Source organism: Lissotriton helveticus, chromosome 3_1 (genome assembly GCF_964261635.1).
Source record: "Lissotriton helveticus chromosome 3_1, aLisHel1.1, whole genome shotgun sequence".
Lineage (NCBI taxonomy): Eukaryota > Metazoa > Chordata > Amphibia > Caudata > Salamandridae > Lissotriton > Lissotriton helveticus.
Window position 1 is genome coordinate 628,071,189 of NC_136061.1, and position 144,179 is coordinate 628,215,367.

The window sequence follows — 144,179 nt, forward strand, 5'->3', positions numbered from 1 at the left end:
GACCCCGCCGCGCAGCGTGTGTGCTGTGGAACTGCGGCGGCGAATCCGCAAAGGAGTGCCCGCAGCGTGTCATGAGCTGCAGGGCGCGAACATTGAAGACAGAGCCCGCCCACATGCACACGGAGACCTGCTGTCCCAGCGGCGCTGCCGCAATCAATTGGTTCCCCCAGCAAGAGCCCACAACTCCAGGGGAAGGAAGGAAAACTGGCCTACCTTCCCTGTGTTGCTAGCACCGTGGACAAGTTCGAAGGCGCCTGCCTGCCCGATAGCCCCAAGACAGCGCGGCCGGCAGAAAGTGGAAGCAGTCAAGCTGAACCCTGCAGCGCTACACTGCCACCTAGTGGCGGTACAACCACATCGCCTCCACCCCAGACACCTGTGTAGGACAGAACAGTACAGGACGGGGTTTTGGAAGGAAAAACAGAAGAAAAAAAAAAACTAGTCGAGCAGGGAAGAGCACGCAGACGCATTACACAAGAGTGCCTGAAGCAGCCACAAATCCCACAGCGCCGCATAGCACTTGCCCATTGCACAACGTGACAAGGCAGGATCAGTGACAACCCCCCAGGCAACAAACACTGACAGTGACAGCTTTGCAAATAAGGAAAGGCAACTAGGGACTGCAGTCTCAGCACCGACACTGCCACATGGTGGCCGTCTAGCGCCACCGCAGCCACAGCACAGACACAGCGTTTACAAACCCACTGTCACTGCCCATTGACACAGGACAGCACAGTGCTGCGCAGGGACGCGCCAGAAGCAAGGAAGCCATCACCCAACCGGCAACAAAATGTTGAGATCACAGCGCAAGGAGTGAAGGAACTCCACGCACCAGGAGAACGGACGAAGCACAAGAACACAGCCACACCCGAATGACGCCACGTTAATACTCAACCTCCGGAACACGCCAGGAGACAGCACAGGAACGTGCCAGAACCTTCAGGAACACGCCAGGAGACAGCGCAAGAACGCGCCAGAAACGCAGAAACACGCCACGAGGCGCAAGGAAGCGCCAGGAGTACAAGAACTCCGCACGCCAGGACAGCGCAGCACTGCGCCGGAAAGTGCCAGGAGCGCCAGAAATCAGGAGCGCCGGAGTGACGCTGCACAGCGACACGCCAACGCCACGGGACAGCACACAAAGGTCCCCAAGAGAGACAGCGACGTCTCACAGCAACCAGAGCGCCATCATCAGCAAGCATGATGGCATGCCCAAGCGAAGGTACAAGGAGCGGTGACGCAACCCTCCTCCGCGCAGACGAAACTTGCCAACGGCAAAACACCGTGACGGTGAATAGCGACCACGAAGAAGATAGCACAGCATGACGACTCATGCCGAAGGTAAAGCTGATCACCCAATCTGGTCGCCAAAGAAAAAAAGAAGCAACTGAGAAGATGGCGATAACCGGTCCAGTCACTAGAAGAGAAGACCAGTGTCTGAGATCCATGCCCAGACCAGAGGAAAACAGGTGGAGTGCACGCTGCCTGGAGAAGACTGGTTGATGAAGACCAAGACAGTACAGTGACCGGATCACGTTGCAAGAAGGAGCGACGCCATAAAGAAAAGGAAGAAGGAACAGTAGAGCCAAAGGAACCCGACGAGACAGGAGAGTCATGATAGGAATGACCAAGGAAGGGTTTCCTGATTAAAGGCTATAGAAGTGATCAAGTAACAGGAAGATACGACGACAGGTCTAGTCACCAAGCCAAGTGAAGACAGTGTCCCACAGCATGGACAAGACCAAGGGAAAACATGTAGAGGGCCCGCTACATGGAGAAGCCTGGTTAGCATGAGTAAGCCAGAAAGAAGACCGGACCGCGTCGAGGAAGAGAACGAAGAGGAAGAATGGAGTATCACATCATCACTCCACCGAGGAAGAAAGAGACATCATTCAGCACACAGGAACATCATGATGTCAAAGGAGCATCGCACCATCCGTGTGGATCCCAGTAATCCCAACAACCTGCACCTGAGGAGACCAACCACCGAAGAGCCGCATGGGTGCCCCGTGAACCTGAAGCTTGCCGAAGCAGAGCATACCCGAGCACTAGACAATCCACCCTTGTGGACTACACAAGACTCGACTGTGGCCATGTCGGAAGTTCCGCAGTGACCCGCACAGCCCATGCGATCAAGTGGCAGTCCAGGGGACAAGGGCCTCGGCGGAATTCCTGTGACAGAGGAATCCGTATGCGAGAGGTGTAGCAGCGGCAGCTCCACGACAGGCTACAAGAAGCACGAAGGCCCCAGGTGAACACCTGGCACCGAGAAACTGTCTGAAGAAGGCACTAAAACCATGTCCTAATGGCAAGACCATCCTGGCGATGACATCAACCCCCCAGGGGCAACATGAGCGACTTGGCGGTGAGTCCGTTGGCAGTTCCTCAGCTACGCCTTTGCGCGGCTCATGCGAAGCCCCGCACGTTCCACCCGGTCCCATCGCGTCCAGCAAGTGGGTCCTCCCAGCGACTCTAGTGAGAGAAGAGTCCAAGCAGGAGAGGCCAATCTTCGAGGCTCCAGTGAGAGAGGAGTCAGGCAAGAAAGGCAAGTCGGAAGGCACTCGACCGACAGGAGGTGTGGAAGCATCAAGATCAGCGAATCCAAGAAAAGACCTCTCGTGCCATAGTCGTCTCCAGCAACCAACAAGCGTTGTCATCCACTGGACAAGGAACAGCTGCGAGACCCCTCAAGGGTCACATCCATTCTGCTCCCGATGCTCCAAGTGATGAACACTGTAGATAAGCGTCAACGCAGCAAGACAAGGATGATCTGAAGTACACTGCTGAGGTGAAGCTCATCTGATTGACTTTGCAGTCCAGAACTTTTGACATCTCCCAGCCAACCGCCTGAAGAGAATCCGTTGGGGGCTGTAAATTTCTGTTCTATTTTCTTGCAGGTTGGACATTCGTTTTTCCTTTCCTTAAATTTTGGGAGGGATGTAGTGTCCTGCAGGACACAGTCTAGTTGTTCTCCAGTGTAACCATAACTGTGCACCCACCCACCACAGACGTCACTGGGTCAGGTGACACTGCTAATAAAAGAGGCCGAGCGCACGTGCTCGTGGCCAGAATTACCATCCCCAACTGGTGTCCCGTGTCGCAGTTATTTACATCATGCGGGCCTAGGGCCCCATCTTTACACTTGGCACAACCACTAGTAGCAGCCCAAGAGCGAGTAGCCCCTTTGCCAGCTTCCCATGATAAAATTAATTCTCCGCTCTACAAGGGAAAGAGCAGTAAATTATCTCGAGGAGAACGTCTTACTTGAAAAGGTCCATGAGATTGGAAGCTTTTTTTCAGGTTTTCCGCACACTCTGAGTCGACTTGTGTTTGCAGTGTCCTGAATGATATCCGCTTAGAGATGAGAAAGATGACCATGCCCCCGAACACATACTTGCTGCTTGACCCCTAAAATGTCAGTGAGTTAGACAGCTCACTGTGAAAGGTCTTCTGTACACTTGAGCAACTACCGTAAGAGTGCATCACTTTTGCAGCCACTTAAAGGAAAGCCTGAGCGGTTTTGGAATTGCCACTGCATAACACCCATACTGTCTAATCACTTTGCTGAGATTCATGTGGTAATACGTGTTCAAGCAGATACTGCCCTTTACTAAGACATTATAGGAATAAGCACTGAAACTATTGCAATTGTCAACAAGACAATTGCTGGCTCAAAACCTTATGCTCATATTTGGGCAGTGGACAATAGACAACCTAATTGTTTTCTCTGCAGCTCACCTAAAAAGAAGCTTATTCAGCCGGCTGCAGAGTCCAGACCATGAGTGGAAACTGCTCATTTGAGTGTTCAAGGCTACTTTCATAAAGTTGGGGAATTTTTTCAGCAAACCTCAACAGGAATTACAAGCATTGCTTTTTAAAGGGATTTCAGACTTCGACTTTGCCTTCTGTGGTTGAGCTCTTATCCCAGATATTGGGGGTTAGGCACCTGAATGCTCTGAATTTTAACACATCGCTTCAGAGATGTATTACAGCTGTGAAGTTGTGTATGTGGTCCAAGAGACGGGGAGGACTAGTACAAAAACTGCCTCTCCAACAGAAGGTGGATCTTTCTGCTGTGTGATGTGCAGCAAATACCACTGACCTGCCGCCTCCATGAGGTCCATCTGCTCAGGGGCCCCATCGGACTCCTGCCCCTACCCCGCCTGCTCCAGAAGTCTGCAAACCATCAGCGCCATGCTGAAACCCATTCTGAATGTCTCCACTTCGCAGATGCTTGGAAACTGTCCTCCCATTGCTTAAGAGACCCTCTGGGGATCCTTCAGTGCTCCTCAACTACAGACCCATCTCCCTGCAACCATTCCCGGCCTAGGTCTTGGAGAAAATCATCAATAGACACCTCACTGAATACCTCAACAACCACCAACTCCTTGACACAACTCAGACTGTTTTCAGACCCAACTACAGCAGGGATATTGCCCTCATCGCCGCAACGGGTGACATCCACATGACTCTGGACAGAGGAGACAAGGCGGTCCTCATCCTTCTAGACCGCTCTGCAGCATTTGACAGTCTCCCACCTCATCAACGACCGCAAACGTGACATGAACGCCCAAGTGAATGCCGACATGCTTCCACACCCTGAAGATGCTGAGGAAGATTTTCAAGTGGTCTTCCAATCAGCACCCAGAAAAATGTCACATGCGCCCTGGTCACAAGCAAGCTGAACTCAAGATCAACAAAAAACTGACGAGAAGGATGCAGGCAATTCAGAACTCTGCAGCCAGAATCATTCCAAACTTACCATGCTGCACTCACACCACACTTGAAGGAGCTCCACTAGTTCCCCAGTCACAAACGAACACAATTCAAACTTCTCACCCCCACTTTCAAGGCACTACATAACACTGGCACATAACTCAAAAACAATCGCATCTGAGAAGCAAAGCTGTACGGCGCTGAACATTAGTCACAGCCCTCACTTAAGTCCTATCCCTAGTCCAAGTCGCAGGTGCAGACTCTTATCTCTCTGCTGAGACAAGTTCAGCAAGAGGTCAACTTTGCAGTCGCAGTTGTCCAGGATCATTCCAAATCAAAGTCCAAATGCAAACATAAAAAATTAAAGCAGTTTTTGTTCCGTCCCCGCCACTCTGTATCCAAAAAGAAGGCAGAAGGGCATCATGATGCAAGTCGGTCTTCCTCTAGCTTCTCAGTCTCAGTGCCAATTCCCTAACTGATGCCGGTGCACCCTGAATTTCCCGGCCATGATCAACACTGCAGCAAACTTAAACCTTCAAGCCGGTCATGCTTCAGTTCTTTGGTGTGCTTTTAGCTCAATCTGGCACGCCTTTGGCCCTAAAGGAATCCTATGGGGCTTCCACAAGCGTTGCGGTTAGTGGATCCATCCATGCTGTCTGGTCTCTTGGGACCTACCCTGGGCCCCATACCAACTCTGTACAGGCTTAATTTTGGCTCCAAGACCTGTACTATGCTCTTAAAAGTCTATGCCATTACCAACAACATTGGTGCCAGAAGAGGATTCAATGCAGATATTTGACACGAAACAGACTTCAGTCCGATGTCTATTGATGTTGCACTATGAGATTACAAATTCGCAGTGGGTCTTTATACATCCTGACTCTCAACCAGTGACTCCACCAAGTCAGACTCACCAGCACAGTCTCAATTTTATTTTGGGCTTCGACACTGAATAAGGTGCACCTTAGAATGGAGATCATGATGATGGAGTGGGGGTGATTCCCCCACCCTTCACCACACAGATATAAACTTTTACATGGATGTAGAAGATGCCAGTGGGCTTGATATTTCCCATGTAGCACTGGGGCCACCAATGGGAGAGAGTGCATCATTTGCAGTAGTGTTCTGAGAGGCAGCTGAAGTCCTGGATTTGAAGCTACCTTCCGTCAAGACCAAAACAAACTGCCTTACAGAACTTTATCTGAGCCGTTGCTCCCCTTTAAAAAGGCCCTCATCCAAGAACTTGATAGTCATTTGGTCAAAGCCCTGTTCCTGCCCAGTGGTGAATAGCGAGAGGGCCAGCCTTTACAAACAGGCTGGCTCATGGTGCCCCTGATGTTCTTACCTAGCATCCTACTCCAGAGAGCCTTGTGGTTCAGGCTTCAATCAGTAAGGTGAACTCCAATTCATTCCCTGTGACTCCTTCTGATAAGGAATTAAATAGGATGGAGGAGGTTGGAAAACGTATGTTTTCTTCTGCCAGCCTGGCATTCTAATCGGGGAAAAGCTGTGTTTCTCTCGTGCCGCTACACACCTGGCCAACAAAATCTTGCCGGCGGCTCCGAAAACACCTTGGGGCCTCTTTGGTTTGGGCAATTCAAGAAGAATAAGACTACTTGATTTGTGCTGGCCTAAATGTCACTGATTGCCTAGGAATGGCAGTTGATGCCAATATTGTGCTCCGCAGACATGGGTGAATGAGTTCAACAGGATTTTCTTGCGAAGTGCAAGCCTGTCTCCTGGATATGCCCTATGATGGCTCATTTCTTTTTGGTGTAAAGTTGACTCTGTCTTGGAGTGTTTTAAAGAAAGTAGAGCTATGGCGCACTCCCTTAGTTTGTTTGAACCATGCCAATCAGTTCCTGTTTTCAGTTTAAAAAAAATCCAGTCCAGAGGCTACTTGAGAGGTCTACTATATAGGCAAAGACACTCTTCCTACCCAAAACAGGAGTCACCCCAAACCTTTCGAGGCAATGGACGTGGGAATGGGAGGAAGGGCACAGGTCAGCACGACATCAGTCCTCCCAATTCCCTTCGGCAACTGCCACCAGGCTTCTTTAATTTGCCCTTAGTGGAACATACCTATCCTGAGGGGGGCAGGATTCAACACATCCTCCCACGGTGACAATCCATCAAGTCCAATAGACTTGCCCTATAATTGTTCAGCAAAGCTATGCTCTACCCTTTCTTTTTGCCATGCAAACTCTTCCCTCCTACATCAGACCGAATTTAAAAGGAGCACCTGTCCATTCTGTTACAAGAAGTGCAAGTGTTGCTCTCAAAAAATGCGATCAAGGGGGTTCCGTACTCGGGAAGTGGAGAGGGTTGTTACTCTAGCTATTTTTGTGTGCCAAAGGAGGATGGGGGTCTCCCGCCTATTTTGCACCTATAACCTCTGACTGCCTTCCTGTGAAAGGACACATTCAAAATGCTCACAGTGGCTCAGATCTCTGCTCTGGACTCTGGGAACTGGATGGTGTCCTTGGACGTGAAGGACACATATTTTTGTATGCCCGTCCATCAGTCCAACAAGTGTTACCTATATAGTTCAAGCTAGGCCAGGAGAATTTTAAGTTTGCTGTGTTCCTCTTCACATCCCTTGGGTGTTCACAAAAGTGATGGCAGTGGTCACTGCCTGCTGCCTTTGGAGGTTGGGATATCAGTTTTCCCCTACCTTGATGACTCGGTATTGAAAGTGGCTAACTACTGTCAGTCACTGCCCATCTCCAGATGACTGTGTAAGTAGGCAAAACCCCTAAAATTGTGCACCCAGAATATTATCTCAACAGTATTTCCATGGGTTGATGATTCAGAGATGTTTCTGAGGTGAGGTAATGTTCCTCAAGATAAGGCACCTTCAACATGTCAAAAATACAGTCAAGTAAGGACAGACTCAATCACTGAGTTCTAGGGAAGGATTAGACGCTTAAAAGATGTATCACAAAATATCAAAAGGTGCAATGCAGAAATTATAAATGCTAGGCCATTGCCATGAAGGCTCTCAGTAATTAGGGCAATATCGAATACTGTACAAATAATACAATTTCAAGTCCCAAGTGAGCAGAAGAATCAATAAAAAAGAACAGCAACCTTAGTACCATCAGAGGAAAGCGCTGGCTCACCCCAACAATCTGGGGTATATTTTCAGTTTTCCTGAATAGGAAATCATGACATTCAGCACATTCATCATGTTGTGTGCAAAATAATTCTATTCTCCGCAAACCAGAACACAGTTCTATAAAATATCATTTTGTTTTACTATCTAAGCACTGTCCCACTACATGAATATTGATTATGCCCACTTATGCTAATGCCATCAGGCGATGGCAGGGCAAAACAGTTCTATGAACAAGAGCACACTATTATGAATTAATGCAATGCAGTCAGGTAGTGGAAGGACCATGAACATGCTAGATTATTGGGTCCATGTTGGAAAGTTTTCTTTGAGGACAGCAAGAACCATGTCAGTGAAAATGAACAGATATAACTACTTGGCTGTGTGATGCAGAAATAATGAGCAGTGAACATACAGGAGGAGAAATTACTTTTGAACAAGCTGCCTAGAGACCTATTTGAGGTCTAATTAACATAAGCCAGGCAAAGGCATTGTTGCAACACAGAAAATCAATTTCAAATGTGATGGCTCCATGTGGATGTGTACATGTAAATTCAAGAGTAATTCCACATTCTGCATGTTATTATTGCACAAAAATATCAAATGCACAAAAACTGTACCAATGGCAAATCTACTGACATTGTTGGGGTTCACTTTCAATAAGTCAAAGTGACACCTGAATCCTTTGCGGTGGCTCGCTCCCATTCATAGGAGCGATCCTGGATAGAGTTTCATTCTGGGGCTTACTTCGGCCATAATGAGCCCAGGACATTTGGGCTACGATCCCCATCTTTTAGCGTCAGTCCTGGATCTCGGTGAGAGAAGCTCTGAGCCTTTTTGGCCTCTTAGCCTCCTGCTTCAACCTTGTTGATTACACATGGTGGCATATGTGGGCTGTGCAAATTAAGTTTTAATTAGCCCAGCATCAAGTAAATCTGATCAGTGTTATCATGAGACTGTTCATAATTTGCAGTGGTGGCTGCTGTACCACAATTGATCCTGCAGCAGGCCCCTTTCCAACCCAGAGTTAACACTGGTGACTGATAGATCCCTGCTAGACTGGAGAGATCACCTGGGTGAGGTGGAGATCAGAGGACTCTGTACTCTGACATATATCGGTTCCATATCAATCTGTTAGGGTTGAGGGCCATTTATATGGCTCTGTAGGCCTCCCTGCTGTCAATCAAGAGGAGGTTAGTGCAGGTTCTCATGGACAACACCACTGCCATGTAGTACTGCAAAAAGCAGGGCAGAGTGTGGTCCTGTTAGAGAAAGCTCTGTACTTCTGGAGTTGGTTGGAGCATCAGAAAATATTCCAGATTGCGAACCACCTGGCAGAGTCCTTGAATGCCTATGCAGGTGAGCTCAGATGGCTTCTACATCCCAAGATAGCGCAGGGCATCTTCTGACACTGTGGAGAACCCTGGCTAGATTTTTTCATCACAATACAAAATGATGTCTACATTGGTTTATCACCTGTACTTCTGACTCTGAAGAAAGGTGGGCTGGTCCATGGGAGGACTATCCAGTTTTGTTTTAAAGTCCCTCTTCACACTATGAGGGGCAGTCTTCGTTATCAGGTCTTATCCTGGCCCCTATAAACCAGGATGAGCTCGACCATCTTCTGGGTAGCACTTTAGATATTGTTGGATGGGGATTCTTAGATAAAAATACCTTCAATAAACCCCAATTTCCCTTCAATATGGAGTGGCCTAGGTATGGTTAAAACATAAATGAGGTAAGATTGCAGCTGGGTAGGCTGCTCCGCACAGAACTCAATGCCGGACTATCTCCCCCCGTATAAGTATAAGTATAAACCATTTTATAGCGCGCTCCGTTACTGGAGAGTATCCTGGCGCGGGAAAAAGAGAAAAGCAGACAACAGAGCACAGGAAAGAACCTTAGTTTACACTATTAAACAGATGTGTTTTCAGATGTTTTTTGAAGGCAGCTACTGTAGGTGTGGAGCGCAGATGAAAAGGAAGAGCGTTCCAGGCGCGAGCCACAACCACAGAAATCGACTGGCCGCCAAGTCTGGCACGTTTAAAACGGGGAAGGGTCAATTTAAACAAAGTGGAGGATCTTAGGGTGCGTGCAGGGACATAACTGATAAATCTTTTTCTCAAATACTGGGGACCCTGATTGTGGGTAGCACGAAACGCCAGTACTAGAGATTTAAACAAGATGCGCTGTGCATCCCTGATGTGAAACACTGCGGGCTTCAAGCATCAATGAAACCCTGAGCAGACTGGGAGCGGACTACGGACTTTGCTTTCCTGCTGGCTCGGTCTGAAAAGAGGGAGGTACCCTGGCGGAAGTTGGGGAGCAGGCCGAGAGAAAAGAATCCATGAGGTGCCCTGTGTGAAAGCGGGAGCGCGGTGGTAGAGCATACGGTACCTGACAGCCACACACGGCTACGTGCAATTGAAAGAGCTGTAGGGGCCAAATGAGGTGGTGGGGATCCAGAGGGCAATGGCCTCCTGAGGATCAGAGGAGGGTGAAAGTATAGCTCTATGGACAGCCGACATGCAGCTGGGGGGACAGAGTCTAAAGCAACAAGCTTGAATCAGATTGACGTGTGGCTCTGATCTAACCCCCTTACGGGCAGACTATAGTAAATTGAAATGCCAGAATTCCACTAAGCTCCAAGATGCATTCAGACTGCACAAATTGGTAGCCCTGGACCAGGAGGTGAGAAAATTGGGAGCATGTACATAGCCAACACAACACTAGCAGACCATAGTGACCGAAACTATCAAAGCACCACAGACCGTATTAAAGAGGAGCAAAGGTGCACTTACTACGGGGCTTGAAATTCCGATGACAAGGGTGACAGAGGGGCTGATCACCGACTGACTTTCCCCATAGAGTTTAACAGAGTGCCCCACCAAGCATAAGTGTACAAGGGGAATGAGATAACCCTGTCCTCTGTTCCGTGCAGTTGTGATAAATGGTCACAGGCCAGTGATTAGAAGCACAGTTCGTCACTCTAGCAAAAGCGTCAACAAGTGAACACCTTTGAAAACTTGAAATCTTAATGGAAAGCAACATAAGCACACAGGGACTTCCGAACATATGGCAGCCAAGGACTACCCCTCTCAAAAGAGGAGCGTAATTCCTGCCTGTTGGACTTGCCCTTTTTGGCTAAAGTTCTCTAAACTTTTTGACTTCCCCTAGACCTTTTTTCATTTTGTTGCCTACTTAGATACTTTGCCACTGCTGATCAGTGTCAAAGTGCAAGTTCTCCCTGTGTAAAGTGTAATGGTAATGGGTTGTCCATGACTCGTATATTTGCCTTACTAGTAAAGTGCACTATGTGTACCAAGGCTGGTAATGCAAATGCTACTAGTGGTCCTGCATATTTACAACAAGGGGTGGTGAGGGACAGAGTCTCTGAATTAAGCAGAATACTCTCACCCAGTCAAAAGATCAGGGCTAGATCCAACACCGTTTTTTAGCTCATTGCACCATCCCAGTTTCAGAACCTGGCTGTATGCAAATTAGTCTGTTCCTGTCCCAGTGCATGATGGGAACAGGGCAAACCAAACTACAAAAGCCAATTCTTACACTGGGAAGGAAACAAGCTTCCGGGGACCGGTTTCTGGCATTACAGCCGTCTTCGGCCCGGCTTGCTTGAATCCTGATGGTGCAATGAGCAAGGGACTCATGTCTGAGTATACCCTTCCACGCTTAGGGTGGACAAAAATATTTACAACAAGGGGTGGTGAGGGACAGAGTCTCTGAATTAAGCAGAATACTCTCACCCAGTCAAAAGATCAGGGCTAGATCCAACACCGTTTTTTAGCTCATTGCACCATCCCAGTTTCAGAACCTGGCTGTATGCAAATTAGTCTGTTCCTGTCCCAGTGCATGATGGGAACAGGGCAAACCAAACTACAAAAGCCAATTCTTACACTGGGAAGGAAACAAGCTTCCGGGGACCGGTTTCTGGCATTACAGCCGTCTTCAGCCCGGCTTGCTTGAATCCTGATGGTGCAATGAGCAAGGGACTCATGTCTGAGTATACCCTTCCACGCTTAGGGTGGACAAAAATATTTACAACAAGGGGTGGTGAGGGACAGAGTCTCTGAATTAAGCAGAATACTCTCACCCAGTCAAAAGATCAGGGCTAGATCCAACACCGTTTTTTAGCTCATTGCACCATCCCAGTTTCAGAACCTGGCTGTATGCAAATTAGTCTGTTCCTGTCCCAGTGCATGATGGGAACAGGGCAAACCAAACTACAAAAGCCAATTCTTACACTGGGAAGGAAACAAGCTTCCGGGGACCGGTTTCTGGCATTACAGCCGTCTTCGGCCCGGCTTGCTTGAATCCTGATGGTGCAATGAGCAAGGGACTCATGTCTGAGTATACCCTTCCACGCTTAGGGTGGACAAAAATATTTACAACAAGGGGTGGTGAGGGACAGAGTCTCTGAATTAAGCAGAATACTCTCACCCAGTCAAAAGATCAGGGCTAGATCCAACACCGTTTTTTAGCTCATTGCACCATCCCAGTTTCAGAACCTGGCTGTATGCAAATTAGTCTGTTCCTGTCCCAGTGCATGATGGGAACAGGGCAAACCAAACTACAAAAGCCAATTCTTACAGTGGGAAGGAAACAAGCTTCCGGGGACCGGTTTCTGGCATTACAGCCGTCTTCGGCCCGGCTTGCTTGAATCCTGATGGTGCAATGAGCAAGGGACTCATGTCTGAGTATACCCTTCCACGCTTAGGGTGGACAAAAATATTTACAACAAGGGGTGGTGAGGGACAGAGTCTCTGAATTAAGCAGAATACTCTCACCCAGTCAAAAGATCAGGGCTAGATCCAACACCGTTTTTTAGCTCATTGCACCATCCCAGTTTCAGAACCTGGCTGTATGCAAATTAGTCTGTTCCTGTCCCAGTGCATGATGGGAACAGGGCAAACCAAACTACAAAAGCCAATTCTTACACTGGGAAGGAAACAAGCTTCCGGGGACCGGTTTCTGGCATTACAGCCGTCTTCGGCCCGGCTTGCTTGAATCCTGATGGTGCAATGAGCAAGGGACTCATGTCTGAGTATACCCTTCCACGCTTAGGGTGGACAAAAATATTTACAACAAGGGGTGGTGAGGGACAGAGTCTCTGAATTAAGCAGAATACTCTCACCCAGTCAAAAGATCAGGGCTAGATCCAACACCGTTTTTTAGCTCATTGCACCATCCCAGTTTCAGAACCTGGCTGTATGCAAATTAGTCTGTTCCTGTCCCAGTGCATGATGGGAACAGGGCAAACCAAACTACAAAAGCCAATTCTTACACTGGGAAGGAAACAAGCTTCCGGGGACCGGTTTCTGGCATTACAGCCGTCTTCGGCCCGGCTTGCTTGAATCCTGATGGTGCAATGAGCAAGGGACTCATGTCTGAGTATACCCTTCCACGCTTAGGGTGGACAAAAATATTTACAACAAGGGGTGGTGAGGGACAGAGTCTCTGAATTAAGCAGAATACTCTCACCCAGTCAAAAGATCAGGGCTAGATCCAACACCGTTTTTTAGCTCATTGCACCATCCCAGTTTCAGAACCTGGCTGTATGCAAATTAGTCTGTTCCTGTCCCAGTGCATGATGGGAACAGGGCAAACCAAACTACAAAAGCCAATTCTTACACTGGGAAGGAAACAAGCTTCCGGGGACTAGTGGTCCTGCAGCACTAATTGTGCCACCCACACAAGTAGCCCTAAAGTGAGAACTCAGGCCTGCCATTGCAGTGCCTGTGCGCAGTTTGCTAACTGCCATGTTGTCCTGACAAGTGCACCCACTTGCCAGGCCTTACCCTTCCCTTTTTATGCACATCAGACACCCCTTTGGTTGGTCCACGGTACCCCCCTGGGCAGGGTGCAGAGTATGTGGAAGGTAGGACATGCACTAAGGTGTGTACCATGTCCTGACAGTGAAATACTCTCCATTTCGTTTTTCACTGTTGCAAAACCATCTTGCCCGAAGGACAGAATGGGGAAGGCTGTGTAATATGTTTCCAGCCTATCTTCCCATAGGCTTAAGATGGAGAGGTGAGGTTTAGTGTGCCTGAACTCACAATTTAATAACACATCTTTTGTGAAGGTGGTTTTTGTATTGTGTGTTTAGAAACCACTCTTTTAGAAGTGGCTTGTTTTTTGTGTTCTAACATTTCTGGGCGCCTCTGCCCGGTTGTGCATTGACTGTCTGGATTGGAATGTGATACGCTCTGGGGAATGTCTTGACCAAGGGGAGGAGGTGAGACAGCAACAGGCTGACCTACATCTGGATTGTTGGGGGGAGGAGTAGCCCCTGAAGGTGAAGAGGCCTGGGCTGCTGCCATAAAACAATGGCTCCATCTCCTACTGAGTGATTGAGGATCCAGACCCCCAATATAAAAGGAAGAAGGTGTCACTGGCAGGGAGACATCCAGAACTGGTCTGGACAGGGGTCAGTGCCCCCCTGAACACAAAGACTTCAAAGACATTGAGGGGTATAACTAAGAGAGCTGAAACCCCTGAACGTTGGAATGGAATTGATCAAGACTGAAAAGAATTGAAACTACTTCGTGGTCAAGAGGAACCTCTGCCAAGAAGAAACAGCTGAAGAGACTGAAGGAAAGGACTGACCCTTGCTGTGAGTTATGGGGCTGGCCTGCAGTTTGCTGATTTAACCAAGGAGAGACTAAGTGACTTTGCTGTGTGCTGTGTCCCCCTGCTTGAAAAGACTTTGCTCTGTCCTTAAGTAACTTATCCCCAAGGGCCCTAGGAGAGCTGGCTCCCTGTTGTGGAAACTCGGGTACATAAACATTTCCAAGGGTGTCTCAGCGACACTGTGTGCATGTGCTTTTATGCAGCCTAAGACCCTTATAAGAATTGCCCTGTGATCGTGGGCACCTGGAGTCCAAGTGAGTATCAGCAACGCTGTGTGCGTGTGCATTGTGCAGCCTGAGACTTTTGTGAGGATTGTTCTGTGATTGTGTGCACCCGGAGTCCAAGTGAGTCTCCGCGACGATGTGTGCCTGTGCTTCATGCAGCCTCAGATCTTCGTGAGGATTGCCCTGTGATCATGTGCACCCGGAGTCCAAGTGAGTCTCGGCGACGCTGTATGTGTGTGCTTTGTGCAGCCTGAGACCTTTGTGAGGATTGCCCTGTGATCGGGTGCACCCAGAGCTCAAGTAAGTCTCCGTGACGCTGTGTGCGTGTGCTCTGTTGCAGCCCGAGACCTTCGTGAGAAATTCCCCTGTGACGGTGTGTCCTGGAGCTGTTGTGTTCTGAGTTTATCGACAGTGTGACTAGAAGTGCTGCAATCGTCATTGCCATTGGCCCGGACCTGCATCCCCAGAGGAGCTGTGAGGATTCACTACCGCCGACCCGAGCCTGCCTTTGCCAAGAAGAGACCTTGAACCATCATGTCGGGGGTCTGTGTTCCACTGCCCAAGATCATTGGAGGCCCAATCCGCAAGGAGATGAAATGAGAGTGAGATCGTACCCCCCTGGTAACTCTCAGCGAGGGGCGGGGTGCGTTCTACGAGAGAAACGCTCTCGGCCTTTCCCATCTTTGCAGCGCGAGCCTCCACTCAAGTTTGTATCACGGCCCGTACTTGCCAAGGAGTGGCAGTACTGGCCCGGAGTGTGGAGCTGTACTTTATTTTACACCATACCCGTGTTGGAGGGTATATTTTGGCAGTAATTCACTAAACATAAGGCAATGAGAGCTTAGCACATGTGCGCACAAGTCTGGATCTTTCTTTGAACTTTAAGGTCACATGCTCAACTTCCCGTGGTTCACTGCCACCAGGCCACAAAACTCAATTAAACAACACTAATTGGAAAGGAGCGTTTTTTCTTATTTCATTTCTATCAATCAATTATTGCTTTTTCCAGATTTACTCATGAAAATACATAGTGCAAAATCAATGATATTGCACTATGTACTTTCATGAATAAATCTGCAATATTTTTTGGGAATAGAAAATTGGCCTGTGGACTAAGCTTTTTTGGGTGAAAAAGCAATAATTGTTTGATACAATTGAAATACGGAAAAACGCTCCTTTCCAATTAGTTTTGTTTCATATTTTGGCAGTAGCTGACCGCGAGTCAGTAAGCGTGGCATAGAGACCGTCCTGAGCACCCTGATCGGTGCCGGAGTACATTATTGTTGGCATTGCGAACTGCCTGATTGTTTCATTATTTGTGCATTACGAACTTCCTGATTGTCGCATTACACATTGCATTATTTTTGCATTACGGACTGCCTGATTGTTGCATTATTTTTGCATTCTTTTTGGTTTACGAACTGCCTGATTGTTGCATTATTTTTGCTTTACGAACTGCCTGAATGTTTCATTATTTTTGCATAACGAACTGCCTGATTTTTGCATTACGAATTGCATTATTTTGGCATTATGAACTGCATGATTGTTGCATAACGAACTGCATTGATTTGACATTACGAAGTGCCTGATCCTTGCATTACGAACTGCATAGCATTGCATTAGGACTGCATTGGATCATTGAGAATTGCTCATTAATACTGCAAGAACCTACAAGGGCTTGCTAGCCTAATAACCGGCAAGGTGAAATATTACAAATACACATATGTTGGATTTTTATCGTGTGGTCTCATCGCATATCTTTTTTATAAACATATAATTGTCTTTATGAAACTCGTGTGGAGTCCATTTGTGGTGTCATCATTGGGTCGCTGAGAGTGTGCCTTGGAGATAAGCCTGGCTGCTCATGCCGTGCTACCGAGGGGGTGAGCAGGGTTATCTAAGAAGGTGTCCTTCCTTTCCCTGACTTAGAAGCAAGGGTCCCTATTTGGACTAAGGTACCGACCTCAGCTAACTAGAGCCCCCAGTTCTAACACTGTCCAACAGAAATTAGCATGGTCTTGTAGAGAATCTTTCAGGAAGGCCTTAACAATTGCACTCCTACTTAAGGAAAGATATTGCTGATATCGAACACGATTTTCAATTCATGGGGCAATACCTTGTCCAGTAGAAGAATTTATGAGTACTGCAGCATACATAGAACTGGTGGCCACAACAACAGTCATCTAGAAACAAAAACAAATTGGCTGCTGGCCTAATGTGAAGACCTAGAAAACACATCTCGACAGGAAAATATGAATTTGCAAGAAGGAACAGAAGCGGATGATCTGACCAAATGTGTAACAGCATTGTTCTGAACTGTCCGACAGGCCGACGTAAACCACACAATTTGTATAGAGAGAGCTTACTCAGTGAGAAAGAAAACTTCAGGCAGTAGAGATAGATCAAGAGGCATTGTGGTTAAACGCACCAGCTTTCCACAGAAGGAACATGTAATGCTGTGTGCGCACTAAAGAAAGTTGTTTACTGCAAATGCGAGATATTCTTATATCAGAGCTTCTCAGCAGCAACACTAAAAAGAAGAGACTTTAAAGATGTTATGCTGGAACTCAATAAAAAGCTAATAAAATATAAATGGCTGCTACCAGGGTGTCTGCAATTTCTGTGTAAAGAAACTGAAAAGACTATTAAAGCATCTTCCGAGGGTTGGAAAATCTTGGGGTAACAGAGAGAGAGTGAGAAGGAGAACCGGGACAAGAATCATGCACACACCACTTTTAGAGCAGGAGACAAAGCAGCAATGCAGGAAAGGCTAGTGCACTGGCTATGAAAACAAATATTTGCAGTGCGATAGGTCTCGCATTTGCGAGAGTTTGAGCTGTTGGTACTGTAAATAACAATGCCTTTTTTGTATATTTTGAAAACCTCTAAGGGGTGCGTAAACATGCAGTTTGTACTTATAGTCCTTGCTTACAAGAAGCAAGGCTTGCAGTAGAAAAGGTGCAATCTGATAGAGACATCTAGCCGCAGATTCCTTAACTTAGAATATCCCCTGGCGTCAGACTGGATCCCGAAATTTTTTGCAGCAGCACCTCTGCGTGCTGGGGGATGGCGCCGCATGGGTCCACCCTGACGTCGTCTGCGGATATGACATCAGTGAAGCTATCTAAGTCCCTCCCGGCACACTGATGTCAGTTTCCTTCATTTCCGTGTCCCAACGCGGATCCAGGAGTAAGCGGTTTCTTTGGCCTGGCCTGTTGCCCAGGCCTTCTGGACGCCTTCAGGTGTCCAGGAACAGTGTGATGCCTTCGACGTGTGAGACGTGCGTGAGGCAGATGTCGGCCACCGATCCGTACGCAATCTGCATGTGGTGCTTAGGAGCGCACCACGACTCTGAGGAGTGTGACGCCTGCCAGCAGATGATGCCTAAGTCCCTACGGGAACGCCGGATGAAGCTATTGGCTGCCCGGATGTTCCGCTCGGCACGTCCGCGCCGCTCTCCATCTCAGGCTTGGGCTTCGGTTCGAGTCTGGTCGCTGAGTCCTCCTCGCGGACGTCTTTTGCCTCACCCAGGTAAGCAGAAGCACAAGTCACGGAGGTCGTCGGCCTAACTTCACCTTGACAGCAGGGCTCCCGGTCCTATCCGGACGCCGGCCCCCAGGAGTCGACCCCCTTATACTCGGACCCAAATGGAAGCCTATTTCAAGGTTCTGCAGTCCATTTTTGGGTCACCTCCTCTCCCTGGCATGCCTTCGGGCTGCGCAGTGGAGGCAGGGACTCAAGTCCGATCTTCGCCGGGGGGTTCGCCCTCTGCCAGAGTCGGTGGGATGTCGGAACACGGCCCGGACAGGCATCCCAGTCAGACATTGAGCCCATCTGCCATGTCTCCGCATACCCCTTTGCAGCTTCCTGCGCCGATGTTGCCGATGGCCGCACCGCTGGTATTGACACCTTGTTGATATCCTTCCTCTCCACATATCTCAGTGGAGGGTGAGTCGAAGCCGGTCCCAGACAGGGCCGAGTCACCTTTGCTTCTTGTCGACGTCGATACGACGCCCTCTCGACCCCAGAGCTGGTGTCAGCCCCTATTGTTCCCCTATTTGTGGAGGATGCAGATCCAGGACACCCAGGGGTATCTCCTTGCCCTTTGTCTCCGCTGCCCGCGGGCCAGTGGCCCCCTGTTCATCCACCTGTGGCGTGTCTTTTCAATTGGACGAGTTTGCCTTCAACCGTCCCGTACAGATGATCTGTTATCGCCCAAAAGAATGGCTACAGAGGCTAGTGCTGCATTTGCAAGGGCTGTTTGCGGGGCTGCCACTCTTTTACACTTGCAGCCCCCCTCGGTCTCTTTGTCTTCCAATCCATTATTGCATGTCCTCCACCAGGGTGAGGTGGAGGGGGAGCCCTTGCTGCCTTTTGGTGGGTCATTATTTGACACCCTTCTTGGTACATGGGCGGGGCCCTCTTCGGGTGACCCTGTGGATCGGGCCATGGCACATCGTCATTGTCCAGCTCTGGATGACCCTGTCTGCTTGTCCCTTCATCCTAGGGCTAACGGCCGGGCCGTCCTGGTGGCTTTCGCCACTCAGCCTTCCTCTTCTCTCCCGTTACTGCCTCCCACCAGGGAGTCTCCTCGGTTGGAGACCTGTGGTCCTCATAGGTTTGCGTCCTCTAGTTCAGGCATCCGTGCTTTAAACACAACTTGCGTGTCTGCACGGGCTACTTTTGCCCTTTGGGACTCGATGGAAGGTCTTCTTCCCTCTTTTCCAGAGGGTCCTCGTACTGACCTGGCTCATCTCCTTCATAATGGACGGGACATCGCACAGTTTACAATTAGATCGGCCTTGGATTCTACCGACTTTGTGGGTTGGGCAATGGTCAGGTCTGTCGTTCTGCGTCGCCATGCTTGGCTGCGCAATGGTGGATTCCCTGAAAATATCCGGGAGAGTTTACAGGATTTGCCGCTTGATGGCGTATCCCTTTTTGACAGTCATGTGGACTCAGCAGTCAACCGCCTCCTGTCTAGCCTGCCATCATATCATGTTTTGACATCCTTTTACGGCCTGTTACTTCCACGTGCATATTGTTCTGAACCCTGCGTTCATGCTGTAATGCCGATGTTGTCTGGATTGCTTGTCGCTGCTTTTGTTTCCCTTTATTGCAGCTGATCAGCTGCTGCTGTTCTGTTGATCCTCTGTCTATGGGCCCCGGCTCAAGAGGTGCCCCTGGCTGGGGTTGAGGCTTACCCTATGTGGGGTATTTGTTGGCTACTATGTAGCTGCCTCCATTACACATAAGGCTTGGTAGGCTCCTATGAAGTCTTTTTCTGAGGGTGTTGCCCTGCGTATCTGATTGTGGTCTTTTTCACATTCATGCGGTCCACCGGTTGACATCGCTCTATGGCCTATCGGTTGGAGTCTGCGGTTCGTCCGTGGCATTGCTTTGCAAGTGTAGATGCTCACTTTTTCTGGGTTTCTGCCTCGCTTGTTTCTTCCAGGAGGGTCCTTTCAGTCTTCCTTGTCTATTTTGGTTATTTCTGCCGCTGCGGATATCCTACCAGTGGACGGCCTTGGTCAGTGCCCTGTTGCTGTACTAAGGCGTGCATGGTTGCCATGGCGCACTTCTCCTATGTTGTATGTGCGTCCAATGGATGTTCCCCACTGTATTCGCTGTTACAGGGGCTGACGCTTTCAAATGCCTGGTTCTCCCCTCCTCTTCTGTGATGGGTAGTGCTTCTCATACTTGACTCACTTGCGCCGCTTATGTACACTGCCTTGTGCCTTACTTTCCAGGGTACATGCTGCTGCTCTTTGTAGAGGTGCTTTCCTTCGGACGTTCACTGTCCTCTTTGTTCTTGTGTGCACACCTTTTTACAAACCCTGTTACGCTATGTGCGTTTTGTACTAGTGATTCCCGTTCTTCCTGCTGAGTGGCTGGTATCGCTTATAGATCTGGAATTTCTCTATCCGGTTCTCCTGCAAGATGGCTGCTGCTACCTATGGTGCAATCTTGATTCTTGTATGCCACTCATCGTTATGGCTGAGTCATCTCCTGATGTCTACACACACCCAGGCACATACACTAGGTCCTTGCTACGGTGTCTGTGGGCTTGCCATGGACTTCTCGTAGGTGCAGTCCTTCATTCTGTGTGTGTTCACTTCACGGATCCCTTTCACAGGTTACATACCTGGTAAGGCATCTCTCGCACCTGGACTATTCTCGCGGAACTTTCTTGTGCCCTTCCTTTTTGTGTAGAGTGGTTCTGGCTGTACACACGGTCTAGCCTATGTACTTCTGCCTCCCGCATGTGCTTTTTGTAGTCATGATTTTTTGTTTTGGATGTGAACTTGGCTCTTCCTGGGCATGGTCAGCACCCTACTGCTGCTATCCCCGGTGTCCTCGTTGGTGCGCTTCCACAGTGCTTCTCCACTGTTCGGCATGTTCCACCTGTATGTTTGGACTCTGTCATATTGTCTTGTCCTCTCTGGGCCCTTCTCTTTTGTACACCCGTCGGATCCTCCGTTTCTATGATCGCTTCCTTTTCTTTTCCTGAAGTTTTGGGCTCGCTCGTCCTGCACTGCCCTTCAGGTTCTGTGCTCCCTTTCTACACTTTGTACACTGATGGACTTCCATGCCGTCCCTCGGCGGCTTGTGATCCTTTGCCTCCCTTTGTTTGTTGCTCCTTGTAGAGCTTCTGGTCTGGGATTGGCCACTGTGGCATTGCTGCCCACACTGTGTTTGATCAGCTTGTTGATGGCTGGGTTCCTTTGGAACTTGGTGGGGGTTGAGTCGCAGACCCGCCTCCTGTGGGGTATGGTTTTGGTATCTATTCTAAGTTGAGGAATCTGCGGCTAGATGTCTCTATCAGATGTACGAGTTACTTACCTTCGGTAACGATGTATATGGTAGAGACACAGTCTAGCCGCAGATTCCCTAACGCCCGCCCATTCTCCCCATTCTGTGAGGACCATTTCAGGTTCAGTTTTATGCTCGCGCCTCCCTTTGGGTGGCGAGGACCTTTTCATGTTGAGTTTTATGCTCGCGCCTTCCTTTGGGTGGCTTAGTATTCCTGCCGGGTGACATCCTTCATCTTTCGGGAGTATGGTTCCTTCTGGTTTACCTGTTTGCTCCTCCCAATATAGTGATGAGGCACAGGGTTCATGTCTCCTCCTACATTCCTACACCCTGACTGTGGTTCTTCCGGTGTGGGGCCTTCTAGCGTTCTTTCCTCCCTCTCTCCCTCCCTCCATTTTTCGTTGTCTTTGGATCTTTTATTCTACTACGATCAATTGGCTTGGGGTCGCCCTCTCTGGGTCTCCCGCCAATAGTTCTTTTACAAAGGTTAAGGCATGCCTAGTGTAGCCACCCTTTGGTGGTTCGTTTTTAATTCTATGGTTCAGGTCTTTTGCCTGTCATGGTCGGATCATGTGATTGCAGGCTTTCTGTTGTCTGCCTTTGCCAATTTTGTTTTTCTTGGGGGAGGGCATTCCCTTTGCTTTTGCAGGGCTGCTTTTCACACCGTTGCTTGGCTTTTTCTCTTAAATTGCTTTCAGTGTACAGTGCTTGTTACTGTCCCTGGTGGTGGTGTTTCTCACCATCCCATTCTTTTTGTTTCACTGCTTTTCTTTGTTTTTTCACACACTGTTCCCATACTCTCACAGTTTTTGGTGGTGGCTCCGCATTGTGGTGCAGAAATGTTTTTCCGAAGAAAACTGACGTCAGCGCCCAGGGAGGGACTTATATGGCTTTGCAGACGTCATGTCCGCGGACAACATCAGGGTGGAGCCATGCAGCGCCGTTCCCCGGCGCGCAGAGGTGCTGCTGCAAAAACATTTTGAATCCAGTCTGATGCCTGGGGATATACATTGTTACCAAAGGTAAGTAACTCGTACATTAGTGCCAGCCTTGCTTCACCGTAATGACTATAAGTACATAGTGCATGTTTACGCACCGCTTGCAGGTTTTTGAAACACACACCCTCCAATTGCAAGACCTATTGCATTGCACATGCTTGTTTAATGCTTACATAGCTTTATTGTGATGGGGTAAACCCTTGGTGTACAAGCAGAGAGGAGCCACAGTCTGTCAAGAAGGCGCTGTTTAAAAGAGCCCTGCTTTCCTCCCCTGACGGGTTAGAATGTTTTAAAGCAGGAAACCGTCAGTCCTATCCAGCAATGAAATTCAGCAACCTTTTGGCCCAACCACTGCTGTAAATTATTCTAAACAGTCTCTGGTGACAATCATTATTACATGATATACTCCTAAGAGTAGATAAATGAAACTTTGGCTGCCAGTCTGCATAGCGCAGGATGGCCAGTTCCAACCAAAAATATGAAGGGGCCTGGAGCTTTATTGACATTTACATCACAATTAGCATTGAAAGCATCTGTTGTGGAGAGCTTTCCGCAAAACGTGCCTGGAATATGCATTGAACTGAAAAACAGAACTCCTGACAAGCAATTTACCTGCTGTAAGTCTCCATGTGCTTGCAGCGTTATTGGGCATTTACTGTGACGGATGATTTAAAGTGGCACATGTGTACCGTTCGGATGATAGTTTTTTTTTTTTCAGTGATGTTTTACCCTCTCAGTTCAGAAAAATTTTATTAATGCAAACAAGATAAAAATATGCAAGTTAAAGTAATAACAATGATGAGAAAAACATACAGCGAGACATGTAAGATCATCAATTGAAGAGAAAAAAAAATGAAAAAGAACAAAACAAGGTGCAGGTAAAACCAACAATTAGCAAATTATGTATCTAATAAATATAGAACGCACTTTATATTAAGAACAAAATATATACTGTAACGAAAGAAATATATCAACCTAGAGGAAGTTATGGAGGTTTAGCAACTTCTTGTTGTATAGGAGTTTGAGACAAAGAACGCCTAGCACTCATATCAAAAAATGATGTAACTGGATCCCATAGTTGTCTTCGTTTTGGGGCCAGAGGTATTGGGTAAACAAATGTCGTGTCTAATCTATGGTTATAGCATACAGCATACCACCACGCCTGATAAGAAAGCTTGGTATGGTCCTTCCAAAGTTTGCTGATTTGTTGAAAGGCCACTGCCAGTAATAGATCTAGTATTTTAATATTAAATGTACAGTGATCCCAAATAGGAGAAGTACTTCCTAAGACGATATGAGTAATAGAGAAAGGGTGATTAGAGGAGAAAATAACATTAATTTGAGACCATACCTTATCCCAAAACGTGTGAACTGGGTTACAGTTGAAAAGTAAATGGATTAAGTCTGCACGTGGTGAGGAACAAGTCCAACATGTATCAGAAGTATCTGAATATCTTTTACTAAGAACAAGTGGTGATAATAAAAGACGATTATAAACAAAAAATAATGTCTGAGTGGTATTTTCAGCCCTAGAAGATTTGCGTATTTTCATCCATATTTTATCCCATAACTCAATAGGCCAGGAAACTTCGAAGTCCTCTTCCCAAGCTTCTTCTGTCTTGGTTTTAGCATGTGGTAATGATGGAGCATGAAGGAGTGCGTAAATCTTGTTACCTTGAGTCAATAAGGTTCGTAGCGTGGATGTGTTAGAGGGCTCCTGACACTGAAGAGAAGGAGAAGCGACATAGGTATTATAGGCTGAATGTAATCCATGCGTTAGTATCAGATACTTAGGGCAGAAAGTGGGAGGAAAACGAAAAGAGGTAGCAGCTAGGGAAAATGAAATAATGTATTCTTGATTAAATAATTGGTGCACCCAAATGAGGCCTCGTTGTCTCCAAGATTTCCAAAAAATTGGTTTGTTCTTTATTATGATAGAGGTATTATGCCAGATAGGTTGCTCTAAAAAAGAGGAAAGAAGAGGAGGTGGGACGATCTTTTGAAGTATGTTTAAGAATAGGAGTAGATAAGGATTGTGGCTTGCGAGAAAACGAAAGATATTCATCAAAAGTAAAAGGAGAAATATAAGACTGTTCTAGGGTTAACCACAGAGGTGAAGGCATGGAGGGATCAGAAATCCATTTCGATGCTTGATTTAATAAAAAGGATTTGTGATAAAGGGAAAAATCTGGAAAATTCACCCCACCCTCTATTTTGGGTCGAATTAGTTTGGATAGAGACATACAAGAGTGTTTATGTCCCCATAAAAAGAGAGATAGGATAGAATTAATTCTTTTGAAATATTTCAAAAGGATTGACAATGGAATATTAGAGATCGTGAAAAGAACTATGGGGGAAAGCATCATTTTAATAGTATCCAATCTACCCCACCAAGATAGATATAGAGGATGCCATTTTGTGGTGAGAGTAGTTATTTTTTGTATGCAATCCTCCATACAGCGAGTGACTGTGCCCGAAAGGGAGGATGTAAAATGGAGACCTAAATATTTAATATAATTAGGATTCCATTTGAATCCCGAATCGGTAAAATCAGCTTTATAAGTGAATTTAGTAAGGGGTAAAATGTCACATTTATCTTTGTTTAATTTGTAACCGGAAACTTGCGCGAAGGAATTAACTTCATCTAGAAACGCGGGGAGGGATGATTCGGGTTGAGATAAAAACAATAAAACATCATCAGCATAAGCCGCCATTTTAATTGTGGTCTGTTGAAAGTTAAAACCATGAATCTCAGTATTTTGGCGTATCCGCAATAAAAACGGTTCTAGGGCAAGGTTAAACAAAAAAGGAGAGAGTGGACATCCCTGTCTAACCCCTCTACCCAGGGAGAAATAGGAGGATATGCCGAAATAGCTGCTCTTGCGTGAGAATACAAAAGAGAGAACAGGGTGGAGATTTTGGGACCAAATCCGAACCACTTCAAAGTATGAAAAAGATATGACCACTTGACTCTATCAAAAGTTTTCTCAGCGTCTAAAGCTATAGCTGCCAGAGAATGTAAAGAGTGTGAGGTCTTAGAATGTCAAAAAAATAACCTAGTATTATCCGCAAGCAATCTACCTTTGACGAAACCAGACTGTTCCTTTCCCAAAAGGTCAGGTAAGTGGGATTCTAAACAGAGGGCTAAAGCTTTCGAGAACATTTTGTAATCTATGTTAACCAAGGAAATGGGTCTGTAATTTTTGCAGTGTTGTGGGTCCTTACCTGGTTTAGGGAGAATGCAAATGAGAGCATCTGAAAAAGAACACGAAGAAGTGCCAGATTCAAGAAAGGTAGACAAAAGAGTATGCAATTTGGGAATAAGTAAATTTGAGAAGTGCATAAAAAATTCTACCGTAAAGCCATCTGGGCCTGGAGCTTTATCCTTTTTAAGAGTTTTCAGTGCAAGCAGAAGTTCTTTTTGTGTTAAATCCGTTTCCAACGAGGAAAGATCTGGAGGAGTGTCAGAAGGAAGTTGGATTTTAGACAAGAATTGGCATATGGACTGATCAGAAGAAGTTGATTCGGAGTAATATAACGTTTTATAAAATTGAAGAAATTCTTGTAAGATGGCCTCATCTTTATGTTTCAATGTACAATCTTGACCAAAAATAGATTTTATGTTGATTTTATTTTGTTTCACTTTCAAATAATTGGCCAATAGTTTCCCAGCCTTATTTTGACCACCATAGAATTTAGCACTAGATCTTAATAAAAAATTTGAGGCATTGTTTGTGGTGTCTTTATTGAATTGGAGTTTAGTAGCAATGAGTTTGTCTAAACAATCCTTTGATTTAGAAGTGTAATAAGAATGTTCCAAACTTTTGATTTTGGAAAAAAGATCCAAAGTAATTTGTTGTGCTTTTTTCGGTTTGCGAGATACATAGCCAATAATGAAATCTCTAGCAGATGCCTTGAAAGCATCCCAAACTATAGAAAAGTAGATATCATCAGAATGATTTAATAGGAAGTATTCATGAAAAAAAGAGGTAAAGGAAGTAAAGTCTGAATCAAGAAGGAGGGAGTTGTTAAAACGCCATTTCCGAGTAAGAGTGGGTTTTTGTAAGATAGCCAAATGTATAGTAACTGGCGCGTGATCGAATATCAAAATGGAGCCGATATCCGAAGCAATTAAGGATTGGGAGAGGTGATGTGAAATGAAAAAATAATCTAATCGTGATTGGGTTTGATGAGAAGAATGAGTATTCTTGTAGTGTGGGATTACAGAGCCTCCATGCATCAATGAGTTTATACTGATGGATAAGTTGTGTAAAGGATTTGGGTGATTTATGAGGACTGTATATGCTAGCAGAGTGTCTATCTAAAAATGGGTCAAAAACTTCATTACAGTCGCCTGCGAGAATGAAGTCATCATAATGTTGTGTGATATGTGGAGCTAAGAAGGTCCAAAACGAAGCATCACCGGTTGCAGGAGCATAAATGTTTAAAAGGGAAATGGGAATATTGTCTATTATGAATTTAACCAAACCCACCTACCCAACTAGTCCATGCAATTCGTAATTATCTTGACACAGCGGGATTTTCGAAATAAAATAAGGACTCCATTACGTTTGCCATCACCCGGAGAGAGGAAAACCTCCCCCACCCAGCCCCTCTTCAGTTTGGCAGATTCATCAGCTGATAAGTGCGATTCCTGTATGCAAGCAATATCCGCATTGAGTTTGGCTAGGTGTGTTAAAACTCTGTCTTTTAATTGGTGAGTGGAAACCTCTAACATCTCAAGATATAATTTTTAAAGGCATATAAAAAATCCGTAAAGATAAAAAACAAAAATTGCATTACAACAACTGTATGTAATTCGATAGGACTGAAGGAAAATAGGACAATGAGAAAAGGGTAAGAGAAGAATATGAAAATGGAATAAAGCAAGAGTCCGCATTGGAAGAAGATGAAAAGCTGTGAGGAGGAACAAGCAAGAAGGAAGAAGGAAAAAGAAAGAAGTGGAAAAAAGTGAGAAAGTTATATCAAGAAGAAATAACTTACATGTAAATGTAGTGTATTTTGTAAAGCGCACAGCTGCCCCAACAGGGCGTCCCGGCGCTGTATAACGCTGTGGAACCCTTCCTGGCTCTCCCTGTGAGAAGCCCCTCCTGGGCACCTCCAAGGTGAAGCCAGGCATCCCAGTGTTGTAGGGGCCGTTGTGGAGATTAAGCAAGCTATTGCCCAGAGTTGCAGCGTGGGACCCATGATTAGAGTAGGCGTCGAGGCGAGAATTATCGAGTCCGCGGACATTGAGCTCAAGACCCTGCCGCGTCGGGACTTGAACCCTGGTCCCAGGCCTGATCTCTGCTTCAGAGTCTGCCGCTCTAACCAGTGAGCCACACTTCTCCACATAACATCCAGAACATAGGAAGGGTGGGAGGGTGGAGGCCTCATAGAACAATGACGGATCCAAAACTCAAGGGGAAGGACAGGAGGAGAGAACGATTCCAACGGACTCCAAGAACACAAGGGAAGGAGGTGACGAGCAGGAAGGATATCTGTGTGGGTAAAAAGGACAATAAGGTAAAACTGGGCAGGTGAACAGTAATATAAAATACTTATATATCATATCACAATACCAATGACCATCAGATAGGAAATATAACCGTTAAATGTAAACCTGAAAAACTAGAACATTCTACAAGAAAACAGACTATTTAGAATTTGACGTAGAGGCAATGTCCATGTTGTCAACGTTGTGTGAGTACAGAAAACTTTTCAACTTCATCGGATCTTCATAGGTAGTAGTTTTGTTGTTGAGAGTCACTTTGAAAAGGCAAGGGTGGAAAAGCCCAAAACGTGCTCCCATAGAACGCAGTTGTGGTCAGAGGGATAAAAAGTCTTTGCGGCGGTCTGCCGTAGACTTGGCATAATCTTGTGAAAAATAAAGAGGGTTCCCCGACCAAGTGATACGTTTCATGGCTCTTGCAGCAGATAGGACCATAAGTAGGTCAGTGTACTCAAGGAAGTACAGGATAACGCCTCTTGGTTTCCTTGCAGTCGAAGAAGTTATTCCGCCAGACATTGAGCCTAGACGATGTGCTCTTTGTATGTTGAGAGTGGTATTTTCTGGCAAGTGAAGAAGTTTTGGCAAAAAGGATTTGAAAAAAGCAATGGGATCAGACCCTTCTGAATTTTCCGCCAAGCCATAGATGTGAAGATTGTTTCTTCTGTTCCTGTTTTCTAAATTTTCAATCTGTTTGTGTAGGACTGAAATTTGTGCACATAATGGATCTACTTTGGAGACATAAGATTCAAGTGAAGCCACATTTTGTTCCAAGGCAGTAACCCGATTGTCCACATTTGACCACTTGTCAGAGAGCATTTGGAGGGTGGATTTTGTTTCCTCGATGAAGGGTCGCAAGGCCCTTATTTCGTCTAGCAAGAGATCCATTGTGGTTGATGAGGACTGCTTTGGGGGAGAGGGAGGACCCTTTTTTAGTCTTTTAATAGAACCCTTGTTCGTACTAGATGTTGATGGAGTATATGATGCGGCTGAGGCCTTAGAGGACGGTGTATCCGGCGTATCCTCCATCAATAAACACTGATAGCGAGAACTGGTATGGACCAGAAATTTCCTTGTAGAGGGGGAGGGTTTATGTAAGTCCTTAGAGAGTCTTCCCATAGAATTGATAAATAGCACTGGAAATGTAAAAAAAATTAAATACAAGAAAAAGGAGACAGAGCTTTGAGGGTTAAGATAGCATTAATACCTCATTTTTGAAAATAGAAAACACGTAAAAGCGAAGAGCTTTGAAACCACAGTTCACAATAACTCGAATAGTAATACAAGGAACGTATAACTAAATAGATATGCCTAACGTATAGGACATTATAAGCACATAATAAACATAAGAACAGGTACAGAGTCAGTGAATTCAAAAGCAGAAAAGGTACATATTCCAACAATACGAGATCATGTCATACATGTGCAATAAAGTAATGTAGGCATATATAACAGAAATAAATAAACATAACTGAGATAAAAAGAGGCAGACATATGCAAATTAAAGATTAACACCAGAAATGCAGGATAACAGCGCAGCACAGGAGTGTATTATATGACTGGCATTAAATGAGGAATGAATCGAGTGAAAGGTTACAGCGCCTCTCAAAAAATAGAAAAAATTACATTATAGAGTGTCTCAAATTACTGAAGCAAGAAGAAATAACGGTGCGAGCATGTAACAGCTGCAGAATTGTGACAGAAAGTCACTATGTCAGGAGAATACATGAGAGGAATAAATACTGGTTGCTTGTGAAAACCATGTGAAAACAGGCAGCGCTGAAATTGGTAAGGTGAGAGCCTCACTAGCGCTGTCGGTTAAAGAAGGAGGAACCGCATTGAGGCTGGAACTGAAGCAATATCGGCGGTGAGTCAGAAAATGGCCGCTGCATTGGGCTGTAAAGGCAAGTACAGCGCGCGAAACAGAGCGAAATCCAGGGAGCCTGTGAGAGCCTTAAAGAGAGGAGAGTCAATGCGGGGCACAGGGGGAGAGAGAAAGCGGCATTGGCACAGCGTGGAGATAATGCACGCAATAAGTGGAAAAACGCGTTGGAGCGGGGCTCTGTTAGCGGGTCCGCAAAATGGCAGCCGCGATCTCACCGGTCCGTGCTCCACTCACTTGGCAGCAAAAGTGGACGAAGACGCTTCAGGAAGTCTTTAAGGTGAAGCCCGGCAATGCCTCAGGGCTTCCCACGACACCTCCCGTGATCCGGCAGCAAGGTAGAGCGCAAGGAGTCACGCTAGGCTCGCCTCCGTCTCCGCTTCCCGGGAGAGTTAAGGGAGGACCGCCATCTTCTTTGGGCGCTGGCCTCGCCCCCCTGGATTATAGTTTTAATGCAATTTGAGGCAGGAAGTAATGGGTTGTGGACCGTTATTCTTAATGGCCAACATTGTCATCTGCAGGATGACACCACAGCAGGAAGGTTGCTCTGTTGTGATTGGCTCGTGGAATTAGACACCATTCATTGTAATGAGAGCTGGCCGTGGTTCCAATGAGCAGAGCACGAGGATGAGATGCATTTGTCTGACTTCCATGTTGCCATAACATAGATGGCTACAGTATCTTTATTCAAGAAATGTGTTTGCAGCTATTTGAGATGAGGCAGTTTACTGCATCGCCGTGACAGCCAAGGGAAATAAAAGCGTCTGGCGAGAGTTCATTGGGAAATATGCCTAACAGAGCATTTCTCTGTGAACTAGCCTGAAATACTAAAGGATGTTAATAGCCTACACAATACAAGAAGTCACAAGACGGGCGTGGCAAAAATCACCTTTATTGGCAGCGGCTTCCAGACAATTCTCCCGGTGATGCTCTCCTGACCACCCTGCATGAGGGATAGTTTCCAAACTGTTTGGTAAAGGGAGGCAGGTTAATTAATAGGCAAGATGGTGTCATAATGTCAGAATCGCAATTGTTATACATGAAGTCATTCCGAAGCTTCAACATGAACAGGTTTGTTTTGTTGAAGTAGTCCCCAAATGAACTAATGAACATGTACAGCATAAGGAAACTACTTGGCCGGTGCTACTGATTGAAAAAAGGAAGTGATGTATGGGGGCACCAGCCAATGAGGATCCACCAAAGAAGACCGACAGCAGGAGTGAGCCAATTATAAACAGCATGCAGGACTGCACTCTGAACATTGATTAATTACAGCAGGTCTTGTATACAGCGTACGCGAGCTGCCTAGGCTCGACCTAAAAAACTACGGCGAAGGGATGACCACGTTGAGCTAAATGATAATCGAGTTTGGAGAGGTAAAAAAAAAATACACACTAGGAGCAAAGGTAGAACATGACCTGGTAGGCTTTGTAGACACAGATTAATCCATAGATAACCAGCATATACAGGACTCCATAAGATAACAGGGAGATAATGAGAATTACAAGGGGTAGCAGGAAAGGGTTCTTTGTCAAAGGGAAAATCCAGAAATGGGTTGGTAAAATCACACACTGAAGTGACAAAGAGGGTTCTTGAAACTCCAGGGGGGTGGGGAGTAAAGACGGGAGTGACGCGAGGGAAATCACATGGATTCAAGGCATTGATCACTCAGATACCATGCATGGCAATCTCAGCACTTACACAGGGAATTGAAAAGGCTGAGTTTATGGCCTCTACTGCTGGTGAAGTTGGGGGGTAACAGTTAAGTTAGTTAGGTTTAGGCTATTATGCTTTTCATAACACTCATTTAGATGACTTAAGCTGACCCCTGTTCCAATAAGGATGACAAGGTATACAAAATATTTAAGCTCATGTCTTTCTAAGTTAGGGGCCTCAACTCACCAAGGAAAAGATGTATAGAATGGCAGTACCTCAGACAGCAGCAGGCGGAATTAAAAATGTCCTAGCTATCGTAAAGGAAAGTTTAAATTCTATTAAGGAAACAGAAGAGAGGATTAGGCTTTTCTTTCTACACTTTATTCTCCAGAAGCCATCTGTATTTAATAAAAGAAAACCCAACAAAGAACATTTCCCAAGATGCTTGAGGCAATGACAGAAGAAATCTTTGTCCAATCACAAAGTATGGGCCTTCCATGACTTCCTCTGAGAACGCTCTACCCTCCTCTTTCTTCCTGCGACCACAACCATCAAGTCTTCGTATTACTCCTGTTTATTGTCGTCTGTACTTAAGTCAAATAAAGAGAACATTGTAACTCCAGAAAGAAAAACTCACACGTTCATTCCAACCACAAGCAAATTTAACTGTAATAACAGTGTAGAATTTTCAATAAGTGTGCCCGCAACAATCTGAGAAAAAACTGGAATATGTTACTCACCGTCCTTACGTAAGTATTCTGAGAGGGTACATAAATGACCGGGTGGGCTAATCCTCGCCTCCGCGTCCTTAATAGAGTTGAAACTATCCTTTACAATAGCTAGGAAATTTTTCATTCTATGTCAGGACCGGAGGCTTCGGATTAGGCTAGTTTAAAGCTTATCCGCCACCAAAGATGCCAGTGAAATCACTGGCTTGAAATAAAATCTGTTGAAGGTGGAGTCTGAAGACCAGTCAACGGCATTAAGGATATCCTCCAACCGCGCCCCCAGAGAAAAGGCCTTCAACGCCATTGTCCAGCGGGCAGAGTGAGCACCGAAATGTGAGGTATCTATTCCCGCCTCCTTCATAGCCCAGCGGACCCATCTAGTGGTTGTGGGTGATAAAAACTTCCTGTATGGTTTAGTGAGAGCTAAGAACAGCTGTCTGATGCCCTGTGGATGTATATCTACTGTTGCCCCTTCATAGGCTTTGAGTGCTCTGACCACACATAATTTCGGGACATCAGGGAAAGCTGGGTAGGGGATTGAACTTGAGCTACACTTTTTTCTCCTAGATTCATATATATATATATATATATATATATATATATATATATATATATATATATATATATATATATATATATATATATATATATATATATATATATATATATATATATATATATAATGGGACTGATGATCCTGGGGAGTAATTTTCGTAGACTGGTGTCCTTTCAATGGTGGGAACACCAGTATACAACCTGATTGGACACCCCCCGGAAAGTGTTCCGCTGATATCGATATCTGGTTGGCCAGACAATATTCCCAGAGGTCCTGTGCCAGATCGGATGGGGCTTTGAGTCTCGTCCCCCACTAGGTGATTTATATATCTGATAGCTGCCATCCTGAGGAGAACAAAGCACTGAGCCTTGTCCCTGGTTCAACATTTCCCTGCGAAGGACCCTGCCATTAATTCGAGGCAATTTATGTGAAGACCCCATTCTGTGGAAGACCATTTTCCTCCTGTACAGATCGTTCCGCACCTGGCACCCCAGCCTGAGGTGCTGGCATCAGATTCTATCAATAGGTCGGGTTGGGATCCGAAGATGGCCCAACCATTCCACGCCTCCATGTGTGCAATCCACCACTGCAGCTCTATCTTGGCGTCCTCTGAGAGAGGACGAACTGGGAGTACGTGAGACCTCTGGGAAGATGTGAGCATTTGAGGCATTGCAGGGCCCCGTAATGGAGGTGACCTAAAAATATGGCCTGTATTGATGACGAGAGGCCAATCACCCTGGCTAGAGGGCGAAGAGATATTGTGGGCCTGGCAAATGTAAGTCTCAGTTTGTTTATCAACTTGGACTATTTCCCGGGAGGGAGGCTCAGAGTTGCGATGACTGAGTCTCCCATGAAACCCAAAAATTGCATCTTCTGATTGGGAGTGAGGTCTGACTTTGACACGTTGACCATCAATCCTAGGGATTACAACAGGTCTACTGATCGCTGCAGCTGGGTGAGCAAGCGGTGAAGGCATTGGTTCATTACGAGGATATCGTCGAGGTATATTATCAGCCTGATCCCCTCCGATCTGAGGCGTTCCACCACCGGCTTCATCACCTTGGTGAAGCACCACGGAGCAGAGGATAGACCGAATGGAAGGGAGGAGAACTCAAATATCTGATTGTTCCACAGAAATTGAAGGAAACGTCTGTGAGGGGGGAAAAATTGGGATCATGAGGTACGCGTATCTGAGATCCAGGTGGACCATCCAGTCCTGTATCGGCAGAAGGTCCCTGAGGAGGTGGATACCCTCCATTTTGAAGTGGCGGTATGTGAGCCACTTGTTGAAGTCTTTGAGGTTTATCACTGGGAGATAACCCCCATCCCTCTTCTCCACTAGGAAGATATTGCTGAGAAAACCTCGTGGGTGGAGGGTTGCGGGAACAATGGCCTTTTTCCTCAGGAGGTTGGAAACTTCCCTGTCTATTTACTCCATCTGTTCCCTCTGAAAAGACAATGGTTTCGGACAAGTCCGTTGGGTAGGATACTCGAAATACTCCATCTGAAAACCTTGCACTGTCTGCAAGACCCAGGCATCCGATGTTATGGAGGCCCAAAATGTGGGCAAAATATTGCTGCCTGCCCCCTATTTGTATTTCCCCAGAATCCTGAACTCTCACCTTGTTGGTTATTGAAGGAACCGCCTCCTCTTCCTCTACCGCCCCTCCAGCATGGATAGGATCTAGTAGGATAGAAGTTCCCAAACTTGTTAGGGTCCTGCCATTGTCCTCTGCGTGGCTCCATGGATTTGTAGGAGGCTTGATTGTAGGGACGGCCATTCAAATGCCCCCTGCCACGACCGTCTGCGCCAAAAACACACGGAGTGAAGATGTGTTTAATTGATGTTTGGGCCTTGTCAAGGGAGTTAAATGTATTGACTAATATACCCAATTCCTTTACAAAGGGGTCTCCGAAGAGATTACCGGTAGCTCCAGCCTTGGTGGCCTATCAAGGCAAAGCAGTCAGCCCTGCCCTATATGGAGCAGAGCTCTGGGGTTTTGAATGTATGGATGAAATCTCTACCTCAGAACATAAATTTATAAGGGAATTCGTATCCTTGCCTATTAGCACCCCCTTGTGACCACTTTTTCATGATATGGGCATGTGCCCTTGTGGTGATATAGCTAGGCTTCGGCCTTTGCTCTTCTGGGCACGCATACGGCGGACCCAGGGTATGCAGCGGCACTCACAGAGGTAATGCTATTAGATTCCCCATGTAGGCAGATAAACTGAAGAGTTCCTATTACATAACCAACATAGCCTTCTTGAACCATCCTTTGACTTTATCCAAGTCCCAAGGGACAGAACACTATACATACAGTTTAGGCTAGGGACGCTTCCACTACACTTGTTTACTGCCAAATGGAAATCTTCAAAGCAAACAACACACTCTTGCCCATGCTGTGCCGCATCCGAAGAAATTATAGCTCATTTTCTCTTTGCATGTCCAGGATATGGCGAGGGCCATGTGGCTCAAACCATTATGCAGGAGCCTTCGCACCCCAAAGATATTTAGTGGCCCTCCACATGCTAAGAACTGATACTGCCTGTGAGAAGTTGGCCTGGTATATGATGTTCACTATTCTAGTGAGCACCTTACACCAGTACAAACAACCCTTATGGTGATGGTTGTAAGTCAACCTTATAGACCAGCTATCCTAGAGGTAGCTTGGACAGAACAGTCTTAGGCTAACAGACTCTTTAGGGCTTGTAAAGCAGCTGTTTTACCATATGTAACCCGTTGAATATCAAGTGAAAGGACACCACACAGGATATATATAAAATATATAAGATTTTATTTACTAACACACTCCTCTGAACTCTTTATGAGGTCAGAGGCAAAAGCACATAACAAGTTATACTCAGAAATACTTTAAATAGCACAATTTACAGTTAGGCCCTAGGGGCGCGTAAAACCATATACTAAGTAAATGGTATAAGAACCACGACTTTGGAAAGGGAAAGGCTTAGGGCCTCGAGGATCGCTGGGGCTACACTATCTGACCCTTAAATTAGGAGTAGGAGGCCCACAGGTGGCGCGTGCAGAGTCAGTATTCTCACCCAACAGTCAATAGAAAGTCAATAGGAACGTAAAAAGGTAAGTAATGAAGTTTTAGGACACTTCCGGTCTAACTAGGATTACACAACTAGCAAAACTGGACACTAGGATAGTCAATCCCTACAGGAGCACCGAAGTACTCGCGTTACCTCACCCACGGGCTGCAGGTGCATAGGTGTCAAAGTGTGTCGGGTTTCTTCGTTGTTCTCAATGGAGCCTTGAAGAAAGATGCTGCAGGCGACCAGGAGGAAGATGTCCGGGTGGATCTAGGATGAAGAGGACCTGAAAGCAGAGGGGACAGAGTCTAGGTCACTAGCCAGTGACCGGGTGGAACCAGGGAGGAACCAGACGTCGTCGAGGAGCAATCAGGTGCGGATGTGAAGCTTTTCGTTGCAGTCACACGGACCAGGAGGCGTCGAGGATGACCAGGAGGCGTCGAGGATGACCAGGTGCTGGAGAGGAGCTGTCCCACGAAGGTTCTCGCAGATGGAGGGGTCGACTTCAAGATTGGAGCCAACAAGCATAAGCAAAGGCAACCCACGCAGGATACACAAAAGGCTTCTGGTGCAAACCAGGAGGGTCTGAGGTACTTCACCTTTTCAGGGAAGCGAGGGCCAGTCTGGAGCAACCAGACCAGCGATGGATTTTCAAAGGAGTTGTCGTCAGAGGGCTACTAGCCAACGGGCCAGCAACCGGACATCGCGTCGAGCAGAACACAAGCAGAAGGGCCCCACGCAGATCTCGTGGAGTGTGGAGGGCTGGTCTTCGGTGCAGGTGGAGATCGGTGTCGGGGTGTCTCAGTTCCCAGTGCCCAGCTTCGAGGATGCCTCAGGAGCTGCGCTGTTAGCAAGTTGAAGACTTTCAAAGTTGCCTGGTTCCACAAAGCTCAGCTGTGCTGGAGTCGTGCAGTGGGGTCAGAGGAGTCCTGGAGTCGAGGTCTTGTCAGGCTCTGCGCTCGAGTTCCGACGGGAACAGGGAAGTTGCTGGATGGTGCCTGGTTTCCCAGGGTGGTCACTCCTTGGCCACAAGGGAGATTCTTCAGTCTTCAAGTCGGTTGAATGTCGAAGGGTCCAGAGTTCCGTCTTCAGGTTGATTCCAGGATTAATCTAAAGTCTCCTGGGTCAGCTCCTACCTTTATACAACTAAAGGGGACTGGTTTACTCACTAGGTCCCTCCTATGGGTGGGACCAGGAAGGGGCGTGGTTACACCCCCTTCCTTTGTCCAGTTACGCGCCAGCGCTAGGGCTGGAGTGCCCCAGCACCGGTTTGAACTGGACTATGCATGGAGCACCTAGTGTGCCCCAGGCAGTGTCTGTTTCTTTTCAGCCCTCCCTGTTCCAATACACAAAATCCTGTCTGGGGTGGTGCTCGCACCTCTCCAGGCAGGAAACCTATTGTCCAGGCCTCCCTGACTGGAAGGACTCCCAGCAGCAGGAGGTCAGACTTGTGTCTGTGGCAGCAGCATCCATTTTGTGATGCTGGGGCTCTGGTTAACTTTAACCGGGATAGTCAGCAACAACATGTCTTCTCCCTCTAGAAGGGTGGAATGCTACCCCCATCGCTAGAATTGGAGAGGGGGTAGTATTCCAAAGTGTATGACACCTTACACGACATGTTTAGATAAAGCCAAACCAAAGTTAGCATTCAACCGCAAGGATTATAATGCACTTAAGAGTATATGGTATGGCAATATCATGGAACAGCTATAATGACATGGTTCCGAAAGCTGCAGACAGGCTCAGCTCATGCTAGAGCACCATCTCACACATAACAAGCACTCTGCCTCCAGGATTGTTAAGGCCTGCCATAGGAGTGACTTATAGGCTATTATGTGTCCATATATAAGGTAGGTATAGGGATACTACACCTAAGCAAGGGGTGTTTACACGACCTTGCCCCAGCTGAGTGATCATCCAGTTGTGTCAATTTAGGTGGCCAGTCAGGGGTGGCATAATATATGCTGCAGCCCCTGGTAGGCCTTGGATGCACCTATGCCCTGGATACCTATAGTACACTAGACAGAGGCTCATAAGGTGACCCAATATCCAATTGGAGATGTACCTAGAGTACATGGAGTCCATTTTACGGTGAGAGCAGATAGCCTGGGGCCCTGAATAGCAGGATCCCAGGCCAACTAAGTCGAAAACCAGCTAAACACAAGGCAAAAAATCTGGGGTAACCATAGTCAGGTATCCACCTTCCTACACAACACCCCCCCCCCCAAACGAAAGGAGATAAGGCCATCATTGACCAGGTTAGCCTTTATTGCCTAAGTGGCCATATAAGTAAGTACCTGCACTAGCATGGTTACACCCGTCTCATGGTCCACTAAGCAATCCCTCACCCTAGGGGTATCAGAGGGTCTCCACCATAAAGAATCTCTACCTGTGGTGTGTTTTGGCAAAGTAAAAGGCTGGTGTGAGAATGGAGTATTGAAATGAGGCTCCACTAATGTTGGGCTCAGCTTCCTCCAATCACTATCCACCATATATGCCTTTCTTTCCATGACTGAGTTGCACTGTGCTCTCAGGGTCATCCTCTGGCTACCTACAACTGGAGGCTGGGTCCCTTCTGTTGGCTTACTGGAGGGACAGGTCAGGTTTGGGGCTTTTAGGTCCCAGGTTTGGCTGTGCCCAACAGTGTCCCTCTGGGGGAGGTTCCTAACTAACTGTAAGGGAGATCACTCAGGAGTTTTAAAAGCTTTCACCTTGCTAGTGCTGCTAGCTTTGGTGCCCCTAATCTGCTGAGGGGGGAGTTCTTGTGGACAGGGGGCCCTTTGGGGTCCACTGGCCTTCCTGACCTCTACAGCCCTGAGCCGACTGAGGCAGGGTATAGAGGGGCAGTTAACCTGCTCCAGACTGGGGCCAACCTTGGAAGGGTCCTCTGACATCAGGGACTCTGCCAGGCTAGGCCTGACTACCTCTGGGGCAGTTCCTTCACAAGGGCTAGGGTCAGTTCCCTGAGGAGGCTGACTCTCACCTAATGTCTGGTGGGAGGGAGACTTTTCTTCCTCCCCAATGCTCTCTGTCTGAGTGGAGTGATCCATAGTTTCAGGCTTCACAACACTAAAATCTGTTTGAGTTTGGGCTGTGGCCATCACAGCCCCACCAACCTTTTCAGGAAGGGACTCAGTTTGGGTTTGGGCTGTTACCATCACAGCCCTGTCAATCTGTCTAGGGAAGGAGTCTGCTGGAGATTGGGCTGAGACCAGCACAGCCCTACCAACCTTTTCAGGGAGGATCTCCTGAGCTGGGGCTGTGGCCATCACAGCCCCACTAACCTTTCCATGGAGATTTACCATTTAAGAATGGTTTTCTTGTTCTACCTCAGCCCAGGCTGAGATTTCTAGAACATTTCCCAGTAGACAATCTACAGGCAAGTTTGTAGACACTGCCACTCTCTTGGGGCCAGTGACACCTCCCCAGCTGAGATTAACTACTGCCATGGGATGATCTTTCTGTACTCCATCAATGTTGGTCACCTGGTATGTGGCTCCAGGTAAAATTTGCCTTGAGGGGACTAGACTCTCAGTCACCATAGTAATGCTAGCCCCTGTGTCTCTATAGGCCTCATCTTTCTGACCATTGATGAGGGGCTCCTGTCTGTACTTGCTCAAAGTGTTGGGACAAGCAGTGAAGTTGGCACACCCCATGCCATTTTCACAGACAAGAGTAGCTATTGTAGGGGACCTGGTTAGACCAGAGTCCACCTGAGTTGCCAAAGAAAACCCATCCAAATTCTTGGGGGTACTCCCACCACCTGGGGGATTACTACTAACAGTAACAGGAGGTCTGGAAGTATTACTTGGGGGACTGTTTTCCTTATTGTTGGCCCTTGGGCAACTGCTTTCAGTATTCCAGTGGCCAGGCTGTTTAGAGACATGGCAATAAGGTTTCTTTTGGTTAGAGGTGTTTTGGGACCCACCCCCACCATTGGAGGTTTGGGGCCCTGTGGAGGACTTGTCTTTTGATTTATCCCCACCTTTCTCTTGAGGCTTGGTAGAATCTTTCTTCTGGTCACCACCCTGATTTTTAGGCCTAATCCTGGTTCTGACCCATTTGTATGCCCTCTTACCCAATTCTTGTGGAGAGGTCAGATCTGAGTCCACCAGGTGCTGGTGTAGAAGCTGGTTTTGACAATTACTAAGGATCTGCTCCCTCATAATCAAATTATACAATTCTGTAAAGTCTTGTACTTTGCTGCCCAATAACCAGCCCTCCAGAGCCATAGTAGCACAATCTACAAAATCAGTCCAGTCCTGAGTCTGTGTCTTTTGGGTATCCCTGAATATCAACTTGTACTGTTCAGTGGTTGAGCCAAACCCATCAATCAGAGCACTCTTCAGGACAGTGTAATTGTTAGCATCCTCATAAGTAACTGTGAGGAGCTTATCTCTACCTTTTTCAGAAAAGGAGAGCCATAAGATTGCTGCCCACTGACTTTGGGGTACCTGCTGCACTTTGTAGGCCCTCTCCAGAGCAGTAATCCATTTGTGGATGTCATCCCCTTCTTTATAGAGGGGCACAATCTTGCTCAGGTGTCTATTGTCATAGGACCTGTCTTTATCCTTAGGGATATTGCTGCCACCAGTGGGTTCTAACCCACTCTCTCTATGCTCTCCAGCACGAGCAAGCTTCTCTTTGGCCAGGGCAAACCTCAAGTTCCTGCCTCTCAATCCTAAGAGCAGCCTCTCTCATCTTTGCCTCATGTTCCCTTCTCTGAGGGGAAGTCATCCCTCTCTGAGTAAGGCCATGAGAGCTATTTGAAGCATGAGATCTGAGAGAGTCACTGGAGTGGGATCTCCCTCTTCTCTGCCCCTGGTTAAGCCCACTTGGGGGTCTGTATGAGGGATGCCCATACTGACTCCCATGTATGCTTAAGTTAGCCTGACTAAGCCTTCTGACTATGGTCTGACTGTTTGTCTCAGGATCAGAATCATCTCCCTCTCCCCCTTCCTCTTCTTCCTCATCTGGAACTGGAGTATCAATGGTAACCTCTGTGGAGGGCAGGACTTCATCTGAGCTACCTGAAGCACCTGAGTCAGGTGTCTTTTGAGCATCATACTCTTCTAAGAGCTCAACTAAGAACTTTAGGGTAGGGTTTGAATCCTGTTTTAGCCTTCTAGAAGTACACAATTGTCTCAATTCTTGGAAGGCTAAGGCTTCATATCTTGAAGCAGTCCCCAAGGGATCTACTTCTGCAGGCAGAGAACCCCTCGGGTTCGCTGTCTGAGACATGGTTTCTAGTGAGGTGGGAGTGTTGCGCCTACCTACACTATGTGTTTTCCTACAGAACCTATCTAGGAGTTGTAGTCAGGGTGTGCTAGGCCCAGGCTCTACAACAGCTAAGTTCAGTAGAACTTAAGTATACTAAGACTTGTTTTTATATGTACCTACAGGTACCTATGTGATCTTTCAAATGATATCTCAAGATTACAAGTGGTAAAACAACAGCAAGCTCTAATCCCAACCGCTGCACACCAATGTGAGAAGTTGGCCTGGTATATGATGTTCACTATTCTAGTGAGCACCTTGCCCCAGTCCAAACAACCCTTATGGTGATGGTTGTAAGTCAACCTTATAGACCAGCTATCCAAGAGGTAGCGTGGACAGAACAGTCTTAGGCTAAAAGACTCTTGAGGGCGTGTAAAGCCAGCTGTTTTACCATATGTAACCCCTTGAATATCAAATGAAAGGACACCACACAGGATATATATAAAATATATAGGTATTTATTTACTAACACACTCCTCTGAACTCTTTATGAGGTCAGAGGCAAAAGCACATAACAAGTTATACTCAGAAATACTTTAAATAGCACAATTTACAGTTAGGCCCTAGGGGCGCGTAAAACCATATACTAAGTAAGTGGTATAAGAACCACTACTTTGGAAAGGGAAAGGCCTAGGGCCTTGAGGGTCGCTGGGGCTACACTATCTGACCCTTAGGTTAGGAGTAGGAGGCCCACAGGCGGCGCGTGCAGAGTCAGTACTCTCACACAGGAGTCAATAGAAAGTCAATAGGAACGTAAAAAGGTAAGTAATGAAGTTTTAGGACACTTCCGGTCTAACTAGCATTACACAACTAGCAAAACTGGACACTAGGATAGTCAATCCCTACAGGAGCACCGAAGTACTCGCGTTACCTCACCCACGGGCTGCGGGTGCATAGGTGTCAAAGTGTGTCGGGTTTCGTCGTTGTTCTCAATGGAGCCTTGAAGAAAGATGCTGCAGGCGACCAGGAGGAAGATGTCCGGGTGGATCCAATGGTGGATCTAGGATGAAGAGGACCTGAAAGCAGAGGGGACAGAGTCTAGGTCACTAGCCAGTGACCGGGTGGAACCAGGGAGGAACCAGACGTCGTCGAGGAGCAATCAGGTGCGGATGTGAAGCTTGTCGTTGCAGCCACGCGGACCAGGAGGTGTCTAGGATGACCAGGTGCTGGAGAGGAGCTGTCCCTCGAAGGTTCTCGCAGATGGAGGGGTCGACTTCAATATTGGAGACAACAAGCCTAAGCAAAGGCAACCCACACAGGATACACAAAAGGCTTCTGGTGCAGACCAGGAGGGTCTGAGGTACGTCACCTTTTCAGGGAAGTGGGGGCCCGTCTGGAGCAACCAGACCAGTGATGGATTTTTAAAGGAGTTGTCATCAGAGGGCTACTAGCCAATGGGCCAGCAACCGGACAACGCGTCGAGCAGAACACAAGCAGAAGGGCCCCACGCAGATTTCGTGGAGAGTGGAGGGGTGGTCTTCGGTACAGGTGGAGCTCGGTGTCGGGGTGTCTCAGTCCCCAGTGCCCAGCTTCGAGGATGCCTCAGGAGCTGCGCTGTTAGCAAGTTGAAGACTTTCCAAGTTGCCTGGTTCCATGGATTCCGACGCCTTCCACGGAGCTCAGCTGTGCTGGAGTCGTGCAGTGGGGTCAGAGGAGTCCTGGAGTCGAGGTCTTGTCAGGCTCTGCGCTCGAGTTCCGGCGGGAACAGGGACAAAGCAAGCCGTCGAGTAGCTGGATGGTGCCTGGTTTCCCAGGGTGGTCACTCCTTGCCCACAAGGAAGATTCTTCAGCCTTCAAGTCGGTTGAATGTTGAAGGGTCCAGAGTTTCGTCTTCAGTTTGATTCCAGGATTAATCTAAAGTCTCCTGGGTCAGCTCCTACCTTTATACAACTAAAGGGGACTGGCTTACTCACTAGGTCCCTCCTATGGGTGGGACCAGGAAGGGGGTGGTTACACCCCCTTTCCTTTGTCCAGTTATGCCCCAGAGCTGGGGCTGGAGTGCCCCAGCACCGGTTTGAACTGAACTATGCATGGATCATCTAGTGTGCCCCAGGCAGTGTCTGTTTCTTTTCAGCCCTCCCTGTCCCAATACACAAAATCCTGTCTGGGATGGTGCTCGCACCTCTCCAGGCAGGAAACCTATTGTCCAGGCCTCCCTGACTGGAAGGATTCCCAGCAGCAGGAGGTCAGACTTGTGTCTGTGGCAGCAGCATCCATTTTGTGATGCTGGGGCTCTGGTTAACTTTAACCGGGATAGTCAGCAACAACATGTCTTCTCCCTCTAGAAGGGTGGAATGCTACCCCCGTCGCCAGAATTGGCGAGGGGGTAGTATTCCAAAGCATATGACACCTTGCACGACATGTTTAGATAAAGCCTAACCAAAGTTAGCATTCAACAGCGAGGATTATAATGCACTTAAGAGTATATGGTATGGCAATATCATAGAACAGCTATAAGGACATGGTTCCGAAAGCTGCAGACAGGCTCAGCTCATGCTAGAGCACCATCTCACACATAACCAAGCACTCTGCCTCCAGGATTGTTAAGGCCTGCCATAGGAGTGACTTATAGGTTATTATGTGTCTATATATAAGGTAGGTATAGGGATACTACACCTAAGCAAGGGGTGATTACACGACCTTGCCCCAGCTGAGTGATCAGCCAATTGTGTCAATTTAGGTCACCAGCCAGGGGTGGCATAATATATGCTGCAGCCCCTGGTAGGCCTTGGATGCACCTATGCCCTGGGTACCTATAGTGCACTAGACAGAGGCTCATAAGGTGACCCACTATCCAATTGGAGATGTACCTAGAGTACATGGAGTCCATTTTACGGTGAGAGCAGATAGCCTGGGGCTCTGAATAGCAGGATCCCAGGCCAACTAAGTTGAAAACCAGCTAAACACAAGGCAAAAAATCTCGGGTAACCATAGTCAGGTATCCACCTTCCTACACAACCCCGCCACCCCCAAATGAAAGGAGATAAGGCTATCCTTGACCAGGCAAGCCTATATTGCCTAAGTGGCCATATAAGGAAGTACCTGCACTAGCATGGTTACCCCCTGTCTCATGGTCCACTAAGCAATCCCTCATCCTAGGGGTATCAGAGGGTCTCCACCATAAGGAATCTCTACATGTGGTGTGTTTTGGCAAAGTAAAAGGCTGGTGTGGGAATGGAGTATTGAAGTGAGGCTCCACTAATGTTGGGCTCAGCTTCCTCCAATCACTATCCACCATATATACCTTTCTTTCCATGACTGAGTTGCACTGTGCTCTCAGGGTCAACCTCTGGCTACCTACAGCTGGAGGCGGGGTCCCTTCTGTTGGCTTACTGGAGGGACAGGTCAGGTTTGGGACTTTTAGGTCCCAGGTTTGGCTGTGCCCAACAGTGTCCATCTGGGGGAGGTTCCTAACTAACTGTAAGGGAGATCCCTCAGGAGTTTTAAAAACTTTCACCTTGCTAGGGCTGCTAGCGTTGGTGCCCCTAATCTGCTGAGGGGGGAGTTCTTGTGGACAGGGGGCCCTTTAGGGTCCACTGGCCTTCCTGACCTCTACAGCCCTGAGCTGACTGAGGCAGGGTAGAGAGGGGCAGTTTACCTGCTCCAGACTGGGTCCCACCTTGGAAGGGTCCACTGACATCAGGGGCTCTGCCAGGCTAGGCCTGACTACCTCTGGGGCATTTCCTTCACAAGGGGTAGGGTCAGTTCCCTGAGGAGGCTGACTCTCACCTAATGTCTGGTGGGAGGGAGACTTTTCTTCCTCCCCAATACTCTCTGTCTGAGTGGAGTGATCCATAGTTTCAGGCTTCACAACACTAAAATCTGTTTGAGTTTGGGCTGTGGCCATCACAGCCCCACCAACCTTTTCAGGAAGGGACTCAGTTTGGGTTTGGGCTGTTACATCACAGCCCTGTCAATCTGTCTAGGGAAGGAGTCTGCTGGAGATTGGGCTGAGACCAGCACAGCCCTACCAACCTTTTCAGGGAGAATCTCCTGAGCTGGGGCTGTGGCCATCACAGCCCCACTAACCTTTCCATGGAGATTTACCATTTTAGAATGGGTTTCTTGTTCTACCTCAGCCCAGGCTGAGATTTCTAGATCATTTCCCAGTAGACAATCTACAGGCAAGTTTGTAGACACTGTCACTCTCTTGGGGCCAGTGACACCTCCCCAGCTGAGATTAACTACTGCCATGGGATGATCTTTCTGTACTCCATCAATGTTGGTCACCTGGTATGTGGCTCCAGGTAAAAGTTGCCTTGAGGGGACTAGACTCTCAGTCACCATAGTGATGCTAGCCCCTGTGTCTCTATAGGCCTCAACTTTCTGACCATTGATGAGGGGCTCCTGTCTGTACTTGCTCAAAGTGTTGGGACAAGCAGTGAAGTTGGCAAACCCCATGCCATTTTCCCAGACAAGAGTAGCTATTGTAGGGGACCTGGTTAGACCAGAGTCCACCTGAGTTCCCAAAGTTAACCCAGACAAATTCTTGGGGGCACTCCTACCACCTGGGGAATTACTACTAACAGTAACAGGAGGTCTGGGAGTATTACTTGGGGGAATGTTTTCCTTATTGTTGGCCCTTGGGCAACTGCTGTCAGTATTCCAGTGGCCAGGCTGTTTACAGACATGGCAATAAGGTTTCTTTTGGTTAGAGGAAGTGTTTTGGGACCCTTCCCCACCATTGGAGTTTTGGGGCCCTGTGGAGGACTTGTCTTTTGATTTATCCCCACCTTTCTCTTGAGGCTTGGTAGAATCTTTCTTCTGGTCACCACCCTGATTTGTAGGCCTAATCCTGGTTCTAGCCCATGTGTCTGCCCTCTTACCCAATTCTTGTGGAGAGGTCAGATCTGAGTCCCCCAGATGCTGGTGTAGAAGCTGGTTTTGACAATTACTAAGGATCTGCTCCCTCATAATCAAATTATACAATCCTGAAAAGTCTTGTACTTTGCTGCCCAATAACCAGCCCTCCAGAGCCTTAGTAGCACAATCTACGAAATCAGTCCAGTCCTGAGTCTGTGTCTTCTGGGTATCCCTGAACATCAACCTGTACTGTTCAGTGGTTAAGCCAAACCAATCAATCAGAGCACTCTTCAGGACAGTGTAATTGTTAGCATCCTCATAACTAACTGTGAGGAGCTTATCTCTACCTTTTTCAAAAAAGGAGAGCCATAAGATTGCTGCCCACTGACTTTGGGGTACCTGCTGCACTTTGCAGGCCCTCTCCAAAGCAGTAATCCATTTGTGGATGTCATCCCCTTCTTTATAGGGGGGCACAATCTTGCTCAGGTATCTATTGTCATAGGACCTGTCTTTATCCTTAGGGATATTGCTGCCACCAGTGGGTTTTAACCCACTCTCTCTATGCTCTCCAGCACGAGCAAGCTTCTCTTTGGCCAGGGCAACCTCAAGTTCCTGCCTCTCAATCCTAAGAGCAGCCTCTCTCATCTTTGCCTCATGTTCCCTTCTCTGAGGGGAAGTCATCCCTCTCTGAGTAAGACCATGAAAACTATTTGAAGCATGAGATCTGAGAGATTCATTGGAGTGGGATCTCCCTCTTCTCTGCCCCTGGTTAAGCCCACGTGGGGGTCTGAATGAAAGTTGAAAGGATTTGTAAAGCGCTCTGCTACCAAGGGGTTTCCTGGCGCTGAGGGATTGACAAGCAGGGAAAGGGGAGACACCGGGAAATCACTATAAAGAGAAGGCTTGGGTAAACAGATGGGTTTTGAGTGCTTTACGAAAATGCAGGTATACTGTCATGGACCTGATAGTCAAAGGGAGACTGTTCCAGAAACGGGGGGCCAGAATGGAGAACCTCGTGCCGCCCACTCTGGACCTTCGAAATCGAGGGACACTAAGGAGAGCCTGAGTGGACGAGCGGAGGTTGCGGCAAGGAAGATAGGAGGTAATCATGGAGTTGATGTAAACTGGGGCCGTGCCGGCGCGAGCCATGAAGACCATGCAGCCCATCTTGAAGAGAGTTCTCTGCAAGATGGGGAGCCAATGGAGAGACTTAAGTAGGGGGGTAATATGATGGAACATGGAGAGCCGGTAAATGAGACGAGCGGCCTGATTCTGAATGGACTGAAGGCGCCGCAGTTCGTAGGCAGGGATGCCCACGTACAGGCAGTTCCCGTAGTCCAAACTGGAGAGAATCATGGCTAAAACAATAAGTTTAAGGGCTTCGAGGGAAAAAAAAGGGAGATCTTGCGGATAATTCTGAGGGACAGAAAGCAGGACGAAACAACAGAGCTAATCTGAGGACGCATGGAGAGGTCCCGGCTGATTTTAATTCCCAAGGTTTTAACTGAAGCAGAGGGAACCGGGGGAGGGCCAAGAATGGAAGGCCAAAAGGCGGGGGTCCAAGGGCTGGTGGAGCCGCCAGTCAGGACCAACTCCGTTTTGTCTGGTTTAAGTTTTAGATGATTTTGATTCATCCAATCAGAAATAAAGATAAGTGTAGTTTGGAATTTAAGGATGGAGTCCGGGGAGGAAGAGCGATCAAAAACAAGCTGGAGGTCGTCCGCGTAATTAAATGCAGAGACCTCCATGTTGAGCAGAGAAACAATAAGGGGATAAATGTAAAGATTGAAAAGAAGGGGGGAAAGGGAAAAGCATTGGGGAACCCCACAGGGCAGGTAGGGGCGGTAAAGCCCGCAAGTTGGACCGCCTGCGTCCGACCTTGGAGAAAAGAGGCGAGCCAAGTGAGAGCGGTCCCCCGGATGCCCGCTGCTCCGACACAGCCAAGAAGGATGGAATGGTCGAAAGCAGCTGACAGATCAAGGAGTACCAAGGCTTGGGGAAAGTTAGAATCTGCCTTGCTCTCCAGCTCGTCCAGGACGGAAAGGACAACAGATTCCGTCGAATGGGCCAGACGAAAACCCGTTTGATGGGAGGCCAGGAGATGGTTGTCCTCGATGTAAGCAGAGAGACAGAAAGTAATATGGCTCTCCAGGATCTTGCCCAAATAAGGGAGCAAGGAAATGGGCCTAAAGTTGGCGGGGAGAGTGGGGTCAGCACCGGGTTTTTTTAGTATGGGGATGACTGTGGCCGATTTGAAAGAGGCCAGGACTATGCCCTGAGAGATAGAAGCGTTGAGAAAGGACAAGGGAGGATCAGGGCAACTGGAAAACAGCTCCTTCAGGATGTGGGCCGGGCCACAGTCGGTGGGGGAGCCTGACTTTACCTTTCTGAGCAGAGCAAGGAAACACTCCTTTGGAAATAGGGGAGAAATGGTCAAGGGAATGAGACAGCGGGGGAGAGGAGGAAAAGGGAAGGGAGGGGAGTGACAAAGGAATATTTCGTTTATTGTTAGCAATTTTCTCAAGGAAAAAATCGTTGAGAGAATGACAAAGAACTTGGAGGGGACAGGCTTAGGATTAGCTCTGTCAGATGCAGCTAAGTTATGAACGATAGAGAAGATCTCCTTGTATGAGGGCTGCCCATACTGACTCCCATGTATGCTTAAGTTAGCCTGACTAAGCCTCCTGACTATGGTCTGACTGTTTGTCTCTGGATCAGAATCATCTCCTTCTCCCCCTTCCTTCCTCTTCTTCTTCTTCTTCATCTGGAACTGGAGTATCAGTGGTATCCTCTGTGGAGGGCAGGACTTCATCTGAGCTACCTGAAGCACCTGAGTCAGGTGTCTTTTGAGCATCATACTCTTCTAAGAGCTCATCTAAGAAGTTTAGGGTAGGGTTTGAACCCTTCTTAAGCCTTCTAAAAGTACACAATTGTCTCAATTCTTGGAAGGCTAAGGCTTCATACCTTGAAGCAGTCCCCAAGGGATCTACTTCTGCAGGCAGAGAACCACTGGGGTTCGCTGTCTGAGACATGGTTTCTAGTGAGGTGGGAGTGTTGCACCTACCTAAACTATGTGTTTTCCTACAGAACCTATCTAGGAGTTGTAGTCAGGGTGTGCTAGGCCCAGGCTGTACAACAGCTAAGTTCAGTAGAACTTAAGTATACTAAGTCTTGTTTTTATATGTACCTACAGGTACCTATGTGATCTTTCAAATGATATCTCAAGATTACAAGTGGTAAAACAACAGCAAGCTCTAATCCCAACCGCTGCACACCAATGTGAGAAGTTGGCCTGGTATATGATGTTCACTATTCTAGTGAGCACCTTGCACCAGTCCAAACAACCCTTATGGTGATGGTTGTAAGTCAACCTTAGACCAGCTATCTTAGAGGTAGCGTGGACAGAACAGTTTAAGGCTAAAAGACTCTTGAGGGCGTGTAAAGCCAGCTGTTTTACCATATGTAACCCTTTGAATATCAAATGAAAGGACACCAGACAGGATATATATAAAATATATAGGTATTTATTAACTCTTTATGAGGTCAGAGGCAAAAGCACATAACAAGTTATACTAAGAAATACTTTAAATAGCACAATTTACAGTTAGGCCCCAGGGGCGCGTAAAACCATATACTAAGTAAGTGGTATAAGAACCACGACTTTGGAAAGGGAAAGGCCTAGGGCCTCGAGGATCGCTGGGGCTACACTATCTGACCCTTAGGTTAGGAGTAGGAGGCCCACAGGCGGCGCGTGCAGAGTCAGTACTCTCACGCAAGAGTCAATACAAAGTCAATAGGAACGTAAAAAGGTAAGTAATAAAGTTTTAGGACACTTTCGGTCTAACTGGGATTACACAACTAGCAAAACTGGACACTCGGATAGTCAATCCCTACAGGAGCACAGGTGCTGGAGAGGAGCTGTCCCACGAAGGTTCTCGCAGATGGAGGGGTCGACTTCAAGATTGGAGCCAACAAGCCTAAGCAAAGGCAACCCACGCAGGATACACAAAAGGCTTCTGGTGCAGACCAGGAAGGTCTGAGGTACTTCACCTTTTCAGGGAAGCGAGGGCCCGTCTGGAGCAACCAGACCAGCAATGGATTTTCAATAGAGTCATTGTCAGAGGGCTACTAGCCAAGGGGCCAGCAACCGGACAACGCGTCGAGCAGAACACAAGCAGAAGGGCCCCACACAGATCTCGTGGAGTGTGGAGGGCTGGTCTTCGGTGCAGGTGGAGCTCGGTGTCGGGATGTCCCAGTCCCCAGTGCCCAGCTTCGAGGATGCCTCAGGAGCTGCGCTGTTAGCAAGTTGAAGACTTTCCAAATTGCCTGGTTCCACGGATTCCGACGCCTTCCACGGAGCTCAGCTGTGCTGGAGTCGTGCAGTGGGGTCAGAGGAGTCCTGGAGTGGAGGTCTTGTCAGGCTCTGCGCTCGAGTTCCGGCGGGAACAGGGAAAAAGCAAGCTGTCGAGTTGCTGGAAGGTGCCTGGTTTCCCAGGGTGGTCACTCCTTGGCCACAAGGGAGATTCTTCAGTCTTCAAGTCGGTTGAATGTTGAAGGGTCCAGAGTTTCATCTTCAGTTCGATTCCAGGATTAATCTAAAGTCTCCTGGGTCAGCTCCTACCTTTATACAACTAAAGGGGGCTGGTTTACTCACCAGGTCCCTCCTATTGGTGGGACCAGGAAGGGGGGTGGTTACACCCCCTTTCCTTTGTCCAGTTTTGCGCCAGAGCTGGGGCTGGAGTGCCCCAGCACCGGTTTGAACAGGACTATGCATGGAGCACCTAGTGTGCCCCAGGCAGTGTCTGTTTCTTTTCAGCCCTCCCTGTCCCAATACACAAAATCCTGTCTGGGGTGGTGCTCGCACCTCTCCAGGCAGGAAACCTATTGTCCAGGCCTCCCTGACTGGAAGGACTCCCAGCAGCAGGAGGTCAGACTTGTGTCTGTGGCAGCAGCATCCATTTTGTGATGCTGGGGCTCTGGTTAACTTTAACCGGGATAGTCAGCATCAACATGTCTTCTCCCTCTAGAAGGGTGGAATGCTACCCCCGTCGCCAGAATTGGCGAGGGCGTAGTATTCCAAAGTGTATGACACCTTACACGACATGTTTAGATAAAGCCAAACCAAAGTTAGCATTCAACCGCGAGGATTATAATGCACTTAAGAGTATATGTATGGCAATATCATAGAACAGCTATAAGGACATGGTTCAGAAAGCTGCAGACAGGCTCAGCTCATGCTAGAGCACCATCTCACACATAACCAAGCACTCTGCCTCCAGGATTGTTGCCATAGGAGTGACTTATAGGTTATTATGTGTCTATATATAAGGTAGGTATAGGGATACTACACCTAAGCAAGGGGTGATTACACGACCTTGCCCCAGCTGAGTGATCAGCCAGTTGTGTCAATTTAGGTGGCCAGCCAGGGGTGGCATAATATATGCTGCAGCCCCTGGTAGGCCTTGGATGCACCTATGCCCTGGGTACCTATAGTACACTAGACAGAGGCTCATAAGGTGACCCAATATCCAATTGGAGATGTACCTAGAGTACATGGAGTCCATTTTACGGTGAGAGCAGATAGCCTGGGGCCCTGAATAGCAGGATCCCAGGCCAACTAAGTCGAAAACCAGCTAAACACAAGGCAAAAAATCTGGGGTAACCATAGTCAGGTATCCACCTTCCTACACTACCCCGTTTCTTTTCTGCGGAGTGGCAACATTTTTGGGATGTGCCTGGTCTGCATGGCAAAAAAACATCCAGAATGGTCTATAGTGCCAGCTTCGGGTAGACCTAGCCTAGGCGCTCTAATTGTGCAATTGTATTTTTACATAGCTGTTTTATACTTTTTAACTATTTCAATTTTAACATGTTAAAATGGTTTTTAAGAATGAATTTTTTTATGAATTATGTTTATTGTAATCTTCTCTTAGACATATAATGTTATGTTATAAACCGTTTTGTAACGCGCTCTGTTACTGGTGAGTATCCTGGCGCGGGGAAAGGGACAAATCGGCAGAAAACAGAACAACGGGGGATCCTCCTAGCCTACACTCGTGAATAGATGAGTTTTCAGGTGTTTTTTGAAAGCAGTCACTGTCGGCGTGGAGCGTAGATGGTACGGGAGGGCATTCCAGGCCCGGGCCACCACAACAGACAGTGACTGACCGCCCAGTCTGGCACGTTTAAAACGGGGAAGGGACAGTTTAGACAGAGAGGCAGATCTCAGGGTGCGTGCCGGAATGTACCTTGTGAATCTCTTTCTCAGGTACGAGGGGCCTTGGTCATGAGTTGCCCGAAACGCCAACACCAAAGATTTAAACAGGATCCGTTGCGCTACGGGAAGCCAGTGAAGCGAGCGCAGCTCCGTGCGAACGCTCTTCCACCTGGGGATGTTAAATAATAAGCGTACAGCCGCGTTCTGAATAATTTGGAGGCGTTTGACCAGGTATGCCGGAATGCCACTGAACAGTGCATTCGCGTAATCAAGGCGAGCCAGTATGAGCGCTCTAGCAACTGACTCTCTGGCCTCCCTAGGGAGCAAGGGGAAGAATTTGCGGAGCATTTTCAGAGTGGCAAAGCAGGTGCCTGTGAGTTTTTTGATGTGATGCTCAAATCTGAGATCCTCCGTAAACCAAATGCCCAGATTTTTTGCTGGTCTCCCCATCTCTATTGGGCAAGGAATGTTAGAGGGCCAAAGTGTGCTCTTAAATGAGGGGGGGAAGGAGCCATAAAAGAGCACTTCGGACTTGTCCTCATTGCACTTCAGCTGGGCCTGTGTTAGCCAGCGAAATACTGAGGACAGACACAGGTGGACTGTAGACGTGTCCAGATTGTCGTCCGGCCAGGTGAACAACAGTTGGGTGTCATCAGCATACCCTAAGATTTTAGCCCCAAACTGTTCAGCTAGGTATACCAAAGGTGTAATGTACACATTGAACAGTAAAGGGCTAAGTGTGGACCCCTGCGGGACCCCTGTAAGCAAAGGCTTTTGCTCCGAGGTATGCGGAGGCATCCAGACCTGCTGGGTCCTATCAGATAAAAAAGAGGACAGCCATTCCAGCACCACTCCCCCAATGCCAATGTCAGACAGCCGACCGAGAAGGAGATCATAAGGGACAGTATCGAAAGCGGCAGAGAGGTCCAATAAAATTAGGACCGCTCTGCCACCTCCGTCTAGACAATCCCGAATAGCCTCGGTCATCTCCACCAGGGCCGTCTCGGTGCTATAAGCAGCCCTAAAGCCCGATTGGGCAGGGTGGAGGGCATTAGATGTTTCGACAAAGCTCTCCACTTGTTGAAGAACTGCCTTCTCACAGATTTTCGTGAGAGCAGGTAGAAGGGAGATGGGTCGGTAGTTTCCCGGGACCGACACATCCAGTCCTGGTTTCTTCAAGAGTGGAAGGAGTTTGGCGTGTTTCCAAACCTGGGGAACCGCGCCTGCGGCCAGGGAGAGGTTAACCATCTGCGTAATCTCACTGCAGACTGTAACCGCCACCTCCGAGAGCACTCGGGCAGGGCATGGGTCGGCAGGAGAGCCCGATTTTAGGGACTGGAGAAGATGGAGAACATCCCCCTCCGCAACTTGTGCGAAGGTGGTAAGTTGGTGCCCAGGGGATGAGGGAGAGGGTGAACAGAGGCCAGCTGCAGAGCAGTCGGCAGGAAGTGCCTCTAAAAGGCCCTGCTGAATCTTCGCTATTTTGGTTATAAAAAAAGTGGACAACTCCTCGCACCATTGCGCAGAGGACGGGAGGGGCAAAGCTTCCGCAACAGGGGACACAAAGCTTTTGACAATCGCAAAGATCTCTCTGCTGTTGTTATTGGCCTTGTTAATGCGCCCAGCATAATAGTTACCTTTTGCATCCCTAATGGCTGCATAATAGTCTTTTTGAGCAAGCCGTAGGGCGGATTTGGCCTCGGGGCTGTACTCTCTCCTCCATAAACGTTCTAATTTTTTGCAGCCCTGTTTCATCTCTCTTAATTCAGGGGAAAACCAGGGTTGGGAGGGCGCGCGTCTGGCTCTAGTCAGCATAGTTTGCTTAGTAGAGGCAGTCGCCGCCTGCCGTATCCATTCATTAAACTCCCCCACCGCTTCGTCCAAACATCCCTTAAGTTGTGGACGAGTGTTAGACAGGGCCAGTCTAAACGCGGGTAGGTTAATTTTTTGACGATGGCATGTAGGGGGCGAGGGGCTGGACTCTGCCAACTCCCAGCTGAACCTGACCAAGTCATGGTCAGACCAGGATGTTTTTTCCACAAACACTGACTGGATGGGGAAATTCGTGCACACCAGGTCAAGTAGATGGCCACCCGCGTGCGTAGGACCCGAAACCCATTGTACTAACTGAGCAAGCTCAAGAATTTCCCCAAGCCTGCGAGCTTCGGAGGAGTCAGGGGCATCCATGTGAACATTTAGGTCACCGACCAAAAGAAACTTAGGAAAACCTAAGGCCCGTGGCACTAAATATTCCTCTAAGGAATTTAGGAATTGGGTAGCCAGGCCCGGGGGCCTGTAAATCAAAGATCCACCTAAGGTGAAATGGGGAGAGGTTTTAATGGAGAAGTGGAGAGCCTCACCCCCTAGACTCTCAGTCAGAGGCTCGGTTTCAAAACTCCATCCCTCCTTGAACACCACTGCTAGTCCGCCCCCTCTACCCAGGGGGCGATCCACTCTAGCTATCTTGAACCCCCTGGGGACCGCAAGTTCAACACTAGGAGCGGAGGTACAGGTCATCCAAGTCTCCGTATCAATTTTAGTTTGCTTTTATGATACATTTCTTTATCGAATAAAGCTTTATTGAATTGAATTGATTACCCTCCGCCACCAGACGAGCTTCGGAGGTGGCGAGCACCTCCAATTTAGGATCTATCTTGATTAACAACTACCTGGGTCATTCCATGTAAATTGCAGTATTGGCATTCCACATACAAATGACCACTCTCTGCTCCCAGCTAGAGAGGGTCTCTGGGGATATGAGCGCGCCTGAGGACATAGCGTCCTCTGCCATATCTAGAATCTTTGCCAGGGGTTTATCCTGGCACGCCCTCCAGGAATGATCTATGCCTTTCTTTGGGTCACCTCCGGTGTAAGGGAGACTTCCCCTCCAGGGCCGGATGCTGGCATTCTACTTGGAAGCAGCTTCTAGTCTCTTCGTCAAGAGGTTTACGAAGTCTAGCCTCCATATATGCTGCTACCTTAGGGCCTGGTGTCCATTCCGCTGACCTTGGGTGGAGAAGGTCATCTGGGCTTAGCATATCACTACCTGCATCAGATTGTAGTGTCTGAGCTGCTTTTGCCGGGCACCATGGCCTACCCGAGTCCCCATCCCCATCCCCGTCCGAGGTTTGGGGGGACTCATTTGAATCCCTGGAAGGTAGGGCATCAGGATATCCCGAGGGTCCCGCTGAGTCCTCTGAGAGGGAAATGGGGGTTAAAGGGGATTGAGCGTCCATAAAGGCCTTCTTTAAGCGTGCAAATGCATCCGTGTCTACCCCAGCATCATCCGAGCATTTGCGTTTGGGGTTAAGGCAGTGGCACCGAACCACTTGCTTTGCCATAGCAAGTGAAGGTATATTTATACCTTGAAGGTGTTTAGGAATGCCAGTATTGACATAAAAGTCGGGCATATGAACGTCATGAATGAACCCCTAAGGAATAGATGTTCATACATAATAAATGAGTTCTTGGAGAAATCAATATCCAGGCAAGGGGAAGTCCCTTCACCTTAAGAGTCTGGTTTTCCAAGAAATTGTTGTGACGTAGATGAACGGATGAAAGTAGCCATGCCTGTATTTGGGCAGCATGGGGTATGCCTAAATAAGGACTGGATTTCTATGCCTATATAAGGTCCATATGAATTGTACCTATATAAGGGCATGAATCGGGGAAATGCATTCGGAATCTAAACCGATACACAACACCCACTCCATTTTCTTATGTACGACGTTACTAAACATGTTTAAACATATCTAAAACATATCTACACATGAAGCGCTAAAATCCCTCCAAAATACATAAAAAATGCATTAGAATTGGCTGTAAGCATAAAAAAGCATAGGTGCTGTACACATTAAAGCAAAGTTTCATTCTAAGCATATTTTTACATTCGAATGCTAAATGAATGAAGCATGAAAATATACGTGTATGATATGACTCGTAAATACAGGAGAAAAAAGGACGAAACCATTTCAAGTCAGATTACATAAAACTGTTTGTTTGTGGACAAGGTCATATATTGTTTTGAAAGTATTCAAAGAATTCTTGTTCTCAATGAATAGTTCTACTATAAGCAAATTACTTGTGCCAAAAAATGAAAAATACAAATTTTGAAGAAAAAAATTAATCCTAGGAAAAAGTTCTTTGTTTTCAGAAAATGAAGGTCTCCAATAGAACTCTCCCTGACAAATTGTGGTGGGCAGTTTTTTTCAGCTAGGAGAATGTCATAACCCTTAGAAAGTCTCTCCCAAAAGAGTGCTTTCACTTTTCTTGGTATGTCTCCCTCCATCCGGAGTGTTATTCCCGCCATTACAGTGTGGGGTGCCCCAGGGTTCCTCCCTTAGCCCCACACTGTTTAATGTTTATATGGCGCCCCTGGCAGAAGTGGTAGCTCCCTTCGGGATCCAACTGGTAAGCTATGCTGATGACACCCAGCTAGTTGTCTCTCTCAATCAGGTGGAATCCCTCCCTTCCAGGCTTTGCCGTTGCCTGGAGGCAGTAGCAAACTGGATGGATTTATCCCACCTGAAATTGAATGGAGGAAAAACAGAGCTGATGCTCCTAGGAAAACGAGCCATATTTAACAACGTGCTCCACTGGCCCTCCTGTATGGGCCCAGGACCCATTCCAAAGACCGAGATAAAGAGTCTCGGGTTTTGGTTGGATGCAGAGCTGTCATTTAAGACCCAGGCAAGGAAGACAGTGGCCACCTGTTTCGGACTGCTGAAAACAAATCGGAAAATTCTTCCTCAGCTACCCGAAACAGCAAAGAAAACCATAGTCCAGTCTCTTATTTTATCCAGGCTGGATTATGGAAATGCGCTCCATCTTGGAGCCCCCGTGTCTGTTATCCGGCAACTTCAGGTTGTCCAGAATTCCGCAGCACGGCTACTCACGGGCACTAGCCATCGTACATCAGCTAGGCCCGCACTCTGCACCCTGCACTGGCTCCCCATAAAGGAGCGAATCCATTTTAAGACTCTCTGCACGGTCCATAAAACACTCTACGGGAATGGCCCCCTCATCCTAGATGACATGATCAGACCATATAAATCCACCAGGAATCTTCGCTCGAACCAACAAAACCTGCTGATAGCTCCTAGGATCAGCAGAGCCCGCACAGGAGGTCGTCTGTTCTCGCACAACGCGGCTGGATTGTGGAATGCTCTCCCTCCACCTCTTCGCCTAGAGCCTAACCTTCTTGTCTTCCGGAAAAAACTAAAAACTTTTCTGTTTCCAAAAACCAGATAATTCAGATCTGCATTTTTAACCCATCCCTGTCTGGTCAGTCTTAAGCGCTGGGATGCTCCCGAGTGGCCACGCGCTATAGAAGAACCTAATAATAATAAAAAATAATATTTCATATAACCTATGTGGAGAGCTAACCCTGGTATCTGCAGTTTCAACTTGAATGAACTCATTCAACTCCACTGTCTCCAGAAGACCCTTCAGGTTCTGGCGAGCTATTGTGACTTCTGCTGCGCTGTCCAACATTGCCTGAGCCCATTCTCAGTTCTTGAGTTGTGTCCTCAAGATCCTCGGCATGTCTGATTTTTAGACCTGCTACTTTCTTTTTGGTGAATTGAGTTTTCTTGTTTTTCTGAACGTGTTGATCGTCTTTGGGCTTCACGTGTTCTTCCTTGTTTTCTGACTTTCCTTTTCTTTTGGATTTCTGTGACGAAGTCTGAAAGGTACGAGAGGAACGTGTATCAGTGTTTTGATATCTATAAGGTTTTCTCAAATTATCTCTATTCCTGAGATTGTACTTCTTTTCAGAGGGTTCCTTTTGAGGAGACCCACCTTTGGATTGAGAACACTTCTCTTTAGAAGTTTGTTTGCTATTTTCCCACTTCTTTTTAGAAGAGGTAGGGTTTTTTTTAAGTAAAAACCTTCTCTGGACTTTCAGACAGTTGTGGTTTTAATGGTTTCCCACCCAGACTGTCTCTGCCTAATTCTTCATAGGATTTTTGAATTATTCTGGCTAGTTCTTGAGGTTGCTCTGTTACGTCAAATTCCCTTAACTTCTGGCGGATCACCACTGATGCTGCTTCTCCTTTAATTTTAGCTAATATTATTGCTGAGACATGTTTGAAATCTTTCAGTAGTTTCATACCCAAATTTTAAGCAGGCTCTGCCCCGTATTTGTTTTGAATCTGTTTCAGGATGTCTGGTATTACCGCCATGGACGGAACACCAGGTGTTTTATTGTAGATGGCAGCAAAGACGGTACCCCATGTGGTGCAGTCCTCCAGATGTGGTGTGATCCCCATTGGTAAACAGATTGTTAAAATTCTGTTTCTCATGAGGGCTAGTATTAGGAAATTCTGCTTCGATTTGAGTAATTGTTTGAGCTATCCAGAATGGATTTTGTTTACGTTTTGTTGGTAATTTACCTATGACTGAGTGTAAAGTCTGTGGTGTAATTGTTAGTGTATTCCCCTTTTGAGAGATATGTTGTGCAATAACTACTGCGGGTTGGACTGTAAGAGTTCGCATGACATATTCAACCAATAGTCTGTAAATTTTGATTAACTCTTTGAATTGAGCTAATAACTCTACATCTGTCATTTCTTCAATGTCCGAATGTGGTGTATAGCCGGCTAAAATAGGCCGTGTAGCTCCTGGTCTACCTAGTGGCCCGAGCCTGGACATGTGATTTATATGTTTTAGGGTACCTTTAAACCAGAGTTCATGCTCCAGGTATGTGAGTGGAATTTCAATATCCTCGAAAGGAATATATTCCTCTGGTGGATCATCTTCTTTGTAGAAGTCTAACAAATGTGTTACTGGATTTGCTTCTGGGAAGACTATCCATGAATAGAATATCTCTGTCTGGTGATATTCATGTGCTTCTATCACAAAAACTGCCCTACCACCTCTCGATGTTAGGCCATGTTTTATAAGTTTTATAGTGATGGCTTTCCTTAAATTTGGAGGTATGATTATAGCATTCTCATCGGTTTCTTGGAAACCTGTTCGGTTGAAAGCTGCTACGCCTTGGTCGGCTGCTGCTCCCCCGGTTTCGGTGTTATTGCCGTTTTCGGACATTGTTTAATGAAAGTTGCGGGGCAAGTTTCAAGGGAACAAAGATAAAGGTGCACAATATTTTGGAACACTGTATCCTTCAACGTTGAACAAACCAAAAACTAATATATAGGATTTTTCGTCCTACTCAGTGGCAGATATTATCCCTTACCCACTCCAGACGTCTATTTGAGTATTATGAGTATGGGGTCTCTGAGAAAAGCACGACTGAGTTACTTCAGTATCTAGCATTAAATTAGTGCCTTACCAAACCGTTTGGCGCCGTGTAGTTCCTTTATTCTCAATTGGCTCTGCGCAATGGAATAATATACACTATAGAACTTAATTGTGTGTGTGCCAGCTAACTCAGAGGTCACTAGAAACTTTCTCGAATAAACAAGAAGGGATTAGTCTCTGACAACCGCATAAATATGACATCTTTGTTTCCCCTAGAACCAGAAAAATATCTTCAGAGTCATGGAAACAATAGATAACTATTTCACGCAGATAGCCTCCACATAAAACAAAGCGGCTGTGATGGAAACGTTCGACGTTCTTGTGGTTGCTAACCTAAAAAAGCATAACACATGTATAAGATCAATATAAATCAAGCATATATACACAGAATAGTCGCGCATGAGGAAAAAAGCTATAAATAACGCCTGTTATCACCGTTAACACAGCAAAACAACAGAGCAAACGATCTACAAATTATCCTAATTCTGCTGGAGCAGCGAAGAAAGAGGAGGGTGGAGAGTCCTCTGGGGTAAGTCGTGGAAGGCCCCTGCTTCGTGATTGGACATTGTTGATAAAGTTTTCTTCTGTCATTTCCTCGATGATCTTGGGAAATGTAGTTTGTTGTGTTTTCTTTTATAAATACTGATGGCTGATGGAGACGAAAGTGTGGAATGAAAAGCCTAATCCAAAGCCTCCGGTCCTGACAGAATTCATATTCCTACAGGAGATGCCCTCCTGAAACAGGATCAATTCAGTATTAAATATAGAGCCTACCCTAGCCAGCTGTGGGCTTCGGGGACAGGAACACAGCTAAAGTGTTATTTTGATTAAAAAGGACTTCCTTATACAAGTACAAATTGTCAGGAAGGGCTAGGATAGCCAAAGCTTGATGGTGCGGGCCTTGATTTCTGACTCCTAATTGACAACAATTAGTATGTACGTTCCTAACAAGAAACATTCCTTTCTAATATCCTTAATGTGCTAATGGGCCCCACAGAAAGGGGGTTAATCCTGGGCGGGAACTTCAATATGGTATTGGATGATATCAGTAAGACTTTACTTTTAGGAGTCTGCAACACAGAGATGCTAAATATAAGTTGCTAATGCAATGGTACCTGACTCCCGGCAGACTTAAAACTATTTGCCCTGACTCAAACTAATTTGGAAAGAGGTATTGAGCCATATCAATGAAATAGTGTGAAGGCAAATACCAAGAGATACTACTACATATGAAAAAAGAGCATTGATCAGGTGGGGTCGTCCGGGAAAGTGGTTATTCATAAAAAGAAAAAGAAAGAAGACCTACCAGTAGAACTTTAGATTTTGCAGTGTTTGGCAAACTATGACTTCAGAGAAACTAATACGTAATTTATTGGTCACAGAAAAAAGTTTGAGAAATTATGGTCCCCCTCCAGGACTATCACACTACCTCCCCAATGTGATGGTCAATTTCACTAGTTTCACATAAAGCAGGACTTAGGTCTAGAGATGATCCAAATTGATATATAGGAGAGGAGAGGCATCGAGTGCTATAGCATGCAGGGTTCCTCAAACTATCCATAAACTGTACACAAACTTATTGAGTGTCGGTGGGGAAGTTGTGTTTCTATTTTTGTTTAATTAAAGGAAGAGCAGCTTGTAAGTGATTGGATGTGTGGCATGGCACAGCCTCAAAGATTGTAATGAAAGGTATGACAACAAATGCAAAGGTTTAAAAAACGGCAATAAAATCTTTTATACAAAAAGTAATTAAATGGGTATTGTTGGGAGCTAATATCCTTGCACCTTATATAGTGATGACATGTTTCAGCCTATTATAGTGCCATCTCAGTGTCCCAGGCTTTCATCAGGACTATTGTATGGCCCGCTAGACAATTTATTGTCATATCCTGTTGGGAATTTTGAACAGAAGACAACACATTAGATTAAAAGAACAATCTGATAGAGAATACTAGCCTCAGATTCCTTAACCTAGAATTATCCCCAGGCGTGAGACTGGATCCGGATTTTTTTTGCCACAGCATCCCTGCGCGCCGTGGTGGCGGCACCACGCAACTCCGCCCTGACGCTGTCTGCGGACATGACGTCGGCATGGTCACATAAGTCCCACCCGGCGCGCTGACCTCAGTTTCCTTCTTTTCTGTGTGCAATGTGACTCCAGAGTGAGTTCCCTTGACCTGTTTTTAGGCCTCTTTTAATGCCTTTGTGTTGGGAACAGTGTGCAATGCCTTCGGGTTTCAAGACGTGTGCTTCTTATATGCGTCCGATGTCGGCGATGGACCATCACCCTATTTGTATGTGGTGTTTGGGTGAGCACCATGATTCTACGGACTGCGACGCTTGTCAGCATCTCAAGCCGAATTCCCGGCGGGAGCGCCGGATAAAATTGCTTTCGGCCCGCTTGTCCAGATCGGTCTCGTCACTGCGTATGTCCCCTACTTTGGAAGGGTCCAGAAGCCACTAATTCCGGCTGCGGCATTGTCCTTCACCGAGGCCCCATGGGCGTCGCTCACCTGCCGGTAAGTCCTGCCACCGAGGCTCTGTCCTCATTCTGCAGAGGGCGCGGGTTCCTCTCGGTTTTTCTGTTTCTTGGCAATGTGGAAAAAGGGCCCAAATGAAGGTCTATGCTACGGCTCTGCAGGATTCTTTGGGCCCCCTCCCCTTCCTGAGACATCCACGGAACCCTCACCATGCGCTGTGCCTTCCGCGGACTCAGCCGCGGATTCGCCCCCGGCGCCGACGCGTTCAGCATCAGGTTTTGGAGGTGTGGTGTCGTTGGGGTGCGGCCCTAAGGGGTTCCCCTCTTTGACCCATGGCGTCCCTGCCTCGCTGCGAAACCACGCGGGGTTCCCTGTAGTGTCGCAGGAGGTTGCCAGGACTCACAGCTTGTCCCTGAGTCCCCCTCGGTCCTCTGGACACGCGGCTGTCTTACCGGATGCCGAGCCAATGCCTTTCCAACGCCGACGGCTTTCCTCCCCAGCCCTGGCGGCGCCGCGGGTGGAGGCAGCGACCCGGGGTGCCCCCCAGAGTCCCTTTCGGTCCTCTGCGCAGGCCGCTGCCTTGTCGGAGGTCTAGGCGGTGCCTTTTCGGCGCTGTTCATTGGCCGCTTTGGCTCCGACCCCTCCCCGTTCTCCTATAAGGCACGTGGTGGTGGAGGTCGACTCTGCACCCCTGGTGGACACTTCGGCACAGCTCGAGGACACACCGGTGCCCATGGCGGACTCCCCAGCGACTTCCCGCATCGGATCGTCGACTCTTCTCCGGATGTCCCTTCCGCTCCGGAAGATTCTCATCTCCTTGTCGCCTCTTCACCGGAGACAGGACGCCGCATCGTTGCCTTTTCTCCAGCGTCTTCCAGGGCGGGTTCTATGCCGTCGCCGCGTCCACAGCCCCCGGACCCGCTCTTCCACACCTTGCAGTTGATTGCCCCGCAGGCTTCTCCACCTCCTTCGGAGGCCCTTCAGGCCCCTCACTCGTCCATGAGTCCTCCATCTTACAGGGGCTGGCTGTTTCTTCCTCCAGCAGGGCACAGGAACGGGCGGCTTAGTTTGCCTTCTCCCACGGAAGAGTTACTTTCCCCCACGTGGCCCTATGAAGGCGAGTGAGTGTAGCCTTTGTCTGGGTCAGCTCCACGGCCACCTGCATTTTGCAAATGGGCAACCCGGTCGCTCCACTCGCAATGGACCACTTGTTGGAGGTTATCCACCAGGGCTCTGGAGGAGGGGAGCTGCTTCTTCCATTTGAAGCTTCACTCCACAACTCTCTTCTGAGGGCCTGGGGGCGTCCTGCTATGGGGATCCGGTACCTCAGCCACTCCTTCACCACCACCGTCCTACCCCGCACGATCCAGTCTGCCTTTTTTCCACCCATCTGCCCAGGGCCCTGGCTTTTCCTTCCTTGCCTTCAGTGTTGCGCCCTTCGTCACGGGAGGCCCGGTGGTTGGACTCCTAGGGGCGTAACATCTTTGCTTCCACTAGTGCTGCTCTGCGCGCGCTCAACACACTGTGTGGTGGCCAGGGCTACCTCTGACCTATGGGATTCTGTGGAGTCCCTTCTGTCTCGCACCTCCCACGAAGGTGTCCGCACTGATCTGCGGCACCATGTGCTGGATGGTTGGGAGTTAGCTGCATTTATTCTCCGTTCGGCCTTGGATGTCTCTGATTCTCTTGCCCATGCTATGGTGAGTTCTGTGGCCCTCTGCCGCCATGCTTGGTTGTGGGATAGCGTCTTTCCCAAGAATATTCGGGAGTGTCTTGTTGACCTGCCCTTAGATGGAATTTTTTATATTTAACACCCATGCATACTCCGCTTTTCAGCAACTCATTGCAGGGCTCTGTCCTCCTCCCCCTCCGTAGGCTTCGGCTTGTCGGTCTTCAGGTGTCTTATGGGAGGCGCTTATCCGACCTTTCTCTTTGGGGCTAGTGTTTTGGTTAGCCCCTCTATGTTCTGTGTGTAGCTGGGAATGCCTTCAGGGTCCTTAAGTTGGCCCCTCTGTACTTTTGGCTGATGGTACAGCCCTTCAGCTTTTGTGGTGTGTGTTTTTTGGCTGTTAGTGAAGCCTCAGGTTGGACCATCTGTGTATTTTTTTCTGCCTGATTGGTAAGCCGTCTGTGGTGATACCCACAGGACTTTTATGTTCTTGACCTCTGCTGTGGGTTCCCCTTTAGAGGTGTTCCCCCTGTTTTGTTTTGGGACGTGTCATACCCTAGGTGTGTTACTTGTTGGCTATTGTATAGCTCTGTCCTAAGCTGGGTGGATGTGGATACCTTCTCGGGTACCTCACGTTTCCTGGCGTCACTGTATGCCATTTGAAGTGGTCTTTTTTCTTCTGCATTAGCGCAGCTTGCGCTGCTCCAGGTTCTGTCCTGCTCAGTATCCAATGGTGTTTCTATCCTTCTGCAGGGCTTGCCTGTCGTATGTTTTGCCCTTTGTTTCTGTGGGATATCTGCTTCTGTGCATCTTGTCTTCCCTCTTCAGCCTCTGGATCGCCAGACCGACTTTCGACATGCTGTCTACGGCGTCGTGTCTTGGTGTTTCCACCTTATTATCCGACGTTACGGCCTGGTCCTCTACCTTGTGTTCCAGGGGGGTTAGGATATTCCTGGTTTTCTCCTGTGTTCTGGTTGATGGCTTTAGGTCTGTACTACATATTTCTCGCTTCTTATCTTTTCCTTTTGGCCGGTCCCACTTCTCTTCGTGGGCCGGGTTGTGCCACTGGGACGGTCCTTCTCTGTGGCTTGTTCTGGGGTTCCCTTGCCTCTGTCTTAGTCTTGCGCTCGGCTTGTTCTGGGCACACTACTCATAGTATGTACCAGCTGCCTGCTGCGCATGCATAGTCATTATGGTCCACCTCCGTGGGCCTCTGCGTATACCCGTGTGCTCCTGTACCTTGCTCTGCTGGAGCTTTGAGCGGCTGTGTTTCCTTCTCACGTATGTGCTTCTTAGCTGTGGGGCCGTTCCTGCCTTTTCCCCTGCCTCGGGGCTGATGCCCGTTCAGCTATCCCCTTCGCTGTGTGTGTTCTTCTGAGGTGGGCTCTGCCTCCGTTTCCACCTCTTCTCCTTGGATTTTGCGGGTGGTTCTTTTCTTCCTTTGGTACTCTCTTGGTGCCGTCTGTCTCTCCGGGTTCTCTGGCGCATGCCCTTTGCCCCTCGGGTAGGCTTGTGGTATCCTGGCCTTCCCTTCTCCTTGTTCTTATTTACTTCTGCTTGGTGCGGGCTGGGCCGTCCTTCCTGTCCCCATGACACATCCCCTGTTGTGGCCCTGTGTGCTTCCAAGCTGGTGGGGTTCTCTCGCAGACCATCCTCCCCTCTGGGTATGGCTAGGGTATCTATTCTACGTTAAGGAATCTGCGGCTAGTAGTCTCTATCAGATGTACTAGTTACTTACCTTCGGTAACGATGTATCTGGTAGAGACGATTCTAGCCGAAGATTCCTTCACCGCCGGCCATTCCTCCCCGTTCTGCGAGGACCTTCAGTTTGATCTTCTGCACTCGCCTCTCTCCGGGTGGCTTTGTCTTCTGAGAGTGTCCTCTTTCACTTTCACTTCTTCCCTGGCATGATATTTCGTTCTGTTTATTTGTTCCACCCCTTTCTTTCTGGTATTTGGACGGTAGGTTCATGTGTGCTTCTGCATCCCTACACTCTGGTTATTGCAGTGTGGGGCCTACTCATAATCTTCTCCTTTTTTCATTGCTTGGGGTTTTTGACTCTTCTGCAGTCCTCTGGGTTGAGGTCTCTTGGCTGTGCCTCAGCTCTTAGCTCTTTACAGGGGATACGACACTCCTTGATGGTTTTGTCTTGGGGTAATTTATCGTTACTCATCTGTTCCGGATTTGTTGCCCTTCACTGTTATAGACTGTGGCTGCAGACTTTCTGTTGTCTGCTATGACATTTTTTCACATGTTTTTCTGCCTCCAGGGTGGATATCGCCTTCGCTTTGCAGGGTTGCTTCTCAGAAGCGGTGCTCTGCTCTTTCCCTTCCATGACTTTCGGTAACTCAGTGCCTGGCACTGTCCTTAATGGTGCTGTTCCTCACCATTCGCTTCTTCCCTTTCTGTTTCACAGATTTTTTCGCACACTGTTCCCATACTCGCACAGTTTTGGTTGTGGTGGCGCGGAAAAGTTCTCCGAAGAACACGGACATCTGCGCGCCGGGGTGGGACGTATGTGACCTCGCTGACGTAATGCCTGCAGACAGCGTCAGGGCGGAGTCGCGTGGTGCTTCCCCCCCCCCCCCCCCGGCGCGCAGGGATGCTGTGGCAAAAAAAATTCGGATCCAGTCTCACGCCTGGGGATAATTCTATGTTAAGGAATCTGCGGCTAGAATCGTCTCTACCAGATTCATCGTTACCGAAGGTAAGTAACTTGTACTTCAGGCGCACTTTGATATGAAAATAATGCACATAAAATAGTGCCTGAAAAAAATAAGCATAATGTTAGACATGAGTACATTAGATCAGCACAGTTGCAACTTTCTGTTTTCACATGTGTTGTCCCATTTTAAATGGTGCCACAAAACATACAAGCACTGAACACAGCATGCTATGGATGCCTAAAAGCCCGTTACACTGTCCATGCGTTCCCAAATCCTAGACAGGGGCATTGATCACTGTTGAAAATGGCAAAACACGGCGCTGCAAACTGGTGTGAGTGACATCAGATCATTTAAAAGGACCCAAGTCTCTCAGTCTGGTTTTGTTCAGGGTGGTGCTTCGCAGGACAAAACGGGAAACATGCTCCTGTGATCATACATATGCAGAGGTATGAAAAAAAAGAGGAAAGCTTGTCAACTATCCCTTCGGTCTTGGTCGGACTAATATACTCACTAATCTAAGAGTACCATGCTGCAGTCGCACCTGCTTGGGCTCCGCTGTCCTCCTGCACCTACAAGAAGTGTGGCTCAATGGTTAGAGCGACAGACCCTGATGCAGAGGTCTAGCCCGGGACCAGGGTTCAATTCCCTGCCTCTGCGGGTTTTGGGCTCAAAAATTCCACGGACCTGATAATTCTCGCCTCGGTGCCTATTCCAATCATGGAGTCCCACTCTGCAACTCTGGGCAATAGCTTGCTTAATCTCCACAACGACCCCCACAACGCTAAGGATGCCTGGCCTCCACCTTGGGGGTGCCCAGGAGTGGACACCTCACAAGGAAAGCCAGGATGGGTTCCACAGCGGTATTCGTACGAGCGCCTTGAGACCATTGCGGGTGAGTAGTGCGCTATACAAGTATCGAATTACATTTTTTTACATTTACAAGCCTTTCTTGTGACTGAAAGGTATTTATATCGATGTGGTTCATCTATGCGTGCTCTTTCATTGGCAGCTTGTGATGCAACTGTGCCATGTCTCACACATTTGGTCCTCAGGGCAGCTGGAAATTGTAGTTCGAGGTGCACTTATTATGAGCGCGAGCTAGGCACAGGATTTATGAAAAGAAATGTTTCAGGGGTTCATGGCCGCTTGGTTATGCGCTTTAGATGAATTAGTGTCTTCTCTAATTCGGATCCATTGTTCTGTATACTAATTAGTGGATAGAAATAGGATAAATCAGCATTTTTTTCTGAGTGGCGTATGACATGGCTATATCACGTACTCACTCGTTTCGCCCCTGATGCATATGCGCAATTTGTTTCTAGGCGTAATGTTATGTTATCTGTGATTTGCTAGCGTGCTAATCACCCGTGAGCATATCCAGGTGCTCTGTAGAAGGCGTGTGAGGCCTGCTCTGGGGCTTACTGAAACAAACATTTGAAATGCAATAGGTCTCGGATTTGTTTGAGTTAGAGCTAATGGAATTGTAAATGGCAATGTCTTTTAGTCATGTGCTATGGAATGTATGCATGTGGTGTGTAGTGGAAATAAGTGTGTTGGATTGGAATATTAGGAATGGTGGCATGCTGCGCTTTAGATGAATATGTTTAAAAGTAAAGGGCACCATATAGCAATTGCTACAATAGTTAATTGTGGATGCTTTAACAATTGATGTGTGCGCCGATGGGTGGTGGTGTGTGTGCCTGTAGAAATTGTGCACTGTTGGCTGCTGGTGTGTGCGCCTAGTAAAAGCATGCACTGACGGCTGGTGTTGTGTGTGACTGGTGAAAGTGTGCAGTGATGGCTAGTGGTGTGTGTGTGTGTGTTTGGTGAAAGCATGCACTGACATTTGGTGTTGTGTGCGTGGTGAAAGCCTGCACTGACGCCTGGTGGTGTTTGTGCTTGATGAAAGCGTACATTGATGGCTGGTGGTGTTTGCACCTGGTGAAAGCGTGCACTGACGGCTGGTGGTGTGTGGTTGTGTGTGTAGTGATGAGTGTGTGGTGGTGAGTCTGTGGGGGTGAGTGTGTGGTGGTGAGTGTGCGGTGGTGAGTGTGTGGTGGTGAGTGGTGATGAGTGTGTGCTGGTGAGAGGCTGGTGTGTGTGTGGTGTGTGTGAGTGTGGTATGTGTGTGTGGTGTATGTGTGTGTGGTGTGGTGTTTTGTGTGTGGTCTTATGTATGTGTGTGGTGGACTTAGTTTGAGTGTTCATCTCCTGCACACTCACACAGTGCCCCTACACACTCATACACTGCTCTCCCTGCACACTCACACTGTTCACCTTGCATAGTCACACACTGCTCTCCCTGCACACTCACACTGTTCACCTTGCATTGTCACACACTGCTCACCCTGCACACTCACACACTGCTCACCCTTAGCAGCACCACTCCAAGGATCCTATACTGGACGGTAGTAGTGATGTTGCAGTCAAAGGAACCCCAATGACGGCCAAGAAAGTTCTTTCAGCACAAGACCGCACCACACAGACACAACCCTGGTATCTGTTCTAAGGTGAGAAATCAGCTGTTGAAAGAAGTTATCAAAAGAGCAAGTGTGCCTAATCATTGTAGTTTCAGGAAGCAGATTAAGAAGTGGCTGTTTCAGTTCTTGGGGCAATTTCTGCTTCATCTGTGGATTTATCAGGCACGCTGGGAAGTCCTTGCTAGGGCAGCAATGCATGGTATAAATCGGTGTAACATAATGTAACATAACTTACCTTCATTACTACTCTTTCTGGTAGACCCTGTATCTTATTCCACATCGCCCTCCCACCTCCACATTCTGTGGACGGTATTTATGGGCAACTCTATTCGGTCACTTCCGGGGTGGTACAGGGTCCGCACAGAGCACCAGTGCCTTCTTATGTGGGAGCATTGCTGGAGAATAGTTTCCGGATCCAGTCTGGCTCCTGGGGGGTATTCTAAAGTGAGTTATCAGAGGCTAGAGTATTCACCAGAAAGAGTGTTACCCAAGCTAAGTAACTTGTTCATTTAACCATCTTCAACAGATAGAATATGTTTATTGAAATCAGAATACAGAACATCATGCAATGATTAAATTGTATGAAGAGACTGTCACACTGCTTTATTATTGAATATTGTCACAAACATTGTGCACAGTTTGAAACCATATCAGTATTAACCCCCCCACTGTGCTCATGTGAACCCAGGCCGCCTTATTGGGACCTGGCCACTTTTACATTAACTGTAGATTGGGCCTTATCCAAGGAATTAATGGCTGAAACAAACTTACTGAGTTTCTTAACAAAAGGATCTTCGAAAAGTCCCCCCTGAGCTACTTGGCCTGCCCCCGAAGTGGCTAATTCACCCAATTCAGGGTCCAACATGAGCAGGAATCTGCGTTGTTCTGTGGAAATGGCGCAATTGGCATTGCCCAGAAATATGATTGATCTCTGGGGCCAACTGGAGAGGATTTCTGGTTGTATCAGGGCCCCAGAGGCATTGGCATCCTCTGCCATGTCGAATATCCTGATTGTAGGACCTATAATATCTCGGAGCTTATCTTGGCAAGCCCGCCAAGACAGGTTGATGCCCTTCTTGGAGTCCTTGAAATATTTAGTCAAGAAGGTCGCCATCCAGGCATCGATTTCTGGTATAACTACCATCTTGCCCTCCAACGAGGATCGAGGACACTCCGCTCTTAGCCTGTACCGAACTTCCTGGTCCAATGGCTTGCGCAGCCTACTGGCCACGTACTTCGCCACCTTGTCGCAAGGCACCCACTCCGAGGAGTGGGGGTGCAGGAGCTCCTCTGGATCTTGTAGGTCTCACTGGCACTCACAGGGTGTCCCTGACGCGCGAGCGGGGGAAGGGCACCATGACTGCTGATAGTCAGACTCTCCGTCTGATCCCGGTGGGGAATTGTCGGAAGGTTGGGGAGAGGCTCCATGGTCCAAATCCTCCGGGGCAGGAGGTTCTGCCTGCATATGCGCTTGCGGGAGGGAAGGGGGTCTAGTATCTAGAACCGCTTGTTTGAGCCAGTCAAAGGCATTCAAATCAACCCCTTCCGGGTGGGCGTGCTTGCAGGGGTTCTCGGGGGATTGCCAGTGTCCCGCTCCTAAGGTTTGGGGGTTGAAAGCCCGGGAATGTCTTCCCTCTGAGGGAGGGGTGGAAGGTATCTTTGCGCCAGCTCTTGAGTCATTTCTCAAGGGGCGCCACTGCCTCCGAAACTGCTCTTACTATAGAGGTGCCCACCACGTCATAGAAATCATATGTGACTGGAAAGTACTGGACAGCGCCTCCTCATAATAATCCTCCTCCTCCATGGGGCAGTGTTAGGTAGTCTGAAGGAGGGTAAAAAGAGTTGGTGGCCACCCACCAGGTGAGAGGGAGAGAAGCAACACTGGACGTAGCCCAGCAAATATGGGTACCACATGGTTTGAGGAAGGTGTGTTTGCAGGCAAAGAAAAGGCCTCTACTTCAGGGAAAAAACCCCGGGCCTACCATGAGGCTGCTGAGATAATTGGAAGACTGTCACCCTTGGTATAAAAGCGGGTTGAAAAAACCAAGCCTGGGTGTGTCTGCTGTCAGGCAGCGTTATCGCTGCAGTCCTACCCCGCGGGGTGTGAATGCTCCAGGCCAGCCGGGAAATTGACAGGACCAAGCGGGTGTAGGTGCTCGGCTGCAGGCTGTAACTGCCACGCTCACCGCCCGCGTCTCTGAGGTAACATCAGCAAGGGAGGCACACACTCTAGCGGTCGGTGGACCTCCGTGCATTCCAGCCCCGGGCACAATGAACATACGGTGACGGCCACAAAGGGACGATACTGTAAAGAATGGAGGTAGTCCAAAAAGAATTAAAAATAGAATTTATTAAGTGCAGGAATAAATGACCCATTGGTCACAAAGAAAGCTTTCAATAAATGCCCTAACCGTTTCTCTTAGAACCAATATTACACGTCACATTCTAAATATTGCATAACTACATTCTATATGACATGACAAAATCTAACTTCTATAACAGAAATAAAGATAAGACTCTAGTACCACATGTATCTTTTTTACAAAACAAAAACAAAAATAAAACTAAATATCTAAAATGTAATCCTCAAATTTCTTAGGAATTTTAGAAACCCTTTCTTATAACGCAGAATTACTCTGAATAGAAAATCCACTCAGCTCCTCATCATTGGAAGCTGAAACATTGGATTCCTCATGACACAAATCATGTGTGACCAAATCATCAGAGTTATGTTCATCAGAGTTATGTTCCTTTGCTTGACTCAAATCATTCCAAATATAACCACCATCTTCATCTTTAGCAAAAAATTGTTCTTGCCCTGGTTTAAGAACCACAACAGAACTTTTGCTCCACCAACCCCTCTCATTGAGGAACACAGCAGATTCAGTCACTTTTTCCACTCTAAAAGGATTGGTAAATTTAGATAAACCTTTACAACTCATGGTGGGTTTAATGATACGTACCCACTCACCAACTTTGATAGCTTTATCTTTAGATTTATGAGAAACATCATGATATGTATTTCCTGAATTACGTGATTCAAGAATTTTTTTCCTTGCTTCCTCAATAACACTTCTCATATTTACATCTACAGCATTTTTTTTAAATTCAGATCTCAAAACAGATTTTGCTTGTCTGCCTCTCATAAGTAAATATGGAGAAACACCCGTAGAGGTTTTAGGAGTTATATGATAGCTCCACAGTTTTTCTTTAAAAAATTCAAATACATCTAAATTGCTTTCTAAAGCTGCTTGGATTCCCTCCTTGATAAATCTATTGGCCCTTTCTACTTGACCATTGGCCCTTGGACAATATAAAGGAGTGGTTTCTGATTGAATACCAAATTTCTCCAAAAATGTTTTCATTTTGCATGAGACAAATTGGAGACGATTGTCCGATAAAATGAGACTAGGTGTACTTTCTATCCTGAAAATGTTGTCCAAAAACTCAATAACCACATCAGTCACCGGATGTTCAACAAAAGTGTAGTAAATCCATTTTGAAAAATTGTCAATGACAACAATAGAAAATCTCATTTCCCTACCTAAACACTCATAGGGACCAAAAAAATCAATGGAAATTTTTTCCCAAGGTCTGACAGCACCTTCTCGAAGAGATAAAGGTTGAGTTGAAACTTTCCAATGTTTGTCAGCTTTCACACAAACAGAGCAGTTATCAACCATTCTCTCAATACCAGCATCCATACCTGGCCACCAATAATTAATTTTAAGAATTTTCTTAGTACCTGAAATCCCTGGCTGACCAGAATGAGCTAACTTAATACGTTTGTTTCTCAAACCCTCAGGAGGTACAAATACATTTTGACGCAGAAGAATACCATCTTCCATACTAAGCTCATCAGCAAGTTGAGCAAAGCTTTTCAAGTGATCATCTAAATTTTTAATGGGAGGCCATCCTTTCACAACAAACTGCTTAACCTTATTAAGAACTAAATCCTTATCCATAGCTTCAATCCATTCTTTTTCTGAAACAACAGACTTAAGAGTCCACAGCATCAACCAAAGCTACAACACATTCATGTTGATCAATGATGTCATTATTACATTCCTCAAAAGGTGGAAGTCTTGATAAACAGTCAGCAGTAAAAAAATTCCCACCAGGCATATGTTGCATTTCAAAATTATATTCTTGTAATCTGGCAATTAACCTTACAAGTCTCGAAGACGCTTTACCACTCCTGACCCCATCCATCATAAAAACAAGAGGATTGTGATCAGTAACCAGAATAAAAGATCTTCCCCACAAAAAACTTTTAAACCTCCACCGCCCAAACACAGGCCAAGGCCTCTTTCTCAATTGTACTATAATGCTTTTCAGCCCCACGAATAGCTCTAGAAATAAAAGAAATTACTCTTTCACGGCCATCAACAATCTGAGTGAACACTGCACCAAGACCAATGGCACTCGCATCTACTGTGACAAATGATTTACCTTGGGAATCAAAGGTCTTTAGACCAGGAGCTATGGCAATGAGTTTCTTTACATTACAAAAAGCCTCATCATGGGTGCTGGTCCAATTAAATTGCACACCTTTTTTTAATAACAGTCTGAGGGGTTCTACCACTAAAGCATAGCTTTTTACAAATCTAGAATAGTACTCACCTAACCCCAAAAAGGAACGTAATGAATCCGTATCCTTGGGTGTACTAATGTTCTCTAAAGTATTAACCAAATCTTCTTTGGGAAAAATTCCATTAGCTGTAATCCTGTAACCCAAATAATTGATCTCCTCAACCAAAAATTTACATTTTTCTTTGCTCACAGTCATCCGTTTTGAACCAAGAATACCAAGAACCTTATTGAGAATAATATTGTGTTGTTCACACGTCTCAGCAAAGATTAAAATATCATCTTGAAACGATTGAACACCTCTAATACCTTGAAATAGATTCTCAATAAGCTTTTGGAAAACACTGGCCGCTGAAGCCAACCCAAACGGCATTCTTAAAAATCTGTACAGACCAAAAGGTGTAGTGAAAGTGGTAAAATCTTTAGAAGATTCATCCAGAGGTACCTGATGGTACGCAGATTTAAGATCTATTACTGAGAAATATCTGGCACCATTAATAGCTGATAACATATCCTGAATACGAGGTAAGGGATATGTATCCACTACTATATTCTTATTGAGAGATCTGAGATGAACACACAATCTCAGATCTTGATTCTTTTTAAGTGCTATAACAATAGCGGAAACCCACTCCGAACTGTCTGTCGGTTCAATGATACCCTCTGAACATAAAGTATCTAGATGGGCCTTTAGTTTTTCTCAAACACCAAGTGGAACCTTTCGTACTTTATGTTGAATAGGAACAGCATTTTTTTTTAGTTTAATTCTGTGCATATAACCTTTGACTTGAGCAACCACATTTTTTAAAATATTAGTGTGTTTTTTGAGAATCATTTCCACACTAAACTTTTCCATAGAAACATTGTTGACATCAAATTCTCTCAATTGTAAAGGGCGATCAGAACCTGGGCATAGATTGATACCCAATCTCCCCAAATCAAACCATCCCACAATATTCTTGCCCTCAATAGCAACATACATTTTGGTAAAGATCTTTCTACCTTCAAATTCCAAAAAATCTTCAAAATAACCTAACATGGAAATATCAAAATTCCCAAAAGCCTTGGGATTAACATCAGTTTCCTTAAGTTTAACATCTTTCCACCTCTCATTAAAAAACACATCAGACAAAATGGTGATCGGCGAACCGGAATCAGCCATTACTCCAAAAGAAACTTCGCCAACCAACACAGTGCCTAAAGGTGTCTTGAAGGGAAGATTGATGTTATTAACCGAATAATCAAAGACATCATCGTAAATGGTCAATAGCATATTTTGCAACTCATTCTCAGCAACTTCTATATTATTTACATTTGAATTTGAAAGATTGGAAAACCTCTTTGGCGCATGGCATACAGACGAAAAATGACCAACCTTGCCCCAATTGATACATTTCTTCTTTACAGCAGGACAATCAGCACTGTTAGTTAAATGTGTTTTAGCACCACATCTGAAACAAGATAATTTACTCATCTGTTTGTTGCTTTGTCTGATGACACCTCTGTTAGCAGATTGTACCACACATAAAGGTGTAACAGAAGAAGAACTGTTTTTAGATTCTTCAGCAGAAATAACTTTTGAAGATAATATGGATCTTTCAATCCCTTTAGCCTCTAACTCAAGGTAGGATTGCGACAAGCAAGGAGTCTCTCTTGAATCTTCTTTGACTCACAGTTGAAGATAAATTGGTCTCTTATAAAATAACCAACTGTTGCACCAAACTCACAATTGGCAACCCAAAACTCTTAAGGCAGCAACATACTCTTCCACCGTTTCATCAGATGATTGCTTCCTTTTATGAAAGGCATGCCTTTCAATTAGAACATTAGGTTAATCCTGAAATTGTTTCTCCAATCTGGCTACCGCTTCTTTATACACATTCCAGCCTTCACCTCCCCCACTAGGTGGTGCAATAGGAATTCAATTTTTAAAAATTTCAATTGCTGCACTTCCCAAGAAGCTAAATAGAATGGCTTTTAATCTCTCAGCAGAAAACTTAGTACCATCAATGGCCACAATATAATTTTCAAAAGATTCTATCCATTTTTTCCAAACTAATTTAGGCTTACATGGAATTTGTAAGAAAATTGTGGGTTGATTGCATATTTGTGAATTGGCCATGTTCAACTCTAGAAAACAATTTAAAAACTTATAAATCTTAAAAATTTAAATAAATAGCATCAGAATCTGAAATAAAAAAATAAAACAATTAATGTCACACAAAAGTGCCAAAAACGTTCTAAAGCTTATATAATACCAGTGTTGAAAATGTTACTCCAAAACATAAACAGTCTCACGTGTGAAGAAATAAAGACGCACAGAATGCTCCAAAATCAATTAAGTGTGCGCACCACTGAAACTGCGCTGTAGTTCTGAAAAGATGAAACTGAATGCTCATAAATGAATTAAGTGTGCGCATCACTGAAGCTGCGCTGAACTTCTGAAATAATGAATGACTTTTGAAATTACACTAAAGAATCAATTAAGTGTGCGCATCACTGATTATGCGCTAGTATTGTTAATAAATGTTAAAAGTCAACCTCACCAGCTGCCGTGGCAAATATTCAAATAATTGCTCGAAGATCGTAAAGTCAATTACTTAGAAAAGTAAACCGAACCGCATAAGAAACTGCAACTCGGTTTCATAAGATGGCCGCCACTTGCGTAGAGACGTCAATACGCTCTGATGTAATTAGAGCGCAGCGCACAGTCAGGAAACATGCAACTCGTCTTAAGATGGCCACCAGTTGCGTAGGGACGTGAAGACGCTCTGAAATCACTGGAGCGCAGCGCTCGTCACTCAGCACACTGCGCATCAGGTAGACGTTCTTCCTTCGTCATTCTCCCTTCACGTGCTGGCAACTTTCAAACCTACAAGACGATAACGAATTCCTTGCGCTGATTCTTGGCAACCACAATAAATACTGAAAGGAGGTAATTAAGATCACAGTACCTTTTGAAATTGTCTTCTATTGACTCGATCTTGAACAGAATCCGTAAGAATGAAGAAACAAAATAAACCTTAGAAGCGTTGAAATTCGTAAAAGGCTTCAGATCCCGAAATTCCTAAAAAAAATGTAAAATAATCCAGTGGGTCAGCACATAAACAGTCCTCGTCGCCAATGTAAAGAATGGAGGTAGTCCAAAAAGTATTAAAAATAGAATTTATTAAGTGCAGGAATAAATGACCCACTGGTCACAAAGAAAGCTTTCAATGAATGCCCTAACCGTTTCTCTTAGAACCAATATTACATGTCACATTCTAAATATTGCATAACTACAGTCTATATGACATGACAAGATCTAACTTCTATAACAGAAATAAAGATATGACTCTAGTACCACAGATACTGCGTTCCCGCGGCCGTCGGACAGAAGCAGAAGCTTCGGTTACCAAGTACAATCACAATACAGCAAAAGTTATTAGAAAACGTGTGTAACACCAGTAATGTACAAAGGAAAGGGAGGAAGGAACTCCAACTTAACTCTCAAGGCTGAAGCAGCGAAGAAAGGGAGATTCTGATGAGGGACAAGATTAGTTAAGGGGACTGTTGGCTCCTGATTGGTGGACTCTGTTTGACTGTTGCACTTCATGTTTTCTCTGCGGTTCTTGGGAAATGAAGTTTTTTCTGTGAAAGTTTAAGCTCTAAAATGGCTGCTGTAAAAATAAAAGAAAAAAGAATATGCCTAATCCTCGCCTGTGTCCTGATGACATAGAATCATATATGGGTACCCCCCAAATGCGTTGATTTCAGTTCCTTTGTTTCTGCACCTTTGCACTCGGATTGGGAGCTAACTTCTTATTTTTTTTGTCAGTTGACAAGCATTTTTTTCTCTTCTGAATATTTTTTCAGTGTCCAAAGGAACACGTTCCCTCCTAAAACGACAGTGTTTAAGCCTTTTAAGGACTGTCACAAACAAATGTCTGTGGCAGTTCCCCACAACAGTTCCCCACCAGGGGGTCTCTGGTATTTGGGTTCAGGCCACGATTCTAAGTTGTGCGAGGAGTGTTCCCTTATGCACCCAAATGCGCTCCAGGAACACAAAGTCAAGCTATACATCACTGAGCACCAAAGAATGTCACATAAGGCCTGCACCGACTCGAAGTCGAGGAAGTGGACCTTTTATCAATCTCAAGGCCAGTCCCTCTACACGTCATTGTCTCAGTCCAAGTCTTTGGGGTAGTCTAAAGCTAAGCACAATAAGTCCAAGTGGGCTTGTCTCCACCTCGCCACTTCCTGTCTGAGAAGTCACGAGAACTCAAGGTCTTGCTGGATCTTGTTCCTGGTCTCCTACCTAAGAAGCTAATTCCACAGTTGATCCCGATGTACCCCAAATTCCCGGGTCCATTGGCGTTGAGGATTGAGGTAGAGATGCATGTTCTGCATCTTTGGGACCCTACTAGCTTCCTCTGGTGTGCCTTTGGGCCCTGTGGATCCCTAAAGGTCTCCAGTTAGGTTACTGCTGATGACAAGCACCACTAACAAATGTATCAGTCTTTGTGAGGGAATGAAAGAATTCAGGATCAATTTCTACATCAGAGGTGTATACTCCTTTATGAGGACAAGTGTCTGAATGAGGACAAAGATGGTTTTGTAAGGGTGCACGGCAGAAGAAACTCCCTTAGGCATTCTCTTTTATGTGACTCGATATCTCGTCATGGCTTCTGTAATAGATCAATGCTAGGATTAGTGTTTTTTGCCTTCAGGGACTACCACAAGGAGCATTCAAACACGACATACATTGTTGGCAAATTAGTCATATATACTTTTAGCAAATTCTAGTTGTTGTGGGATGACTGAAGAGGAATCGTATTTTGTTGACAGTTTCAAAAGTGATAAATCATTGTGGAATAACCTTCTATCCTCCATCTAGTCATATCATTGAAAGTATCCCTTGGCGTAGAATACAAACTCATAACATACATTTTGTCAAGATTAGCAAGCTTGTTGCAGTCCTCCTCCAAAAAGACATGGGCTTAATGCCAGCGGCAGACACTTTTGATATACAGACTGCTCACACATCATCAAAGATACATACATTGCTCCGGAGACAATTTCCGACATTCTTTGCTTACCTGGTGCACTGAATTTTTAACTCATTCAGTACAGCTTGGTATGGTGCATTTTTTTTAATAGCATAGGGTCTGGTAAAGTGACTGGCTTTAGGACTGTACTGGGAATAATACCTTAATTCTTTCATTAGTTATTCTCAGTTATTTTTGGAGGGTTTCCAATAATCCTGCTAGTCACTGGCTGTGGGGCTGCCATCAGCATCTTCATTTGCAATGAATGCAATGTCGAAGAGTGAAATGGAAGTGATGTACCCGCATGAAAAGCTGTGCTGGTACAGACTGGAGAGCTACTTGGGTGATGAATACTTCACTAAAATCAGTGAAGTTTGGGTGTTGTAATTTAGAAAAGTGGGACCTTCATGGAGGGAGACTGTTCCTTTGAAATATGTCTGGACTAGCATGTGGAACCTCCACCTTTGGTTTGCATATATGTAGAATGTCCTTCCTAAAAAAATGCCCACTATGATGGACCATCATTGCCTTTTGAGCCATTTCAAGAATATTGGATTGAACAAGACTTTGCATTTATGGCAGTACTGTCATCATATGTGGTAAGCTATTTATCCATGCAGGGAAGAGAAGAGGCATACACCAGTTCTTCCAACCAACAACTTGAGCCACATGCTGAATAACCAAGTAAATATGACAGACGCTCAGCAGCCACATGCAGTATTTTTCATGCAATCTGAACATTACTGCATAGTACGTGAATCCCCAACACAAAACAATCCTACGGTTCGAGTAACATTGAAAACAACAGTGCTACAGTGTGGCATGTCTGAACATAAGCAGTTGTTTTGGTGTCCTGAGGTTTACATGTATGGAGATTCCGTCGGAACATTATATTTTTCCCATTCCTTCATCTATTTTTGTCGTTTTTAAGCCGCTTTAATTTTTTTCCCATTGGCTCATTATAACAACACGATTAGATTGACCAAAATATATCTTTCATTAAGCTCAGCTGGGACCAGTTTATATTTTATTGAAAATGCAATATTTTTTAATGCAATAGCTTGAAATATGCAAGGTTTTATAAGTAAACATGTTTATTTAATGCAAATGCAATGCAATCATTTTTGACATGCAAAAGCAAAGCTTTTAAGTAATCATGAAATGTATATGTTGCATTCTGCAGACGCAATGCATAGCTTTATTATGCTTTATGGCAAGCTTTTTTAATGTGTTCTAATATTCTATGATCGTTTTATACAAAATGTAACTTTGAGCAAATTGTTTGATAGAATAATCTTTAACATATGTTACGTGTATGACATCACCGCTGATGCAGAAGGCTGGGATGATATAAATTCTTCAGCCAGTGCCAACCTAAAAGCCCTTCACTGGCTGCCAATTAAGTTGAGAGGTCAATATAAAATTCTTTGCCGCACACACAAAAGCATCTATCACACAGGCCCAGGGTATCTAGGTAAAAAAATTGCGAAAATATCAGCCAGCCAGAACTCTGAGATCCAGTTCTAAACTTCTCTTAACCCCTTTACAGACGCGCACTGTGCGAAACGGTGGCCGATCCTTTTCCTATCTTGCCCCCCATTTCTGGAATAAGCTTCCTTCATACATCTCGTCCATTCCAGACCATTTGCGCTTCCGCAGAGAATTAACAACCTGGCTGTTCCCCAATTGATGCGATATAAGAACCCAGGTGTGTCGATCTGTCTGCAAGCGCCTTGAGACCTAAGAGTGATATGTTGCATTATACAAGACTTTTTGACATTAACTTTGACTCCATTTTTAAATACAATTAGTGTTAACCTGACTGAGTTATTTTCCATTGTCAGCATCAAACACGCTGTCTTCACACTTCACAAAACACAGGCACAATTGGTTTGCACAACAACATCCTCTTGTTTGATTATCAGTAGAATAGGAGGCGAGTCTAGTCAAGAAGCCCTAAATATCTGCTTCTTGGGGTTACCTGGTACATACACCAAGATAGAAGGATGATATTTGCACTGAAGTGACGCATATTGTTAACACCGGCACTGACTGAATTCATTGATCATGTTTCTGCCTTGTTTTTCACTCATAATCATCTAGGTTAATCAGTGGCCAGTTTGTTATACCAAGACTTGACCATTCAGGTTAGAGAGGCCTCCGCCCCAGAAGGAATTTATAAGAGTTCAGATTCCAGACTGCTGGTTACTGTCCCTCTCAGGGGTAGATTGGACACTCCCCCGAAGGCACGTGTAGCTGACTTAGGGTGACCAACCATCCGTAAATTTCATGGACAGTCCATAATTTCGGCTGTTTGTCCGTTGTCCATGAAGGATTGTTTAACGGACGCCATTTGTCCGTAATTTTAACCGGGCACCGGTCGCACCACCCTAAAGCCGGCACAGCTTGCACCTACCTCCCTTCTTGACTCTGATGCTGTTGAGGTCAAGTGTAACAGACTTGGATGCAGTACCAAGGTTCAGATACCCAGCAGTATTGGACTATTACTCCTCACATAACAGATGTTATTGTTACTCTATTATTTTCAAATGGACCAACCTCCAGGAGGATGGAGGGTAGAGATGACTTTTCCATGATTCGAACTCCTAACTTGCCAAAACCACTTTGAACAGGTGCTAAACATTTAATACGTTAACCCATGCCTCTGACTTTAAACAGCAAGCTTGTATGCTTCCCTTTCAGAAATGCCCTTTGGACTTTAAATCGTACCCGGCATGTCCTCCTCCTACTTCACCATATCAGACAGGCCTGCTTTGCAGAATATGAAAAGTAATATTTTAATGTGTTTGTGTTTTCTTGGGGGCACACAGTAGCTTATTTTTTTTATTTTTTTTATTTATTTTTTTATTTCCAGGATTGTTTGCAGAAGACACAACAAAACAAATTAGAATTACACACTTGGCATAATCAATACAAAAATAACAGTATTGCAGACTTCTTGTTTTTTCACTTTCCTTCTTTCATTTCTTCCCCCTTTAAAACATTTGCTTCCAAAACAGAGCAAGACCCCTATAAAAAAAAAAAAAAAAAAGAATATTTAAGAGGACCGAGAAAAATATAAAGGGCGTAAAATAAAAAAAATAAAAAAAGAAGAAACACATTGATCTAAATTTTCTCATAGAATTTACTATAGGACTCAACCAGTCTCTAGAAGTCTGTTAAAGCTCCCCAAATTGATGAGCCGATACGCTTTTTCCTTACACCCTTCACTGCATATAAACTCCATTCAAGTTTATAAATATTATTATGTTTAGCCCTCCAGAATTCAAACGTAGGGGGCTCTGGTTGTAGCTATTCCGTGGCGATACATAACCTAGCGACAGTCATGGCTATGAATAGGAAGAATTTGTGTTTACCAAGTACTGAATCGACATCCACATTTGGATCAGTTCACAATAACATAAACATTGAAGATATCTTAATCGGGCTATGCAATACAGTTTAAATGAATTTCTCCAAACCATTCATAAATGGGGACAACTTAATACAGTAGAAGAATATATGCGACATATCAGCATCTATATCCCCACATCGAAAACACTTCCCATCGTATTTACTGCCCCAGGTGGCCAATCGCTTAGGGGTATAATACAGCCTAAATACCGTTTTATATATTTGAGCTTTTAAGTTAGCTGCCATACAAATCTCCTTGGCCATACATAGAGTATCATGAATATCGACTTCTGTGACGGCTAACTGATTTTGCCAATAATGATTAAATTTATACATATCATCATCTCTGCCCTCCATCATTAACGAATATAATGATCCAATCTTTTTCCTGAGGCGGATCCCTTCGACTAGTGCATTTGGTACTGGTTTAATTTGTTTTTTTAAACAAAAATCTCGAATTTGTAAATATTTAAAAAAAGATGCCTGGGGCAAATCATATTTTTTTACCAATATTCCAAAAGTAGCAAATGAAGAGTTCTCATCATATAAATCTGCTATGTTTCTTAACCCTTTATTTGACCATCCCTTTGAAACATTGTCCCAGAAAATAGAAGGTAATATTTTGTCCGCAGTGAAGGGGGTGTAATAAGAGATTCTTCCTAAATTAACGAATTTCCGGACACTTCTCCAAACTTTAAAGGCTGAAACTAACACCTTGAAGCGAGTACGCTTGTAATAGTTACCCTCTAATTCTTTTAGTAAACTCCCTTTGGCTTGTTCTCCTAGTAGTAAATAAAATATAGAGGGTGAGTCTGCTACATCCTCTGTTGGTTCTCCTGTCAGCATAAAGCACATCCTTTGCAAAAAACAAACATAATAATAAAACAAAAAATCAGGTAAGCCACGCCCACCCCTTTCTTCCGGAAGCGTTAGCCATTTCATGGCGCGCCGAGTTTTACCTGGGAACCAAAAGAATTTCAGACACACAGTCTGAAGCTGATGTAAGTATTTAACTGGGAATTCCAGTGGGATACTTCGAAATAAGTATAATACTTTTGGTAGAATATTCATTTTAATAATATTCCCTCTTCCTATGATAGAAATTTGCAAACGCCCCCATCTTTCCAGAGATTGCTTAGTTTGATTTATTGTTTCTTCCCAGTTGCTATCTACTATTCCTTGCATTTGAGCTCTGATTTTTATACCCAAGTATGTGACCTCAGTAGTAACTCTTGAATCGTTAAATTGTGTAGTCTCTGTACATAAGATTTGAGTTTTTGCAGAATTTAATTTATAACCAGACCTGGCACCGAACTCTTCTGCCAGTTGCTCTATCTCTCTTAATGCCTTCCCAGGTTTGGTGGTTAGGATCGCAATATCGTCTGCATACGCAAATATTGAATACGAAATCTCTTTGACTATAAAAGGTTTAATGTTAGGTGAATTACGCAGACTAATAATAAAAGGATTTATAAATAAAGCAAAAAGCAGCGGGGAGCACGGGCACCCTTGCCGAGTCCCTCGAGTGATATTAAACTTTTCAGATTTTAAACCCATAGCGGCTATTCTTGCGTTAGGTGCCTTATATAGTACCTGAATGGCAGTCATGAAAGCTTGACCAAATCGCATCCTCCTCATCACCTCCCATAAAAATACCCACTCCATCCGATCAAAAGCTTTCTCGGCATCAAGTAATATCAATGCTAAATCCCTCTTTTCCACTTCCGCTATATCCAATAATGTGATGACCCTATTTATATGTGAAACTGGGCCTCTTTTGGGGATAAACCCATGTTGAACCGTTGATACTAATGGTAAAATAACTTTGGACAATCGATTCGCTATCATTTTTGAATATAACTTACTATCACAGTTAAGCAATGATATGAGCCAGGTAGCTCAGGAGGTTTCCCCATTTTTACTAAAGACGACAATCGCGGCGTCATCCCAAGTGTTTGGGGCTATCCCTTTCTGCGCCATTCTAAAGGTATCCAACATAACCTGTTTTAATGGTTCAAAAAAACATTTATATACTTCCCCCGGGATAAAATCGGGGCCCGCTGCCTTTCCATTTGATAAGTTTTTTACTGCTATCTCTAGTTCCTCCATCAAGAAGGGACTATCCAGAAATTCCGCCTCGTTTTCACCCAACTTATTAAATAAACTCTTGTTCCATTTCTGTCCTGCATCTGCGTTCGCTTGCCTAGTATATAGTTCCATATAGAACTGTTGAAATATATTTAAGATGGCTCCCGGCTCTTCATGCATCACACCGAATTGATCCTGAAGTCTAGGGATCAGACGAGACGTTGCCTTCATTTTTAATCTTAGCGCAAGTGAGCGGCCTATGGACTCTCCATATTCGTGAATATGTCTTTTGTTTACCAGATATTTACTTGCTATCTCTAACGACCAAACACTAGTGATGCTGGCCCGGCAGCGTGCGACTCTACCCTCTGCCTCTGCTATCGCCTGTAGAGTATCTCTATGTCGAATTTTTACAGTCAATTCCTCTTCTGCGACCCTTAGTTGATTATACAGATCTCTCATGTGTGAGCGAAGTTTGTTTTGATGAAATATCCCATAGCTAACTGCTTCCCCCCTAAAACAGGCCTTGAATGTATCCCATACTGTTTCAATACTGGCAGTGCCCAGGTTGACATTAAAAAAATCTGTTATCCATTTATTCATATATATTTTATATGATTCATCAAAACACAGTTTCCTATCAAATGAAAAGCTTCTTGGACAAACTATCTCTGTTTGAATTGGGCATTCAATTAGAATGGGGGAATGATCCGATGATATTCTAGGAAATGTCTGTATATTTACTCCAGACTGAATAGATGTAGATGTAAAAAATAGTCCAACCGGACAAGTTTCTTGAGGGGAGCAGAGTAATAAGTATATCCAGGAAGTGTCGGATGCTTCTTACTCCAGATATCTACCAAAGCATGGTCAGTTACTAAATCAAATAGAGCTCTAAACACTCGCGGTTTACGACCCTTATAATTTTCTGGGCCGGCGACTAGTTCCAAATTATTTAAATTTATATTCATGTCTCCACATACAATTAATGGAGATCTCCACGTAGCTAATTCTATATTTAACAGTCCCAACACCTCGTCCTCATCCATGTTAGACCCATAAATTGAACATATTGTTAAATTTCCCTGACCCAATTTTAGCTCCGCAATTGCCCATCTACCCCATTCGTCACTAAGATTGAGGACTGAAATACAGAAATTCGGCCTGCCTAGAATCATCACCCCTCTAATCATATTAGTCTGCTTGGAAGCAACTATTAAAGTATATCCTAAGTCCGCTATAAGCTTCCTGTTATCCCATGCGAGATGGGTTTCCTTCAGGCAGAGGATATCAGGTTGCATAACACGAATATCAGCTGCGATTCTTTTCCGTGTATTGGCATTGTTAAGCCCGGATACATTAAATGAACAAATTTTAACCTTTCGCGCCATCCAGTATTATGAGCACCCTCCAACATTCAACATAATTTCTACCAAAAGACTTTTGTGTTATTGTGCATAAAATAACTAGATATGTGTCCCTACGCCAACGAAAATCTTCTCCTTCAGCAATGTCACCCGCCCCAACCCTGGATTTTACCCCCTTTTTCCCCCTTACCCCGAGTACCCTCCACCTACACCCACTGTCCCCCCCGTCTCCCTTCCCTCCCCCCTCCCTCCCTCCCCCCCCATTACCGAGGCCATTGGACTCACGGTCCAGTTGATGGTGGTGAGCTTGCAACCCTCTCTCTGACACTTCCACAGGGTCGAGTACAAATAATAGCTCATGTACCACAAATCTCAACTTTTCCCGCTCTCAACTCCTACATCAATACATTGAAACCTATTTACATTGCCTTAACCATTGCCTAAACCTCAATCTGGGTTTAAATCTAAGAGCGACAACCGAGAAGAGAAGAAAAAAAAAAAAAAGAAATATTTAGAAGACATTCTATCATTATCCAAATCAACTGCCAAACTCTTGACTGTGACTATAACCCAATAAGCCTATACTTGAGATTCAGAAAAACTCTGTAGATATTGTTTTGCAGCTGAAACATTAGTGAAAAAGCGAGTTTTCTCCCTATAAATAACTTTAAGTTTTGCAGGGTTCATAATGAAAGCTTGTGCTCCTTTACTTTGGAACTGGCTCACCAGCTGCCGCAACTGCCATCGAATGTCCATTGTATACTTGCAATAGTCAGATATCGCAAAGAAAGTAAATCTTGCTCCCATATTTTTACTATTTGGAAGAGTATGCATGTATACATCTTCCCTAGCCCGGAAGTTATTGAAAGCCACAAGAAAGGGTCTAGGTTTAGTGTCATTTTGTCCTGATTGAGGTCGAATAATAAAAGGGTATCTATGCGCTCTCTCAATCACACTTCACAAAACACAGGCACAATCGGTTTGCACAACAACATCCTCTTGTTTGATTATCAGTAGAATAGGAGGCGAGTCTAGTCAAGAAGCCCTAAATATCTGCTTCTTGGGGTTACCTGGTACATACACCAAGATAGAAGGATGATATTTGCACTGAAGTGACGCATATTGTTAACACCGGCACTGACTGAATTCATTGATCATGTTTCTGCCTTGTTTTTCACTCATAATCATCTAGGTTAATCAGTGGCCAGTTTGTTATACCAAGACTTGACCATTCAGGTTAGAGAGGCCTCCGCCCCAGAAGGAATTTATAAGAGTTCAGATTCCAGACTGCTGGTTACTGTCCGTCTCAGGGGTAGATTGGACACTCCCCCGAAGCCACGTGTAGCTGACTTAGGGTGACCAACCATCCGTAAATTTCATGGACAGTCCATAATTTCGGCTGTTTGTCCGTTGTCCATGAAGGATTGTTTAACGGACGCCATTTGTCCGTAATTTTAACCGGGCACCGGTCGCACCACCCTAAAGCCGGCACAGCTTGCACCCACCTCCCTTCTTGACTCCGATGCTGTTGAGGTCAAGTGTAACAGACTTGGATGCAGTACCAAGGTTCAGATACCCAGCAGTATTGGACTATTACTCCTCACATAACAGTTGTTATTGTTACTCTATTATTCAAATGGACCAACCTCCAGGAGGATGGAGGGTAGAGATGACTTTTCCATGATTCGAACTCCTAACTTGCCAAAACCACTTTGAACAGGTGCTAAACATTTAATACGTTAACCCATGCCTCTGACTTTAAACAGCAAGCTTGTATGCTTCCCTTTCAGAAATGCCCTTTGGACTTGTTTATCTTTAAATCGTACCCGGCATGTCCTCCTCCTACTTCACCATATCAGACAGGCCTGCTTTGCAGAATATGAAAAGTAATATTTTATTGTGTTTGTGTTTTCTTGGGGGCACACAGTAGCTTATTTTTTTTTAATTTATTTATTTTTTTATTTCCAGGATTGTTTGCAGAAGACACAACAAAACAAATTAGAATTACACACTTGGCATAATCAATACAAAAATAACAGTATTGCAGACTTCTTGTTTTTTCACTTTCCTTCTTTCATTTCTTCCCCCTTTAAAACATTTGCTTCCAAAACAGAGCAAGACCCCTATAAAAAAAAATAAAAGAATATTTAAGAGGACCGAGAAAAATATAAAGGGCGTAAAATAAAAAATAAAAAATAAAAAGGAGAGAAAAAAGAAGAAACACATTGATCTAAATTTTCTCATAGAATTTACTATAGGACTCAACCAGTCTCTAGAAAGTCTGTTAAAGCTCCCCAAATTGATGAGCCGATACGCTTTTTCCTTACACCCTTCACTGCATATAAACTCCATTCAAGTTCATAAATATTATAAAGTTTAGCCCTCCAGAATTCAAACGTAGGGGGCTCTGGTTGTAGCTATTCCGTGGCGATACATAACCTAGCGACAGTCATGGCTAAGAATAGGAAGAATTTGTGTTTGCCTAGTACTGAATCGACATCCACATTTGGATCAGTTTCCAATAACATAAACATTGAAGATATCTTAATCGGGCTATGCAATACAGTTGAAATGAATTTCTCCAAACCATTCATGAATGGGGACAACTTAATACAGTAGAATATATATGCGACATATCAGCATCTATACCCCCACATCGAAAACACTTCCCATCGTATTTACTGCCCCAGGTGGCCAATCGCTTAGGGGTATAATACAGCCTAAATACCGTTTTATATATTTGAGCTTTTAAGTTAGCTGCCATACAAATCTCCTTGGCCATACATAGAGTATCATGAATATCGACTTCTGGGACGGCTAACTGATTTTGCCAATAATGATTAAATTTATACATATCATCATCTCTGCCCTCCATCATTAACGAATATAATGATCCAATCTTTTTCCTGAGGCGATCCCTTCGACTAGTGCGTTTGGTACTGGTTTAATTTGGTTTTTTAGACAAAAATCTCGAATTTGTAAATATTTAAAAAAAGATGCCTGGGGCAAATCATATTTTTTTACCAATATTCCAAAAGTAGCAAATGAAGAGTTCTCATCATATAAATCTCCTATTTTTCTTAACCCTTTATTTGACCATCCCTTTGAAACATTGTCCCAGAAAATAGAAGGTAATATTTTGTCCGCAGTGAAGGGGGTGTAATAAGAGATTCTTCCTAAATTAACGAATTTCCGGACACTTCTCCAAACTTTAAAGGCTGAAACTAACACCTTGAAGCGAGTACGCTTGTAATAGTTACCCTCTAATTCTTTTAGTAAACTCCCTTTGGCTTGTTCTCCTAGTAGTAAATAAAATATAGAGGGTGAGTCTGCTACATCCTCTGTTGGTTCTCCTGTCAGCATAAAGCACATCCTTTGCAAAAAACAAACATAATAATAAAACAAAAAATCAGGTAAGCCACGCCCACCCCTTTCTTCCGGAAGCGTTAGCCATTTCATGGCGCGCCGAGTTTTACCTGGGAACCAAAAGAATTTCAGACACACAGTCTGAAGCTGATGTAAGTATTTAACTGGGAATTCCAGTGGGATACTTCGAAATAAGTATAATACTTTTGGTAGAATATTCATTTTAATAATATTCCCTCTTCCTATGATAGAAATTTGCAAACGCCCCCATCTTTCCAGAGATTGCTTAGTTTGATTTATTGTTTCTTCCCAGTTGCTATCTACTATTCCTTGCATTTGAGCTCTGATTTTTATACCCAAGTATGTGACCTCAGTAGTAACTCTTGAATCGTTAAATTGTGTAGTCTCTGTACATAAGATTTGAGTTTTTGCAGAATTTAATTTATAACCAGACCTGGCACCGAACTCTTCTGCCAGTTGCTCTATCTCTCTTAATGCCTTCCCAGGTTTGGTGGTTAGGATCGCAATATCGTCTGCATACTCAAATATTGAATACGAAATCTCTTTGACTATAAAAGGTTTAATGTTAGGTGAATTACGCAGACTAATAATAAAAGGATTTATAAATAAAGCAAAAAGCAGCGGGGAGCACGGGCACCCTTGCCGAGTCCCTCGAGTGATATTAAACTTTTCAGATTTTAAACCCATAGCGGCTATTCTTGCGTTAGGTGCCTTATATAGTACCTGAATGGCAGTCATGAAAGCTTGACCAAATCGCATCCTCCTCATCACCTCCCATAAAAATACCCACTCCATCCGATCAAAAGCTTTCTCGGCATCAAGTAATATCAATGCTAAATCCCTCTTTTCCACTTCCGCTATATCCAATAATGTGATGACCCTATTTATATGTGAAACTGGGCCTCTTTTGGGGATAAACCCATGTTGAACCGTTGATACTAATGGTAAAATAACTTTGGACAATCGATTCGCTATCATTTTTGAATATAACTTACTATCACAGTTAAGCAATGATATGAGCCAGGTAGCTCAGGAGGTTTCCCTTTTTTACTAAAGACGACAATCGCGGCGTCATCCCAAGTGTTTGGGGCTATCCCTTTCTGCGCCATTCTAAAGGTATCCAACATAACCTGTTTTAATGGTTCAAAAAAACATTTATATACTTCCCCCGGGATAAAATCGGGGCCCGCTGCCTTTCCATTTGATAAGTTTTTTACTGCTATCTCTAGTTCCTCCATCAAGAAGGGACTATCCAGAAATTCCGCCTCGTTTTCACCCAACTTATTAAATAAACTCTTGTTCCATTTCTGTCCTGCATCTGCGTTCGCTTGCCTAGTATATAGTTCCATATAGAACTGTTGAAATATATTTAAGATGGCTCCCGGCTCTTCATGCATCACACCGAATTGATCCTGAAGTCTAGGGATCAGACGAGACGTTGCCTTCATTTTTAATCTTAGCGCAAGTGAGCGGCCTATGGACTCTCCATATTCGTGAATATGTCTTTTGTTTACCAGATATTTACTTGCTATCTCTTCCGACCAAACACTAGTGATGCTGGCCCGGCAGCGTGCGACTCTACCCTCTGCCTCTGCTATCGCCTGTAGAGTATCTCTATGTCGAATTTTTACAGTCAATTCCTCTTCTGCGACCCTTAGTTGATTATACAGATCTCTCATGTGTGAGCGAAGTTTGTTTTGATGAAATATCCCATAGCTAACTGCTTCCCCCCTAAAACAGGCCTTGAATGTATCCCATACTGTTTCAATACTGGCAGTGCCCAGGTTGACATTAAAAAAATCTGTTATCCATTTATTCATATATATTTTATATGATTCATCAAAACACAGTTTCCTATCAAATGAAAAGCTTCTTGGACAAACTATCTCTGTTTGAATTGGGCATTCAATTAGAATGGGGGAATGATCCGATGATATTCTAGGAAATGTCTGTATATTTACTCCAGACTGAATAGATGTAGATGTAAAAAATAGTCCAACCGGACAAGTTTCTTGTGGGGAGCAGAGTAATAAGTATATCCAGGAAGTGTTGGATGCTTCTTACTCCAGATATCTACCAAAGCATGGTCAGTTACTAAATCAAATAGAGCTCTAAACACTCGCGGTTTACGACCCTTATAATTTTCTGGGCCGGCGACTAGTTCCAAATTATTTAAATTTATATTCATGTCTCCACATACAATTAATGGAGATCTCCACGTAGCTAATTCTATATTTAACAGTCCCAACACCTCGTCCTCATCCATGTTAGACCCATAAATTGAACATATTGTTAAATTTCCCTGACCCAATTTTAGCTCCGCAATTGCCCATCTACCCCATTCGTCACTAAGATTGCGGACTGAAATACAGAAATTCGGCCTGCCTAGAATCATCACCCCTCTAATCATATTAGTCTGCTTGGAAGCAACTATTAAAGTATATCCTAAGTCCGCTATAAGCTTCCTGTTATCCCATGCGAGATGGGTTTCCTTCAGGCAGAGGATATCAGGTTGCATAACACGAATATCAGCTGCGATTCTTTTCCGTGTATTGGCATTGTTAAGCCCGGATACATTAAATGAACACATTTTAACCTTTCGCGCCATCCAGTATTATGAGCACCCTCCAACATTCAACATAATTTCTACCAAAAGACTTTTGTGTTATTGTGCATAAAATAACTAGATATGTGTCCCTACGCCAACGAAAATCTTCTCCTTCAGCAATGTCACCCGCCCCAACCCTGGATTTTACCCCCTTTTTCCCCCCTTACCCCGAGTACCCTCCACCTACACCCACTGTCCCCCCCGTCTCCCTTCCCTCCCCCCTCCCTCCCTCCCCCCCCCCATTACCGAGGCCATTGGACTCACGGTCCAGTTGATGGTGGTGAGCTTGCAACCCTCTCTCTGACACTTCCACAGGGTCGAGTACAAATAATAGCTCATGTACCACAAATCTCAACTTTTCCCGCTCTCAACTCCTACATCAATACATTGAAACCTATTTACATTGCCTTAACCATTGCCTAAACCTCAATCTGGGTTTAAATCTAAGAGCGACAACCGAGAAGAGAAGAAAAAAAAAAAAAGAAATATTTAGAAGACATTCTATCATTATCCAAATCTACTGCCAAACTCTTGACTGTGACTATAACCCAATAAGCCTATACTTGAGATTCAGAAAAACTCTGTAGATATTGTTTTGCAGCTGAAACATTAGTGAAAAAGCGAGTTTTCTCCCTATAAATAACTTTAAGTTTTGCAGGGTTCATAATGAAAGCTTGTGCTCCTTTACTTTGGAACTGGCTCACCAGCTGCCGCAACTGCCATCGAATGTCCATTGTATACTTGCAATAGTCAGATGTCGCAAAGAAAGTAAATCCTGCTCCCATATTTTTACTATTTGGACGAGTATGCATGTATACATCTTCCCTAGCCCGGAAGTTATTGAAAGCCACAAGAAAGGGTCTAGGTTTAGTGTCATTTTGTCCTGATCGAGGTCGAATAATAAAAGGGTATCTATGCGCTCTCTCAATCACACTTCACAAAACACAGGCACAATCGGTTTGCACAACAACATCCTCTTGTTTGATTATCAGTAGAATAGGAGGCGAGTCTAGTCAAGAAGCCCTAAATATCTGCTTCTTGGGGTTACCTGGTACATACACCAAGATAGAAGGATGATATTTGCACTGAAGTGACGCATATTGTTAACACCGGCACTGACTGAATTCATTGATCATGTTTCTGCCTTGTTTTTCACTCATAATCATCTAGGTTAATCAGTGGCCAGTTTGTTATACCAAGACTTGACCATTCAGGTTAGAGAGGCCTCCGCCCCAGAAGGAATTTATAAGAGTTCAGATTCCAGACTGCTGGTTACTGTCCCTCTCAGGGGTAGATTGGACACTCCCCCGAAGCCACGTGTAGCTGACTTAGGGTGACCAACCATCCGTAAATTTCATGGACAGTCCATAATTTCGGCTGTTTGTCCGTTGTCCATGAAGGATTGTTTAACGGACGCCATTTGTCCGTAATTTTAACCGGGCACCGGTCGCACCACCCTAAAGCCGGCACAGCTTGCACCCACCTCCCTTCTTGACTCCGATGCTGTTGAGGTCAAGTGTAACAGACTTGGATGCAGTACCAAGGTTCAGATACCCAGCAGTATTGGACTATTACTCCTCACATAACAGTTGTTATTGTTACTCTATTATTCAAATGGACCAACCTCCAGAAGGATGGAGGGTAGAGATGACTTTTCCATGATTCGAACTCCTAACTTGCCAAAACCACTTTGAACAGGTGCTAAACATTTAATACGTTAACCCATGCCTCTGACTTTAAACAGCAAGCTTGTATGCTTCCCTTTCAGAAATGCCCTTTGGACTTGTTTATCTTTAAATCGTACCCGGCATGTCCTCCTCCTACTTCACCATATCAGACAGGCCTGCTTTGCAGAATATGAAAAGTAATATTTTAATGTGTTTGTGTTTTCTTGGGGGCACACAGTAGCTTATTTTTTTTTAATTTATTTATTTTTTTATTTCCAGGATTGTTTGCAGAAGACACAACAAAACAAATTAGAATTACACACTTGGCATAATCAATACAAAAATAACAGTATTGCAGACTTCTTGTTTTTTCACTTTCCTTCTTTCATTTCTTCCCCCTTTAAAACATTTGCTTCCAAAACAGAGCAAGACCCCTATAAAAAAAAATAAAAGAATATTTAAGAGGACCGAGAAAAATATAAAGGGCGTAAAATAAAAAATAAAAAATAAAAAGGAGAGAAAAAAGAAGAAACACATTGATCTAAATTTTCTCATAGAATTTACTATAGGACTCAACCAGTCTCTAGAAAGTCTGTTAAAGCTCCCCAAATTGATGAGCCGATACGCTTTTTCCTTACACCCTTCACTGCATATAAACTCCATTCAAGTTCATAAATATTATAAAGTTTAGCCCTCCAGAATTCAAACGTAGGGGGCTCTGGTTGTAGCTATTCCGTGGCGATACATAACCTAGCGACAGTCATGGCTAAGAATAGGAAGAATTTGTGTTTGCCTAGTACTGAATCGACATCCACATTTGGATCAGTTTCCAATAACATAAACATTGAAGATATCTTAATCGGGCTATGCAATACAGTTGAAATGAATTTCTCCAAACCATTCATGAATGGGGACAACTTAATACAGTAGAATATATATGCGACATATCAGCATCTATACCTCCACATCGAAAACACTTCCCATCGTATTTACTGCCCCAGGTGGCCAATCGCTTAGGGGTATAATACAGCCTAAATACCGTTTTATATATTTGAGCTTTTAAGTTAGCTGCCATACAAATCTCCTTGGCCATACATAGAGTATCATGAATATCGACTTCTGGGGCGGCTAACTGATTTTGCCAATAATGATTAAATTTATACATATCATCATCTCTGCCCTCCATCATTAACGAATATAATGATCCAATCTTTTTCCTGAGGCGATCCCTTCGACTAGTGCGTTTGGTACTGGTTTAATTTGGTTTTTTAGACAAAAATCTCGAATTTGTAAATATTTAAAAAAAGATGCCTGGGGCAAATCATATTTTTTTACCAATATTCCAAAAGTAGCAAATGAAGAGTTCTCATCATATAAATCTCCTATTTTTCTTAACCCTTTATTTGACCATCCCTTTGAAACATTGTCCCAGAAAATAGAAGGTAATATTTTGTCCGCAGTGAAGGGGGTGTAATAAGAGATTCTTCCTAAATTAACGAATTTCCGGACACTTCTCCAAACTTTAAAGGCTGAAACTAACACCTTGAAGCGAGTACGCTTGTAATAGTTACCCTCTAATTCTTTTAGTAAACTCCCTTTGGCTTGTTCTCCTAGTAGTAAATAAAATATAGAGGGTGAGTCTGCTACATCCTCTGTTGGTTCTCCTGTCAGCATAAAGCACATCCTTTGCAAAAAACAAACATAATAATAAAACAAAAAATCAGGTAAGCCACGCCCACCCCTTTCTTCCGGAAGCGTTAGCCATTTCATGGCGCGCCGAGTTTTACCTGGGAACCAAAAGAATTTCAGACACACAGTCTGAAGCTGATGTAAGTATTTAACTGGGAATTCCAGTGGGATACTTCGAAATAAGTATAATACTTTTGGTAGAATATTCATTTTAATAATATTCCCTCTTCCTATGATAGAAATTTGCAAACGCCCCCATCTTTCCAGAGATTGCTTAGTTTGATTTATTGTTTCTTCCCAGTTGCTATCTACTATTCCTTGCATTTGAGCTCTGATTTTTATACCCAAGTATGTGACCTCAGTAGTAACTCTTGAATCGTTAAATTGTGTAGTCTCTGTACATAAGATTTGAGTTTTTGCAGAATTTAATTTATAACCAGACCTGGCACCGAACTCTTCTGCCAGTTGCTCTATCTCTCTTAATGCCTTCCCAGGTTTGGTGGTTAGGATCGCAATATCGTCTGCATACGCAAATATTGAATACGAAATCTCTTTGACTATAAAAGGTTTAATGTTAGGTGAATTACGCAGACTAATAATAAAAGGATTTATAAATAAAGCAAAAAGCAGCGGGGAGCACGGGCACCCTTGCCGAGTCCCTCGAGTGATATTAAACTTTTCAGATTTTAAACCCATAGCGGCTATTCTTGCGTTAGGTGCCTTATATAGTACCTGAATGGCAGTCATGAAAGCTTGACCAAATCGCATCCTCCTCATCACCTCCCATAAAAATACCCACTCCATCCGATCAAAAGCTTTCTCGGCATCAAGTAATATCAATGCTAAATCCCTCTTTTCCACTTCCGCTATATCCAATAATGTGATGACCCTATTTATATGTGAAACTGGGCCTCTTTTGGGGATAAACCCATGTTGAACCGTTGATACTAATGGTAAAATAACTTTGGACAATCGATTCGCTATCATTTTTGAATATAACTTACTATCACAGTTAAGCAATGATATGAGCCAGGTAGCTCAGGAGGTTTCCCTTTTTTACTAAAGACGACAATCGCGGCGTCATCCCAAGTGTTTGGGGCTATCCCTTTCTGCGCCATTCTAAAGGTATCCAACATAACCTGTTTTAATGGTTCAAAAAAACATTTATATACTTCCCCCGGGATAAAATCGGGGCCCGCTGCCTTTCCATTTGATAAGTTTTTTACTGCTATCTCTAGTTCCTCCATCAAGAAGGGACTATCCAGAAATTCCGCCTCGTTTTCACCCAACTTATTAAATAAACTCTTGTTCCATTTCTGTCCTGCATCTGCGTTCGCTTGCCTAGTATATAGTTCCATATAGAACTGTTGAAATATATTTAAGATGGCTCCCGGCTCTTCATGCATCACACCGAATTGATCCTGAAGTCTAGGGATCAGACGAGACGTTGCCTTCATTTTTAATCTTAGCGCAAGTGAGCGGCCTATGGACTCTCCATATTCGTGAATATGTCTTTTGTTTACCAGATATTTACTTGCTATCTCTTCCGACCAAACACTAGTGATGCTGGCCCGGCAGCGTGCGACTCTACCCTCTGCCTCTGCTATCGCCTGTAGAGTATCTCTATGTCGAATTTTTACAGTCAATTCCTCTTCTGCGACCCTTAGTTGATTATACAGATCTCTCATGTGTGAGCGAAGTTTGTTTTGATGAAATATCCCATAGCTAACTGCTTCCCCCCTAAAACAGGCCTTGAATGTATCCCATACTGTTTCAATACTGGCAGTGCCCAGGTTGACATTAAAAAAATCTGTTATCCATTTATTCATATATATTTTATATGATTCATCAAAACACAGTTTCCTATCAAATGAAAAGCTTCTTGGACAAACTATCTCTGTTTGAATTGGGCATTCAATTAGAATGGGGGAATGATCCGATGATATTCTAGGAAATGTCTGTATATTTACTCCAGACTGAATAGATGTAGATGTAAAAAATAGTCCAACCGGACAAGTTTCTTGTGGGGAGCAGAGTAATAAGTATATCCAGGAAGTGTCGGATGCTTCTTACTCCAGATATCTACCAAAGCATGGTCAGTTACTAAATCAAATAGAGCTCTAAACACTCGCGGTTTACGACCCTTATAATTTTCTGGGCCGGCGACTAGTTCCAAATTATTTAAATTTATATTCATGTCTCCACATACAATTAATGGAGATCTCCACGTAGCTAATTCTATATTTAACAGTCCCAACACCTCGTCCTCATCCATGTTAGACCCATAAATTGAACATATTGTTAAATTTCCCTGACCCAATTTTAGCTCCGCAATTGCCCATCTACCCCATTCGTCACTAAGATTGCGGACTGAAATACAGAAATTCGGCCTGCCTAGAATCATCACCCCTCTAATCATATTAGTCTGCTTGGAAGCAACTATTAAAGTATATCCTAAGTCCGCTATAAGCTTCCTGTTATCCCATGCGAGATGGGTTTCCTTCAGGCAGAGGATATCAGGTTGCATAACACGAATATCAGCTGCGATTCATTTCCGTGTATTGGCATTGTTAAGCCCGGATACATTAAATGAACAAATTTTAACCTTTCGCGCCATCCAGTATTATGAGCACCCTCCAACATTCAACATAATTTCTACCAAAAGACTTTTGTGTTATTGTGCATAAAATAACTAGATATGTGTCCCTACGCCAACGAAAATCTTCTCCTTCAGCAATGTCACCCGCCCCAACCCTGGATTTTACCCCCTTTTTCCCCCTTACCCCGAGTACCCTCCACCTACACCCACTGTCCCCCCCGTCTCCCTTCCCTCCCTCCCCCCCCCCATTACCGAGGCCATTGGACTCACGGTCCAGTTGATGGTGGTGAGCTTGCAACCCTCTCTCTGACACTTCCACAGGGTCGAGTACAAATAATAGCTCATGTACCACAAATCTCAACTTTTCCCGCTCTCAACTCCTACATCAATACATTGAAACCTATTTACATTGCCTTAACCATTGCCTAAACCTCAATCTGGGTTTAAATCTAAGAGCGACAACCGAGAAGAGAAGAAAAAAAAAAAAAAGAAATATTTAGAAGACATTCTATCATTATCCAAATCAACTGCCAAACTCTTGACTGTGACTATAACCCAATAAGCCTATACTTGAGATTCAGAAAAACTCTGTAGATATTGTTTTGCAGCTGAAACATTAGTGAAAAAGCGAGTTTTCTCCCTATAAATAACTTTAAGTTTTGCAGGGTTCATAATGAAAGCTTGTGCTCCTTTACTTTGGAACTGGCTCACCAGCTGCCGCAACTGCCATCGAATGTCCATTGTATACTTGCAATAGTCAGATGTCGCAAAGAAAGTAAATCATGCTCCCATATTTTTACTATTTGGACGAGTATGCATGTATGCATACTCGTCCCAAATAGTACAAATATGGGAGCATGATTTACTTTCTTTGCGACATCTGACTATTCGAAGTATACCAATGGACATTCGATGGCAGTTGCGGCAGCTGGTGAGCCAGTTCCAAAGTAAAGGAGCACAATCGGTTTGCACAACAACATCCTCTTGTTTGATTATCAGTAGAATAGGAGGCGAGTCTAGTCAAGAAGCCCTAAATATCTGCTTCTTGGGGTTACCTGGTACATACACCAAGATAGAAGGATGATATTTGCACTGAAGTGACGCATATTGTTAACACCGGCACTGACTGAATTCATTGATCATGTTTCTGCCTTGTTTTTCACTCATAATCATCTAGGTTAATCAGTGGCCAGTTTGTTATACCAAGACTTGACCATTCAGGTTAGAGAGGCCTCCGCCCCAGAAGGAATTTATAAGAGTTCAGATTCCAGACTGCTGGTTACTGTCCCTCTCAGGGGTAGATTGGACACTCCCCCGAAGCCACGTGTAGCTGACTTAGGGTGACCAACCATCCGTAAATTTCATGGACAGTCCATAATTTCGGCTGTTTGTCCGTTGTCCATGAAGGATTGTTTAACGGACGCCATTTGTCCGTAATTTTAACCGGGCACCGGTCGCACCACCCTAAAGCCGGCACAGCTTGCACCCACCTCCCTTCTTGACTCCGATGCTGTTGAGATCAAGTGTAACAGACTTGGATGCAGTACCAAGGTTCAGATACCCAGCAGTATTGGACTATTACTCCTCACATAACAGTTGTTATTGTTACTCTATTATTCAAATGGACCAACCTCCAGGAGGATGGAGGGTAGAGATGACTTTTCCATGATTCGAACTCCTAACTTGCCAAAACCACTTTGAACAGGTGCTAAACATTTAATACGTTAACCCATGCCTCTGACTTTAAACAGCAAGCTTGTATGCTTCCCTTTCAGAAATGCCCTTTGGACTTGTTTATCTTTAAATCGTACCCGGCATGTCCTCCTCCTACTTCACCATATCAGACAGGCCTGCTTTGCAGAATATGAAAAGTAATATTTTAATGTGTTTGTGTTTTCTTGGGGGCACACAGTAGCTTATTTTTTTTAATTTATTTATTTTTTTTATTTCCAGGATTGTTTGCAGAAGACACAACAAAACAAATTAGAATTACACACTTGGCATAATCAATACAAAAATAACAGTATTGCAGACTTCTTGTTTTTTCACTTTCCTTCTTTCATTTCTTCCCCCTTTAAAACATTTGCTTCCAAAACAGAGCAAGACCCCTATAAAAAAAAATAAAAGAATATTTAAGAGGACCGAGAAAAATATAAAGGGCGTAAAATAAAAAATAAAAAATAAAAAGGAGAGAAAAAAGAAGAAACACATTGATCTAAATTTTCTCATAGAATTTACTATAGGACTCAACCAGTCTCTAGAAAGTCTGTTAAAGCTCCCCAAATTGATGAGCCGATACGCTTTTTCCTTACACCCTTCACTGCATATAAACTCCATTCAAGTTCATAAATATTATAAAGTTTAGCCCTCCAGAATTCAAACGTAGGGGGCTCTGGTTGTAGCTATTCCGTGGCGATACATAACCTAGCGACAGCCATGGCTAAGAATAGGAAGAATTTGTGTTTGCCTAGTACTGAATCGACATCCACATTTGGATCAGTTTCCAATAACATAAACATTGAAGATATCTTAATCGGGCTATGCAATACAGTTGAAATGAATTTCTCCAAACCATTCATGAATGGGGACAACTTAATACAGTAGAATATATATGCGACATATCAGCATCTATACCCCCACATCGAAAACACTTCCCATCGTATTTACTGCCCCAGGTGGCCAATCGCTTAGGGGTATAATACAGCCTAAATACCGTTTTATATATTTGAGCTTTTAAGTTAGCTGCCATACAAATCTCCTTGGCCATACATAGAGTATCATGAATATCGACTTCTGGGACGGCTAACTGATTTTGCCAATAATGATTAAATTTATACATATCATCATCTCTGCCCTCCATCATTAACGAATATAATGATCCAATCTTTTTCCTGAGGCGATCCCTTCGACTAGTGCGTTTGGTACTGGTTTAATTTGGTTTTTTAGACAAAAATCTCGAATTTGTAAATATTTAAAAAAAGATGCCTGGGGCAAATCATATTTTTTTACCAATATTCCAAAAGTAGCAAATGAAGAGTTCTCATCATATAAATCTCCTATTTTTCTTAACCCTTTATTTGACCATCCCTTTGAAACATTGTCCCAGAAAATAGAAGGTAATATTTTGTCCGCAGTGAAGGGGGTGTAATAAGAGATTCTTCCTAAATTAACGAATTTCCGGACACTTCTCCAAACTTTAAAGGCTGAAACTAACACCTTGAAGCGAGTACCCTCTAATTCTTTTAGTAAACTCCCTTTGGCTTGTTCTCCTAGTAGTAAATAAAATATAGAGGGTGAGTCTGCTACATCCTCTGTTGGTTCTCCTGTCAGCATAAAGCACATCCTTTGCAAAAAACACACATAATAATAAAACAAAAAATCAGGTAAGCCACGCCCACCCCTTTCTTCCGGAAGCGTTAGCCATTTCATGGCGCGCCGAGTTTTACCCGGGAACCAAAAGAATTTCAGACACACAGTCTGAAGCTGATGTAAGTATTTAACTGGGAATTCCAGTGGGATACTTCGAAATAGGTATAATACTTTTGGTAGAATATTCATTTTAATAATATTCCCTCTTCCTATGATAGAAATTTGCAAACGCCCCCATCTTTCCAGAGATTGCTTAGTTTGATTTATTGTTTCTTCCCAGTTGCTATCTACTATTCCTTGCATTTGAGCTCTGATTTTTATACCCAAGTATGTGACCTCAGTAGTAACTCTTGAATCGTTAAATTGTGTAGTCTCTGTACATAAGATTTGAGTTTTTGCAGAATTTAATCTATAACCAGACCTGGCACCGAACTCTTCTGCCAGTTGCTCTATCTCTCTTAATGCCTTCCCAGGTTTGGTGGTTAGGATCGCAATATCGTCTGCGTATGCAAATATTGAATACGAAATCTCTTTGACTATAAAAGGTTTAATGTTAGGTGAATTACGCAGACTAATAATAAAAGGATTTATAAATAAAGCAAAAAGCAGCGGGGAGCACGGGCACCCTTGCCGAGTCCCTCGAGTGATATTAAACTTTTCAGATTTTAAACCCATAGCGGCTATTCTTGCGTTAGGTGCCTTATATAGTACCTGAATGGCAGTCATGAAAGCTTGACCAAATCGCATCCTCCTCATCACCTCCCATAAAAATACCCACTCCATCCGATCAAAAGCTTTCTCGGCATCAAGTAATATCAATCCTAAATCCCTCTTTTCCACTTCCGCTATATCCAATAATGTGATGACCCTATTTATATGTGAAACTGGGCCTCTTTTGGGGATAAACCCATGTTGAACCGTTGATACTAATGGTAAAATAACTTTGGACAATCGATTCGCTATCATTTTTGAATATAACTTACTATCACAGTTAAGCAATGATATGAGCCAGGTAGCTCAGGAGGTTTCCCTTTTTTACTAAAGACGACAATCGCGGCGTCATCCCAAGTGTTTGGGGCTATCCCTTTCTGCGCCATTCTAAAGGTATCCAACATAACCTGTTTTAATGGTTCAAAAAAACATTTATATACTTCCCCCGGGATAAAATCGGGGCCCGCTGCCTTTCCATTTGATAAGTTTTTTACTGCTATCTCTAGTTCCTCCATCAAGAAGGGACTATCCAGAAATTCCGCCTCGTTTTCACCCAACTTATTAAATAACTCTTGTTCCATTTCTGTCCTGCATCTGCGTTCGCTTGCCTAGTATATAGTTCCATATAGAACTGTTGAAATATATTTAAGATAGCTCCCGGCTCTTCATGCATCACACCGAATTGATCCTGAAGTCTAGGGATCAGACGAGACGTTGCCTTCATTTTTAATCTTAGCGCAAGTGAGCGGCCTATGGACTCTCCATATTCGTGAATATGTCTTTTGTTTACTAGATATTTACTTGCTATCTCTTCCGACCAAACACTAGTGATGCTGGCCCGGCAGCGTGCGACTCTACCCTCTGCCTCTGCTATCGCCTGTAGAGTATCTCTATGTCGAATTTTTACAGTCAATTCCTCTTCTGCGACCCTTAGTTGATTATACAGATCTCTCATGTGTGAGCGAAGTTTGTTTTGATGAAATATCCCATAGCTAACTGCTTCCCCCCTAAAACAGGCCTTGAATGTATCCCATACTGTTTCAATACTGGCAGTGCCCAGGTTGACATTAAAAAAATCTGTTATCCATTTATTCATATATATTTTATATGATTCATCAAAACACCGTTTCCTATCAAATGAAAAGCTTCTTGGACAAACTATCTCTGTTTGAATTGGGCATTCAATTAGAATGGGGGAATGATCCGATGATATTCTAGGAAATGTCTGTATATTTACTCCAGACTGAATAGATGTAGATGTAAAAAATAGTCCAACCGGACAAGTTTCTTGTGGGGAGCAGAGTAATAAGTATATCCAGGAAGTGTCGGATGCTTCTTACTCCAGATATCTACCAAAGCATGGTCAGTTACTAAATCAAATAGAGCTCTAAACACTCGCGGTTTACGACCCTTATAATTTTCTGGGCCGGCGACTAGTTCCAAATTATTTAAATTTATATTTATGTCTCCACATACAATTAATGGAGATCTCCACGTAGCTAATTCTATATTTAACAGTCCCAACACCTCGTCCTCATCCATGTTAGACCCATAAATTGAACATATTGTTAAATTTCCCTGACCCAATTTTAGCTCCGCAATTGTCCATCTACCCCATTCGTCACTAAGATTGCGGACTGCAATACAGAAATTCGGCCTGCCTAGAATCATCACCCCTCTAATCATATTAGTCTGCTTGGAAGCAACTATTAAAGTATATCCTAAGTCCGCTATAAGCTTCCTGTTATCCCATGTGAGATGGGTTTCCTTCAGGCAGAGGATATCAGGTTGCATAACACGAATTTCAGCTGCGATTCTTTTCCGTTTATTGGCATTGTTAAGCCCGGATACATTAAATGAACAAATTTTAACCTTTCGCGCCATCCAGTATTATGAGCACCCTCCAACATTCAACATAATTTCTACCAAAAGACTTTTGTGTTATTCTGCATAAAATAACTAGATATGTGTCCCTACGCCAACGAAAATCTTCGCCTTCAGCAATGTCACCCGCCCCAACCCTGGATTTTGCCCCCTTTTTCCCCCTTACCCCGAGTACCCTCCACCTACACCCACTGTCCCCCCCCCCGTCTCCCTTCCCTCCCTCCCCCCCCATTACCGAGGCCATTGGACTCACGGTCCAGTTGATGGTGGTGAGCTTGCAACCCTCTCTCTGACACTTCCACCGGGTCGAGTACAAATAATAGCTCATGTACCACAAATCTCAACTTTTCCCGCTCTCAACTCCTACATCAATACATTGAAACCTATTTACATTGCCTTAACCATTGCCTAAACCTCAATCTGGGTTTAAATCTAAGAGCGACAACCGAGAAGAGAAGAAAAAAAAAAATAAAGAAATATTTAGAAGACATTCTATCATTATCCAAATCAACTGCCAAACTCTTGACTGTGACTATAACCCAATAAGCCTATACTTGAGATTCAGAAACACTCTGTAGATATTCTTTTGCAGCTGAAACATTAGTGAAAAAGCGAGTTTTCTCCCTATAAATAACTTTAAGTTTTGCAGGGTTCATAATGAAAGCTTGTGCTCCTTTACTTTGGAACTGGCTCAGCAGCTGCCGCAACTGCCATCGAATGTCCATTGTATACTTGCAATAGTCAGATGTCGCAAAGAAAGTAAATCCTGCTCCCATATTTTTACTATTTGGACGAGTATGCATATATACATCTTCCCTAGCCCGGAAGTTATTGAAAGCCACAAGAAAGGGTCTAGGTTTAGTGTCATTTTGCCCTGATCGAGGTCGAATAATAAAAGGGTATCTATGCACTCTCTCAATCACACTTCACAAAACACAGGCACAATCGGTTTGCACAACAACATCCTCTTGTTTGATTATCAGTAGAATAGGAGGCGAGTCTAGTCTAGAAGCCCTAAATATCTGCTTCTTGGGGTTACCTGGTACACACACCAAGATAGAAGGATGATATTTGCACTGAAGTGACGCATATTGTTAACACCGGCACTGACTGAATTCATTGATCATGTTTCTGCCTTGTTTTTCACTCATAATCATCTAGGTGTAGCAGGGTTTCTGTTCTCCCACAGAACTGTGCACAGAGGATTGGAACCTCAGCGAATTAGGGTGACCCAAAACTCACCTTAGTACCCAACAAACCCCTTACCGAGCTAGCTACAGTGTCTCATTGGTCATATCCAACTCCCAATGTTTAGACAAACCAGAACATGAACTCACCAACCTCAGGTTACGTGGAACACATGAGCACTCTTTCGTTATACAATCATTACAAACCATAACATGGAGTAAAGAAGAACATGTGAGCATTTGAAATGTTTATTTACTAATGCCGTCTTCTCAGGCGCAGTATCTTAGATAATACAAGTAAACATATTATCAACAACAAAGCTACAAGCATAGTTACTAGTCCATAGAAAGCGAATGGTGACAGCATGTTACCATGCTGTAAATTAATAAGGGTTAACAACACTTATTTCTCACCCTCCCTAACTCGCATATTATATTAATAGCTAAGAAGGTCTCTTTGGGTTGAATTAGGGCGGGCCCATACCTCAGTGTCCTAGTATGAAGGGATCACATCAGCATACACCAGCTCTCTCTGCATGCGAACAGCAACAAGTGTGTTTGTGCCTCCAGCAAAGCAATATAAAAACCCGCCTCAAGCCCAAAGTTGGCAGAAGCTGCACTTATGTTATGTCTATAAAGGCGCGAAGATCAGACCTCATAACAATTCTGTATCGTGTTGTTCCTGAAGCTTCAGCACTCTCTGTACAGACATAGTTTATTAAGCAAAGCTGATATCAGAGTAATAACATATTATTCTCATGTACACCACAACGAACTACTGGGTTGAAAGCTAAATCAACAATTAAGTGTCGTGTGCAGAAGCAGCAAAAGGAAAAATGGCGTTTAAACATTTAATGAGCCTATGCTAACTTAACACAATATAAAGATATATAGTAGCTATATGACACCCCCCCTTGATCCGAGGACGGATAAGATAAGATAAGATAAGGGCAACTTCATGAAAGCAGAGTTCAAGAACTACGAGACTTGAAATATCCTGTCAAAAATGTAAAATCTTGCTCAAGTCAATAGGTCTGGGAAATAAATCAACGGTACTGAAACTCGCAAAAAAGGTGTAAGCCTAAAGTCAAATGGCTTGACTTAAACCATGGAAAAGTTTTTAGGACAAGACCGTATAAGCAAAATATGCAGCAACAGCCTCCAGCATGAAATCACCGTCTTCATCCGAAAACAGTTCAGCCATCCAATTCAAAAGTGGAAAAGAACAAACATGTTCCCCAAGTATCGGAGCCTCTATTACCATCAGAGGACAACTCGGTGGGTTCTCCAGAAAGCTCAGTTCCAAGAAATCCTGCGCTGCCGTGAAAAAAGCCCAAGGACCCATTAGTCCATGCACCGCTGCTATGGCCATAATCCTTACGTCAGAACAAACCAACTCGTGAGCAGTGATAGGACTCATCAGCTGATTAAAATCGACGTCAGGAGAAACCGGTCCGCAGAGACACAAATCAATGGCCCAATCGAAATCACAGCTCAGGCAGTGAAACACAGGTTGGACACAGGTGAAGTAGGAAAATCGAAACGATAATCCATATGCCGTGCTCAAAATCGCAAGCGGCAGTGTGCCAAAATATTCAAGCATTCGGTTGCGAAACAGCGGCAGCAGGGGCTGGGCCGCTTCTTCCACATGTGGGGCATCCATATTTAAGGAAGCAAAGTACAAGTAGGACGCCTGCCGCTAGTGCCAGTAAAACCGGGAATCCACCAAATAGACTCGAGAAAATGGAATGAAAGAAACTAGGGATTACACCAAATATTTTTTCAAATGAAGTCAAAAGGCCGCTGCTAACTGTTTTAAAAAAATTTGCTAGTCCAGATGTCGAGGACGCGTTAAAGATAGAATGTATCATCTCGCCGAAATGCAACGGTAAATCAGTATTTAAAAGGGCCTGAACCTCGGTCCTGGTGTTAGCTATGTGAAGCACGAAAGTTTCCCGAGCCGAACTCAAGGCCACTTCTTTCTGGGACAATAGAGCCCTCAGTCTAGTCATGCCGTTGAACTCTGCCTTCAAGGTTGGTATGCATGGCCAAATGGAAACCTCCCTATTTTCATGTGTGGGTGGGTACAGGACATTTCTGCAGCAAACTACACGTTCACTTACTGTTACCACATAAGCTACACCTTTAATTAACCCGCAACAATCTTCATTATTCAAAAGTAAATAACTCCCGTTCCCCAACAAAGTAAAAGTCGGGATGATTGCTGGTACAGGAGAGCCCTTCAAAACACAGGCCAAGTTTGGTCGGTCCTGGTTGCAAGAACCATGTAATTGTATGTGTCTACACATTAATGAATGATCTGGAGTTTCTGTACATTCTTCCCCATTTAGATAAACTTCCTGGCTGTCCTTTAAACATCTATAAGTGAAAGGAAGTGACCATACTTCATGGAGAAAACCACTACCTAAAGGCTCATAGCGACCTATGGCAACATATTTCATACAGTTAGTAAATTTATACAACGCAAAAGGTAATGTTATCAGACCGTGGATAAGCCATGTTGCAGCTGAGGCTTCTGCCACAGAAAAAGGCAAGGACTCCAATCTCTCAATATGTAACATAGAAAAAGAAGCATCTCGCATAGAAAGCAAGCGTTGTTTGTCAGTCAAATTAAAGGGTGCAAAGAGAGAGGAAACGTTCATGTAGCCCCATGGCACTTTGCCATTTTTAAGCGTTTGCAGGGTCCATGCAAATTGCATGATAGAACGTAATTGATTCTGACCATGGTACAACACAGATACCACATCATGCACAATATCCACTACAGAAGACACAATGTTATCTAAAGTGTAAATGCGTGAAGAAAGCATGTTAATACTATTGTCCACCACGGCAAGGACTTTCTCTAATTTGCTTGATCTATAGCCCTAAGTCGTGTCGCAGCTTCAATCTGCGATGTTTTCCAAATTTCATTGTATACAGCATATATCCATCTTTTTGACCTACCACTAGCTGGGCCTTTTATGAAATCATTTAAATCTACATCATCACTCAGTTTTGCAAGATGTAATTTAACTGCAGATAATTTGGAATGTTTCAGCCAGGTTTGACATAACTTACCCACAGAGTAAGTTGTGACAGAATGCTCAGTCTCAAAACGTGAATCAGGTTTAACCTGAGTAAAGCCGTCGGACAAACCCAGAAAACGGCGCTGGCAAGAATCAGCACTCTTGTGCCACACTAGCCAACCTTTAGTGTCTATACTGGATATGTTAAAGGAAGAATTCAGCAATAGGGTCTGTAACTCTCCAATCGAAAATTGAGTATAATTACTCCAGCCTGAATATTCCTCTAACTCGGGGATAGAAGGATAATTTAGTTTTTTAGCAGTAGCCAATCCAAAGCATGTTGTTTGCGAAATAGTAGAATTCAAAAACAAAATCTGATTCGGGATGAGACATGCACGGTGCAAAGCCTCAGTGCCTTGTACCTGCCAGTCCTTGGAACCCCAAACTGATTTTAGGTCAATTATTTCCTTCCATAATTCATAACCCCCAACTGCCAGCTGATCAAGAAAGGACTTCGAATACAATAGTTTAGTATCGGTAAGTCTAACCTTGGACATAGGCTTCTGTGTCATTTTGAAATAAAAGGACTCGGGATTAGACTGATTAAAGTCAGTAAAATATGTGTACTTTTTCCAAAAAGTACTTGAACTGCCTTGTATAGGAGCTGGGCAATGCTCCCATTGTGTATAATTCACAGTATTCCTTCTGGATGTTGTTTTATGTAAGAAGTGATTGCCAAAATGTTGAAAGCAAAACAAATCACCATAATTAGCAGATTCTAAATATAAATCTTCAGCATCAAAGGCAGCATAGTATTTCAAATCAGAAAATAAAGACTCCACGGCCTGAACATCCCAATCATCAGAACGTATGTTTTGTTTCACCACATCCCCCATGTTAACTCTAAGCACGTTAGGCACATTAACAACTTCCGTAGGGCCATGAATTTGAAATCGAACGGCATCCCACACGATCCCATCAAGGACAGGCCAAGCAGTGATGTTAACAAATGTCAAGTCTCTTTTCAGTCTGTGTGCAGAATGTGATGAGGAAAGGGAAGCCAAAGTTCCATTGAGATGGCGAATGCATGTTCTTTCCTCGACATAGTGTCCATTCACCAAGCGGAAAAAATAAAACACAAAACCAATTGACATAAAAAGATATATCAAAAAAAGCACCAGCCAGATATACGTCCAAGGGGGAACCAAAAAATGTTTTTGAAATAAGGTAGCATAAACTGCAAAACAAGTGGGTTTCTTCGAGGCAAGGGAAACAGAGTCAAATGAAAATCTGGATTCCGTGGCTAAACGTGCTTGCAGGTCAGGCATGGACAAATCAGTGGGATATGCATAGTCTATTTCATTTTGATCGGCACCTGGCAAAGTACTCAATAAAGGACTGGAAATTGCAGGTAATTCAATGGCCACTTCTGATTCATGATTAAAAGCAGTGGGCACAACCGAATGTCTCACAATGGAAGGACAGGAAACAGCTGGTGTCATACTAAGAAGAATCGGCCACTCTGTGTATCTTGACATTGTCAATTGAAATAAACCTGTTTTCCTTACGACCAGGAAGCGGTGGTAAAATGACTGTTCTTGTGCCCTTCACACCAAGGACTGGAACTGGAGCTCGATAGGACGGACCAAATTCTTTCTTGTTTTCGATCTTCTCACGAACCAGTTCACCAACTTGGGGCAGCCAGCCGACTACCGGGATCTGCAATGCAACATCCGACGTGGAGGGCAAGTGTTCTCTTGCAAGAATGTCTCTGGACTTTTGTAGATTCTGTAAAACATTGCAATGTTCATCTGCGTCAAAGGAAGTGGCGCGAACCACACAGTCTAGACCGTCAAGGTCAGGGACGTACATCTTGATGCCAAAGAGCATTTCGTATGGGGTCCGCCCACCCAGAGACCTTCTAGGGAGATTATTAAGAGCACGCTGCACGCCATAGAGGTGGGCTAGCCAGTTTCTGCCAGTGCCTATAACTCGAGCTGTCAAAGATTGCTTTAAATCACGGTTCATTCGTTCCACTACACTGTTACCCTCAGGTCTGTAGGGAGACGAAAACTTGACTTGGACCCCCAACGAAGTCATGGCATCCTTATACGCCTTAGAGGCGAAAGCCGGACCCTGATCCGAATGGAAGGTACCACAGGCAAAAATCCCTACAAAGACACGCAAATCTTTAATGACAGTCCGAGAATCAGCGCTGCGATGGGGCCATACCCACACAAAGCGTGTGCATGAGTCAACTGCTACTAAGATGTACTTATACGCAGTATCAGATGAAAAAGGACCGCAGTGATCTAAATAAACACAACCTAGTGGTTTATTAGAAATGTACAACTGTGTCTGTGGCAGGCGCGTGGCAGTTGAAGGTTTAATCTGCTGGCAAATGTCACAAAGAAGGACATACTCACGCGTCTGTTTGTACAGTCCCCGCCACCAGAAGCGTTGTTGTAATTGAGTTACAGTGGCCGAGACGCCCGCATGCGCAGACGCCACACCTTCATGTGCCGCTGTAATCAAGTCAGCCCTGCGATCCGAGTTGGGAATCAAACGTTCTCCAACATCAGGAATTTTCCCAAAAGGAACCTTTTCGGGACTTAAGTGGTATGTGTACTTCGAAGGGAACCCCGAAGGATGTTTACCTCCCTTCTCAGTGGCAGCAACAGCTGCCAAGATGTCACTATCAATCTTCCTTTTGGACCGTGTAACTGCTGCAACTAAGTATGTAGACACTGCTGATTTCGCTGCTTCATCAGCAAGCGAGTTACCGACAGCGTGGACTCCCACACGCTGATGGCCAAGAGTATGAATTACAAAAACGAGCGGCAACGAAGCCTTAAGCTCTGCCACTCGAACCCAGATCAATTTATGTTTTATTGTGCTACCCTTGGAATCACGAAAGTCATTCTGAATCCAAAAGAACAAGTTTTCATTGTAAGACTGGACACAGTAGAAAGAATCACTTACAATAAGAGTAGTAACGCTAGGATCAGCGTACTCCAACGCTAGTAAAAGAGCACGAAGCTCTGCCAATTGTGTGGTGCAATCTCCAAGCGGCAACGTGTGCACTTCCCTGGATATGAACTCATCGTTCAACATAGCACCGACCACAATGGCGCATGCGGAAACGTAGGCATGTTTAGAGCCATGCGCAACCTGCGCCGAACCATCAGTGTAAATGATGCAATGGAAGTCCTCCAAAGGTCGCATAGCTAGAGGAGCAGGGTGAACAAACTCATACTGCAAGTACTCCTGCGACCGCAACGAGGCGTCAAAAATAAACGTGACATCCGTGGACGTCAAGGACGCAGCCCACTGAATCCACTGAGGGTGCAAAGCTTTTGAATTTGGTACACTGGCTTTCGTGACTGCCTCCAAGTGAGGACAGGGTGTTGCAACCAACATGCGTTTCCCTTGTGACAGAGCCCGTTCTTTAAGAATAGCCATCTGTACAGCTGTTAAAACCTTTTCCACAGTGGGAAACCGCATCTCAGCCGAAGTGTACAAGTGTGACTTGTAAGCAATAGGTACTGTGTCTCCTTCATTAAAAGTGAGGTACGTGAAACCCACTGTCCCCGGAATTATTCTTATCACCAGGTTGGTGTGGTTATCACGAGTCAGTAAGAATTTAGAAGCAAGCAGATCAGCCTGCAAGGATTGCAAGATGGCTGAGGCAGCCAGCATGATTTGGAAAAATTTGGTTGTATCAAAGCATACAAAGGCTTGATACGCTGGGCATATTCCGGAATGTATGTTCTTCCGAAATTTAAGAAACCCAGCAAGGACTGTAATTTTTTCAGTGTAGTAGGAGCGCGCAACTGTGCGCACTTCTCTAAGAAGTGAGGAGCCAAACCTCTACCTTCATTGTTGAGCTCATAGCCCAAAAACAACACTGTGTGTTCAGCAATGTGCGATTTTGCAAAGTTAAATTTGTAACCCATGTCAGCAAAGTTACAAATAACAGAATTTACACGACACAGATGCTCCCAAATATCGTCGTCTGTGAGATATATGTCATCCACATACGAACAAGCATCTGGGTCGAGTGCCTCCAGAATAGAGACAATGCGAGCGGTAAATATACCAGGACTATTCTTATAGCCCATTGGGAGACGCCGGAATTGTTTTTGGACCCCAGCGCACGTAAAACTGGTCCATTGGGAGCTAAAGCTGTCCAATCGGTGGGCATAAAAACCGTTGGATATGTCAAGCGTTGTCTTGAAACGCTTTCGCACGAGACTATCCACAAGGGCAGAGCCGTGAGTATTCTGTACTGCACAGTTACGGCAATGCGAGTTCAAATGCCGGTAATCCAATACCAAACGATATGATCCGTCAGGCTTGGTCACAGTAAAAAGAGGATTATTCATTGGTGACACACAAGTTTCTATAACTCCTTGATATTCTAATTGTTCAAGGATTTCTGCGACGGAAGTTTTGGCTTCACGCCGAATGGGATATTGAGGTTGAGGCTGCGGCTGAGACCGCAACGGAATTTCGTGGAAAGACGACAATTTATCCCAACCACATTGGTTACGGTACAGAGCCGGTGCGAGAGCCCGAGCCCACTCTTCTGCAAAATGCTGCGCATGCTCTTTCGAGACAGTGTTCGCGAAACTGGGGAGGATTACCTCCTCCCCTCGCGGAGCCGCGAGCACAAAAGGTGGGGGCCAGTCAGCCTCCGAAAGCAAAATATCATACGTAGAAGACAGATTTTCCCAAAACACCCCTTTAACGGTACGCTGTATGTCACCTTCAATTAACAGGACAATTTCATAAAGTCTTTCAGGGGGAGCAAGTCTCGTATCTGCTGTTTCAATTACAACGTAGACATCAGTCGCTGTCACCCTCAGTAGTGGACGCAGCGCCTCTCTGACTATGGTAATCTCCGCGGCGCTGTCCAGCAAGGTCAGAGCCCACGTCAGATTTCGAAGCCGCGTTCTCACTATCTGTGGCATATCTATGCGCTGTTAAGGCCGCGACTTTCTTTTTTGCAAACTGTGGTCTTTTAGGCGTAGAATCCTCCTGCTTCGCCGCGCCGTCTGTCTGGCGGGACTGGCCACGTCCCTGTTGGCCACCACGTCCCCTACCGCCTCCTCCTCCACCGGTTTTCGGGGCCGATGAGTCCTGAAAGGAACGAGGAGAGCGTTGATCAGAAACCTGAAAACGATCAGGCGATCGCGCAAATCATAAACTTTTTCAGTCGGCGCAGGAACCTGTGTTGCAGGAAAAGAATCCTGAATCTGCTTTTGTTGCTTCCCCTGTGTCTGTTTTTTAGGCCAATTTTGTTTTTTGGACTTGGGTTGGACATCCGCCGCAGCAGACTGTCCTTGTGGTTGTTTTTTCTCCTTGACTGGAAAATATTTCAGACCTCTACTTGTGCGGCCAATAGTTTTATATGCAGCCACAACTATCTTCGCTAACTGTCTGGGTTTATCGGCATCGGGCAGAGCAGCCAAAGCATTCGACACCTGAAAGTTCACTGCATCTCCTTTAATATTGGAGAGAATGAGATCGCTTACAATCTCAAAAGAACCGCACAGGCGCATACCCAATTCAACCGCTGCCTCCGGTCCGTGATCATCCTGAACACGCTTAACGATCTCAGGCAGTGCGGACATAGACGGTGTGCCGAAACACCTCGTATAAACGGCCGCAAAAGTCTTTCCCCAGCTTTCACAGTCAACGAGCTCAGGAGTTAAATCCTTCGGTAGAATGATCGTCAACATTCGATGTTTATCAGCAGGAGTAGAATTCGGAAACACAGCCTCCAGTTGGTCAAATTTCTCGGCAAGCCAGAAAGGGAAGTCATCGTTATCAACAGGACGCTGACCAAAAACCGAATTGACCATAACTGGATTGAGCCTTAAACCGCCACATTCCGTTTGAACGGCCGCACCCCCCTGGGGACCACCCGGGAGATGTCGACCTATGTATTACACTAAGGCACGAATCACGGCAATTGAGACTACGTGTAGCCTTCGAACTTCCGCAAGGGTACAAGCCCCGTGATTCGGGTGCGGGGTAAAGCCACCCAAAGCAGGCCAATTCGTACCTGGAATGGATAAAGGATCTAACCTCGCAGCAGATAAAGAGTGGGGGAGGGCGCCATCAAACCAAACGCGATGCTGCCAATGATCAATAGGTATCTCCAGTGCCCTGTACGGTGTATATTCAGCCGGTACAGGGGACGGTGTGTAGGAGTGAAACACACCAGAATTTGCGTCCACCGCCGGAAACGTTACCCATGAATAAAACAGTTCAAATGGGTACGCCGGATCTGCACACACCACTAAAATCACAGCCATGCCCTCCAACGGGACCTGGTATGTCTGTAGATGGGTGCGCACCGCAATGCGACTATGCTGCGCAATGGCCACAGCCACAGCCATGATTCCACCGGAACCACTGAAAAACAAAGTCAACTTTGTAGCACAACTGGGTAGTAATTCAAGGAAACCGTTTAGAAAGAATCAAGCTTGAATAAAGACCTATTTCAAAAAACAGGTAGGTTTCACCGACACCACCGTTTACCGGAAATGACAGTGAAGGGGTTAAGGTAGGAATGAAATACCACTCGAGTGTCATGATATAAGACCACCGATAACGTTGGGCGCCATGTAGCAGGGTTTCTGTTCTCCCACAGAACTGTGCACAGAGGATTGGAACCTCAGCGAATTAGGGTGACCCAAAACTCACCTTAGTACCCAACAAACCCCTTACCGAGCTAGCTACAGTGTCTCATTGGTCATATCCAACTCCCAATGTTTAGACAAACCAGAACATGAACTCACCAACCTCAGGTTACGTGGAACACATGAGCACTCTTTCGTTATACAATCATTACAAACCAGAACATGGAGTAAAGAAGAACACGTGAGCATTTGAAATGTTTATTTACTAATGCCGTCTTCTCAGGCGCAGTATCTTAGATAATACAAGTAAACATATTATCAACAACAAAGCTACAAGCATAGTTACTAGTCCATAGAAAGCGAACGGTGACAGCATGTTACCATGCTGTAAATTAATAAGGGTTAACAACACTTATTTCTCACCCTCCCTAACTCGCATATTATATGAATAGCTAAGAAGGTCTCTTTGGGTTGAATTAGGGCGGGCCCATACCTCAGTGTCCTAGTATGAAGGGATCACATCAGCATACACCAGCTCTCTCTGCATGCGAACAGCAACAAGTGTGTTTGTGCCTCCAGCAAAGCAATATAAAAACCCGCCTCAAGCCCAAAGTTGGCAGAAGCTGCACTTATGTTATGTCTATAAAGGCGCGAAGATCAGACCTCATAACAATTCTGTATCGTGTTGTTCCTGAAGCTTCAGCACTCTCTGTACAGACATAGTTAATTAAGCAATGCTGATATCAGAGTAATAACATATTATTCTCATGTAAACCACAACGAACTACTGGGTTGAAAGCTAAATCAACAATTAAGTGTCGTGTGCAGAAGCAGCAAAAGGAAAAATGGCGTTTAAACATTTAATGAGCCTATGCTAACTTAACACAATATAAAGATATATAGTAGCTATATGACACCCCCCCTTGATCCGAGGATGGATAAGATAAGATAAGATAAGGGCAACTTCATGAAAGCAGAGTTCAAGAACTACGAGACTTGAAATATCCTGTCAAAATTGTAAAATCTTGCTCAAGTCAATAGGTCTGGGAAATAAATCAACGGTACTGAAACTCGCAAAAAAGGTGTAAGCCTAAAGTCAAATGGCTTGACTTAAACCATGGAAAAGTTTTTAGGACAAGACCGTATAAGCAAAATATGCAGCAACAGCCTCCAGCATGAAATCACCGTCTTCATCCGAAAACAGTTCAGCCATCCAATTCAAAAGTGGAAAAGAACAAACATGTTCCCCAAGTATCGGAGCCTCTATTACCATCAGAGGACAACTCGGTGGGTTCTCCAGAAAGCTCAGTTCCAAGAAATCCTGCGCTGCCGTGAAAAAAGCCCAAGGACCCATTAGTCCATGCACCGCTGCTATGGCCATAATCCTTACGTCAGAACAAACCAACTCGTGAGCAGTGATAGGACTCATCAGCTGATTAAAATCGACGTCAGGAGAAACCGGTCCGCAGAGACACAAATCAATGGCCCAATCGAAATCACAGCTCAGGCAGTGAAACACAGGTTGGACACAGGTGAAGTAGGAAAATCGAAACGATAATCCATATGCCGTGCTCAAAATCGCAAGCGGCAGTGTGCCAAAATATTCAAGCATTCGGTTGCGAAACAGCGGCAGCAGGGGCTGGGCCGCTTCTTCCACATGTGGGGCATCCATATTTAAGGAAGCAAAGTACAAGTAGGACGCCTGCCGCTAGTGCCAGTAAAACCGGGAATCCACCAAATAGACTCGAGAAAATGGAATGAAAGAAACTAGGGATTACACCAAATATCTTTTCAAATGAAGTCACAAGGCCGCTGCTAACTGTTTTAAAAAAATGTGCTAGTCCAGATGTCGAGGACGCGTTAAAGATAGAATGTATCATCTCGCCGAAATGCAACGGTAAATCAGTATTTAAAAGGGCCTGAACCTCGGTCCTGGTGTTAGCTATGTGAAGCACGAAAGTTTCTCGAGCCGAACTCAAGGCCACTTCTTTCTGGGACAATAGAGCCCTCAGTCTAGTCATGCCGTTGAACTCTGCCTTCAAGGTTGGTATGCGTGGCCAAATGGAAACCTCCCTATTTTCATGTGTGGGTGGGTACAGGACATTTCTGCAGCAAACTACACGTTCACTTACTGTTACCACATAAGCTACACCTTTAATTAACCCGCAACAATCTTCATTATTCAAAAGTAAATAACTCCCGTTCCCCAACAAAGTAAAAGTCGGGATGATTGAGGGCGCTAGAGGGCGCACAAGCTGAATGGCCGCACTCCCGTGAGGCTCCAGCAGCCTGGCGCCAATATCCGTAGTTTATCCTTCTTGACCTGATCCGCGACGTCTGAACACCCCTGTAATTGCCGAGTGTGGTCAGCTGAACACTCGGTGAAAGTTTGGTGGCTCGGAGTTGTATGACTCCGAAGTTAGAGCGAGTTGAAGCTTTCCGCCTTGGGACGCCCTGCCGCTGTGGAGCTCTCTGGCGGCGTGGGTGGACACCAGACACCGGTGCGCAACACGAGGTGCGCAGGCCTGAGCGCCACTTGTGGACGGAGCTCCTGGATGCTCCCGGGACAGCAGACTACGGTTTTTACCGCATCCTCCCGCAATCGTTTGCCGGAGACCCTATCCTTTGTGCTGTGGCAGCCTGGGACAGACGCAGGCGGTGTGAAGACCAGACGGAGGTGAGGCGCTTGAAACCAACGTCGGCGCTGCGGCCATACGCTAGTACGCACGGTACGAGGCGGACTGGGCTCTCCCCCCCGGCCGGCCTGATAAAGCTGGGAGGGGGACCGGGCCGTTGCCTCCCCAGCAGGTGCACCTTTGTGTTCGCGTGGAGAACGTGGGCAATCTGCCACTCTCCACAGGACTGAGGAAGACTTGGGGCACTGCAGGCTGCACTGCACAACGACCTGACACGAGGCCAAACACACGCCAGTACTGAGAGGGCTCTGGGAGCAGTTACCCATCTACCCTGCCTGATACAGCCTTACGATATTCTGAGCCCCTATTTACTTACCGGATTGAAGCGCACTGAGACCTGGGGGTTCAGTGAGTGGTTGATCTTAAGAGGCAGTGAGTCCATACACGGCAGGCTACTATTGAAGGGTCCGGCGCTCGGCCTGGACAGGTCGGCCTTGTGGCGCAATGGGGAAACCTGACGGCAAGCAGCCCAAACTGCAATTTGAACCTGCTGTGCAAAAAAAGACCACGAGGCACACGGTGGATGGCGTACCACCTCGAAGCCCATCTGCGGAGCAATCCACATCAACACCGATGGCGCAGGACCTTACTACGATGCTCCAGGAGATGCGCCAGGGCTTCGCCACAGTGGTGGACAAAGTGGACAGCCTCTCGGCCAGGATGGACAGCATTGGCCAGAAACTGGATGTTCACGAAGAGCGTCTCACAGAAGCGGAACGCCGTATTTCCGATAATGATGACACCACAGCCTCCCACGCTACGAGATTGTCGCGTATGGACAATGTGCTGCGAGTCATTGCCGCCAAAAATGAGGAATTGGAAGCGAGAAGCCGACGGAACAACATTCGCGTCACGGGCATTCCGGAGACAACCAATACAGGGAAAATGGAGCTCTACATTGAAAAGATTCTTGTCGCAGCGGTGGGAGCGGAGGCCTTCTCCAGCCAATTCATAGTGGAGCGCGCTCATCGATCGCTGGGGCCCAGGCCCCAAGCAGGCGCTGCGCCGCGGCCCATAATAGCGCGCCTACTCAACTATAGAGATCGCGATGCGGCGTTGCGAGCGGCCCGGGCAAATCAGACCCTCTCACACGATGGAGTTACTTTTTCAATTTATCCCGACTTCACCCCGGTGGTACAAGAACAAAGGCGGAAGTTCCTGGTGGTGAAGAGGAAACTTAGAGACCTTCAAGTTGACTATGCCCTTTTGTACCCGGCCAGATTGCGAGTGACGCACCAGGGGAAGCAACATTTCTTTGTCAACCCGCAACAAGTCGAGGATTACATTAAAACTTTGCCGAAGCGTGGAAGGCCTGCTGCGGGCGCCGAGGACCAGGACGACGCAAGGGCTGAGTGAACTGTGTACTGATTTTGCGCTCCATGGAGTTCTACGTGCTACTGTGGAGTGGTCCCTGATTCGAAGACATAAGATGGTGCCACTTCTGATTATGAAGGCTTCAACGACTCCAAGGGGTGCCACGGACGGGCGCGGACTACAGGTGGTAACGTATGCCAGGCACCCACCCCCCCCCGCTTCACCTCCCCTTTCGGACAGAGGCACAAGGGGCGAGCATCCACGGAGCGGGAGGACTAAGGGTGGGCGGTAGTGCACCTCGGATGTCCCCTACTGGGTATACCCCAAGTGACTTGGTACTATTTCTCTTCATGTTTGAATGTTTGGGCAGGGTTTTGGGTGGGGGGGGGCTCTGAGTACTGGCGAGTTGGGGATGCTTCAGTGGGTGGCGGGGGTAGGGTAGATTTGGGATGTATCCTAACAGTAGGTATTGAGACTTGGACTCACTTTACAGCCTTAATTGGAGATCCGAGGGCGGAGGAGAGCGGAATTTTTGCTACTGCTTTGGTGCGCACTATGTGCCGGCTGTGGGTCTCTTGGGGAGGGAGGGATGGATACGTACATTGGGGAATGTTTTGTTTACTGTTTGTTTCATGTGCGAAAGGTATCAACAAGCGATTTCTATGCTTAGATGTGGGTGTTTCGGATTCCGCAGGGTCTGTGAATACGCCTGGGATGCGCTTTGTGAACTCTACTTTGCAGCGGTTTGCTGCGGAGGCAGTGCTATCTTCTGTTTGTCTGGTCCTTTGTTATCGCTGGAGACTATGGTGTGTGCATTATACAGCCATACTATGTGGACTGTGGGGGTCGGGGAGGCCCAGTCTTGAACCATGGCCTTTTGTTGATATTTTCAGATGCATACATGGGTGATACTGAATTGAACATAATTACGTGGAACGTGAGAGGGCTGGGAGATCCTAGGAAGAGGAGGCAGATTCTGGGCTACCTTGACCGCCACAAAATACATATTGCCTTTCTTCAGGAGACACATTTTAAACCGCTGGGCTTACACTCATTTGGAAAGAAATGGGCTTTACATGCAGTCTTCTCCTCCTACTCGTCGTATGCACGAGGTACTGCTATTTTGGTAAAAAGAAACACGCCTTTTCAGCTGGTGGGCACGAGAGCAGACACACAGGGGAGGTATTGTTTGATGTGGGGCAGACTGGGGCGCATGGCTGTCACCCTGGCCTGCTGCTACGGGCCGAATGTGGATGATGTGAAGTACTTCACTGACCTATGGGCGGCTATCGTTGAAACTGGGCCACAGCATCTCATTTGGGGGGGAGATTTCAACATTACCCTGAACCCCGCTTTGGATAGGTCACATCCGGCCCCCCACCATTACACCACGGGGAGGGAGTTCCTCCGGGCAACGATTAAGGATAATAATCTACTAGACGCATGGAGAGCTATGCACGGGGCGGCAGGGGAAGGCACACACTTTACAGCACAGGCGAGGTCCTGGGCTAGATTGGATTACTTTCTCTTAACACCACAGCTTTACACAACCCTAATCCACTCAACGCATCTCCCCAGAACATACTCAGACCACTCCCCCGTCCTCGTCACATTGCGAGGCGCTGAATTGGGGCCCCCAGTAACGGCATGGCGATTGCAACCCATGATGTTGTTAGACAATACATTTCAGGAAGAACTTAGGACTGAATGTCTGGATTTTTTCCAGCGCAATAGAGACTCTGTAAAAGACGTTGAAACCATCTGGGATGCCTTTAAGGTCACGCTCAGAGGTCTCTGCATCTCGAAGGGATCGGGGGTACTTAAAGCTATCAGAAACAGGTTGACACTGCTAGAGTCGGAACTTAGAGAAGCGGAGGCTACCCTTCGGGTTGAGCCTGGAGGCGACACACTAGCTACCATAAGAGAAAAATTGTCGGAATACAATGATGAGGCTGCGCGGGAGGTGAAATTCAGAAACAAACACTGGGTGGCCAGGAGATATGGGGAAGGCGAAAGGCCTGGGAAGGCTTTAGCTGCTACGATTAAACTTATGCGATCACCCGCTATTATTTTTGAATTAGAAACGGCAGAGGGGATTCTCCTTAGAGACACCACACAAATAATGAATGAATTCATAGGACATTATAGTGCTCTGTACACCTCAACCCGAACAGGAGAATTGTCACTGGACGACTACCTGGCAGATGTGTCGCTGGGATGGCTGAGTGACTCACAGCGTGCCTTTCTTAGTGCCCCATTTGAACTTGACGAGGTGCGGGAGGCCATCATGCACCTGAGCTCTGGAAAGGCGACGGGACTAGATGGCATTCCTATCGAATTCTACAAAACATATATAGAATTCATGGCACCGGTCTTGCGCGAGGTATTTGAGGACGCACTGGAGGTAGGCCACCTGCCTGCATCCATGAGAATCGCCCTAATAACGTCCCTTCTTAAGCCCGGGAAGCCTGCTACCCGCTGTGATTCGTACAAACCCCTGTCACTATTAAATTGTGATGTGAAAATACTCGCCAAACTGATAGCTACGCGCATTGGCCTCCTGTTGCCTGGTTTGATACTCCCGGATCAGGCTGGATTTGTGCCGGGTAGGGCAACATCACATAACCTCCGCACGTTTTTTTCAATTTTTGGTTCGGTTCATGAAGACCTACCGATGGCGGCCGTATTTCTAGACGCCACAAAGGCGTTTGATTCGCTAGAGTGGGATTATGTCTTCCAGGTGCTGGGACGTATGGGGTTTCCGCCAGTTTTTATATCCTGGATTAGATTGTTGTATACGGAACCAGTGGCCAAGGTCCTCATTAACGGCAAACTGTCCTCGGAATTTACTATTTCCAGAGGCACGAGACAGGGCTGTCCCCTCTCCCCACTACTATTTGCCATAGCCACCGAGCCCCTAGCAGCCAAATTGCGCCAACATCACCGAGATAGTGCACTGCGGTGCTTTCAAAGGCAGATATTAATTTCGATGTATGCCGACGACATCACGCTCTACATTCGTCACCCTGGTGACAACTTAAACCCTATCCTTAGAGAGTTTGTGCGATTTGGAGTCCTCTCCGGGGTCCAGATTAACTGGAGCAAATCCTGTATATTCCCGCTAACGGCGTCAACGCATAAATTCGCCATGGACTACCCGCTTGCCTGGTGTGAGGGAGACTTCAAATACCTGGGGATACGAGTTGAGAAAGACAGGGACGCACTTATCCGGGCCAATTATGGCACTGTTATGGATAAGATTAGCGACAACGTCTCCAGATGGATTACCCTTCCGCTATCCATGGCTGGCAGGGCGTCGCTGATTAAGATGGTGATACTCCCTCAATTACTATACCTCTTTATGAACATTCCGTTCCACCCAGGGACCTTTTTTTTTCGACTGTTGCGCACTGAACTGCTACGTCTAGTGTGGGGCGGAAAGTCGCCACGGCTCAAATGGGAAGTCCTTATTCGGCCCTACTCACAGGGGGGGTTCGGAATCCCAGATTTTGAACTTTATTACCGTACAGCCCAGGCCCATTTTGCTTATTTTTGGATTAGGCAGCCCAGATATATGCCCCAATTAGCTGCTGAACACTGGCTGGCGCATCCCACGCCTATTGAGGGTGCACTCTACTCCACTGTGGAGGGCAGAGATAAAACCCCCAATACTGTGCTAAGCACAGTGACAGCATGGCGATATATCTGCTCGAAATTAGACCTGGAGATGCTATATGCCCCACTGTTGCCGTTGGTGTATCACCCGAGGATGCCACTGTTACAGGAGCCAGGCTTTCAGAAACTACTCAGAAAAATAAATGTGAGTACATGGGGAGATCTGTACCAGAATGGCGTATTCCGCTCAAGGGAGCAGCTCTACAGTGGAATCCAGCCCACACCACTGGAGGTTTTTTATTATATCAGACTCCGAGGTGGCTTGCAAGGTGTGACACCCGACTTTCCACACGAACCACCTGTCCTTGTCCCGCTGCAACATATTCTCCTGAACGACAACCCCAGCAAACTAGTGTCCACACTCTACAAGTCGATCCGTGCCCAGGTGGAGTATACAGAAGTACCTGCCAGGGAAAAGTGGGATCAGGAATTGGCCACGGCCCTAACGGATAGGCAATGGACTTTCTGCTTGCAGCAGACAGAACGCATATCATCCAGTAGTCGATATAGAATCATTCATTACAAATTTCTACACAGACTTTACCACACACCTGCACGACTACACAGATTTCACTTGAGAGATACTGCAAATTGTGATAGATGTGGGGCCCCGGAGGCTGATTTCTTGCACCTTGCATGGGAATGTGACCAGGTCCAACACTATTGGGTACAGGTGTTTACGGCCATCTCCAAAATGATACACGCACAGGTGGAGCTATCCCCGGTGGTGGCACTGCTGGGGTATGTGGAACCGCTTCAGGCGGCCCATCGCAAATATGTAGCACTAGCTATGTTGTTGGCTAAGCGAAGAGTGGCGTGCAGATGGGGAAGAGGGAGAGCCCCCAAATTTAAGGATTGGATGAGTGATCTGGTATATTGTCAGGAACAGTTGCATACCTATTCAGAGCTGTTGCCTGTTGCCTCCAGGCCTACTGATGTATGGGCCCCACTGCAATGTTATCTGCTGGAAATACCTGGGGAAGAGCCATGTAATTGACGTGGGGCATTACCCATTACAGTAGTACTACTACAAGGCATTGTGCTCACGGGTTGAGGAGAGGGGTGAGTTAACTGTGACCTCACCTGCTGGTATTGATGTCCCCCTAGTGTCCCTGTATGGGCCTCAGCGGCCAATAACGTGAGACTCTGTTTGTTCAGGGGAGGTTAATGGGGGCTAGGCAAATGTTGGGCCAGTCTGGCTCCACTTCAGGACATTGTAGATTGCTCCAAAGCAACCAAGCAACCCAGCTGTGTGGTGTGTAGGTCGCGCCACGCTTGATATGGACTAGGCTCTGCCGAGTGGACGGACACCCCATTGATGAGTTAAGATACCGCACGAGTTGCAAGTTAACACACAAAAAATAAAATGAAAAAAGTGAGACGCATGGATTTGATTACTGAATAAGCGTACTGTCATGATGTTAGAAGTGTAACTGCAAGTTTGAATGTATATAGCTATAAATGATGCCTTGTGACTACCTGATTATATGTGGATAGCGGCCGGCCTCCGGGTTGTAGGCGTGACGCTGTGTACACCTGACAGTACTTAATAAACGTCTTACACCAAAAAAAAAAAAAAAAAAAAAAAAAAAAAAAAAAAAAAAAAAAAAAAAAAAAAAAAAAGTCGGGATGATTGCTGGTACAGGAGAGCCCTTCAAAACACAGGCCAAGTTTGGTCGGTCCTGGTTGCAAGAACCATGTAATTGTATGTGTCTACACATTAATGAATGATCTGGAGTTTCTGTACATTCTTCCCCATTTAGATAAACTTCCTGGCTGTCCTTTAAACATCTATAAGTGAAAGGAAGTGACCATACTTCATGGAGAAAACCACTACCTAAAGGCTCATAGCGACCTATGGCAACATATTTCATACAGTTAGTAAATTTATACAACGCAAAAGGTAATGTTATCAGACCGTGGATAAGCCATGTTGCAGCTGAGGCTTCTGCCACAGAAAAAGGCAAGGACTCCAATCTCTCAATATGTAACATAGAAAAAGAAGCATCTCGCATAGAAAGCAAGCGTTGTTTGTCAGTCAAATTAAAGGGTGCAAAGAGAGAGGAAACGTTCATGTAGCCCCATGGCACTTTGCCATTTTTAAGCGTTTGCAGGGTCCATGCAAATTGCATGATAGAACGTAATTGATTCTGACCATGGTACAACACAGATACCACATCATGCACAATATCCACTACAGAAGACACAATGTTATCTAAAGTGTAAATGCGTGAAGAAAGCATGTTAATACTATTGTCCACCACGGCAAGGACTTTCTCTAGATTTGCTTGATCTATAGCCCTAAGTCGTGTCGCAGCTTCAATCTGCGATGTTTTCCAAATTTCATTGTATACAGCATATATCCATCTTTTTGACCTACCACTAGCTGGGCCTTTTATGAAATCATTTAAATCTACATCATCACTCAGTTTTGCAAGATGTAATTTAACTGCAGATAATTTGGAATGTTTCAGCCAGGTTTGACATAACTTACCCACAGAGTAAGTTGTGACAGAATGCTCAGTCTCAAAACGTGAATCAGGTTTAACCTGAGTAAAGCCGTCGGACAAACCCAGAAAACGGCGCTGGCAAGAATCAGCACTCTTGTGCCACACTAGCCAACCTTTAGTGTCTATACTGGATATGTTAAAGGAAGAATTCAGCAATAGGGTCTGTAACTCTCCAATCGAAAATTGAGTATAATTACTCCAGCCTGAATATTCCTCTAACTCGGGGATAGAAGGATAATTTAGTTTTTTAGCAGTAGCCAATCCAAAGCATGTTGTTTGCGAAATAGTAGAATTCAAAAACAAAATCTGATTCGGGATGAGACATGCACGGTGCAAAGCCTCAGTGCCTTGTACCTGCCAGTCCTTGGAACCCCAAACTGATTTTAGGTCAATTATTTCCTTCCATAATTCATAACCCCCAACTGCCAGCTGATCAAGAAAGGACTTCGAATACAATAGTTTAGTATCGGTAAGTCTAACCTTGGACATAGGCTTCTGTGTCATTTTGAAATAAAAGGACTCGGGATTAGACTGATTAAAGTCAGTAAAATATGTGTACTTTTTCCAAAAAGTACTTGAACTGCCTTGTATAGGAGCTGGGCAATGCTCCCATTGTGTATAATTCACAGTATTCCTTCTGGATGTTGTTTTATGTAAGAAGTGATTGCCAAAATGTTGAAAGCAAAACAAATCACCATAATTAGCAGATTCTAAATATAAATCTTCAGCATCAAAGGCAGCATAGTATTTCAAATCAGAAAATAAAGACTCCACGGCCTGAACATCCCAATCATCAGAACGTATGTTTTGTTTCACCACATCCCCCATGTTAACTCTAAGCACGTTAGGCACATTAACAACTTCCGTAGGGCCATGAATTTGAAATCGAACGGCATCCCACACGATCCCATCAAGGACAGGCCAAGCAGTGATGTTAACAAATGTCAAGTCTCTTTTCAGTCTGTGTGCAGAATGTGATGAGGAAAGGGAAGCCAAAGTTCCATTGAGATGGCGAATGCATGTTCTTTCCTCGACATAGTGTCCATTCACCAAGCGGAAAAAATAAAACACAAAACCAATTGACATAAAAAGATATATCAAAAAAAGCACCAGCCAGATATACGTCCAAGGGGGAACCAAAAATTTTTTTTTAAATAAGGTAGCATAAACTGCAAAACAAGAGGGTTTCTTCGAGGCAAGGGAAACAGAGTCAAATGAAAATCTGGATTCCGTGGCTAAACGTGCTTGCAGGTCAGGCATGGACAAATCAGTGGGATATGCATAGTCTATTTCATTTTGATCGGCACCTGGCAAAGTACTCAATAAAGGACTGGAAATTGCAGGTAATTCAATGGCCACTTCTGATTCATGATTAAAAGCAGTGGGCACAACCGAATGTCTCACAATGGAAGGACAGGAAACAGCTGGTGTCATACTAAGAAGAATCGGCCACTCTGTGTATCTTGACATTGTCAATTGAAATAAACCTGTTTTCCTTACGACCAGGAAGCGGTGGTAAAATGACTGTTCTTGTGCCCTTCACACCAAGGACTGGAACTGGAGCTCGATAGGACGGACCAAATTCTTTCTTGTTTTCGATCTTCTCACGAACCAGTTCACCAACTTGGGGCAGCCAGCCGACTACCGGGATCTGCAATGCAACATCCGACGTGGAGGGCAAGTGTTCTCTTGCAAGAATGTCTCTGGACTTTTGTAGATTCTGTAAAACATTGCAATGTTCATCTGCGTCAAAGGAAGTGGCGCGAACCACACAGTCTAGACCGTCATGGTCAGGGACGTACATCTTGATGCCAAAGAGCATTTCGTATGGGGTCCGCCCACCCAGAGACCTTCTAGGGAGATTATTAAGAGCACGCTGCACGCCATAGAGGTGGGCTAGCCAGTTTCTGCCAGTGCCTATAACTCGAGCTGTCAAAGATTGCTTTAAATCACGGTTCATTCGTTCCACTACACTGTTACCCTCAGGTCTGTAGGGAGACGAAAACTTGACTTGGACCCCCAACGAAGTCATGGCATCCTTATACGCCTTAGAGGCGAAAGCCGGACCCTGATCCGATTGGAAGGTACCACAGGCAAAAATCCCTACAAAGACACGCAAATCTTTAATGACAGTCCGAGAATCAGCGCTGCGATGGGGCCATACCCACACAAAGCGTGTGCATGAGTCAACTGCTACTAAGATGTACTTATACGCAGTATCAGATGAAAAAGGACCGCAGTGATCTAAATAAACACAACCTAGTGGTTTATTAGAAATGTACAACTGTGTCTGTGGCGGACGCGTGGCAGTTGAAGGTTTAATCTGCTGGCAAATGTCACAAAGAAGGACATAATCACGAGTCTGTTTGTACAGTCCCCGCCACCAGAAGCGTTGTTGTAATTGAGTTACAGTGGCCGAGACGCCCGCATGCGCAGACGCCACACCTTCATGTGCCGCTGTAATCAAGTCAGCCCTGCGATCCGAGTTGGGAATCAAAAGTTCTCCAACATCAGGAATTTTCCCAAAAGGAACCTTTTCGGGACTTAAGTGGTATGTGTACTTCGAAGGGAACCCCGAAGGATGTTTACCTCCCTTCTCAGTGGCAGCAACAGCTGCCAAGATGTCACTATCAATCTTACTTTTGGACCGTGTAACTGCTGCAACTAAGTATGTAGACACTGCTGATTTCGCTGCTTCATCAGCAAGCGAGTTACCGACAGCGTGGACTCCCACACGCTGATGGCCAAGAGTATGAATTACAAAAACGAGCGGCAACGAAGCCTTAAGCTCTGCCACTCGAACCCAGATCAATTTATGTTTTATTGTGCTACCCTTGGAATCACGAAAGTCATTCTGAATCCAAAAGAACAAGTTTTCATTGTAAGACTGGACACAGTAGAAAGAATCACTTACAATAAGAGTAGTAACGCTAGGATCAGCGTACTCCAACGCTAGTAAAAGAGCACGAAGCTCTGCCAATTGTGCGGTGCAATCTCCAAGCAGCAACGTGTGCACTTCCCTGGATATGAACTCATCGTTCAACATAGCACCGACCACAATGGCGCATGCGGAAACGTAGGCATGTTTAGAGCCATGCGCAACCTGCGCCGAACCATCAGTGTAAATGATGCAATGGAAGTCCTCCAAAGGTCGCATAGCTAGAGGAGCAGGGTGAACAAACTCATACTGCAAGTACTCCTGCGACCGCAACGAGGCGTCAAAAATAAACGTGACATCCGTGGACGTCAAGGACGCAGCCCACTGAATCCACTGAGGGTGCAAAGCTTTTGAATTTGGTACACTGGCTTTCGTGACTGCCTCCAAGTGAGGACAGGGTGTTACAACCAACATGCGTTTCCCTTGTGACAGAGCCCGTTCTTTAAGAATAGCCATCTGTACAGCTGTTAAAACCTTTTCCACAGTGGGAAACCGCATCTCAGCCGAAGTGTACAAGTGTGACTTGTAAGCAATAGGTACTGTGTCTCCTTCATTAAAAGTGAGGTACGTGAAACCCACTGTCCCCGGAATTATTCTTATCACCAGGTTGGTGTGGTTATCACGAGTCAGTAAGAATTTAGAAGCGAGCAGATCAGCCTGCAAGGATTGCAAGATGGCTGAGTGCTCAGGCAGCCAGCATGATTTGGAAAAATTTGGTTGTATCAAAGCATACAAAGGCTTGATACGCTGGGCATATTCCGGAATGTATGTTCTTCCGAAATTTAAGAAACCCAGCAAGGACTGTAATTTTTTCAGTGTAGTAGGAGCGCGCAACTGTGCGCACTTCTCTAAGAAGTGAGGAGCCAAACCTCTACCTTCATTGTTGAGCTCATAGCCCAAAAACAACACTGTGTGTTCAGCAATGTGCGATTTTGCAAAGTTAAATTTGTAACCCATGTCAGCAAAGTTACAAATAACAGAATTTACACGACACAGATGCTCCCAAATATCGTCGTCTGTGAGATATATGTCATCCACATACGAACAAGCATCTGGGTCGAGTGCCTCCAGAATAGAGACAATGCGAGCGGTAAATATACCAGGACTATTCTTATAGCCCATTGGGAGACGCCGGAATTGTTTTTGGACCCCAGCGCACGTAAAACTGGTCCATTGGGAGCTAAAGCTGTCCAATCGGTGGGCATAAAAACCGTTGGATATGTCAAGCGTTGTCTTGAAACGCTTTCGCACGAGACTATCCACAAGGGCAGAGCCGTGAGTATTCTGTACTGCACAGTTACGGCAATGCGAGTTCAAATGCCGGTAATCCAATACCAAACGATATGATCCGTCAGGCTTGGTTACAGTAAAAAGAGGATTATTCATTGGTGACACACAAGTTTCTATAACTCCTTGATATTCTAATTGTTCAAGGATTTCTGCGACGGAAGTTTTGGCTTCACGCCGAATGGGATATTGAGGTTGAGGGTGCGGCTGAGACCGCAACGGAATTTCGTGGAAAGACGACAATTTATCCCAACCACATTGGTTACGGTACAGAGCCGGTGCGAGAGCCCGAGCCCACTCTTCTGCAAAATGCTGCGCATGCTCTTTCGAGACAGTGTTCGCGAAACTGGGGAGGATTACCTCCTCCCCTCGCGGAGCCGCGAGCACAAAAGGTGGGGGCCAGTCAGCCTCCGAAAGCAAAATATCATACGTAGAAGACAGATTTTCCCAAAACACCCCTTTAACGGTACGCTGTATGTCACCTTCAATTAACAGGACAATTTCATAAAGTCTTTCAGGGGGAGCAAGTCTCGTATCTGCTGTTTCAATTACAACGTAGACATCAGTCGCTGTCACCCTCAGTAGTGGACGCAGCGCCTCTCTGACTATGGTAATCTCCGCCGCGCTGTCCAGCAAGGTCAGAGCCCACGTCAGATTCCGAAGCCGCGTTCTCACTATCTGTGGCATATCTAAGCGCTGTTAAGGCCGCGACTTTCTTTTTTGCAAACTGTGGTCTTTTAGGCGTAGAATCCTCCTGCTTCGCCGCGCCGTCTGTCTGGCGGGACTGGCCACGTCCCTGTTGGCCACCACGTCCCCTACCGCCTCCTCCTCCACCGGTTTTCGGGGCCGATGAGTCCTGAAAGGAACGAGGAGAGCGTTGATCAGAAACCTGAAAACGATCAGGCGATCGCGCAAATCATAAACTTTTTCAGTCGGCGCAGGAACCTGTGTTGCAGGAAAAGAATCCTGAATCTGCTTTTGTTGCTTCCCCTGTGTCTGTTTTTTAGGCCAATTTAGTTTTTTGGACTTGGGTTGGACATCCGCCGCAGCAGACTGTCCTTGTGGTTGTTTTTTCTCCTTGACTGGAAAATATTTCAGACCTCTACTTGTGCGGCCAATAGTTTTATATGCAGCCACAACTATCTTCGCTAACTGTCTGGGTTTATCGGCATCGGGCAGAGCAGCCAAAGCATTCGACACCTGAAAGTTCACTGCATCTCCTTTAATATTGGAGAGAATGAGATCGCTTACAATCTCAAAAGAACCGCACAGGCGCATACCCAATTCAACCGCTGCCTCCGGTCCGTGATCATCCTGAACACGCTTAACGATCTCAGGCAGTGCGGACATAGACGGTCTGCCGAAACACCTCGTATAAACGGCCGCAAAAGTCTTTCCCCAGCTTTCACAGTCAACGAGCTCAGGAGTTAAATCCTTCGGTAGAGTGATCGTCAACATTCGATGTTTATCAGCAGGAGTAGAATTCGGAAACACAGCCTCCAGTTGGTCAAATTTCTCGGCAAGCCAGAAAGGGAAGTCATCGTTATCAACAGGACGCTGACCAAAAACCGAATTGACCATAACTGGATTGAGCCTTAAACCGCCACGTTCCGTTTGAACGGCCGCACCCCCCTGGGGACCACCCGGGAGATGTCGACCTATGTATTGCACTAAGGCACGAATCACGGCAATTGAGACTACGTGTAGCCTTCGAACTTCCGCAAGGGTACAAGCCCCGTGATTCGGGTGCGGGGTAAAGCCACCCAAAGCAGGCCAATTCGTACCTGGAATGGATAAAGGACCTAACCTCGCAGCAGATAAAGAGTGGGGGAGGGCGCCATCAAACCAAACGCGATGCTGCCAATGATCAATAGGTATCTCCAGTGCCCTGTACGGTGTATATTCAGCCGGTACAGGGGACGGTGTGTAGGAGTGAAACACACCAGAATTTGCGTCCACCGCCGGAAACGTTACCCATGAATAAAACAGTTCAAACGGGTACGCCGGATCTGCACACACCACTAAAATCACAGCCATGCCCTCCAACGGGACCTGGTATGTCTGTAGATGGGTGCGCACCGCAATGCGACTATGCTGCGCAATGGCCACAGCCACAGCCATGATTCCACCGGAACCACTGAAAAACAAAGTCAACTTTGTAGCACAACTGGGTAGTAATTCAAGGAAACCGTTTAGAAAGAATCAAGCTTGAATAAAGACCTATTTAAAAAAACAGGTAGGTTTCACCGACACCACCGTTTAACGGAAACGACAGTGAAGGGGTTAAGGTAGGAATGAAATACCACTCGAGTGTCATGATATAAGACCACCGATAACGTTGGGCGCCATGTAGCAGGGTTTCTGTTCTCCCACAGAACTGTGCACAGAGGATTGGAACCTCAGCGAATTAGGGTGACCCAAAACTCACCTTAGTACCCAACAAACCCCTTACCGAGCTAGCTACAGTGTCTCATTGGTCATATCCAACTCCCAATGTTTAGACAAACCAGAACATGAACTCACCAACCTCAGGTTACGTGGAACACATGAGCACTCTTTCGTTATACAATCATTACAAACCAGAACATGGAGTAAAGAAGAACACGTGAGCATTTGAAATGTTTATTTACTAATGCCGTCTTCTCAGGCGCAGTATCTTAGATAATACAAGTAAACATATTATCAACAACAAAGCTACAAGCATAGTTACTAGTCCATAGAAAGCGAACGGTGACAGCATGTTACCATGCTGTAAATTAATAAGGGTTAACAACACTTATTTCTCACCCTCCCTAACTCGCATATTATATTAATAGCTAAGAAGGTCTCTTTGGGTTGAATTAGGGCGGGCCCATACCTCAGTGTCCTAGTATGAAGGGATCACATCAGCATACACCAGCTCTCTCTGCATTCGAACAGCATCAAGTGTGTTTGTGCCTCCAGCAAAGCAATATAAAAACCCGCCTCAAGCCCAAAGTTGGCAGAAGCTGCACTTATGTTATGTCTATAAAGGCGCGAAGATCAGACCTCATAACAATTCTGTATCGTGTTGTTCCTGAAGCTTCAGCACTCTCTGTACAGACATAGTTTATTAAGCAAAGCTGATATCAGAGTAATAACATATTATTCTCATGTAAACCACAACAAACTACTGGGTTGAAAGCTAAATCAACAATTAAGTGTCGTGTGCAGAAGCAGCAAAAGGAAAAATGGCGTTTAAACATTTAATGAGCCTATGCTAACTTAACACAATATAAAGATATATAGTAGCTATATGACATAGGTTAATCAGTGGCCAGTTTGTTATACCAAGACTTGACCATTCAGGTTAGAGAGGCCTCCGCCCCAGAAGGAATTTATAAGAGTTCAGATTCCAGACTGCTGGTTACTGTCCCTCTCAGGGGTAGATTGGACACTCCCTCGAAGCCACGTGTAGCTGACTTAGGGTGACCAACCATCCGTAAATTTCATGGACAGTCCATAATTTCAGCTGTTTGTCCGTTGTCCATGAAGGACTGTTTAACGGACGCCATTTGTCCGTAATTTTAACCGGGCACCGGTCGCACCACCCTAAAGCCGGCACAGCTTGCACCCACCTCCCTTCTTGACTCCGATGCTGTTGAGGTCAAGTGTAACAGACTTGGATGCAGTACCAAGGTTCAGATACCCAGCAGTATTGGACTATTACTCCTCACATAACAGATGTTATTGTTACTCTATTATTCAAATGGACCAACCACCAGGAGGATGGAGGGTAGAGATGACTTTTCCATGATTCGAACTCCTAACTTGCCAAAACCACTTTGAACAGGTGCTAAACATTTAATACGTTAACCCATGCCTCTGACTTTAAACAGCAAGCTTGTATGCTTCCCTTTCAGAAATGCCCTTTGGACTTGTTTATCTTTAAATCGTACCCGGCATTTCCTCCTCCTACTTCACCATATCAGACAGGCCTGCTTTGCAGAATATGAAAAGTAATATTTTAATGTGTTTGTGTTTTCTTGGGGGCACACAGTAGCTTATTTTATTTTATTTTTTTATTTATTTTTTTATTTCCAGGATTGTTTGCAGAAGACACAACAAAACAAATTAGAATTACACACTTGGCATAATCAATACAAAAATAACAGTGTTGCAGACTTCTTGTTTTTTCACTTTCCTTCTTTCATTTCTTCCCCCTTTAAAACATTTGCTTCCAAAACAGAGCAAGACCCCTATAAAAAAAAAAAAAAAGAATATTTAAGAGGACCGAGAAAAATATAAAGGGCGTAAAATAAAAAATAAAAACAAAAAGGAGAGAAAAAAAGAAGAAACACATTGATCTAAATTTTCTCATAGAATTTACTATAGGACTCAACCAGTCTCTAGAAAGTCTGTTAAAGCTCCCCAAATTGATGAGCCGATACGCTTTTTCCTTACACCCTTCACTGCATATAAACTCCATTCAAGTTTATAAATATTATAAAGTTTAGCCCTCCAGAATTCAAACGTAGGGGGCTCTGGTTGTAGCTATTCCGTGGCGATACATAACCTAGCGACAGTCATGGCTAAGTAAATGTAAATGTACAGGAATTTATATAGCGCAAATCACCAAGCAGTCTCTAAGCGCTTGCTTAGGGAACCCGTCCTGGTATTCCCCTGTGAGATAACCCCGGCAGGGTATCCACAAGGTGAAAGCCAGGCATCCCACCGCGAGGGGCCGTTGTGGAGATTAAGCAAGCTATTGCCCAGAGTCGCAGAGTGTGAACCCGTGAATCGAGTAGGCACCGGAGCGAGAATTGTCGAGTCCATGGACATTTTAGGACTCAAGACCCCGCCGAGCCGGGAATTGAACCCTGGTGCCAGGCTGACCTCTGCTTCCAGGTCTGCCTCCTCTAACCAGTGAGCCACACTTCTCCACTATAAGAATAGGAAGAATTTGTGTTTGCCTAGTACTGAATCGACATCCACATTTGGATCAGTTCCCAATAACATAAACATTGAAGATATCTTAATCGGGCTATGCAATACAGTTGAAATGAATTTCTCCAAACCATTCATAAATGGGGACAACTTAATACAGTAGAAGAATATATGCGACATATCAGCATCTATATCCCCACATCGAAAACACTTCCCATCGTATTTACTGCCCCAGGTGGCCAATCGCTTAAGGGTATAATACAGCCTAAATACCGTTTTATATATTTGAGCTTTTAAGTTAGCTGCCATACAAATCTCCTTGGCCATACATAGAGTATCATGAATATCGACTTCTGGGACGGCTAACTGATTTTGCCAATAATGATTAAATTTATACATATCATCATCTCTGCCCTCCATCATTAACGAATATAATGATCCAATCTTTTTCCTGAGGCGGATCCCTTCGACTAGTGCGTTTGGTACTGGTTTAATTTGTTTTTTTAAACAAAAATCTCGAATTTGTAAATATTTAAAAAAAGATGCCTGGGGCAAATCATATTTTTTTACCAATATTCCAAAAGTAGCAAATGAAGAGTTCTCATCATATAAATCTCCTATTTTTCTTAACCCTTTATTTGACCATCCCTTTGAAACATTGTCCCAGAAAATAGAAGGTAATATTTTGTCCGCAGTGAAGGGGGTGTAATAAGAGATTCTTCCTAAATTAACGAATTTCCGTACACTTCTCCAAACTTTAAAGGCTGAAACTAACACCTTGAAGCGAGTACGCTTGTAATAGTTACCCTCTAATTCTTTTAGTAAACTCCCTTTGGCTTGTTCTCCTAGTAGTAAATAAAATATAGAGGGTGAGTCTGCTACATCCTCTGTTGGTTCTCCTGTCAGCATAAAGCACATCCTTTGCAAAAAACAAACATAATAATAAAACAAAAAATCAGGTAAGCCACGCCCACCCCTTTCTTCCGGAAGCGTTAGCCATTTCATGGCGCGCCGAGTTTTACCCGGGAACCAAAAGAATTTCAGACACACAGTCTGAAGCTGATGTAAGTATTTAACTGGGAATTCCAGTGGGATACTTCGAAATAAGTATAATACTTTTGGTAGAATATTCATTTTAATAATATTCCCTCTTCCTATGATAGAAATTTGCAAACGCCCCCATCTTTCCAGAGATTGCTTAGTTTGATTTATTGTTTCTTCCCAGTTGCTACATACTATTCCTTGCATTTGAGCTCTGATTTTTATACCCAAGTATGTGAAATCAGTAGTAACTCTTGAATCGTTAAATTGTGTAGTCTCTGTACATAAGATTTGAGTTTTTGCAGAATTTAATTTAGAACCATACCTGGCACCGAACTCTTCTGCCAGTTGCTCTATCTCTCTTAATGCCTTCCCAGGTTTGGTGGTTAGGATCGCAATATCGTCTGCGTACGCAAATATTGAATACGAAATCTCTTTGACTATAAAAGGTTTAATGTTAGGTGAATTACGCAGACTAATAATAAAAGGATGTATAAATAAAGCAAAAAGCAGCGGGGAGCACGGGCACCCTTGCCGAGTCCCTCGAGTGATATTAAACTTTTCAGATTTTAAACCCATAGCGGCTATTCTGTCGTGTATTTCTATAGGTTCTGAATCAGTCCCCCTATTCCTGACCCTATTCTGGTTAAACTAACTATCAAGTTAACTAACAGTCAGCCCATGAGGCAAGAAAACCCCCATGATGCAGATACCGTTATCTGACGCAGTCACACTACGGCACAGGAACGTGTTATCTGATTAGGTCATAACGCTTGAGATCTAATTAGACAAGCGACATTCCTCCAGCCCCTGATAAGGCATACGACGTTCTCATAACAAATCAAACCTATGACAACCTGGAAAATCCGTGCGGCCATTGTTTTGATTTCACAGAGAACTTTTGCAAAAGAATGTGCTAACGAGCAAGTCGTATGACATCTTTATTGACGTACCTATGTCCATCCTTACGTCAATCTCGGCACCTTTAAGGTATAAATATTGCCGACCTTGCCCTATGCAAACACACGCGTGGTGACAAGACGGAGCAGCCATACTTGCCGAAGCCGAGAGCAGAAGCAGACCCCGCTGGCAGCAGCCCCGCCTTCCTGACGCGCTGAGAGACGCGCTGCTATCTCAAGCCGAGAGACCCAGCACCGGCGCTTTCGGGCAGCCCTCGCAGGCAGCCTGGAATATCGAGAGCAGAGAAAGAGATACCATTCCTCATTCATCCTAACTTCCAGGTACAGAACTGAATAACCCCTCACAGAGAATTCTTTAGTTATTCACTTGGCAAAAACAAACTTAACTTAAACTGTAACTTTCTATTCCCGCCCACGCATTAGACTTAGGTCAGGTACACGGGGTAGGCGTATTTAGAAACACCAGTTGAGTACGTTTAGTCAAATGTATATGTGTATGTAAATATATTTTAATCATTTTAAACATCATATGGCTCAGAAACCATATCAATGTTTTTACAGTATTATTTTATACTATTGCTTCTAAGGTATGCACTTTACTTAACTATAAGTATTGCAATAATATCGATCCATTTCTCTTGTACGAGAAAAGAGACTGATCAATAAATAACATCTTTTATTGAACACGCCCGTCTCTTCCTTTTCTCTACATTCTGATGAGACTAAGAATGCACGTACTGACTGAGTAAAATAATTGCCTTGTGCTCACACGACTCTTGAGATTGACTCTTGATTAGGGGAGAGCAAAGTTGTCATGTTCTATGGTTGTCAGAAACTAAATCCCTTCTTGTCTAATCAGGGGAGTTAATCCCTTCCTTGAACATTCGAGAAAGTTTCTAGCGAACTCTGAGCTTAGCTGGCAAACCCAAAAATTAAGTCTAGCATCGACAGTAGTAGACCTAGTTAACGTCTGGCCTAGGCCTTTACTGCTGTAGGTACTATTCCAATGCGCAGAGCCTATTGGGAAGATAGGAGCTACACTACATGGCGCCCAACGCGTTTGGAAAGGGCGATAAAACTAACGTAAGACATTTAGAGTAACTCAGTCGTGCTTTCTCACTCAGACCCCTTTTCCCGAATACTCCAAAGACGTCTGGAGTGGGTGAAAGGTTATATCCTCCAAAACCTCGCAGGAGGGAACTCCTATGTATGGTTCTTGGTCAAGTCAACGTTGAAGGATAAAACAGTTCCGAAATATTGTGCATCTTATCTTTGTTCCATAAAGAAACCTGATCTGCAAACAAACATAATACCATCCTGACAGTAAAATGTCAGAAAGTGATGAAGAAAGAGAGGCAGTTAGATTAGCAACTGAACTCGCAGATGCTGATGCTACCATGCAAGCAGCAGACGCGGATATAATACTCATTCCGGTCATTAAAAGGAGATCTATAACCTTAAAACTTATAGAAAATGGACTGACACCTAGAGGTGGCACAGTCATATTCGTAATTGAGGCACACGAATATCGGCAGACAGAGGTATACTATTCATGGATACTTTTTCCAGCAGCAAATGCTGTAACAAAGTACTTCCACTATTACAAAATAGAGGAACCTCCTGAAACGTACACTCCTTTCGAGGAGGTGGAAGTACCACTCAAATTCCAAGAGCATTTGCTCTTATTTGATGGCGCCCTAAAACATAACAATCACATTACAAGGCTCGGTCCTTTAGGAAGACCAGGAGCAACGTGGCCGGTCTTAGCCGGATACACACCACATCCAGACATCGAAAGAATGCCTGCAGCAGAGCTGTTAATACAGCTAAAACAACTACTAAAAATTCATAGACAATTAGTTCAGTATGTAATGCGGACTTCAACAATTCAGCCAGCGATTAAACTTCCACAGCTGACCCCTCACCAGGGGAACACAAATAAAATTACACCACAGAACATCCAATCCTGCCTAGGTAAAGTTCCAGCTAAACGGGAACAAATACCATTCTGGTTGGCACAGAAAATCACCCAAATAGAGGCGGTGTTTCCTGACACCACCCCGCTGGAAAAACACAGGATTCTGACTATATGTCTCCCAATGGGAATCGCACCACACATTGAGGACTGTGACACTTGGGGTACAGTCTTTGCTTCCATCTACACAAAAACGCACGGTGTCCCATCCATTTCGGTGATACCAGATGTGCTAAAACAAATTCAAGATGAATACGGTCCAGAACCTGCTTTAACTCTTGGTATGAAATTACTAAAAGACTTCAAACAGGTTTCGGCTATATTACTAGCCAACATAAAAGGTGAAGCAGCAAACGTGGCGATCCGCCAGAGGTTAAAAGAGACAGATATAGCAGACCAACCAGCTGAAATTGCCAGAATCATAGAAAAATCCTATGAAGAACTAGGCAGAGATAGTCTAGGTGGAATACCAGTAAAACCGCAACTGACTACAAGTCCAGAAAAAATATTTTTTAATAATAATAATTCACCAAAAAAGAACTGGGATGGAAACAAACAATCCAATCCTAAAGAAAAGAAATTCCAGTCCAGAGGAAGGTCTCCTAGGCGAAGAGAGAAATCTCCAAACCAAAGACAGAGGTCACCGCAGAGTGACCCCTCTGGGAATAGATATAACCTTAGAAATAGGGATAATATTAAAAAACCTGATAGATATCAAGACATTGATACACGTCCCTCTCAATCTTTTCAGACTTCCTCGCAGAAATCGGAAAGAAGAGGACGATCAGAAGAGCACGCCAAGTCCAAAGACAAGGAACCTGCTCAACAAAAAAAGAAATTACAATTTCCAAAAAAGAAGGTAGCCAGTATCAAGGTAGTTAACAATGCCGAGAATACTGAGGACACAACTGAAAAACGGAGAGTGGGCTCAGACAATGCTGGACAGCGCAGCAGAGGTGAGTATAGCTCGCAAAGTCCTTATGAATCATCTGGAGACAGTGGACACGAATGAATACCTTCAAGTGGAAACTGCAGACACCAGAGTTAGCAAGCCCCACAAGATATACGAGATAACATTACGTATAGAGGGAGATAAGACTAGGAAAATAAGGGGACTATTTTGGGATAACCTCTCCAAAGGCTATGACATCCTCCTAGCTGAAAAAGACTGGCCACCAGAGTTTGTCAGGGAGTGCCCTCATGGCAAAGAAGTAATTATGCCTGCCTTCTCGAATCAAATACCGATTCATAAAAAATACACACTTTCTAGAAAGTGGGCAGTGGCCTTAGCACCTGCTTTATATAAAAATCATGTAGGATGGGATGAGGATTCTCCTCCTCACAAAATCCAGTTAAAATCACAACCAACTGCACAAAGGCAGTACCCAATTAAGCAAGAAGCTAAAAAACAAGTAAATTAAATACTAGATCAGCTAGAATACCAGGGGGTGATTGAAACTTGCACCTCACAAATGAACAATCCTTTGTTTCCGGTCTCCAAACCAGACAATTCGTACCGTCTAGTTTTGGATTACCGACACCTTAACACATGTTGCAAAACCTTTGCAGTGCAAAACTCACACAGTGCTGCACTAATGAATAACATAGTGCGCAAAAAATACAAAACAACCTTGGACATCTCCAATGGATTCTTTTGTCAAAACATAGCACCAGAGAGCAGATCTTTAACTGCATTCTCAGTAAATGGCACTCAAAAACAATTCTGTCGGTTAGCCCAGGGGTACAAGAACAGCCCGGGGGTATTCTCAGCGAGAGTAACAGAATTACTACAACTATATGATGATGAAGCATTATCTTATGTCGATGACATTTACTTAACAGATGATGACTTGGATACTCACTTGAAAAGAGTGAACACCATAATACTTGGGTTCGCTGCAGAGGGTTACAAATTCAACTTCAAAAAGTCCAGAATTGCCCATCTGACGGTCCTATTCTTAGGATATGAGTTATCAAGTGAAGGCAAAAGCCTGGCAGACAATTTCCTAGAGAAATGTGCCGTAATCCAAGCTCCTAAAACACTAAAAAACCTACAGTCAATTCTAGGCTTCCTAAATTTCGGAAGAACATACATTGCAAATTACGCAGAAAGGGTCAAACCCCTTTATGATCTAATTAAACCAGACTTTAAAAGATCCAATTGGACTCAAACACACACAGAAATTTTGAGATCCTTACAAACAGACATGCTAATTAAAACAAAATTAGAAACACGTGATAACACACGCAATCTTGTGATCCGAATCATCCCAGGGAGATGCGGATTCACATACCTAACCTCTAATGAGGGAGAAAAGGTACCAATTGCATTGAAATCACACTTGTACACAAAAGCTGAACAGAGATTCAGCAACAAAGGAAAAATTGTTCAAGCAGTTCAAACCGCAATAGCTAGAGAAAAAGACATAGCTGACGGTAGACATATCACAGTCAGAACAGCTGAATCAGCCTTTGAGGCATTAACAACACCGTGTAATTTACCATCAACAACATTGGATCCGGAATGGATACAATGGGTGAATTCAATCACAACGGACAAAGTATCCTACTACTTTGATCCAGAACTAGAAGAATTAAAAAATCTAAAATATGAAAAGACGTATCCTCTGCCAATCGACATTCTGCCTCTACGACATTACGCCTGTGTAATCTATACAGACGGACATGCTCAACCCTCCGTTTGGGGAGAACATGCATACAATCCCACATGTGAGATTACAAAAGAAGTGTGGCGCGGAGGTAAACTAAGACCTCTATTAACAAAATCACACTCAGTAGAAACTAATTCAGAACTACAAACTGAAATAATAGCTTTGAAAATGGCGCTAGATAATGCGGATCGCGAATTCCCGACACTTATAGTGTCAGATTCATATTACTGCGTCAAAGCATATAACAAGGATTTGCAGACATGGATTCAAAACGGTTACAAAGATGACACAGATGCACCAATAAAGCAGAGACTGCTCTGGGAACAAATAGCTCTTTTACAAAAAGAACTACCAAAGACTCACGTGACACACTCACTGAGTCATCAACGTGATGGCGTTCACGTTGTGGGGAATTCATTGGCTGAAACAGCCGCAGCGGCAGCCACTAAATCGGCTCCCGTAGATCGAAAAAAGCGTACATTAAAATACATTGACGGTGAAACAATGCTGGCGGTGAAAACGTAATCAAAAGGCGACTGCTCAGCGTTACCGATCAACTATCCACTCAATTATACATACATAATCGATGCAAACTCCGTCCCTTTTGCTCGAATCCCTGGAGTGGGGGATAGAGTGATTCCAAACATGGACAGGAGAAGCTTGTTAATCGCAGACGCACACATGGGCGAGGGTCTCAGACACCTTAAATTAAAAGATTCTCTGGAAGAATTACAATCACGGTACTGGTGGCCAGGCATGAGCCTGCACTACACCATGTTTGTAAAAAACTGCCCAAACTGCAACAGAGATCGCAGTGGGGAGAGAAGCAGTTTAATACCTCGTCGAATCAAGGCAGATAATATTATCAGCAAAAAGAATGGCTTGCGATTAACATATACAGGCTAGTTTCCACTTATAATGTAGATCACCAGCACTCGGCTGACGTCCGGACTGTTATACAAGATTTGCGAGTCTAAATGGCATATACGCTAAGAGCATGCTACGTTCGACCATTGTTTTCACTCAGGCAATCCAGCCTGGGGGGGAAACATGGCCAAATGAGCACAGCCCAGCGGGAATCTTCTCACTTCCTTCCTGAGGGTACGGGATGGTGTAAAGAAAAAACCAAGGCAGAAAGCAATCTATAATAGAAAGGATATTAGGTTCGGGAGCTGGGTGGGTCAAACATCTAATAAGTGTCCAACGTAGTCTAAATAACTTGCCAAGAAATTCTCTGAAGGGATTCAGTCCGTACGAATTATTATTCGGAACTAGGATGTTGATCTCTGACCTTGATAGTCAGACTTCAGTGGTAATAGAAAAAACCTTTGATGTCAAAGACCGTTTGGCTATTTTGCAGGACTTAAACAAAACAAGAAAAGACCTGAGCAACATACAGTTGAAACAACAGCCAACGACCACTGAAGAATCACCACCTGTCCCAGCAAGACCTGTCTGGATTCCAAAAGTCGGGGATCTAGTCAGGGAGAAGATCGCGGTAAAGAAGGAATTTGGGCCTTCTTACAGAAAAGCAGTTCCTGTCTTGTCTGTCAACGGGACAAGATCAGTTGTACTACCGCCACTTGCTGGAAAAAAGGAGAACCGAGTTGTATCCATCGACCTGGTAAAACCACAACATGTGGCCAATAACAAACAGTAGGCCAAGTGGACTCCCAATAAGTAGCAGAACACCAAGGTTTGCTACCAGCACAGAGGTCCTAACAAAAAGGCTCATCACATTCGAAACGCCTAAAGAAGAACAAGAAGGACTATGCAACAATGCAATAGAACTCAGACCTCTGAAAACCCAAATAAAAACATTTAGCAGAGACACACCAATCTATACTGAAGTACCAAGTGACAATGCAAAAAACAAAAATCCTGAACCAATTGGAACAATTGACAGAACTGCATCTGGTTACTTCATCAACTTCGATGATTCCTCTGAAGGCTTCAGTGAACCAAAGACACAGCCATCATCAAAATCCTTTAAAGACAAAGCTAAGGAACTTTTGAAACAACTGAAAGAAACATATCTGGTTTCTCCATGGATTGAATTTTGGGTGGGTTTTGGTGCATTTATCCTCATACTTTGGCTCATCATGGTATTTACTTTGGGACGCTTCATTGAGGGAAAATATGCTAAAATGGACACAGCAAGTCAGAACATCAACTTGGTCCTCAAACCACACACATCTTCACACGTCGAGAAAAGAGAACTTTCTCCAGAACTTTCTTCAGCCAACTTCACAGCCAATCCTATACCTGGTGGGGTAGCCTGGGACAACACTGACTATGAAATTTATGGTCCGGTCGAGATCCTGAAATATCCACACCAAATCAAGATCTCTTTGAGTGACTTTGCAAAACCAAACTCATTTGCTGATGATTGGGACTTTGAAAGTATTAACAATATGATGTCTGACTTAGTAATGTCTGCTAAATTTACAAAACATGATTATTTGCAAGGTTCTACAAATTATGATAGTATGTATTGCTATAACCATTATGGTAACCATTTTCTGCATAAATCTGCACAACCTAGAAATGTTTTAAATTATAATCAATGGGAACATTGTGCTACGCCTCCAAAAGGAAGCTCTAGAACCGTTTACGACAAATATTCATATTTTTCAGGTTTTAACACAAGTAATGCTGAAACATTTTATTTTAAATTGTCAAACAAGACAGGGATGAAAACCATGATAACCAACACAAAATTGATATATTCAGATTCATTCTTTGAAAAAATGAATACTTTTGGATTTGATTATTGGGACAAAAATGTTGATTTGAAAAGTGTTTGGGGTACAAAAGAATGGCAAGTACAGGGTTTAGAAGCTTTGTTTAGAGCCTGCATGATCCCAGAACAAATGATATTTTTAAATGACACTGTTCAACAAACCACCTGTCTTGGCTTAGCCAAAATCAAAGATTTAAATAACCCGTCTATTCCGAAGCCAACAATGTTTAGCAATAGCTCTGATACAGATGAAGAGATAGACGTAAACCATATACTTAACCAAAACAGAACACATCCTGATTGGAAACAATGGTTGATCTGGCCCACAGATACAAATAACTGTCAAGATAGATTCCTGAATAAAACACAGGGTTTCAAAATGACCAGGCCAGACCCTAGATATCCCCAAAGACATCACCCAGGGATAATAACAACCTACAGTGAGGGCAAATTATGCCTTCAATGGCTACAGACTTCCACACTGCCTGAAATTAAGCAACACCTAACTTTACTTACTGATGGTGCTGACTTGCGTGATTTCATACTGGGACCACGCAAACAGCGTCAAAAGCGTTTCATAGCAGCCTCTGTATATGCAGCATACAATGAGGCCTGGAAGGTTACTCAAATTGAGACAGCAGAAAGAATACGGGAAATTGACCGTATCAATTTGGAAAAATCACTTTCTGTAGTGGACAATGGGTTAATGACTCTGTCCTCCAGAATTTTTTCATTGGACAGCATTGTGTCTTCAGCAATCGATATATTATCGCAAGACTTACTGTTATTACAACATGGACAGTCACAATTGCGTTCCATTGTACAGCTTGGCTGGACGTTACAAAATCTGCGTTCAGGCTATGTGCCTTGGCGTTTAATCAACACAACGTCACTATTCCAAATCTTTAACCTTACTGATAGACAAATCGGTATGGCGCAAAAGGGTGCTGATTATACAATCTTGAGCATTGAAAAACTAGAAAGATTACCAATGACAATGTCAGAACGACCTGTCAGTGAATGGATAATCCACGGAATCATAAATATTCCAATCTCAACCTTCAGGTTTCAATACTGCCAAAAATATATACAGGCTGGCATGTACGAGAAATTGGGAAAGGGGTACCTTAAAACAACTTGGAACCTGCCCTATTCACATGCATGTGTCAGTAATAAAGGACAGAAAGTGTTTCTTAGTGGCAACAATTGTGATATGTCACTAAGCGGCACGCTTCTGTGTAACGGAATTAGTTTGCATGGAGCCTGTGAAGGGAATTCATACAACCTTTCATGTCACCAGCAAGGCGCACCTGCAACTGAAATAGAACCATTCTTTCAAAGACTCTATAATGGGAGTTACATTCTTATTGTAGACCGCAGATGTTGCAGTCTTATGCCCGGGACTCCTTATCTAGTAACTACAACAGCGAAGGTCAAGTGCTGTGGACGTTCTTTGTTCCCCAGCTCCTTTCCAGACAGG